The sequence below is a fragment of the Crotalus tigris genome, unplaced genomic scaffold, assembly GCF_016545835.1.
Source record: "Crotalus tigris isolate CLP2741 ecotype Arizona unplaced genomic scaffold, ASM1654583v1 scf7180000018163.671504, whole genome shotgun sequence".
Lineage (NCBI taxonomy): Eukaryota > Metazoa > Chordata > Lepidosauria > Squamata > Viperidae > Crotalus > Crotalus tigris.
The window spans coordinates 355,732-475,000 of record NW_024096857.1 but is presented as its reverse complement, the minus strand read 5'-3'; the positions used below and the strand labels follow the sequence as shown (position 1 = coordinate 475,000).

Below are 119,269 nucleotides of genomic sequence, written 5' to 3'. Positions count from 1 at the left end.
AGGAAGGGTAGGGTAGGATAGGGTAGGGTAGGGTAGGGTAGGGTAGGGAAGGAAGGAAGGAAGGAAGGAAGGAAGGAAGGAAGGAAGGAAGGAAGGAAGGAAGGAAGGAAGGAGAAAGAAAGCTGTGTATCAGTGAAATCAAGAGAAAGAGAAAGCTTGTAATAAATCTGACTGAAGATTATCAGCTTTAGTAGATTGGAGCTGCTGATCACATGTATGGAACTAAATGGGTTTTTATTTAGCGTAAAATGTAATTCATGAAAATATGAATTAGTGTTATCTAAGTTGTGAGTGCTCATGAAAGTAGGAATGATAGTTAGCTAATATACTTTAGTGAAGAGTGATAATGAAAAACAAACTAGGGAAAAACATTCTGAATGAATATAATCCAAGGGGGAAATTATTATATTAGGTGGTATGAATGGATAGGCATGATGGAGATGAGATAGCATAAAAAAATTATTGAGCCATTCAGAGATTCAAGAATGACAGAGTATGATGATTACTTGGTAAATTACTGTTTAGAAGACTTTTTTTCAAACATATAGTTTAAACGTAAGTCATATGCATACATAGAAAAATATGATTTGAAAAGCATAATTTGAATATTATTATGATTAATTGTAACACTAGTGAAGGAAACATCCAGGGTAAAGTTCTGAAGTTGGATAGATTATTAAAAAAAACTGAGGGAAAAATGAAAGAAAATGAAATAAAAGAACAGCTGCAGGAAGCTTTATGAAAGCATGAAGTATGAAAAGATAGATTGTTCTCTGAAAAAGTGAATGTGGAAGTTGCCCAGAACAGAATTTAAAATTTTCTGTAATAGAAAATTAGTATGGAGTTACACTAATGCAAAATAGGAGAAAAGATACTTGGTGGATTGGTGAAACTATCTATGATATAACTGAAATAATGGGTTCTTGGAAGAAACTTTTAAAAGATATATATGGAAATGATAAAAAATATAACGCCACAAAAAAGGAAATCATAAATTCTGAGAATGTTGCCAAGGCTGCAGGTATTGATGGTGTAAATGTTAGAATATACATGTAATTTGCTTGTGTAATAATAATAATTTAATATATTGGGTGAAGATAGCAACTGTGCCAGGCAATTGCAAAACTGAAATTTTGCAATTCATAATTCATCTTTACAAAGGAAGTATAGATACAACAGGTAGTTTTGACCTAATGCTGATCAACTAGCGACTGTGCAAAGTTTCAATGGATCTCTCTAAGGCAGGCATGTCAAACTGCCAACCTGTAGGCTGTATGCGTCATGCCAAAACTGCGCCCACCCCAGTGCCGGCAATGGGGAAAAAGTCCGGATATGTCACGCGACATCACATGACGTCACAAGTTTTACATGCCTACAGGGCATTTAGGAACCAAATTTGAAGTTTTGACACTGGGATCTCCCCATATCCACATGTTCCCATTTAGGTTGTCCACTGACCATGCTACATTTACGTCATTTGCAGTATCACATGGTCATGTTTTACAACATTTTTGCCAAAAAACAGCAATTATTTTTTGGGGCTAAACTGCGCCCATAGTTTGTTCATTTTTTAAATGTTTATTCATCAAACAAAAATTACCATTGGATCACTTAATGACCACAGTGTTCGTTAATGCCCAGAGCAATTCACTTAAAAACTGGCACATAAAAATTGTAAGATCAGGTTGGTCACATGACCATCTCATTTTATGACCATCACAAATTACCGCCATGATGGGCAGTCTCCATGACGTAAATCGAGGACTACCTGTATAATTTTAACAAGCATATTTGGCAAATTGTTTGGCAGAATTCTGTTGAAAGGGCACAAGAAGAGAGAAGTGTTTGGTAAATGCAGTGTGGCTTTGTGCCAGGCAGGTTTAGATCTTTGCTCTTCAGAAAGTAATAGAAATAATGAATATTTACTGTCTGAAAGGTTGACTGTAAATAGAGAATGGGGCATATAATGGAAGTAAAACATGCATGGAAATAACGGGACACTTAATGAATCAGTCAATATTGATCAGAAGATAAAAATGGATGTGTATTGTCTTGGTTCTTTAATGTATTTATGAGTAAATGTATAAGAACATATGTGGTAAAATTAGAGATGTAACAATTAGTGACCTGAATGTACATGCATCGGTAACCCCATGTTTTTGGTTAAGAACCTGAATGATTTTCTAAGACTGTTATATAGATTGAATGATGCAACAAGGAGCATGAACTAGAACTTAAATTTATCTAGGACCAAAGTAGTTGTACATGACAGGAGAAAACGGAGGAACAACTGCATAAACGGGGGAAAAAAACCTAGAAAAAGGTAGATGAATTGGTGTCTTTTGGTAGAATGTTTAGTAAAAATGGAAAAGAACAAGACATTCAAATCCTGACAGAAACAAATAGTCTGTCGTGAGGATCAAATGTTGTTCCAAATAAATGAAAATACATTATTTAAGAATATGTTTCTGTTCATTTTGTTATATTTATTTATATATTTATATGTCACATTTGTTATTTTTATAAATAACAAATGTGGCAAACACAGGGTTGCAAACACAGCTGATATATCTTCTTCCCCCCTATTTTCCCCACAGCAATAATCATATGTGTTGAGTTGGGCTGAGAGAGCAATTGGTTCAAAATCACCCAGTTGGCTTTCATGGCTAAGAAAGGACCAGAACTCACAGTCTCCTGCTATCTAGCCTAGTGTCTTAACCACTAGAATCTTGCCAGACTAAAGCTATAATCTAACCTAATAGATACCCTGAACATCCTCAAAGATTCCGGCTACCCTGAACCTCTTTCACAATCAGAATAACAGAATTAGAAGGGACCTTGTAGGTCACCTAGTCCAGGCGTAGGCAACCCAAAACACTCAAAGAATCACTTGGACCCATTTCTCACCAAAAACAAAACACTGGGATCCGCAAAACCCTTCTGATATCTAAAATGAAGATAACACTGCATATATCCTTTTTTAACATGATATACATGTAGATAGATAGATAGATAGATAGAGAGATAGAGAGATAGAGAGATAGAGATATATAGATAGAGATAGAGATATACAGATATATATCATAAAGGTAAAAAAGGGTATATGCTGTGTTATCTTCATTTTAGATGTCAAAAGCGTCTTTCTCTCTGTCTCTCTCTCTCTGTCTCTCCCTCCCTTCCGCTTTCTCTCTCTTTCTGCCCTTGGTCTGCCAGTCCTCTTCCCCCACTCTCTTTCTTTCTTTTCCTCTCTCTTTTTCCTCTCTCTCTTTCTGTCTTTTCTCTCCCTCTCCCTCTCTCTCTTTCTCTCCCTCTCTCTTCCCCCCTCTCCCTCTCTCTGATCTTTTGCTCACCTGGCAAGCTGGCTTCAAGCTGTTCTTCAACAAGCTCAGGGGTAGGCAACTTTGGCTCTTTTATGACTCATGAATGTCAACTCCCAGAACTCCTGAGCCAGCATAGATGGGCTAGCTAGCTCTCTCCTGCCCTTCCTGCTTCCTGCAGAGACGCAGCCAAGGCAAGAGCCCCACCCAGTAAGCTTTTCAGCTTGTTGGAGAACACCGTAAGTCCACTCTCTTTTTTACAGAGAGAGAGAGAGAGAGAGAGAGAGAGAGAGAGAGAGAGAGAGAGAGAGAGAGAGAAGGGAAGTGCAAGTGCCTCTGTCTATCTCTGTCTCTCTCTGCAAATGGCAGAGGAGGATGGGAGCCACAGGGGAAGGCTCAAAGAGCCATATGTGGCTCTGGAGCCGCAGATTGCCGACCTATGACCTAGTCCAAACCCCGCCCAAGCGGGAGTTCCTATACCATTTCTGACAGATGGCAATCCAGTCTCTTCTTAAAAGCCTCCAGCAATGAAGCACCAACAACATCTGAAAGCAATCTGTTCCATAGGTTGATTGTTCTCACTGTCAGGAAATTTCTCCTTATTTCCAGGTTGAATCTCTCCTTGATGATCTCATCCATTATTCTTTGTCTGGTCTTCAGGTGCTTTGGAAAACAGGCTGATCCTCTCCTCTCTGTGACAGCCCCTTAAATATTGGAACACTGCTATCATGTCTCTCCTGGACCTTCCCTTCACTAGATTAGTCTTTCTCCATCCCCCATCCAGTTCAGGATTGTGCAGTCTCTTATTTTCTCTCTTCTCTGTCTGGAATGTGCTGTCTCCTCTCTGGGAATCCATGGTACCCTTACCATGACTGCCCCACTCCTCCAGGTTCACATTCCATCACAGAGAGTGAGCATTCCTCAAAGTGGAGGAGGGGGGGAGGAGAATTATAAGATTAGTCCTTTTATCTAGCTTACTCATGAGTCAAGTTCTGGAAATCTTCCTCCCCACTTGGCTAAAGGAAATAGCAAGAAATAGAGGAAAGCAGAAATAAAATTGTAAGCACAATTGTAAGCACAATTTCAGTCATGTGATCTTCACTTAGTGACCACTTTGCTTAAAGATTGACGACCAACTTCAGTTACTAAACAAGGATACCTTATATTTCCTTTTCTCCTATCTCATGCCACTAATTTATCGGTCTTCTTAATTCTAACTTCATTTTTATACATTACATACAAATGCTTACCTTAAAAGGGAAAACATAACAGGGCTGGCTGGATGGCTGGATGGATGGCTGGATGGATGGGTGAAAGATGGGTGGATGTGTGGGTGGATGGATTGAATGGATGATGTATTATGTTCTAAGCATTATTACATGCACATTTACACCTCCTTACAAAATGATGACAAGTAATAGGCTCCTCTGAATGTCATTTGCCTAATGGCAGATAGTTTCAAAAGATTGTTTTTTCCATAAGATATTTTAATTTTTTTCTACTCAGACTTGGAATACCTTTTTACTTTTTATGCCGCCTACATACAGTATTTTCCTACCAAAATATCATATTACTAAAACCTGCAATGGAGACATTTCCAAAATTGCTTTCAGTTTTAAACCCACTAAATCTTAGTCCATTAAATCATCCTCACTCAAACTCCAAAAACACGATTAAGACAGTACATTTTATTACATGCACTTCAGTGTGGCTTTACTGTACCTATGAGACCAACTTTTATGGAGATCAGAATGATATATTTTGGGACTGAGTGCTCATAACCTTAGGATTTTGAGGAAAATATTGCTATAGATCAGTGGTTCTCAACCTTCCTAATGCCGCGACCCTTTAATACAGTTCCTCATGTTGTGGTGACCCCCGACCCCCCATCCAGCTGGCCGGGGAGGGGGGGCAGGAAGGCCGCTCCGCCGGCTCCGCCCAGCCTGGTTGGAGAAGCGCCATTCATCTCCCTCTTTCTTTCTTTCCCTCTCTCTTTTTCCTCCCTCTTTCTCTTTCTCTCTTTCCCCTCTCTTTCTTCCCTCTTTCTCTTTCTCTCTTTCCTCTCTTTTCCTGTTTCTCTTTCCTCTCTCTCTTTCTCTTTTCTCTTTCACTCTTTCCTCTCTCTTTCTCTTTCCTCTTTCTCTTTCCTTTCTCTCTCTTCTTTCTCTCTCTTTCCTCTCTCTCTCCCTCTTTCCTCTCTTTCCCTTTTTCCTCTTTTTCTCTTTCCTCTCCCTGTTTCTCTCTTTCCTCTCTCTTTCTCTCTCTCTCTTTCTCTCTACTCTCTTTTTCTCTACTCTCTTTTTCTCTCTTTCCTCTCTCTCTTTCCTCTCTCTTTTCCTCTGTTTCTCTCTCTTTCCCCTCTCTCTTTTTCTCTCTCTCTTATGACAGCATCGTCGGGGTCCCTGCCACCCCTGGCCTGGCTGCTACCCCTGGCGGGGCTCCGTGCTGCCCGGCCTCATCCTCCGTCTATCAATGGAGCCACAGTGGGGGCTGCAGCCACGAAACCTGCCAGCCCCTCCACCAGCCCGGTTGTTCCCCCCCAGGCACTGCTCTTCCTCCCGGCACCTGCCCAAGCTGCCTTGGGGGCAGCAGGAGGAAGAAGGAGAGGAGAAGGGCGAGAAAACTGCCACCACTGCCCCAGCCGGGACTCCGTGCTGCCTGGCCTCGCCCTCCACCCATCTAGATGGAGCTGCGGTGGGGGCTGGTGCCATGTGGCCCACCAGACCCTCTGCCAGCCCAGCTGCTCCCCCCAGGCACCCCTCTTGCCCCGGCACCTGCCCAAGCCGCCTTGGGGGCAGCAGGAGGAAGGAGAGGAGAAGGGTGAGAAAACCGCTGTCGCCGCCCCAGCTAAGACTCCGCGCTGCCTGGCCTCGCCCTCTGCCCATCCGATGGAGCCACAGTGGGGGCTGGGGCCACATGGCCCCTGCCAGCCCCTCTGCCAGCCCAGCTGCTCCCCCTCAGGCACCCCTTTTGCCCCGGTGCCCACCCAAGCTGCCTTGGGGGCAGTAGGAGGAAGAAGGGGAGGAGGAAGAGGATGGTAAGGAAGCCGCAGCCAGGGCTGGGCCCTAGGAGGCGGCTCTCCTCTCCTACCTTTGCTGAATCTCCTTCTTCCTTCCTGACAGCCTGGACTCCAGCGCGTCTTCCTGGCCAGCGGGTCCAATGGTTGGGCTGGCTGGGGATCGCAGGCGCTGGTCTCCCTTGGACCGCGGCTTGCGGGAGGGCTGGCCCGCTCAGCAGAGCCTCCAGCAGGCTGCTCCCAGCAGGGATCCCAGGGCTTCTCCAGGCGGCTCCAAGGCCACGAGGCCCTGGCCGCGCTTCTCCCAGGGGGTGGGGCACCTGGGTGCAGGGCCAATCAGGAGCCCTGCAGGAGGTAAGTCCACCTGAGAGAGAGAGAGAAGGGAAGTGAAAGTGCCTCTTTGTCTCTCTCTCTGCAAATGGTGGAGGAGGCCATGCGGAGATGGATGTGAGCGGTGTCTCGGTTCCTAAGACCATCGGAAATATGTGTTTTCCGATGGTCTTAGGCGACCCCTGTGAAAGGGACATTTGACCCCCAAAAGGGGCGTGACCCACAGGTTGAGGACCACTGCTATAGATGATATTGGTGGGATGAAACCCACATATGAAACACACAGCTAGAGGCATTTAAATTATTTAAAAGAAACAGACCATATAAAAGAGGAGGTGGAGTTGCTCTCAGTATAAGAAATAACTACATCTCTACAGAAATAGAGCACAACAATGATGAAAACTGTCTTGAATTTGGGTCAATATAAAAGGGAGAAAAAAATGACATTGCCATAGGTGTACACTATAGGCCACCCAACCAAACAGAGGAAATAGATGAACTTTTTGCTAGTCAGCTAACTAAGATATGTAGGAAGCACATCACAATAGTAATGGGGGACTTTAACTACCCTGAAATCAACTGGGAGACAAACTCTGCACCAAGTGGAAGATCAAACAGATTCCTGACAAACCTAGCAGACAACTTTGTCTCCCAAAAGTAGAGAAGGGAACTAGGGGATTAGCCATTTTGGATCTAATTCTCACTAACAGAGATGAAATGATAGAAGGTGTTGAAGCCACAGGAACCTTGGGAGGTAGTGATCATGCAATATTGGAATTCAACATTATGGAAGTACAAGCATATAGAACACAGTCAAATTAGAGTCTTGGACTTCAAGAGAGCTAATTTCAACAAACTTAGAGAGACTTGGGAAGGATTCTATGGATGAGAATCCTCAAGGGGAAAACAACTCAAGAAGCTTGGGAAATTTTGAAAAGTGAGATAATAAAGGCCCAGTCTAGCACAATAACAACAAAGAGGAAAAATAACAGCTCTCAAAAGAAACCAGCATGGCTGCATAAAGAACTCTCTGATAAATTGAAAGATAAAAAGGACGTATAGAAAGTGGAAAGAGGGGCACATAACTAAGTCAGAATATCAGCAAATAGCCCGAGCCTGCAAAGATGAAGTGAGGAAAGTTAAGGCTCATAATAAACTAAGGCTTGCGACCAAAGTCAAAAATATCAAAAAAGCTTCTTTCAACATGTAAAAAACAGGAAAAAAGTGAAGAAAATGTTTGGTTCATTAGTGGGTGAAGGTGGCCAGAAGGTGACAAGCAATAAGGAGAAAGCAGAACTATTTAATTCGTTTTTTGCATCTGTCTTCTCACAAAGGGAAAAAACAGACAACCTATCAAAAATAGTGCCATAAAAAACAGAATAGAAACACAAGTTAAGATAGGCAAGAAAATGGTAAGTGAGCACCTGTCCAGCCTAGATGAGTTCAAATTGCCAGGACCAGATGGATTACATCTCAAGATTATCAAGGAACTGGCAGATGTGATCTCAGAACCACTGAACTATATTTTTCAAAGATCCTGGAGCCCTGGGAAACTACCAGAGGACTGGAAAAAAGCTGATGTAGGTCCCATCTTCAAAAAAGGAAAAAAAAATGGATCCAAGAAATTACAGACCTATTAGACTGACCTCAATACCTGGGAAGATTCTGGAAAAGATAATCAAACAATGAATCAGCAAACACCTAGAGGCAAACAAAGTCATTACTAAAAGCCAACATGGGTTTGTTAAAAACAGATCATGCCATACAAATCTTATTGCATTCTTTGACCAAGTGACAAAATTAGTGGATCAGTGGAATGCTGTGGATATAATTTACTTGGACTTCAATAAGGCATTTGACAAAGTAGATCACAACCTACTACTCGATAAGATAGAAAAATGTGGGTTAGACAGCATCACATCAGATGGATTCGTAGCTAGCTGACCGGCTGTCCTCAGCATGTGGTCCTCAATGGAACTGCATCTACATGGAGGGAAGTATGTAGTGAGGTGCCCTAGGGCTCTGTTCTGGGCCTATTGCTTTTCAACATCTTCATCAACAATTTGGACGAGGGATAGATGGGGAACTCATCAAATTTGCAGATGACACCAAGCTGGCAGGAATAGCCAACACTTCAGAAGACAGGCTTAAGATACAGGAGGATCTGGACAGACTTGAACACTGGGCGCTATCTAACAAAATGAAATTCAGTGGTAAAAAGGTTGATAGGGTTTTTAAGTCTCACATTTTAAGAATTTCTTTACTTCGGGTTTGGAAAAAATATTATAGAAGTGATTCTAGAATTCCATTATGGGCTATCCCATGGCATGCAATAGAAGGGATAAGGAGAGGAGTTAAGATGGATAGTATTTCTTATACACAATTACTTAGATGGGATAGCAAAAATTGGCAACTAAAATCTATGGAAGACTTAATACAAGAAAATATTATTTATTCATGGTTTCAGTATAGACAACTATTGGAAAGGTGGAAGATAGATTGCAATGTGGGTTTGCTCAGAGAGGATGAGAATTTGTTAAAACAAATAAAAGATCAAAGACGAACCCATATTAAAAGAATTTATGGGGTGTTAGTGCAATTGGATTCAGAAGCAGAACTAGTTAAAGATTGTATTGTTAAATGGGCACAAAATTTTGATGAATCGGTTCCATTAGGTACTTGGGAGACTATTTGGGTGAGGAATGTTAAATTCACACAAGCCCAAAACTTACGGGAAAACTTTTATAAAATGTTTTATAGATGGCACCTTGATCCACAAAAAATGTCTCGTATGTATCCAAACTTGCAGCCTAAATGTTGGAGATGTGGTTGCTTGGATGCTACTTATTATCATATTTGGTGGTCATGTAAAAATATAAAAGCTTTTTGGATTAAGATATGGTGGAATATTCAAAGAATTTTTAAAAGAAGGATAAAATTTACTCCACAATTGTTTTTGCTGGGTATTGTTTCTGATTGTGACAGTAGAGAAACTATATTAATGTTAAATTTAATTACAGCGGCTAGGTTGTTAGTAGGGCAATGTTGGAAGAAGGAATCTTTGCCTACTTTGCAAGAATGGTTTCTTAAAGTTTCCTACTTAGCGGAAATGGCAAAGATTTCGGCTTTCTTGAAAGATCAATCGCAAGAGAAGTATCTCTTGATATGGAAAAGATGGATAAATTTTATACAATATAAATATGATATAAAATATTATTTAGTTTTTGAATAATTTATATTTAAAGTTTAAGTTTTTTTTTCTTTTTTTCTCCTTTTTCTTGTTTCTTTTCTTTTTCTCTTTTTGTTTTCTAAATATGGGTGTTAAAGTATTTTATAATTTGTTTAATTATTGTAATCAAATTTGTATATGATTTATTTGTGTTTAAAACTTTTTCTTTTAAATTTTAATTAAGCCTGTATTCAGCTCTGGGAAGGTTGGGGGAGGGCTGGGGTGGGTTGGGAGGGTCTGGGGAAGGGAAATTTTTTTTTGTAAAATTTTAAAAATTTTCAATAAAAAAAAATGAAATTCAGTGGTGAAAAAAGTAATATTCTACATTTAGGCAAGAAAAACCAAATGTACAGGTATAGTATAAGGGGTACCTTGCTCAATAATAGTAACTGTGAGAGGGATCTTGGAGTCCTAGTGTATAAGCATTTAAATATGAGCCAGGAGTGTTCTGCAGCTGCCAAAAAAGCCAACACAGTGCTAGGCTGGATTAACAGAGGGATAGAATCAAGATTACGTGAAGTATTAATACCACTGTACAATGCCTTGGTAAGGCCACACTTGGAATACTGCATCCAGTTTTGGTCACCACAATGTAAAAAAGATGTTGAGACTCTAGAAAGATTACAGAGAAGAGCAACAAAGATGTTTAGCGGACTGTTGCTGGAATTGGGTATGTCTAGTTTAACAAAGAGAAGGACGAGGGGGGACATGATAGCAGTGTTCCAATATCTCAGGGGCTGCCATAAAGAAGAGGGAATCAAGCTATTTTCCAAAGCGCCTGAAGGCAGGACAAGAAGCAACGGATGGAAACTAATCAAGGAGAGAATCAACCTAGAACTAAGAAGAAACTTCCTGACAGTTAGAACAATTAACCAGTGGAACAACCTGCCTCCAGAAGTGATGAATGCACCAACACTGGAAGTTTTTAAGAAGAAACTGGACAGCCATTTGTCCGAAATGGTATAGGGTTTCCTGCCTGAGCAGGGGGTTGGACTAGATGACTTCCAAGGTCCCTTCCAACTTTATTATTATTATTAAGATTCTGGAAAAGATAATCAAGCAACGAATCAGCGAACACCTAGAAGCAAACGAAGTCATTACCAAAAGCCAACAGGGGTTTGTCAAAAACAGATCATTCCAGACAAATCTTATTGCATTTTTTGACTAGGTGACAAAATTAGTGGACCAGAGGAATGCTGTGAATATAATTTACTTGGACTTCAGTAAGGCATTTGATAATTATATAGCTATAGATATGCTGATGAGAGTTGATATTTTTAAATAGTAAAATTAAATAAGATCTGACATAAAATGATGAAGATACATGGTTTGGGAAGAGTTCTAGTTCTGAAATAATGTCCAAGAATTGTGGTGAATTTCAAGATGTATATGAGGTATACCTTTGCAATTCAATGATATTGGGGGGGGGGTGGAGAGAGAGATAGTTTTTAAATCTTGGAAATGACTAATACATTTTATTCAGTGTATTTCTATGGTACATACTGCAATACATACTATAATATGAAGTTTGATGTCTCACAAAGTTCTGAATGGTATAATTTAATAAAGAAAGTTCATACTGCAGAGAGGAAAACAACAGAGAAGGGGGTTGGCATGCTAAGGAAACTCAAAGATTGGTACAAATATACATAAGGGGGAAAAATCTAATAGAATAATGAACAAATCAGTAATCAACTGGTTGGAACTGATTGCAGATGAGTGCTAGAAAGATGGAATGAAGTATTATTAAAGAAGCTGGCTAATGTGAAAGAATCTAAGTACCTGAATATCAATAAATGTTTTAAACACATAATTAGCAAACTCTACAAGCCAGTTGGTACATAAGAATAATCTCTATATTCTATTGTGGTTAGATTTCAAGAAGAAGCTGGTTAGAGTAATTAGAACTAGCTGACGTTGTGGCCTACCATTTGCACACTGTTTCACATTCAGATCTTGCTGAATGTGACCGTGTATGCTTGATTTGGCTTGGCCAATCCATAATGAAGTATTTGAAGACTGAAGTACTCTAGTGTCCTCTTCTTGAGTCATCTCAAGAAGAGAGAGAAAACTTGTAATTCAGAAATGGGAGTTCCCTCTTAACAGGTACTAGCATACAGTTATGCTTAGATTCTTCACATTCTACAAGAATGCTTCCCTTTCTCACACACAGTTCTTGCTAGTGTTCAATACTTATTGAACTTACTTAGTTTTTCTTTATGACCAAAAGCCTAACATGGTTTCCCTCTCTTGTTCTGTTTTCTGTTGATAGCTCTTCCTTGCTTAATGTTGTTTAAGTCTTACAGGTAGTCCTTGGCTTACAACCAATTGCTTAGTGACCATTCAAAGTTATGAAGACCTTCTCTAAAGTAATTACCACCCAGTTTCAAAGTTCAAATGACCTCTCTCTCTCTCTCTCTCTCTCTCTCTCTCTCTCTCTCTCTCACACACACACACACACACACACACACACACACACACACACACACTCACATTTTGGACACTTAGTAATGAGCATTTAAGCTGTTTGCAGCATCCTACAATCACGTGGCCACAATTTAGAATGTTTTTTACCAGATGCCTGTTGGGTACTCTTAACAACTGCCATATTCAACAACCACCTCAAAAAAGGTTACAAAATCAGGCACAAATACTTTATAACCTGCTTAATGACTCCTGCAACAACTTACTACCATAATTCCAGGCTGAGTTATAGCTGTAAGTTGAGGACTACCTGTATTCAATAGTCTTTTTCCAAAATCGCAGTCTTTCTTTCTATTTCTGCAGTCTCTTCCCTCTGGTGTGATATTTGTTTCTTTCAATTTGGTTTTGTTGTATCCTGAATTCCAGCCTCCTCTGATGCTGTATTGAAGCATAGCATAGTGAGAATGGAAATTATGCTGCAGAAACAAATTCATTTAGAACATTTCCATTTGTGAGGTGATGTTACTTTAGCATTTGATTTCTCTCTGATGGTAAATTCACTCTCCAGTTAAAAGCTTTACTTTGTTAGTCAGAAAAGGATTTCTCTAGGGGAAATCATATACATTAGTTAGAAGAGAAAGGAAAGGGAGGAGAGAGAGAGAGAGAGAGAGAGAGAGAGAGAGAGAGAGAGAGAGAGAGACTCGTTTCTCCTCTGTGTTAATATATAATTTATACACATCTTGCTGTGACTAACCTACAATGAAAAGTCACAAGAGAATAAAGACTAAAATATTATAAACTTTTCCAAAATAAATTACAAACTATTGGATGAAGTTTAAGATAGCTAGATCCATATTTATGATTGATTTTAGAAACAAGAGAGTTGCTGCAGGAAATATAATAATATTCTGTGGTACAGTTTCTGTTTTAAGACAACTTCTCCATAAATATGGTGAAATCAGATTGTAATTTCTCCATATGAGTGATGACATGAAATCAGGAAATTAGGAATTTATCTTAATTATCTTCCAAGTAAGAATATAGAACTTAGAATAATAAGGTTGGAAGGGACCTTGGAGGTCTTCTAGTCCAACCTCCTACCCATGGCAGCAGATCCTATACCATTCCTGACAAATGACTGTCCAATCTCTTCTTAATGGACCCCCCACAAGGTCCAAAGGCAAGCCATTACACTGATTAATTTTTCTCACTGTCAGGGAATTTCTCTTTAGCACTAGGTTAGCTCTCTCTTCAATGATCTTCTACCCATTACTTCTTATCCTGCCCTCAAGTGCTTTAGAGAATAAATTAACTCCCTCTTCTCCATGACAACTTCTCAAGTACTGGATGACTGCCATAATATCACCCCTAGTTCTTCTCTTTGTTAGACCACACATACCTAGTTCTCTCAGTCTTACATCATAACCTCCAGATCTCTTATCTTCTTTGTTACTTTTCTCTGCAGTCTTTCTACAGTTTCAGAATCTTATTATATTGTGGTGACTGGAATTAGATGCAATAGTTGTAATAAGCCATTATCATATTATGAATTTTGAAAATCATGGCAAGACATCAGGATTTCATAGTGGAAAATCTAAGCCCAAGAGAAAGCCAACTCAGCATTCCTTCTTCCTATGTCTAAATGTTTCATATGGTACCAGGGCATCAGTAAGCCCTAGAATTGCCCTTCAGTGGTTGTCATGGAATCCCTAACCATCTGGCTGTGATATTTTAATTTTAAAAAATGCCTCTGCCTGGAGCATCAGGTTTTCCAAGGATTGTTGTTGTTTTTCATCATTTAGTTGTGTCCAACTCTTGGTGACTTTATAGGCAAGTGCTCTTCATGATACCCTATTGATGAGAGTTGGACACCCCCTCCCCAGCCCAACTAAGAAATAATCTAGGAACACCCCAACTAAACTGGGTCAATAGTAGCCTGAGGCTAAAACAGCAAACACTTGACACACAGAATGAGGAACCAGCTAGCAGCAATCAGGACACAACAATAAAAGTAATTAACATCTTTTAGGCAAGAAAAAGGAACTAACAATAGTCACAAACCAGCAAATCAAGAAAGACAAATTTTAACTCACCAATTAGAAATGGTAAGTTTGTTACCAATCAGAAATGACAAGTTTGGAAACCACACAAGGGTATAAAAACCCCTGTTTAAAGATCACTCTGTCTAGCTAGCCGGGGACTCGAGCTGAATTGTCACTCAACGCTGATCCTCGAAATAAAACCTCTTTCTGGTAGCTGGCTTCACGATCTATTTCTTCTGCGCTGCACCGTCAAGGGGAATCCCGGCTGGAAGGACCGAACGGGGGAGTTCCTCCCAACAATCTGGCGACCCAGATGGGACTTCCAGCTCACCCAGCCACCGGAGCGGGCCCGGAAGAGTCATCACCCAGCCAGCAGCGGACACTTTGATCCGTGGGGAAGCCTCCTCGGACCCTGCCCGGTCGGCATCGGGTAGTAAAGGGAGTTTTTGAGTCTTACGCTCGAACAGCTACCAGGAAAGAGGGTAAGTGCCACCAAATTTAAATCTATTAGGTTAAAAGGTCTGCGGAAACGAAAGGAAGAATGCATGAGTGTGTGTGTGTGAGGCATCCTCCTCTTAGAATCAGCTGGAGCTCGCTCCCTCCGTGTGCCCTCTAGCCGCACCCCGACCTGCTGCTAGCTCTACTGGAGCCGTGACCGGCAGGATTCGGGAAAGCAAGGGGGGGGCATCGGAGCGTGAGACCTTCTGGTGAGAGAGGAGGACCGAGCGGGCAGAGAAAGAGAACCCTATTCTGGGTAAGCCAGGACCCCTTCTGCCAGTAAATATTAAAGCAGTAGCCCCGAGCGGAGGTGGCCGCTCACCTCCGAGACTTCGACTGTATTAGGAGAAAGAAGTCTCGCAAGGAGACTTCGACTGTGTTAGGAAAGAAGTCTCACAAGGAGACTTCGACTGTGTTAGGAAAGAAGTCTCGCAAGGAGACTTCGACTGTGTTAGGAAAGAAGTCTCACAAGGAGACTTCAACTGTGTAGTGTATGAAAGAAAAATAGACTTTGCTTAGGGCCTTGCTGGGAAACCAATTTGTCTAAATAAAGGTATTTAAAAGGGAAAATAAGAAATAGTGATTCTCTCTCTCTCTATCTCTATCTCTCTCTCTCTTCTCTATGCAACCATGTGGTATGTTTAAAATGTGTGCCTTCCCTAACTTGAGTTATCTGAAATTTATGGTGGGAATGACTAGGATGTGTAAAACTAAGACTTCTGTTCTCTTGTCTTTGTGTATATATGTTTGTCAAAGTCTGTGCGTGAGAGGTAAATGTGACTGTTAACTGTTTCAAATCCAAAGGAAAAAGAATTTTAAATTCTGCTAGAAATTCTGCTTAAAATAAGCCACAAAAAGGAAATACCTCACTCTGTTTGTCTGGCCAACAAACAGAGTGAAGAAAAAAGTTGTGTTTGTTTGTTTGTTTGTTTTCCTCTTTCTCTCTGTGTACGCTCAAGAACAGCCTTAAGTTACCAGGAGGGATTGTTTTAAGTTTATCTGTTGGAAAAGTTTCACTTGCATTCACTGTATGTGTTTTATCTATCTTTTTCCTGAAAAATGTGTGTCTATCTACAAGAGCCTTTTGAAACTCAAGTCTGCTTGTGTGGGGAAATAATTTCCTTAAGTTACTTTTCGTATCCTATCACTTATTGGTGATGCTACTATGAAACTTTTCTTATCCCAAATATATAAGCATTTCTCAATCTCTAAAACGATGTAGTCTATTTTAGAATAAATGTTCTCCTACCCTTGGCAAGTTGCACATCTCAAAATATTAGGCTTTTAAAATTATTTGGAGTTTTCAGCATTTTCAAACTGCCTGCAAGCTACCCCCCTTCCAATTCTTTTCTTGACCTTTGTTCTCCATACCTTTTGTCTGCCTCTCCTGGTAGAGTCCACCCAGAAAGGGCGGGGGAGACCTTGTTCTTGTATCTTTCAGCCCTGAAACCTTCTCCCAAGCCTTTGGAAGCAGAACACACAGACCCAGATGCTGCCTCCATCCATTCGAGCCATGGAATTGAGTTTTGAATCCAGCCATCCACTAAAAAGCCACCATGCAATCTGAGTGGAACATCTTCCCAAGTCCTACCATTTCCCCAGATGCCTGAGAGAGCTGCAGAAGGAAGGATTCCTGGTGCCATGTGAAGCCTCATAAGAGAAAATTTAGACTGTGGGGGGAGGGTGGAAACTCATTGTAAACTTTTCTTTCTTGCCCCATTTGTATTGTAACAAGCCAGTTGAATGTATTAATGGAGAGATGGGAATATGTGGCAGAAAAAGTACTGAACACCTTGGACTTCTATCTGGTGGGAGGGAAAATTGATCCAGAATGTTTGTATTGCCTGTTTTGTAGAAATAGCTGCATATGCACACATACACCATTCACACCATTCAGAGTCTATTCCCTCCACCTACCTTCAGTCAAGTTCCCCAGGCTGATTTTTGCTCTATTGCACCAAAGCTTTGTGGGACCAACTTCCAACAGATTCCAAGGGGGAGGGAACTAGGCCCCCTCAGGTGATTTGCAATTCATATGCCCTGACTAAGGAAGCAATAGGAAAAATCCCAAACTTATGCCCTGAATATTTTGCACTGTTGGGCTCAGATTGGGATTCCTAGAGCTCATTATGGGCAATTTAAAGAAAAATTTAATAGCCTGGCAGTTGGGCATTACAAACCTGGATGCACTGAATTAAGAGCTAAGGCAGGAAACAACCCTTGAAACTGGGCAGCCAGTGGTCATGTACTAAGGAGAACCATGGCTGTGAAGAATTTTGGGGGTTATGCAAACCTGACTGGAAGCTAAAGGTGACATCCAACATTTAAGAGAACTAGCACAAAACATTGGGCACAACCAGTCATCCTGGAACCATTCCTGGCTCTTTTCATGGTTACCAGACTTCCATTGGTTGAAAATTCTCATTGTTAGTATAATCACAGTCGCAATAGGTGGAGCCCTCCTTTGTTGCCTATGCCAATTAGCACCTTTAGGGTTAAAATGCCTAAAGGTCTGCACAACTCCCATCAGAAGCAAGGGACAGAGCAAGAAAACATCTCTCATGATGTGCCAAATTGATCACCACTACCGTATATATGAACCAGTTGGGCTAATCACTGATACATCAGTAATAGCCCAAAATGGGGGAATTGATGAGAGTTGGACACCCCCTCCCTAGCCCAACTAAGAAATAATCTAGGAACACCCCAACTAAACTGGGTCAACAGCAGCCTGAGGCTAAAACAGCAAACACTTGACACACACAATGAGGAACCAGCTAGCAGCAATCAGGACACAACAATAAAAGTAATTAACACCTTTTAGGCAAGAAAAAGGAACTAACAATAGTCACAAACCAGCAAATCAAGAAAGACAAATTTTAACTCAACAATTAGAAATGGTAAGTTTGTTACCAATCAGAAATGACAAGTTTGGAAACCACAAAAGGGTATAAAAACCCCTGTTTAAAGATCACTCTGTCTAGCTAGCCGGGGACTCGAGCTGAATTGTCACTCAACGCTGATCCTCGAAATAAAACCTCTTTCTGGTAGCTGGCTTCACGATCTATTTCTTCTGCGCTGCACCATCAAGGGGAATCCCGGCTGGAAGGACCGAACGGGGGAGTTCCTCCCAACACTATCAAGCACAGTTCTTTCAACTGTTGTATGTTCAACTTTGTATAAGATTTGATGTTATTAAGCCATCATGTTCTTTGCTTGTCCCTTCTTCTTTTTCCATTCTTAGTTGAATTTGCTTGCATAACATGCATTTTCTAGAATACTGTTGGGGAATTGCCAGCTGGGCTGGAGGGAGGATCAATCAATGGCCTAGCTTGGAGTCATTACACAGTTGCAAATGTCACCTCTCCCCAAATCCATGAAGCCTTATCTGGCTGTTTCCAGGCGAAGGCAAGCAGTCTGATGAGATTCTTGGAATATAGAAATAGAGTAGAGTAGAGTAGAGTAGAGTAGAGTAGAGTAGAGTTCTTTATTGGCCCAGTGTGATTGGACACACAAGGAATTTGTGTGTAAGCTCTCAGTGTACATAAAAGCAATAAGTGACAAATCATGACCATAGTCGTAAAAATACATTCATCATAAATCATAAGATACAACACTTAGTGATAGTCATAGGATACTAATAAGCAATCAACATAAATCATACTAGTATACTAAATAAAACAATATAAATCATAAGATACAAGATACTATGTTCTTGTAACATAGGTGATAAACAATAACTTTACAACTTGAGGCTATTCGCGAGTAGTTCAGATTGCTTGCACCTGACAGATATATATTTCCAAGAATCTCTATGATGGATAATGGCTTTATTTGGAAGTGTATCCTTCTGTTGAGAAAGGACAAAGGTGAATAGGAATCATAGGGAGAAACACGTGGGCAAGGAATATTAGCATCCCAATAAATCAGGGTGATATTTATATGTTTTATTTATTTACTTGTTTGCTTGCTTACTTACTGGGGCTTATATCTGCCACAATCCAGATGGAGTTTGAGTGGCTGTATTATCTTTTTTTTTTTTTCAGTAAGAAGTTTAAAAGAAGAAAGCAGTTTTTGTAACAATACAAAAGTTAACAATAGCAAAGAAAGTGGCAACGAAAACTGTGGCTACTAAGGAACAGTCAACCTCCAGATACAGCAACCCAAATCAGGAAGGCTCCCATAATTATTGGGTCCCCTCCCATGGCTGCTTAAGAAGCCAAATGTTTATGTTTTTCTAAAGCTCATTTATATTCTTAATGTAAGCCATCAAGAGTAAATGCCTTTCAGGGGCCTCATTCATTCATAAATTAATCTCAATGGCTTTATTTATTTACTTATTTATTTACTCCTAACACAGCTAATTTTTATCCAAGGAAGTAAGTTTTGGGGCTAAGAATTGTTCCCTTTAGAAATGAAAAAAATCGGGAAAGATTTTAAATAGGAATTATATTAATTTAGCTGTTTTTCTTCAATTCAGCAAGCCATTAGCTCAGTGGTTCTCAACCTGTGGGTCGGGACCCAATTTGGGGTCAAACGACCATTTCACGGGGCTCGCCAAACAACGCAGTCCGCCATTTTTCCCCCCCTTTCCTTTTATTCTATTGGCTTTTGAAAGCCAATAGAATAGACTCTCTTGAATAGAGTCTAATTCTATTGGCTTTCAAAAGCCAATAGGAATTGTCCAGGCTGTCTCTGCCCTGCTGAGCCCACCAAAATTCCCATTCTGCAAACGGTGCTGCACCAGTTGAGTAGTCCTCGACTTACGACCGGTTGAGTAGTCCTCGACTTACGACTGGTTGGGGTTGCGGCATTAAAAAGGTTGAGAACCACTGCATTAGCTGGAGTGAGGAGATGCCATGGGTAAATGGTGAATGATGATGCAAATTATATATGTCCTATTTCCTAGCCTCAACTCCTGCCAGCCTAGCAGTTCAAAAGCATGCAAATGCGAATTGAAAAATAGGTATCACTTCAATGGAAAGGCACCCCTAAAGTCAGCTATGACTAATGGAGTAAAATCTGCAGGGACTCCTCTTTTTTGCCTATCTGAGATATGATAGAGATACCATAATAACTAAACTTTGAATCCATTTTAGAAGAGTTCTATATATGGAATGAGAACATGCCCCTCCCCATACATTTTGCTAAGCCATCAGACCCAGCTGGGGAATTCTGGGAGTTGAAGTTCACCCATCTTAAAGTTGCAAAGTTTGAGAAACACTACATCAGTTCTTGGGCCTATATTTCAGATATAACATAGTTTCATTTATTAATATAAGCCCTCTAAATCAGAGGTCCTCAACGTTTTGGGCACCAGGGACCGGTTCCGTGGAGAGAGGTTTTCCGCAGACTGGAGAGTGGGTGGTTTTGTGTGCTGCCTGCATCCCTCGGATGGGGCTTTGCTTGTTTGTGCGGACCAGTTGCTGATAAGCCACAGATTGGTACTGATCCATGGACAGAGGGTTGGAGACCCCTGCTCTAAATATTCCTTTCTTTTGTCTACCCTTTTCTTTTGTCTAACTTCTCTATGTGACTTGAATTGTTTGTTTATAATTTGACTCTTAGCTTCCTCTTTTCAAAATCAAGTTTTGAACTAGCCCAGCTGGGTTTGGATATTTCTGTTCATTCTGCAGAAAAGAAGCATCTATCAAGACTTCCTGTGATAGATTTTGTTATTTTTGAAGCAAATTGCTGGATCCAAAGCAAGCAATTTTGAGTTATGGATGACCTCTCAGTTATGATCAGTGTCATCCAGAAGCTCCTTGCTTTATTTTTGAAATGGTACAATGATAAATGTCCACTTCCTTTCAGGAACTAAGCTTTTCAAATTCTCAGTTCATATTGGAATAAGGCTCATATCAGGAGTACAATAAAACTTATTTTTAAAAGTATATTTGAAAAATAGGAAATATTCATCCATTTTTCAGATAAAAAAATCTTTCACCAAGGCTTTTATACCCTTTTTAACCATATAGCTCAAATATGAGTATGCCATATACAGCACTTCCTCTTATACATAAATAGGTGAGGGAAGTTAGCCCAGAGAAGGAAATATTAAAAAGGGCAGAAAAATATAATTTTCCTCAAAAGGACTTTTTAAAACCAAACCTGGCCCCAAATCTATCTCTCTGCCCCAAGCAAGAGCTAGCCCCATACAAATGCAGATGTAAAACCATCAGAGAATTGAAGCCAGAGCAATCAAGAAGATAAAGAGAAAATCTGCATACCCCACCCAAACTCTAGGAGTCATTAGCCCCATCACCTGGGAAGCAGGATATGATAATAGGATTAAACCACAGATATCAAGGCCTAGAAAAACACTCAGAAACAGCCTCAAGGTTCATGCCACAGGAACAGGAAACTATTCCAAACAAGGCTAGAGAGGGTATAAAAACCTACTGCTCATGTGCTCAACTCCTCTTTCCTGTCCTCTGCTCTTTCTCGCATGGATCATCTTTCTGCTTCTTCAATAAACTGTAACCTTCTTCCCAAAGCAGTCGCCATGTTGCTTATTTATTCCCAGCTTGGATGAACCAGGATGAAGACTTACTTCTGACCTAGGCATATATTGAATACATATTTTATATTATCAAATTTATGTAGAAAAAGACTTTCCCCTAAAACTAAGGAAAACACACAAGCTTATTCTGTTAAGGTAATTACTTTTGTTAGTTTAAAGACAATTGTATTTGTCTTTTATTTCAAGGCTACGTCTGTTTGTTTTTAATTTTGTAGGAAATTGTACATCTATTCCTGCAGATACATTCACTCAAGTATGCTGTATTAATTGAAGATGATTCAATTCTAAGTGCTTGAAAAATGAGCCTTCAAGGAAATTAAGTAAGGCAGAACACTATGGTAAACTGCCCATTTTGTTTGTACTTAATTGCTAATCATGCGAAGTCCAATATATTTTTATATTAATTAATTAAATCTAAATTATTCCACATATCCAGCAGCATTCAATAGCTGAAGAGGTATTTTCCAGTGTCTTACTATGTGATAGATTAAGATTAAGTTAACAGTAAGATTAAGATCAAGATTAAGATTATAGATTAAGATTAATTTTATGACTGGAAACGGTTTGATATTAACTTTAGCAGAAACACATCCAAACACTTATGCAGGCAATTAAAATGACTACTGAGATCAACTTAGACCAGTGATTCTCAACCTTTCTAATGCCGTGACCCCATAATACAGTTCCCCATGTTGTGCTGACCCCCAAGTGGGTGTGGCCACCAATAAGAGGGAGTAGGACAGCTAGGGAAAAGGGAAAAAAATGGCAGACAGCATGGTTTGGTGACCCCCATGAAATGGTCATTCGACCCCAAATGGGGTCCCGACCCACAGGTTGAGAACCACTGACTTAGACCAAATGGTAATTTGTTTGGCCAGAAAATATGTGTATGTTTATTTTATGTCACAAGTTTTTTTAAAATGCCCCATTTCTGAGAACTAGAGCAATGTATAAAATTCTAAACCCTTACTGAGAATTAATCTTAAAACAAGTATTTTGCAATTTGGTATGAGCACATAACAACTGGGCATTTTAACACTCTTGTTTAAATGCCTTGGATGAGATCATGCAACCTGCTCTTGTTCCTACATACATTTAACTAGGTTATATCAAAATATAGCACAAATGTCCCACAATTTCTTTTACTGCCTGATAAGCTAGGGAGGATCGTGAGTTTCTGTTTCTACCTGTTAAGCCAGTGGTTCTCAACCTGTGGGTTGGGACCCCATTTGGGGTCGAACGACCATTTCACGGGGGTCGCCAAACAACGCAGTCCACCATTTCTTTCCTCTTTTCCTTAGCTGTGCTACTCCCTTTTATTCTATTGGCTTTTGAAAGCCAATAGAATAGACTCTCTTGAATAGAGTCTAATTCTATTGGCTTTCAAAAGCCAATAGGAATTGTCCAGGCTGTTTCTGCCCTGCTGAGCCCACCCAAAGTCCCATTCTGCAAACGGTGCTGCACCAGTTGAGTAGTCCTCGACTTACGACCGGTTGGGGGTCGCGGCATTAAAAAGGTTGAGAACCACTGTGTTAAGCAGATGTGGGCTATGCAATCTCTTATTTTTTAAAAAATGCTTTTCCAAACACATCAGCACAACACTGCCAGTCTCCTAATGTATATACACACACACACCTATCTAATTTATGATCAGCACTAAGAAGAAATTACAAAATTAACTTTTGGCAACAATTCAGTAATCACAAAATGATTTGTATAGGTAATAAAGATAATCTTATTAATGTAGTGGCTAGGTTTCATTTAGTTCCGTTGCAGTTCTCCAGATTAATCAGACAAGGTCCTACAACTTTACCAATTCACAGCACAGTCCCATAAAGATTTATGCACCACTCCTAAACCAATGAGCATGGGATTAAAAAAATTAAATCTTATATTTAATGATGATCCTAATAGTTATGCTTCCTATGAAACTTATTAAATGTTTTGAATGCTTCAGATATATTAACTCAATAATCCACTGAACATGTAAGGTAGATCAGTTTTATTAAGTCTACATTATAAACCAAAATGTGACCTAGTGAATATTTGGTTGGCACCTGGTTGTAGCAATGTGCTATTGATGTTCAGATATGAAAGAAAATAGTACAGTGTTAAAATATGAATTCTGCTTCAGCTTTTGGAACCTCATAAAAATTATCATTTACATAAATGTAAATTCCCCAATTCTCTTATCTTGGGGGACAGTGGGATGGGTGTCTGTCCTCCCAGGTAAACCATACAGAAAACACAACAATTCTACTTTATTTTAAGGCTATATTAACAGAATTTTGTGGGTCTGAAGGTAAAACTTTTAAGTGCTTGATACACTAGAGTTGATCCTTCTTAAGTTTCTTCCCTGACCATTAAGTCCCCAGGGGCTTGCTTTATACAAATACTTAAAACATGCAGTTTTGTTTTCAATATATCTTTGATACTTGCTTTTAGCCAAGATACAAAATAAAGACTCATGGTCCTGTTCGAAGAATCATCCCTGATAATAAGGTCTTAGACCAGGGGTGTCAAACTGAATTTCATTGAGGGCCGCATCAGCATTGCGGTTGCCCTCAGAGGGCCGGCTGAGTGCGGCCTACTGGGTGAGCGTGGGTGGAGTGGGTGTGGCCTACTGGGTGGGCATGGCCAGCTCTACATCATTTGCGTCAAGGGTGCCTGTGGGGGCCTGGGCAGGAGTGGTACTGATCTGAGGGTCTCTGGCAGAAAGGGGTGGGACCAGGGCAGAGCCCATCTAGCCGGGTATGTGAAGTAGGTGACGGCCATTTGCTGGCCACTTCCAGGCGATTGTGCATTTCTTCATTCCTCATAAAGGGTGACACCTCCCCAGCATGCACTCAGGGGTGGGCCGACACGGCAGGAGCTGGTTCCTCGCCTTTTCCAGACGGCCTTGTGGAGCTAAGATTGAATGCATTTCAGCATAGATGGCCACCATAAAATTGTACATTGGCTTCCGGCTGGCCTGGGCCAGGGCCAAGGCAGCAGGGGCCGTTCCCTCACTGTTTCTAGGATGGCTTCGCGGGCCACATGAAACCATTTCGCGGGCCACATTCGGCCCCCGGGCCTTGTGTTTGACATATCTGTCTTAGACAAAGGAGCTAGTTACAGAGGCTCCCAGACCTAACAGTTGTGATGAGATAGTAATTGGACCTACAATTTTGGGGCTTTAAGATTCAAACCTGGAACTGGAGGCTGTCCACTGCCAGTTTTATGTAAAGAGGCAGCAAGCAAAGAGACAGCTCAGTGTTCAGGTACACAAGGAAAGGTTTAATATAAAAACAGAGCTATTCAGAATCATCTAATATTAAGGTCCCACCTGAATGTAGTGTGATATTAGAAAAACTCAGTTTGTGTGCTTTGGTTATTTGAATATTTTAGTCTGTACTTTAGGCTAGCAATGAGTCCAAAGTGTTGACTTCTGTAGGTTTAATCCCTTTAAATAAATGTAATTAGTTTTACCCCCTTATCTTGAGTCTGTCTATGGTTTTTAGAAAGTTTTCTTTGAAGGTAAACAGGCTTAATTGAAAGCTAAACCTTTTCATAATTGCTGGAGCCTTTCAGTCTTGGGTTGCAACATTGTGACATGTGTCATGCCTGAGGCAGCTTAAAGAAAAAAAAAACGGAGTTTATGTATTTCTTTATTTTGTGAGCCATTCTTGCTTTGCACTCGATTCCTGTGTCTTTAAGGGTACAGGGATGGGATTAAGGGGGTGCATTCTTACTACTGTGGAAAAGCTCAGAAGGAGAGAGGAAGAAGGACCGACCAGCTAGGTCAGGGGTCTACAAACTTAGCAACTTTAAGACCTGTGGACTTCAACTCCCAGAATTCCTCAACCAGCCATGATGGCTGGGGAATTCTGGGAGTTGAAGTCCACAAGTCTTAAAAGTGCCAAGTTTGAAGACCCCTGAGCTAGCCTTCTAGTGGTATATATTAATAAACATGGATAAATTCATCATACATTTGTCAGTGCAAAGGGAAAGTGATTCAGCAAAGGAATAGCCACTGAAGAAATTAAAACCGGTACTTTTTTACTTTTTTTTACAGTTTGTAACATTTTATTAGATTATAGAATAAAATACAAAAATACAAAAGGAAATAGTAGGACACACTGGGGAGGGAAAAGGGGGGAAAACTGAGGGGGAGAAGGGAAAAAGAACAGACTTCCTTGGTTGCAGTAGAAGGAAGCATTAACACTGAACCTCAACTTTTTACTTTTCCGTAATATTATAAACTAGCCATTTCTATAACAACAAATGAATCTAATCAGTAAAACCCAAAATCCCCCCTTTTTTTAGTCATCAACTTTTTGATAATTGCTAAGCACTGGTGGTACTCAAATATGTCATGTCCTAAAAGTGGTACAATCTGTGAAAAGGTTGAAAAGTTCTGCTCTACTGTCTCCCGGAGTCTGCCCAAACTCATGCTCACTGAGTCAATGATAGTATCTACTATCCTCTGTTATTCCGTTCTCCTTTTGCCAATGCTCACTTAACTTATTGTTAACAGATGCATGGTTTACAGGACTAATCCAGCTAAGTGTCTTGCCCAACAAACCAAACAATAAATTAATCACTCAGCTGCTCATGAACTAGCCAGCCTCATTTTAATATAGCATAATGGACAAACCAGTTACTCAATTTTAGACGTGGTGTTAGACAAATAATTTCAATGTGCTATTGATGCTTTCATATATTTGGATCTGATCTTTATTGCTTTTATGATTTTACTTTTTATTCATCATACTTACCAACAGGGCAGTATCAATATAATAATTTATCTGCACTTTTTCACCCAGGAAAATCAAAAATATTCTGTATTCATGCTCATATTTTATCTGCTCTTTGTTTTTAAAAAAATTATTTTTGTGAGTTTCTTTTAATTTTGATTTCTCCTACATACTTGGTGATATGTGTCATCTGTTTCTTGCTTTAATCTCTTCAAGGGAATGAGTCAACCAATAAAGAAGAATGGCAAGTAGAGGAGCTAGATGGTCAACTAGTTCCTACAAGCTTTTGGTTTAAAGAAACCTGTTGTTTCCAGAGATAGTATTCTCATAATTTTGGGTCTCACTGTAGCAACTGGATCATGTTAAAAATCGCTAACTTTTAGAGAATGAATAGTCATATGGGCTAAAGTAAAGAAGTAGATTTGGTACAAAACCACCTAAAGGAAGATAAAAATGCAATGAACTCAACACATTCAAACCAAACCTGTATCTAACATTCAAACCTGTATCTAACATACAAAATGCTAATAAAGATATTCTGGTTAATTTTTTTCTGCTATCAACTGCAGAAACCTATCCCAGATTCTTACTTTTACTAGGATAAGTACTCTAGCTAAACAGATAAGAGATTACTAGCACCTGTTGGAACATGTCTTTCCTTTAGAAAGTAAGTTTTTTAGCTATCAGTGTTGATTGCCTCGTTATTGTGGTTTAGAGATTAGGAAGCCAGCTCTTAGTCAACAATGGGTGTTGATAGTCTTATATATTCTTCCATCAGAAATGCTTTCAAAACTAATCAAGGTAAAAACAGGAAAGAGATACACTTCACTGACAACCACCATCAACAATATGTAATATGGGATCTTTGACTGGAAGAAATATAAGCATTGGTTTCCTAGGAGCAGGCAAATTATTATTCAAAAAGGGAAATGGCTGCAATTATGAAGCAGGAATAGCATTTACTCAGCACACATCCAGAGATGTATATGTATTTGTATGTGCAGAGTATCATATGCTAAATGTGAAGGTAGCTGCAAAAAAGCAAAAATTTAATACTAGACCAATTCCAGTTTACAATATATCATCAAACTTTCAAATTCTCAGTAAAGGAGATTATAGCTCATGATTGATATGAGGGGTCCTGATGCTCTCTGAGCTTGCTTGTTCTCTTGCAGATGCTTCATTACACAAACTAGGTAATATCATTAGTGTTAGTAACCAGGACGCTGAGAATGTTACCTAGTTTGGTTAATGAAATGTCTGTAAGAAAACAAGCAAGCTCAGAGAACTCCAAGAACCCCTCAACTCAATAACTCTTTTAACAGAATATGTGCCAAAAGACTTAAAATCATATTTCCTTCCATTCTTAAGAGAAAATATTGGGAATATCAGCAGATATTTAATTTAGACCTCAGTGAAGGGTTGTAACTAGGAATCCTCTAAAATAACAACCCCAGTTTTATAAATAAATAACATAAATTGTGAAACATACATTGTAGGTTTTTTTAAAAAAAAATCTTGTAAATTGAGCTGATATGAACAATAATCAGTTGTACAATTCCAGTGAATCAGTTGAATGTTAAGATTTTTTATAATACATGATTATTTCCATCATAAATTAATCCAAGGTTAATTGAATCACAGATTATTGAATCAATCCGAAGTCTTGGGTTTATATAGAACACTGAGCCATAAACTAATCATGTTTGGGTTCACACACACGCACGCGCACAAACACACACACACACACACACACACTACAGGTAGACCTTGACTTATGACCACAATTGAGCCCAAAATTTCTATTGCTAAGTGAGACATTTATTAAATGAGTTTTGTCCCATTTTATAACCTTTCTTGCCACAGTTATTAAGTGAATCATTGCAGTTGTTAAGTTAGTAATACAATTGTTAAGTGAATCTGACTTCCCCAATGACTTTCTTTTCGGAAGATTGTAAAAGGGATCACATGCAATCATCATAAATATGAATCAGTTGCCAATGGTCTGAATTTTGATAATGTGACCATGAGGATGCTACAACAGTCTAAGTGTGAAAAACAGCCATAATTCACTTTTTTCAGTGGCACTGTAATTTTGAATTGTCACTAAATGAGCTATTGTAAATTGAGGGCAAACATATTTTAATGTAACATGCTAGGAAATCCAAGTCAATCAGTGGGATTGCATGTTGCCCTAAACCAGAATTTTAATCATCATTTCTTGATTGAGTAATAATAGGTTGATTCACATATTATGCTATCTTAGAAGGATGGTTTAATGTTAGAAGTGAAGGAGAGCTGTTGCAAAGCAACCTTCCTTTATGAAGGGAAATATATAAATATTATCTGATAAATAAACATGGAAAGTATTGTGTGATAGTTAAATCTATTTCACTCTCTTTTGTATTGAAATCCTAAATATACTTTCCTGTGAATAAATTCCATTGAACTCATTAGGCTTATACCATTTATATGCAAACATGGTGCTACTAATTTATTTTCACTTCGAACATAAGGACAATTGGACTTTTTAAGATTTACTACATACTATGCCTTTTCCTCTCACTTATCTTCTAAATGTTTTATAGTTTGGCAGTGTTTCAAAATCATTACTGACCATCAGTAATTATGTGAGGTCTAATTAGTCTTTATTGAGTGCGTATTATTGAACAGAGTATTCCTAAATTACCATTTTGTTCTTTTCAGTAACAGAAATTATTTTATTTATAGCCAGTGTATTATCCTCACATTATTTTTAATCAAAATCTTTTTAACAGTGAAATCCTCTATAGCAGTGGTTCTCAACCTTTTTAATGCCGCAACCCCCAACCGGACGTAAGTCGAGGACTACTTAACCGGTTGTAAGTCGAGGACTACTCAACTGGTGCAGTACCGTTTGCAGAATGGGACTTTTGACGGGCTTAGCAGGGCAGAGACAGCCTGGAAAATTCCTATTGGCTTTTGAAAGCCAATAGAATTAGACTCTATTCAAGAGAGTCTATTCTATTGGCTTTCAAAAGCCAACAGAATAAAAGGGAGTAGCACAGCTAAGGAAAAGGGAAAAAAAATGGCGGACTGCGTTGTTTGGCAACCCCCATGAAATGGTCATTCGACCCCAAATGGGGTCCCGACCCACAGGTTGAGAACCACTGCTCTATAGCAATCTTACACATTATTTTTTCTTCTCCACATTGTGCTAAATAAATAAATAATTTGAAATGCCCTGCACCAGCCCTTCAATACACCTGAGGCAAACAGATCTGACTGACAAATAAAGACAAATATAGGTGTCACAGGATAATGTTGCAGAATCCAGTCTGGGTCAGTCATTGGGCCCAGCATTAAGTCTTCTGAGCTTTCGGACCCTTGTTGGAGCCTATCCTCAGGGTACATCTCTCTAGCACAGGGGTCCCCAACCCCCGGTCCATGGACCAGTAGCAGGCCACGGCATGCCAGCAACCAGCCCGCACAAACAAGCAAAGCCCCATCTGCGGGATGCAGGCAGCACACAAAACCACGCCCCCTCCGGTCCGTGGAAAAACCTCTCTCCTCGGAATCCGTCCCTGGTGCCCAAAAGGTTGGGGACCTCTGTTTTAGCAGAATGTGGGACTGTTCTGTGTGTGAAATAGATCTGACTGACGACATCAGCAGATTTTAAGGTGGTCCAAAAAATCAATCTGAGGGGATGTAGGTCATCTGATATCTCATTTAGACCACAGGTGAGAAATCTCTCATAACCCTTTCAACTTCATCTTCCAACTCTCAGAGGATTTCTAGGTTTCTGACACTTTACTCTGTATTATTAGGGCCTACAATCAGTGATGGGATTCAGCTGGTTCGCACCACTTTGGCAGCTAATTTTTTGTTGTTGAATGGACTTCCAGAAGCAGCATCCACACAGAGAACCGGTTGTTCACATATTTGAATCCCACCACTGCCTACAATTAACATATATTTATAGTATTTTTCTAATGTTTCACATTGCTTTGTACCTTTGTACATTTCTTATTATAACAGCTTCAAAGTAGCACTTTCATTGTGCCACTTTGCTAATCATTTATATAAGTACGTTGAGATCCCCATTATTCTTTTATTATAGTACAATAATGATCTCATGAAGGATGGAAACACAATATATCATAGTAAATTCATCTGAATGACAAACAGTTCTGATGTGTTTGATTGTATTTTTTATTTTAAATTGATGCTCTAAGGGAAGGGTCCCCAACCCCTGGGCCAAGGCCCATTGGGAAGTAGGCCATGCAAATGGTGGGTGAGCGCGCAAGTGCACAAAGCTGCATTTGTCCAAGCATCTCATATGTGAGCAAAGTCTTTTTTATATACACATCCTGTTGCCGCTGTTGCCAGTTCACAAAGCCAGAAAGGTTTGAGACCGCTGCTGTAACATGTGAGTACTTGGTATCATGTTCCTGAATTGCAGCTGGATGTCTGGATAGGCAAGATTGATAAAACAAAGCAATTATTTAGACAACGTATAATTAAAACAGGGAATTTGGGGCTATTGGTTAATACAGTTTTGAAAGAAAATTTGGGAAATACACTGAGGATTATCAGGCACTAGGCCCATGTTTGGATACAGATAATCATTTACACTGAAGCAGATTTTCGCAAGAGACAGGTAATAAAAGGGCAATCATTAACAGAATTACATCCTGCAACAAACCCAGATGCCTGCTTTGCCTCCATATCTCTTGGTGTCCACTTGGGCATCACAGCTTCCATCAAGTACATATACAAGATTATCTTCACATGGTCTTCTTCTAATGTGATATATGCTATCATCAGCCAGTCTGAACTCTAGTGGGGACTAACTTTGTACAAAAGAATTAATGAATACCCATTTGGACTCAAGGACTCAAATTAAGGAACAAAATAATATCGGAGCATTTCAACCTCCCTCAATGCAGTCTGACAAGCCTTAAAATAACTGTTTTGGAAAAATGGGATTTGAGCGACAAATCTACAAAGCGTTTCTGGTAATCTCAGAAAATCTCAACAAACACAATGAGCTTCTAACATATTACAATGGTTAAATTGATAAGATGCTTAAAATTTGTCTCTCATGTAACCTGGGTCTGCATAACTAGCCCCCCCCCCCTTGCCTCTCTTTCCCCTCATGTCTCTTTCTAATTTAAATACTACACCAGCCTAGCTGCTCTATGCAACTGAGTTGCAGTTCACAAAAATGTCTGATCTTTCAGTCAGAAAAGGTGCTACTGAGTCCTGATTTCTTATTAGCCTGTAGAGAGTATGCACAGAATACAGCTTATGTATACAGGAAAGCATAGCTTCTGTAAAGAAAGATGATTCCCTTATTATTTTCCCAGCTTCCTAAAAAAAAAAAATAGTAGCTGACATATCAGCAGATAGGTCAGTCTCTACATCTTTTCACCTTCACACAGCGTGTTGTTATATGCTAAGAGCCTCCATTTGAGCCTATTGGTCTTACATTTAGGCACTCTAACCCTCAACCTTTTCAGGGTTCTCCAAGTAGTATAAGGGAGGTCGGATCCTTCAGCCATATTGTCCTTTAATATTTCTTGTTGAATGGTCTCCGTCCTCCATGTTTTACTTTAGTTTTGTTCCTGTGTACCCTCAAGAATGATTATTCTTGACATAAAGCTTTTTGTAGAGCTGAGTTGGCAGGCTTGGGGAAAATGGGTCGTTGCACAAAAGCAACTGATAAGCAGAATATTATCCTAAATATCATATCTCCCTGCCAAATATAGTATGAACAAAATGCCAGGCCAGCATCATCCAGAACGTTTGTTCTTTCCAGGTAATCAGTTTTTATTCTTAAGGTTGTTTTAAAAAAATTAAACAGGTGTTTTCTGGGAAGATCAATGTCTGATCACAAGACCTCACAATTTTCTCTCATTTGCATCCAGAATCATATTGTTTGAGTTGGGCAGCTCTATACAATGTATTAAAATAAAAATAAATCTTTTTTGTGATGCTCTGAGTTGTTAAAACAGTTAAGTAGATTTTTCTGGGATGATCAGTCTGTGATCTCAGGACTTCAGAACGTTTTCTCATCTCCACCCAGAGACACATTGTTTGAGTCGGACAGCTCTAAATGTCCTCTGAAACAAACAAACAAATGAACAATCAAACAAACCTCTTTTTTGTGTGATACTTTGTGTCGCTTTTCACAATACCACTGCAATTTGACATTGCAAATGTCAAAAATTGTTATCTATCATGTCTGCCTGCTGTCAGTCTGTCTGTCTGTCTGTCTGTCTACCTATCTATCTATCATCAATATCAATCTCCATTTATCTATCTGTATGTCTGTCTATATATCTATTTTCAGACAACTATCTGTCTGAAATGGTAAAGGGTTTCTTGCTTGAATAGAGGGTTGGACTAAAAGACTTCCAAGGTCCCATCCAACTATTATTCTGTTATCTATCCATCTATCTAATTTAGAGGTCTCTCGATTCCATTGACTGTGGAAAGCTTACATCCCCCAAAGCAGAAAACAGTAAAATGAAAGAAAAGAGACTTGACCATCTGGAATAAACAACCCAGCACATCCAAAGAAAACTAACAGAGGCTCAGAAACTGCCTTAACCCTAGGCCTGGGAATAGAGCCAGTTGTTCAGAGACTTGCAGAACAGCTGCAGGGAGCCATATGAATTTTGGGATGGGAAAAATATAAAAACCTAACACCTAAAATAAGACCATTCAATTTTGAAAAAAGAGATAATACTAAGCTGTACCCAGGAGCCTGAGGGAAGCAGAAGGGGAGGGTTGGATGAAATTTCCAGGTGGAGGGAACGGATTTATGTAATTTTTCTTACTTACTGCCTATCATCTGAAGTCTTTGGACAGAGATCCAGCTTCAGGATATAGATATGAACCTGTCATATATTTGCTGGCTATCAATATATATAACACAGCACATATCACTTTTAGGAAAACTATATTGATTAATAAAAAATTCATTAAGCTTTTATTCTTTATGCAAGGTAATACTTACATTTCTCTATTATAAACAGTGAAACCCAAAGGCCATACAGAACACGCACTTTGCCTTGGGATAAGTCCTCCATTAGGCTTCCCAAATCAGGGACAACAAATCCCATTCAAGATGTGAATATGAGTTATGTACTCCCTTGAATAATATCCTGAAGTATTCTAGACCCCTTTAATAATAGCACTTAGACTTATATACTGTGCTTCACAGTGCTTCACATCTCTCTCTAAGCCAGTGGTTCTCAATCTTTTTAATGACGTGACCCCCAACTGGTTGTAAGTCGAGGACTACTCAACCAGTCGTAAGTTGGGATTTTTGGCGGGCTCGGCAGGGCAGAGACAGCCTGGACAATTCCTATTGGCTTTTGAAAGCCAATAGAATTAGACTCTATTCAAGAGAGTCTATTCTATTGGCTTTCAAAAGCCAATAGAACAAAAGGGAGTAGCACAGCTAAGGAAAAGGGGAAAAAATGGCAGACTGCGTTGTTTGGCGACCCCCATGAAATGGTCGTTCGATCCCAAATGGGGTCCCGACCCACAGGTTGAGAACCACTGCTCTAAGTGGTTTACAGAGTCAGCATATTTCTCCCAACAATCTGGGCCCTCATTTTACTGACCTTGGAAGGATGAAAGGCTCAGGCAACCTTGAGCTGGTGAGAATTGAACTGCTGAACTGCTGACACTCAGCAGTCAGCAGAAGTAGCCTGCAGTACTGCATTCTAACTGCTGCGCCACCATGGCTCAACTTTTGCAGTTTAAGAAAAGAAAAACCATGCAGATTGGCAAATTAACAACTGGTATAATTATTTGTATATATACTTTTCCCTTTTCTTTCAACTCACTCACTTTTTTAAGCAAATCTTGTAAGCTACTTTAATGAAAGCCATCTCTACTATATTCAGAAAGGACCTTCTTAAAGCTAGCACAAGTTAGAACAATCCAGAGGTCAAGTACAAAGGAGGTGAGAACTTTTGCCACCCTTTTGGCTTTCTATAAGGGTATTAAAAGTTGGCTTGGCTGGTTGGTCTGGGGGGGCACTCACTGCTGGAGGTGGTTGATGGAGTTAGAAGACCTCATCCTATCCCACCTGTCTCCTATTTCTGGATTATAGTATAATTTTAAAATTTTAATCGGTGTAGTTTTAGTATTTTATATTTTACTTATTTTTCTTCTTGTTTTATAAGTTGTAAACTGCCCAGAGTCATTCATAGTGATAAATATGATAAATCTTCAGAGTCAGTTAAACCCACAATACAATGGAAATTAATTGAATTGAAGAATAAAATACAAATGGTGAGAATCAAGAAGAGATAACATAAAGGAAGTAAGATAAACCATATAGGCAAAAATAGCTGGGTCTGAGAAAGGAAGAAGAGAAGCCACAAAAATATATATAGTTTTTAAAAGGAAATGGCTAGCCAGGAAGGACAGGTTGAAGGGGAAAATAGAAAACTAAGCCAAATAAGATAAGAAGAGAGGCACACTGAATTGAAAAGCAGGAAAAGAACTTATTGTTTAAAATGGGGACATAAATATATTATACTGAGTTTAAAATAACCATTTAAATGTTTAATTTTTCTTATTCTTATTGTATATGTGAATATGATTTAATATGTTATCAGGAAATGTGTATAAGCGGACGGAAAGAGTATAACCTCATAGTATCTCAGCCAATGGGGAAAGAGGAGATGATAGGGATGAATAAAAGGAGATATTTTGGGTTAAAATTTTGGAGAGCACCAAGCTTTGATAGCTTCTCTCCCCGCTTATTGCAATAAACGAAACAAAAGGCCTTCACTGTGTCTTGGCTAGTTATTGGTCAGGTGAGCTTGCCTCTGGTCACGAAGGAAAGTAGCCAGGAGCACATAACAATAGGAAAGATGGTCAGCAGAAAAATTTAATAAATAAATAAAAATAAACAAAAGTGGAAAATAGCACCAATAGCTAAAATAAGGAAGAAATCTGAATGCATATATGAAATAAGACAGAAAAAAGATGGGACAAAGAACAGAATAAGAAAATTCTAGTCATTGGTCCAGCACTTAAACATTATTAGTAGACCCTGAGCCAAACTGGAAAAAATATATATAAAGTATTTCAGGTAGTCATTAAAACTATTCATTTAGTGACTACTCAAAGTTACAAAGGCAGTGAAAAAAGTGAATTATGACTGTTTTTCATATATTTGGCCATTGCAACATGCCCATGGTCATGTGATCAAAATTGGCATGTATTTATGACAGTTGTAGTATCTCAGGATCATGGGATCACCTTTTGTGACCTTCTGACAAACAAAGTCAATGGGGAAGCCAGATTCACTTAACAATCATGTTACTAACTTTGCAGTGATTCACTTTATAACCATGGCATGAAAGGTCATAAAATGGGGCAAAACTTCTTTAACATTCAGCACAGAAATTTTGGGCTCAATTGTGGCTGTAAGTGGAGGACTTCCTGTACTCAGAGACCAGATGAAGAAGTTATAGGGGTTGGAGGGGGAATTTCAAAAGTCATAGTCCATGTCTATTTCAGTTCCATAAATGGAATCAGTAGAAAAAGAAAGGCCTGCTGATATAAAATAACAACAATCCAGTCTACATATTTATCATTTGCTTCATTTTCATGTTCTTCTTCCTAGTTATTATATCCCTCACTTACCCAAAGGAGTGTCACATTTAACTACAAAAAACTATATGGCATCTCTCTGAGCTTGCAAATTGTAAGAAATGTGAATAAAACAAATCTTATCTTCAGAATTCTACTTTATTAAGTGCTCTTCTTAGGCCAACCCTGCCATACTTCAAAAACATTTCAGAAGCTGCATAATGCAGCTTCCGAGATCTGCAAGTGGGCATCACACACCACTCAGCGGCTACCATACAAGGACAAATCATGCATCGCAAAGATTGCTTGGAGGTGGGAGATACTTCCAGTGTAATCTGTATCCCTGCATGGATTGTCCCTGTGATTATGTAGGACAGATAGGGAGGAAGCTAACCACCAGATTGCAAGAACACAAGCAAGCGATCAGACGAGGAGAGCCGAACTCATTGGTAGCCTCACACTGAACAAGAACACACATTCAACTTTGCTGCTACTAAGATTGTTGGATGAGCAGGCACAAAAACAGCCAGGGAAATGATTAAAGCTTGGGAAATGGACCCCTCTTCAGTCAACAGAAGTGCTGATTTACCACCAGCTTATCGAGTACTTAAAAGATGAGCCAGCCATCAACATACCCCAATTAGCATCTAAAAAGCCATATACAACAGACACCATATAAATGCCACACCCGGAACAGGACACACACTGCACTAGAGAGAAGTTCCCTGAAGATGGGCTCTAGCACGAGTCCAAAAACTCGGAAAACATAACCTCTGGTCCCAGTGATCAACCCAGATTGGTTCCTGCTGCATTTTTTTTTAACTTGAACATGTTGTGACATCCTGTTGTTTGTAAAATACAGAAGAAATTCTGAAATTCAAATTCAGTCTATATTGCTAGAATATATGTCCTTCACAGAATCTTTTCTAAAATATAAAATTTACATTTATGAGTGAAAGAAACTTAAAATTCCTCTATTGCCGTATGATTGAAATATTAAATATTTTCTTGGACTAGACCAGTGGTTCTCAACTTGTGAGTCAGGACCTCATTTGGGGTCGAACGACCATTTCATGGGGGTCGCCAAGAGATTGCATAGCCCACATCTGCTTAACACAGTGGTTCTCAACCTTTTTAATGCTGCGACCCCCAACCGGTCGTAAGTTGAGGACTACTCAACTGGTTCAGCACCGTTTGCAGAATGGGACTTTTGGCGGGCTCAGCAGGGCAGAGACAGCCTGGACAATTCCTATTGGCTTTTGAAAGCCAATAGAATTAGACTCTATTCAAGAGAGTCTATTCTATCGGCTTTCAAAAGCCAATAGAACAGTGGTTCTCAACCTGTGGGTCGGGACCCCATTTGGAGTCGAACGACCATTTCACACGGCTTGCCAAACAACACAGTCCACCATTTTTCCCCTTTTCCTTAGCTGTGCTACTCCCTTTTATTCTATTGGCTTTTGAAAGCCAATAGAATAGACTCTCTCTCCATCTGTTGCTTCTTGTCCTGCCTTCAGGTGCTTTAGAGACTAGCTTGACTCCCTTTTCTTTCTAATTATGTCTAGTAATTAGTTGCTAGAAAGAAAATGCTAACAATATTAAGATCTGGCTCAAGACCTTGATCTCAAATTCTGTTATGAGTTCTTTAGTTTTCAATATGACAATCTGACAAAGCAGAACAAAGAATGCTATTGCTATATGATTAGTTTAGTTCTCAACCTGTGGTTTGCAGACCTCTGGGGGTCCAAATTGTCACAGGTGGTCTTTGAAGGCTTGATGAAGTGTTATGATTTAAATCTTAAGTTTTGATGGTTCATGGCCATGGTCCATGGCTGCAAAAGGTTTTTAAAGGGAGTCTGTGGTGAAGAAACGGTTAAGGTCTTGTAGGAACCAAGCTAGAAAGCAAGAGGCTGTGAGTTCTAGTCCCACCTTAGGCATGAAAGCCAGTTGGGTGACTTTGGGCCAATCATCAGGAGACTGTCTCACCTTAGGCATGAAAACTGGCTAGGTGAATTTGGGCCAGTCATGGTCTCTCAGCCCAATTCAATTCACAGAGTTGTTATAGGGCAGTGGTGGTGAACCTATGGCACGGGTGCCAGAGGTGGCACTCAGAGCCCTCTCTGTGAGCATGCACGCCGTCACCCCAGTCCTAGGCCTTTAGCTAGGTTTTATAAAATCTTTTCGCTTTAGGCCTCCGCCACCATGTGCAAAAAAAAAAAAAAAGGTTCAATCAGTCAATTTCAACTTCTTGCAGGGAAAAAAAAGATCTTGCAAAGTTGGAATTGATTGATTGAACTTTTTAGTCCCACCCAGTCTGCTGTTACCACTGCAGCCATGGCCCACCCAATAGGCCACACCCACCCAATGGGCCACGCCCACCCAACACCCGACGATGCATAAGTGGGTTTTGGGTTGCAGTTTGGGCACTCGGTCTCTAAAGGTTCGCCATCACTGTTGTAGGGAAAACAGGATTGAATATGTTAACAGTATTGAGTTATTTAAAGATAATAAAGTTGGGATACAAACAAACAAACAAACAAAACATCCCACCTATGTTTAGCATCTTATCTGGATTGGATGATATTCTTAACAAAGCAAATGTTCAACCAGGACCTTCTTGCCTAAGTGGGTTCAGTTGCTTTCAAATGAATCCAAAGAAATTTGGGAGAAAATTATATGGACGAATTATTACTTTGCAAATTCAACTTTATGAATGGAAATATAAAATTGTTATTATATGAATGGAGATACTCTAAGACTTTTGTCTATGAATTACAAATTCATGTTAAAGAATGTGTTGCATTCTTGAATTTTTAATATTGCTAGGTTTTGTAGTTTACAAAAATATTAATAAAAGTGTAAAAAATATTTCCAAAAATTCACATAAAAATTCAAGTTCTAACAGGCAACCCCAACATGTGCTTTATTTCCAAAAGAGGTGGAAAAGAGAGAGGTAGGCATAGGTTTTTTTAAATGATGCCTTGCTTTATTTATGATTTTTGCCCCTAAGAACAGCACAGCATGCAATTCTGCAACAGAAGAAAACTATTATAATAAAATTAGTACCTTATGACCTAGAGCTATAGGGGGAAAAAAAATTGAAAAACGAGTTAGAAATATTTTGCCTTTATTATTCTGGAACTGATTTTAAAAACCTGCAGTAAAGGGCCATTATTTTTTTGACATCAAAGGAATAATAAGTGCCTGCAGAACCTCTGAAATCTTTATTTGGTTTTCAAATGGCAAGAGCCTCATAAATTATTATTATTCACTAATACTTTTTAAAACATGAATAGAGGAAAATAATTAAGATAGGGTAGGAAAAAAACTTAAATCCTTGTTTGTATAAATGGGAGCTATTTCACTTCTATACATGTAAACTTTACTGTTTGATTCATCTATAGAAACCAAATATATAAATAAATCTCCCCAGAAGTTAGATTAGCCCCAACTCTGACGGTTTTAGATGACTTCGAAGATTTGATTGGGCCACCAGGTATGTGGAGTCAGAAGAGATAACATGGCCTCTGGCATTACTGTTGAAGAAAGAAAAAGAAAAAAAGAAAGAAAGAAAGGAGGGAGGGAGGGAGGGAGGGAGGAAGGAAGGAAGTTCATTCCAAAAGTTATTCCAGGAAATAAATTAATAACCATCCATAGGAAAAAATTATCACCAGCAGGAAAACATAGGCACATAAGGACAGGCGACACACCATCAACTATCTTACATGGGCCAATTTTTCACAGTAGTCAAATTAGCACATACTGAAAGCATTAGAAACAGAAATTTGTACATTTCCTGAGCAATGGACTTTTACCCTTTAAAAAATTGAAAAAGAGAAAAAAATATACAGTAATTACCATACTGGTGTAATCATCTGTTGCATTTCAACTGCAAATTTAAATGTAAGGACAATTTTTGCATTTAAAATTGCAATTGAATCATGGATTAGTCAATTGCAAAATCCATGATTAAAATATTATGTAATGGCTGTACAAAATAAATTGCTCACACTTATAAACCCATCTGGTCCATCTAAGCTCGCTGTATTGGACACATTCCCTAAATACTGCAGAAATGATTCAAGAGTTCTTTATGTCTCAATTTCTGCAGTCCAACTTATTAGAAAAGAGTAGCTGTCTAGCCAATTTGAAAAAGGTACAAAGGCCAAGGAAATAAGGAAAAAACGATGGCTTGTCAGGAGAAAGAAATTTATCTGGATATGGATCTCATGTAAGGAACTAAGGCAAAGAGAGGTTCAGTCTAAAAGAAAATAATTGTATCTTCTCTTGAGACGGATGGATGGATGCATAGATGGATGCATGAATAAAACAGAAATGTTTGTCTATGTCCATTTTTTATTTTTATTTTTGCAATTTATCATATAAATCCCTAGTACTCTGCATCATTCTCTAGTCTTCCACAGTTTATGGAAGTTCCTCTGAGTGTTTATAGTAAAGCATGAAAGTTTTAAAATGGATTTGCTCTTAGCAATTATTATGGAAAGATTTCGCACAGAAACTATAAATACAGAAATGCATTTGTCTTAAGAACACTGGCCTGGCAAAGGATGAGGTTTTGCTTTGGGGTCATTTGGGAAGGTGAAAATAAATATCAGAAATGAGGTACTCCAAAGAGCAAGAGACTAGTCACAAGATATACCAAACTATATGTAAAAAATAAATGGAGTCTATATTGGAAATTCAGCTGTTTATTTAAAACCCACATGTGCACATACACAGACCCACATTTTTTTCTGCTTAAACATGGTCTCTTTTTCTCATACATACAACACACATAGGCTTCTACAGTTTTTGCAAGTAATCTCAGAAAAGCTAAACAAATGAGTATTTTTAAAAAAATGATGAAACACATTCCATTATCCCAGCCATTTCTCTTACTTCTTTCCCAGATGAAACAGTAGGATTTTTTTCCTTTCTATGGGAAAGTGGGGAGAGTTGCTTAGAGGGAAAGAAGCTAACACACTGAATATATTGTCCTTAATTTCCTTTAACTTCATTTTATAAAACTTTGGTGGAGAGAGCTATTAAACCCATACTGAACAGAAACAAACAAGAAGGTCAGTATGTAGAGAAGTGTGATTTTAAATTATTAATAGGGACTCTCACCTCAATTTTATTTATTTTTTAAATATTTATTTGATAGTTTGATATAGTTCCTTGAGATATAGATGTGTACTACGGTAAGTTGCCATTTCTCTAATGAAGGAATTAAGTGGGATTTTCAGTACAAAATAAATTATCCTGACAGCAATTATCATATTATCAGGGGTTGCCACAAAGAAGAGGGAGTGAAGCTATTTTCCAAAGCACCTGAAGGCAGGACAAGAAGAAATGGATGGAAACTAATCAAGGAGAGAAGCAACCTAGAACTAAGGAGAAACTTCCTAACAGTTAGAACAATTAACCAGTGGAACAACCTGCCTCCAGAAGCGGTGAATGCTCCAACACTGGAAGTTTTTAAGAATAGACTGGACAGCCATTTGTCTGAAATGGTATAGGGTTTCCTGCCTGAGCAGGGGATTGGACTAGATGACCTCCAAGGTCCCTTCCAACTTTATTATTATTATTATTATTATTATTATTATTATTATTATTATTATTATTATTATTATGGATTATCGCACAGTCAGCCAGATGTTCAGACTGGATTTGGCATTTTGTCTACCTATCGAGTCCTTACCCAGGACCTGGGATAGGCAGATGTGGATGTTTGATGGTATTACAAATATCGTCGCAGGATGGAAGCAGTTCCTAATAAGGCCGCCTTTTGCAATTGACTAAGAGCAAATTTGTCAATGCCAATGGTGTTCAAGTGGTGCTCCAGTTGTTTTGGGATTGCGCCCAAGGAGCCTATGACTATTGGTACTACCCTTGCTTGCTTTTGCCACAGTCCTTCTATTTCTATTTGTAGGTCTTTGTATTTTGTTATCTTCTCCAGTTCTTTCTCGTCTATTCTGCTGTCTCCAGGCACTGCCACATCCACTATCCAGACTTTTTTTGTCTTTCTTATCGACAATTGTTAAGTCTGGGGTGTTATGTTCCAGGTGCTTGTCTGTTTGAATTCTGAAGTCCCAGAGCAGTTTAATTTTATCATTTTCTATGACTTTCTCTATTTTATGATCCTCATTTTACGACCTTTTTTGACACATTTGTTAAGTGAATTATTGCAATTGTTATGTTAGTAATATGGTTGTTAAGTGAATCTGGCTTCCCCGCTGATGGTTGCAAAAGGTGATCACATGACCCCAGGACACTGCAACTGTCATAAATATGAAGCAGTCGCCAAGCGCTCAAATTTTGATCACATGACCTTGGGATAAATGTGAAAAATGGTTGCAAGTCACTTTTTTTGGTGCCGTTGTAATTTCAAATGGTCACCAAAAGAACTATTATTAAGTCAAAGTCTACCTATAGTAAGAGAAACTCAATATGTAGGATTTGTTTCATCCTACATTATTTTTCAGAATAGTTAAGTTTTATGATATTGCCATCAGTATGGTAAAACATTCCAATTTGATTTTTTTGCATTTCCAACAATTTTTTGAATAAAGGTTGTTATTCTATCAATCACCACCAAGACAATGTACCAGTGGAGGAACATCTTGTACCAATTTTCTGTTAGTGTATTATTCACAGTGAATTTAGTTTTTGACTTCAGTTGATATTCCATTGTTGCATATCAGCTGTTCAGTTTAACTTCTGCATCCATTAGATCATGCCATATTAGGAGCAATTTATATATAAATTCTACAATGGTAAGAATTCTGTATTTTATGTTACAAGTGTCTCAAATTCAGCCAAGGCTCAAAATTACTATTTTGTCACTGTAAAGTAATTCTTTCTGGACTGCACATAGGAAATATTTGGCACTGCTAACTATTCTAAGGAGAAAATCTCATCTCAATTTCTTTAGCCAAAGCAGTTAAAAATCTTCTTAACTTGGATTTTGAAATTGGTACCATTTATTATTATTATTATTTTTAAATCAAAGATAGGAAAATCTTGGGGGCTAATGAGCATGTTTTGCACTTAAGAGGCTGTTGTGACCCTTTTCTCAAAATGATTGTCATAAGGAGTTTGTACATTTACAATATGAGTTGCTGGGGAAGGCATGCACAAAGCCACAATGCACCCATTTTACTAGAAGACAACACTGATGTAGTCATCCACCCTTTACTTGCTATGCAAGGGTATGTCATAAAATCCTAGCTTTACTTCTTCAGGTAATCCTCTATTTACAACCATTCATTTTGTGACTGTTCAAAATTACTGAACGGTCTGAAAAATGTGACTTACGATTGTTTTTGAGATTTTGCATTGCAGCATCCCCATGATCATTTGATCAAAATTTGGATGCTTGGTAACTGGCATGTATTTAATATGGTTGCAGTGTCCCAGGATCATGGGATCGCCAAATTCCAAATTAACAATGGCAAGATAGGTTGTAAAATGGGGCATAAGTCCCTTAAAAATTGTCTTAGCTTAGCAAAGGAAATTTTGGGCTCAATTCTGGTTGTAGGTCAAGGATTACCTGAATTTTACTCTTAGGCAGTTACCCAAAGAAATAATTGAGATGTTACTCAACTAGTAAAAATTCAGGTAGAAAAATAAATGGGGCAAAGTGCTTGGCAGGGGCCAAGGGAATGATCTGTAAGTATATTAGGTTCATAGGAACAAGATTGTTGGCTTACACTTCTCAGTTTTCTTTTTGTTTGTTTCTTATGTACCATCTTGATGGCTTCTCAAGCTGATATTAAAATAATGCAAATAAATATAGGAGCAATATGTTTGCTTTTCAAGTCTGCAAAATCAGAAATAATCATGATTATGCCTAAATTTTCCATAATTTTTTTTACCTTTTCTCCCTTTTATTTTTTGTTTGTTTGTTTGTTTTAAGCTTGTTTGATCCCTCAGTTGTCATTTGTGCCATTTCTTCTGCTGATCTTTGCAAGGGAATGAATCCATCCAGTAAAATATAATGTCAGGCAATGATACATCCTTCCACTAATTCACTCTAAGACCGGTTTTCAAGATTTTATTTCTGAATAGGTTTTGAAGAAACTGCTATTTCAATAAATTTCAAACTTCTAAATCAGTGGCTCTCAACCTGTGGGTCGGGACCCCATTTGGGTCGAACGACCATTTCACGGGGGTCGCCAAACAACGCAATCCGCCATTTTTTCCTCCTTTTCCTTAGCTGTGCTACTCCCTTTTATTCTATTGGCTTTTGAAAGCCAATAGAATAGACTCTCTTGAATAGTCTCTTGAATTGTCCAGACTGTCTCTGCCCTGCTGAGCCCACCAAAAGTCCCATTCTACAAACGGTGCTGCACCAGTTGAGTAGCCCTCGACTTACGACCGGTTGAGAAGTCCTTGACTTACGACCAGTTGGGGGTTGTGGCATTAAAAAGGTTGAGAACCACTGTTTTAAATGAATTCCAAACATTCCTCACAGTACCTGACGTTATTGCCTATGTTCTCCATGTGCTAAATTTTTCAGAATTCATTTCGCAGTGTGAACCTAATTTTGAACTTTCCGAGTTGCAAATTGTCACACAATAGCATTCTGTGAAGAAAGACTAAAATTAGCCTGCCTCCATCTTTGAGAATACAGAAGCTGATTTTTCCTGTCTTAGGGAAAGTTAAACAAAACTAAATCTTATTTGTTCTTTTTGTTCCATGCACAGAATTAAGAGAAATCATTCAAAATGATGTGTTTAAATAAAGTATGACAATATCAACCAACAACTGCCTTGATCCCAGAATGAAAAGAAGCCCTAAAAATATGTTGCCCAAAGCCAGCACTATCTTCCGTTTTTCACATTATCTACCAAGTGAAAAAAGACTCCCTTTTTTATCTTATTTAATGGAGTCATAAATCACGGTGTTTAAATAATGCTTTCCATTAAATCAATAGTCAACAGTGTTGTTGTAATCTGTATGCAAGACTGACTTGTATTACTTATTATTTAAAGTACTCTCTCTATATATATCATTCAGCTGGGTTTCTTGCAGCTAAAGACAAAGCCAGAATATTATCTGGGCTCTATTAACTCCTTATTTTCTGCAGCACCTTCATTTATATAAAAAAGTCTTTCTCTTTTATTTAATATTTTTGTTGTATCTTGAATGGAGACCACTTAAATAGATGATAAATAGAACAGCTGAATTGATATCCCCCAAATATACAATATTATTTACCCAATAACTTCCAAGAAACCCTTAAATGTGAAATGAAATAAAATAAATGTGTGGTATCAATTTGAAATCAGGCATCCTGCATTGGTGTTGCCAGGTATTTTTGTATGTGTGTGTGAAGATCCCTTCTTCTAAAGCAGAATGAGATTTGTTTGGAATATAATCAATGTCTTGCACTAATTTAGTTGCTAAGCTTTCTAAATCATGCTTTGTATCTTTGCGTGTTTTGCAACAGCAGATATTGTACTTTATTCACTATGCAAACCACAGTTAAGCAAATCGTGATTCTGTCTGATGTATGAAGCAGACTAAAATTCCATTGATTTAGAGGCAGACTCAACTTTGTGGTATAACTGAGGTGAAGTTGGATCTGGAAGTTAAAAAATATACAGATCAAATTTTATACATATACATTCAGGGCAAAACCCCCCACCAAAGTATATAGACAGAAAGCAGAATCTAGTATTTTGAAAGGAAGGAATTAAAATATTCTCTGAGAGGGGTCATCTAGTACCAGGTTCCCAATGTAATGTATAGAATCTAAATATTAAACTATTATTTGGTACTTTTTTATTCTCAGTCCTTAAAAGTCTTTCAAGTTTGGTTTAGGATTAGTGAATAGATTTCCTGCAGCTATATAGTATAAAAGTATATATCAGTGGTGGCGAACCTATGGCACGCATGCCAGAGGCAGCACTCAGAGCCCTCTCTGTGGGCACGCGTGCCATGCCCCGGAGATAGCAACCATCCCTCTTCAATGAGCTGCCCACTTACTCGCTGAGGTCCCACATGGCTGGATGCATCCCAGCACCTGTGCCCTTGCTAGCTCTGTGTACAGGGGCCAATGATGTCAGGCAGCAGCCACCCCGGCCCCTGCCTCACCTTGCCCTGTGATAATGGCACCCCCGCTCTGCCTTGCCTCGCCTCACCCAGCAGGACAAGCCTCCTGCCCACTGCCCCACCTGCCAGAGACCCCCTGGATCTCCCCCAACCCTGCCCGGCCCCCAAAGACGTCCCTCCCCACGAGCAACATCGAGGTGACCACGCCCACCCTGGCCACACCCACCCAATCTGCCATGACCACCACAGCCACGCCCACCCAGTGGGCCACGCCCACCTGGCACCCAGCGATAAATAAGTGGGTTTTGGGTTGCAGTTTGGGCACTCGGTCTCTAAAAGGTTCGCCATCACTGGTATATATAATACTTTCATCCTTATCATATTCAATGTTCTCATCTTCTCTTTTGGAATAGAAATGAATAGGAGGTTGGACTATAACACCTCAAAGGTCCCTTCCAACTCTGTTATTCTGTTATATAGTTCTCTGTAGTTCTCTTATTTTGATACCAAGGAATCAGGCATTTACACAAAATATTTTCTGCCCCCTTGAAAACAACACAACAGTCTGTTTAGATGGGAAATGACAAGGGGAGGACAATAAAAGCCCTTTAGTCCTCAAATGTAAAAGTAGAGAATTGGGCTGTTTATGTTGATTTATATGAATTATTTTATTTTATAGGGCTGATGCTGTACAGATAGTTCTCAATTTACGACTGATTCCTTAGCAAACACTCAAAGTTACGGTGGAACTTCCTGGAGGTACTTATGACCCAAATTCAAAGTTCCAGAGGTCACACATGCGCGCGCGCACACACACACACACACACACACACACACAAACACAGGAAGGGAGAGAGAAAGAGTGTCAGGTGCCTGCACTTCAGCCACTTCGTAACTGCAGCCATTTGCAGTATCCCGCAATTACATGTCTTGGTTTTATGATATTTTTGCCAAAAAATAGGTGTTTACTTTTGTGTACTGACAAAACTGTATTCATAGCGAACCATTTGGTTTGCTTAATGACTATGGCATTTGCCTAATGACTATCCATTTGCTTAACTACAGTGATTTGCTTAATGACCATCCCAAAAAAGGTCGTAAAATTGGGTTAGTCATATGGGTAGCCCAATTTATGACTGTTAGGAGTTACAACCATGATGGGCAGGGTCCATTATGGCCATAACGTGAGCACTGGCTATTGTCTGATGGATTTAAGTCTCAGTGGATCTAGTGATCTTCAAGAGGCACTCTAAAATGAAATGGGAAACTAGGCTACTACTTCATTTGTTCAAGGGAAACTTTAAGGGTAGGTTCACATATCGTTTTGATTTTGTCTCTTGGACTATTATCTGAACTCAGCTTTAAAAAACCATGAAAGGTCTTGGATACAAGCAATGTTCTGAAACAAAGGAAAACGTCAACTAGTTACAAAATAAGCCAAATATTTGGAATGGTGCTACCTGCATGCATGCTTTGTCTCCTCTCTGTCTCGTTTCTCTTTATGCTATTAAACAGCAGTAGCTGAATGCAAGTGTTGGATGGAGAAGAATGACAATGGCGAAGAATTTGGCAAGGACTTCAGCTTTCTTGTCCAGTTACTTAGTCATAAAGGTGACTCAGCTTCTTGAAATGTGCAGAAAGAAAAAAAGAAAGAAAAATGCACCATTGGATGCCTTATGCCAAGAAGCTTCTAATTCAGCCCCAAGTTTGAAATCTGGTGAGAAAGTACCACAATGAGTTCTGCTTCTCTTCTTAAAGTTTCATAATGCTACACAGCCATGCTCACTTAGGACAACATTGTATGTTAAAGGGTTATCTAGATTCATGCCTATATCAGAATTGCTGGTACAAATGTTGATCTTTGCTCAGAAAATAGAAGGAATCTGGTAATGGTTTTTTTTTGAGTAACACATTTTTGGCATAGGCTTTTTGTGAATTTATTTCATCAGAGACACAGAATGTCTAGACTGATGTGGGATTTAAATGGGGTGAAGTAAAAGGGAAGAACAAGGCAGAAGAAAGGAACGAAAATAAGTTAGTTATGCAGATAAAGGATACAAGTGAGACAGAAAAGTACCTTGTCAACTAACAATTGTAATATGTTGAAAGCCCATTGTGTTGGTTCCAAGATGGCCTTAAACTTTTTGATATATGTAGAGTTCACAATACTTGACCTCTGGGAATACAGTATAATATCACTAGTACTGATATACTTCTGATTTTCTAAAACAGTCACTTTGGGTTCTACAATGGAGTATGCATTGCACTACGCTCTGATATTCCTTTATCCTTGTTTTGAATCTTGATGTCAAACTTATGTTCATTAATTCTTTTCTTGGTTTTGTCAGATTTGTCTTAAGTAGAATCCAGAGGGAGATTGCAGGAAGAGCATGTGAAGAGATCTCTAATCTTGAATATCTGCTTGTTGGAGGTTTTGATGGCACTATTTGTGTTGATATGGGAGCAAATTAGACATGTGAGTTTGTTGCAGGATCTGGTTCCCATGTCAGTGTTATGTTTTGTTGGTTCTTGTTCCTTGTGAGGATCTGCTTCAAAGTTGGGTGGTTGAGTGTATGAATCTGCTAACAAGTGCCTGACAAAATGAGGTGTCATTGGCAGAGATGGGCTATGGTATATCAATCAAATATTTGAGTGATTTGAGATGTGATAGTGGTATTCTGTCTTTTAATAGATAACAAGGCATAATCAAACAAGTTACCTTAAAATAATAAGGTAAAAAGGTAAATAAGTCCCTGTGGATTTTACTCCACTAATCATTGCCCACTATAGTGCTCATCTCCATTTCAAGGCTATGAAGCCAGTGCTACCTGAAGACATTTCTGTGGTCATGTGGCCAGCATGATGTTACAGAGTGCAGTTATCTTCCCACCGAAGTGATGCCTATCTACTGTATCTACTTGCATTTGCACGCTTTTGAACTTCTAGGTTGGCAGGAGCTGAGGTGAGGATGGGAGCTCACCCCATCATTGGTGCTTGGGTCTTGAATCTGGGCTGCTAACTTTCAAGCCAACAAGCCCAGCATCTTAACTGCTGAACCATTACGCCACCCATTTTAAAATAACAAATAACATTAATTAATTATTAATGAATGTAATAATTAATAGTTACTTGATGAATAGTGGAGGAGCAGTTTTTGCCAACAATTAATCTTCCTTCCTTCCTTCCTTCCTTCCTTCCTTCCTTCCTTCCTTCCTTCCTTCCTTCCTATCTCACTATCCAAAGGAACTCTGGGAAGCAAATCAAGTAGATTATATCTAGGAAATTAAGAAGGAACCATTCAATGCCACATTCTTCCAAGTTCTCTCCTTAGATCCCACAAGAATATATCAGAGAGAACTATACCATCTCATTTTAAAAATTCTTAGTTATATAACACTCCTGACCAGTTATATGTAGTGCCCAAAATATATTTTAAAAAAGGCAATGTGGGTCATCCCATTGTTTCAAATATTGGAACTATAATAACTGATAGATAAACAGCTAGTTTGGTCAGTGCAGTGATTCTCAACCTTTTTAATGCCGTGACCCCCAATCGATCGTAAGTCGAGGACTTCTCAACCGGTCGTAAGTCAAGGACTACTCAACTGGTGCAGCACCATTTGCAGAATGGAACTTTTGGCGGGCTCAGCAGGGCAGAGACAGCCTGGATGATTCCTATTGGCTTTTGAAAGCCAATAGAATTAGACTCTATTCAAGAGAGTCTATTCTATTGGCTTTCAAAAGCCAATAGAATAAAAGGGAGTAGCACAGCTAAGGAAAATGGGGGAAAAATGGCGGACTGCATTGTTTGGCAACCCCCGTGAAATGGCTGTTCGACCCCAAATGGGGTCCCGACCCACAGGTTGAGAACCACTGGTCTAGTGGTTAAGGTACTAGACTAGAAACTGGGAGACTGTGAGTTCTAGTCCCATTTTAGGCATGAAAACCAGCTGGATAACTTTGGACCAGTCACTCTGTCTCAGTCCAGCCCACCTGACAGGATTGTTGTTGATGGTGGGGAAATACGAGAAGGAGGGAGTATTAGGTATGTTTGCCCCCTTGAGTTATTTATAAAAATAATAAAAACAGGATGTAAATAAACTGGAACATCAGATGTCATGATTTCTGTCTTTTTACCTTATGCCATATTTCTGTCTTTTTACCTTATGCCATCAGCATTCCTATCTACATAAAAGACACCACAGACTCCCTAAGAAAAGTCAACCACCCTCCTCCTGATTTTTGTCACCATAAACCAAAAACAGCTGTCTTCATAGAATGATCTTTGCCAAGTTTTTGAATTATTGGGAATTATTGGCAGGAATGCCAAGCGGCCCTATTCTAGATGGATGGTGTTCTAAAGATTAGTGTTCTTTAATCTTTTCTCTTCTGATTTCCTCCAGACCTCTTGCTAGCTTGGCAGTAGTAAATTTTTAATAACCTCCAACTCTTTGGTGTAGTTTGAAAACAGAAACAGAAATGGGCAATGGGTTTGTGTGCTAATTCTTGATCCGGTGAAGCTGGATAGTAAATTTGCTACAAATAGTATATGAAAGGAATGGCAATTTGTGGCCATTCAGGCAATGCAGAAATATGGGATTCTCATTATACAGACCATACTGGAGGACTACAGGTTCCGTCTTTCTCTGCAGCATTGCAAAATTCTTCTCTTGGGTAGGTGGAATGTGAATAGTTCTACAGTATTTCTGCCATGTTGCTTTAAAATATTTACACATATCAATCAATAATATGCATGTTTTGTGTCATTTATTTTGGATGTATCTTTCATGTCATAGTCTCTTTTATAATATGCATCAATCATGCAGCTCTGCTTTCTCATCTGCCATCAAGATGTCTTGGGAGATGGTTGAGAATTGCTTGGGTCACAATCCTCCTCGTCTAGAGGGAATCCCATGGGAAATGCCTATGATATTGTATGATGAATAGCTGTAGATGCATGTATTTATGTCTCTATTAAATATCAAAATAATTAATTATAGATATTCCACACTAGTTAGAGTTTCCCTGGAATGAATTACTTATAAATTGAGGGGTTTTCATATTTATAGAGCTTTTGGTGCAGTTTGTTTGTTTTATTTCCCAGAGATCAACATTTGGATTATTTTGGGCATCTACCTTCACCATCCAATTGTTTGGGTACCTTTCTTTAACAGTTCAAAGCATTCTACAGCAATTCATATCTGAGTCATTGGCTGCTTCTTTACAAGGTACCACGTCATTTTTGCAATATTTTCTGAATCAAAGCTCTATGACAGGACTTTTCAACCTTTTCACCCATTGTACCACTTTTAGGGTATGGCAATATCCAAGTACCACCAGTCGCCTAGCAAGCTGTCAAAAACTTGATGACCTCCCCCCAAAAAGGAAAAAAGTGATAAAGTACAGGTAGTCCTTGACTTACAACAGTTCGTTTAGTGACTGTTTGAAGTTACAATGGCACTGAAAAAGTGTCCCCCAAGTCACAGCCGAGCAAGACACCTGCCCACCTGGCAGCACTCTTCCTCTTGTCCGAGGTTTCCATTGTTGTGAGCATTTCTGTTGAGGATTGGCAGTGGGGGTGGGGTGCGGGAGTGTTTGGTTTTTATTCCCCCCCCCCCTCCCGTCTGCCTGGTGGTTGCAGCAGGTTTTGGTCACTTCACATGACCTTGAGACACTGTGACCGTCATAAATATGAATCAGTTGCCAAGCATCTGAATATATATCACAAGACCCTGGAGAGGCTGCAACATTCCAACATTCCAACCAACATTGATTGGTGCTTCTTCTGGGCTCAGCAGAAGCACAAGGATCAGCGCTGAGCTCCAGCTGGAACCTGGCATTGATCTTGGCGCTTCCGCTGAGCCCTGACAGCCCTATAGCTCCAGCCATCTCTCGCTCAGGCTTATGCGGTGCTGCCACCGGTTCAACTCATTCCCCTCCCCCGCTACCACTTTTCTAGGATGGTCGCGTACCACCTGCCAGGTGCCAATATACCACGGGTGGTACCCGTACCACTGGTTGAAAAGCCCTGTTCTATGAAATACTGGGGAGTGGTTCTCTTTCAACTATTTATCATCAAAAATGTCCTATACAGAGGCGCGCTCTCTAGCAAAGAGACAAGTTATTCCATTTCCCAATCACTTTGACAACAGACCAAAGTTGAGGTGACCTCCAAATTGACCTTGGAAAGGGAAGCTGGCAGTGCACCATAGTGTCCATTCCACTCTCTAGCCTTTGATCTACATTTTGGCCTTTTCCTTTGATCCTCACCCTTTTAATGGCTCTGGAGGATACTCAAAACTTGCACACCCATGGGTAATATTATGTAAGGTCTTCTTCATCCAATTATTATTTCCCAAACTACTGACTTTGGGTTTTTAAAAACTTTCTCCCCCCATATCCTCATTCCCACCCTCGTCCCACGGATCAACGCAGCTCCTGTTCTTTACACTCCTACGAAATTAAGACAAGTGAGATACGCGCCATCGTCCCAAGGCGCTGGACTATATAGCTTTCACCATCTCCAGTCGAGGCATCCTAGGCTGCTGAGGAAATTGGCACGGTCCTTCTAACTCAATGGATTGGAAGGGAAAGATTGTCTTTGCACCTTTTGGGGGGGAGGGGGGAAACAAGTAACTCACGGAGAAATTAAGTCGTAACTCCCAGAGGAGGACCCGGCGAGGAGGGAGGTGGAGTCCGGAGAGCGCGCAAGACCACGCGGTGGGAGTGCGGCGGACCCAGAGTGGGCGGACGGGTGGGCGAGGCGACGCGGCTCTTCGTTCGGCAGCGAGCTCCGGTCAAGGCTCCGCGCGGGGGGCGTGGGGGAGGCGAGAGCCCCGTAGTAAAAGCGCGCGGCTGCAGACGGGCAGCGCCTGCTGGACGACCGTATGTCCCTCTGGCTGCGGGAGGCTGCCCGCGCCAAGGAAGGTCGCCGGGAGTCCCGAGAAGCTGGGACGGGATGCAGCTCTCGCTGCTGCTGCTCTTCTCGACGTGCTGGTGGACGTTGGGGCCGGTGAGTAGGGATCCCTGGCGAGTTGAGCCTCGCCTCTCAGGCTTGGTCCTGACTCGGAAGGTCTGAGTTCCGGAGCAACGTGCAGAGCTCCTTTCCTGCGGCTTCTGCGAGAAAGGGGCGCGTTAGCTTCGACGCCGCGACCCTTTCAGCAGAGCCTCAGGGATGGAGAGACGCGCCTGGGATCTTGCCTTTCTGCTCTTCTTTTGGAAGAAAAATTCTGTGGGGCGAAGGAGGAAAACGCGTCCATATCGGCTACTGTTTGTCCCCCCGGTTGTGGGGCTGACTTTGCGGGCCGCGTTTGGCCAGGGTCGCCCCCCACTTAATGTGGGGTATGAACTTATTCCCCCCTCCCCGCACCCGCTTAGTATGTGGCACATACACACAAACACACACCCTGAATAGTTCCTGTTATTAATACTTAGTGCTAATAGTTATCACTTTTTAGAATTGTTGCTTATTCTTATGTTCCTTTCATTAAAAAAGGAGCGAACGGGGATCCTCAGGCTGTGCTGGATTACAGTTCTTATTATTCCCTTCCATTTCAGGTTGGGGAGGATGCCAGGCCCATCTGCACAGTCCCCGGTTGGGTGTTTGGTTATACTAGTGAGCTACTGTTAAATTTGAGCACAGGATAAAAAGCCAGCTAAATTTGAATGTCTATCGGGCTGATTTATTGGATTAAAACGAATGGAATAAAGAATTGATTTAAGGTGCCCAGGGCTTCGGCAGTTCCAGTGTCTACTGTAACTCCCTGAAAAAAGCTAATTCAATTTTAATTGATATCAGTGAAATTGCTATAAACAACAGGATGCCCTATTTCAAGGAGTTTGAAATCCCACACATGCACCAGCTTTCAGGATCATTTAACAGATTTCACCACAAATGTTTAGCACTCAGAAATATAACAGTGAAGGAAAGACAAAAGGGTGGAGTTTTCACAAGCTTTTCTTTGTTTAAGGTTGGAGTGGAAATTCTGTATTACTTTAAGGCCGAAATTCTGTCCGTTTTAACCATTTTAATGGACAACTTGATTTTGGTGTATGTGTGTAGCACTGTAAATTTTGGTGCATTTATGGCATGAAGTTGTGAGGACTAGTGAACTTTAAAACAAGACTGCAGATGTGATTTTTGCCAATCATTTACAAAATACAAAATATTAAGGAAAAGAAGGCTAAGCTAGGGATAAAGATGTGTGTTTTCTGGATAAATCAATTGGTTTATCTTTTTCCATTGTTTGTTACCTGTTTTAAGTGAAGCAAAACAGGCTTATGTAGAGCTTATATCTGCAGCAGAATGAAGTATTAGAATTCATTGACCTAATATTGTATATGGAATGGCTGTTAAAAAAAATACAAAGGTCATCCCTGCCAGGAGCCAGAGTGAAGACCTCCAAATAGGTAATAACTTTTATAATAATTTATTAGAAAGTAGAGGAGAAAGCTTATGAGATTTTAGGGCTCAACTTCAGGGTCTATATCAAGATTTTTGAGAATTATGAAGCAATAACTAAATGTCTTCAGAGAGTCCTGTTGTGTCCCTCTTTTATAATCCTCCTTGAAAGTAAAAAAACCAAATGCAATGAAAATGATTTTGTCTTGGTATACTTTTCTAATTCCAAGGAGATAGTTTCTCTCTGCCATTTGGTTTCTATCATTATGATAACCTCATTCTGTGGTATTAAGTGTCCTAAACTTAGAGAGAATATGAAGTGGCCTAAGAAAAATCACATTAGGTCAATGTTTATTATTATTATTTTATATAAACATTTTGGCTGTTGTGTATTCCCTTATTTGTATAGTGTATGATACATACATTCCAGAGCTTTTAGTTTTGTTTACTAACTCCTATAAATGTAAAGTCTCTTTTGAGTGAAACTTGATTTGATGACTTCATAGATAGGTCCTTCTAGTTTTATTTGTTGCAGTATGGTATTCTCATCTTCAAGATGATTTTTTAATTTCTCAGTCTAACTTGCAGACTTAAAGTATTTTGATAGTTTATCATCCAACCACTAAACCGACCCCAAAAAGTTTAGCTTTTTGATATGGCCAGATTTAACTTGGTTAAATCATCTGACAGTTGAGCACTGAAGTGCTATTGCAACTAAAGCAAAAAAAAGGTCACAGCATTTTTCAAACAGGATTAAAAAACAACAACAATACAAACATGGTACAACTGCTTACCACGATTGATTCATGAGATTTTGTGGTAAAGCTAATCTTTTTATAATGTTTTACAGTTATCACATATGGTCCCTAGACATGTTTTCACATTCAAGCAAGGAGCTACTTGATAGGTATTTGATAAGCAGATACAATTGTTGTTAATCTCTATAAATTGATAATTTGGTGTTTGAAATAGTATACTGGAATGTTATTTAAATAAAGGAATAGTTGTGTTATGTGGATATGTAAGAGGTGTACTTTTTTAATGGTTATATGTGTGAAGTACAACCCAAAAAAGTTTAACTGAAGTTTAGAGCTTAGTCATCTTAATAAAAGACAAATAAATTCAGAATATCTCTGGATTTTCTTCAGTAATAAAAAAAATTGGTTCCACTCCACTGGAGTAACCAAAATCTTTTCATTTCTTAGTGCAAACAAAGAGAAAATAGAAAAAAAATATAGAATCCAAGCAAATTGAACAATACACAGTTGCTTCTCTCTTATTGATGAAGAGGAAGAAGTAGACAAAATTTATCCCTGTTAGAAAGCCAGCATTGATTTTCTAAAGTGCCTGAAGTTCTAGTACAGAAGTGAGGAAAAAGATTGTTTATAAACTCAACAAAACTTCACTTTTGCAAAAAGAAGCTTCTATATTTTGCACTAGGTTATGCTATAGTGACCCCAAACTAAGTTGGATCAGTTCTTAAGTTAACATCAGAATTGGAACATTGTTTTCACCACCACAACTTTGTTCTGTAAAAGTCTAATTATTTTTGACAAGCTTCTGATATTTTTTTTACCTTAGTAATTTTTTAAATTCAGTTTTAAAGTTGCTCACATTAATTGTTGTCATTTTACATAATTTCATATCTTAAATTTTCTAAAGAAAAAGAACATAACACCGAGAAAGTGTTGTTTCATAGTTGCCCAGCTTTTATGCTGGAAGGACATCTGTGCAGAAATTAACAAGACTGGTTTTGTTAGTATAAAATCTTTTATCAGTCAATTACAAATCCTGAAGAGGCATTTATATAATATGCTAGACTTCACTTCTTTAGCAGTAAACTAAACAGTAAGCCATTATTGTGGCTTATTGGGTTGTTGCAAGACTATTTTGTTAGTTTATGACTTGTTTGGACTCAGAAAACAGAATAATTTGATAACTTAGGTTAAAATATGTGTAAGTGCAGTTTTCGAGTATGGAATTATTTGGTTCAAATTTTGAACGTAAAGGTTAAAAAACCCAAAATCTTTGAAAAGGAGATTTTGTAGTTCAGAAGTAATAAAGTTCTTGGACTAAATTATGGCTATAAACACAAAAACAACGATGAGAAAACTCTGGTTCTTTGTTGTCATCTAGTGTTCATCTAGGTTTTTGCAGTAGCCCTGATTTAGAATAAGATAATTTTTACATTAAAAGAGATTTCAAACTGTCTTATCCATTCCTCTGTTTAATGTAGGATTTACAATGTAGAATACTCTCTGGCTATATAGATGGATACCTTAGAGCAGAGGTCTTCAAACTTGGCCCTTTCATGACTTGTGGACTTCAATTCCCAGAATTCCTCAGCCAGGCATGCTGACTGAGGAATTCTGGGAGTTGAAGTCCAAAGTCATAAAAGGGCCAAGTTTGAAGGCCTCTGCCTTTAGGAATATATTTGTCAGACATTAAGCCTTGACTTCCACAGAGTTCCTTCTAAAACAAAGAATAGTGTAGAAATTATGAGAGCTTGAGGTACTGAGTTGTGGAAGGCTTATGAAAATGGATCTCATTCTACAATCACTAGATTAGCCAGTCATGCCATGTCTCATTTGAACTACAGCACATATCTAAAACATTAGAAAGCCAGGCTTTACTGTGGTTTAATGCTGGAATTGGGAAAAGCATCATTGACATGGGGAGAGAGAGTAAAAAACATTGCAAGAAATTCTCGCTCATGTTTTTCAGTTATTTTAAGTAGAAGTTAAAGTTGCTTTACCTGCTTGCTTGCCACTGCTGTACTCTGCAATAATAATTGCAGAGCAACACTTAATCCTTTGACACTTGAGACAAAGATGGGAAGTGAGAAAATACTTGTGTCTCTTAGACATGACCAGAAACTAGAGTTCTAGATATTTTATGGTGAATTGACAACATTCTACTACGTAGGTTTAAGGTGTAGTTTGCAACAGACTAAATGTTGTCCGATGTGTGGTATAACTCAGTGTTTGTCCCTCTTTTATTTCTTATTTATTTCTTATGCCTTCCAAGTCGTTGTTGACTTCTAAGAACTGCCTAGACAAATCCCTGTAGTTTTCTTGCCAGTATTTTTGGAAGTGGCTTGCTATTGCTTTCTTCCCAGAGTTGAGAGAGAATGGCTGACCCAAGGCCACCCAGATAGCTTTGTGCCAGAAGGTGGAACTAGAACTCCCAGTCTCCAGCTTTGTGTTGGTGCTTTAACCCGGGGGTCTTCAAACCTGGCACTTTTATGACTTGTGGACTTCAACTCCCAGAATTCCTCAGCCAGCATGCCTGGCTGAGGAATTCTGGGAATTGAAGTCCACAAGTCATAAAAGGGCCAAGTTTGAAGACCCATGCTTTAACCTGTACACCAGATTGACTCTCACCAAAGCTGTTCCTCTGCTAATTGTCTTTAAAAAAATAATTCTGAGAATAAAGGGAGTGCTTATTTGGTATTCCAGATGAGGATATGGTTATAATATGTGTCCGCAGATGGAGATTTTAAAGAAGTCAGTCTGATGGCTGAGCCCACAAAATCAATGATCTGCCCTTTGTTATGTGTCCTACACACAAACACACACATGCATGGACACTATAAATGTTTTACGTAAAGCTGTGAGACATTTTGGTTGACACTTCTAAATAACTGTCACCTGATGTTTTATTTTCCAATTTAGGAATCGGCAACATACAAGGTGGCATTCCTTAATCCAGCTATGCAAAATTTTATGTGTTGAAATTTGCATTTGGTCAGATATGCTTAACCAAACTGTTGAATAAATCACAGTACGTGGATTTGCACAACCATAAATCATTATTTAATTTGTTTAATCTTGGATATGGTTATATATTTATGAATCTGGTTTAGTGTGATATGTGAAGCCAACTGGCTTTTAACTGAACGTCAGATGTTTGGATCAATCATGTATAAGTCATTATCTCTTGGATATAGTTCCTTAGGAGCTACCTTTTAGAACCAGATATTTTTTATCTCAGAATTAATGAATTCCCAATTGAAATTTAAGAAACCAAACTGATCTTGCTACAGCTATAGGTAATCTGCAACTTGCAATAAGTCCTCACACTTAAAACTATTATAGTACCCCTCCCCCCATAGTCACATGATCATTTTTTGGCATTTGGCAACCAGCATGTATTTACAACAAGGTCATGGCAGCATCCTGGGGTCATGGGATCGCCATTTGAAACCTTCCCTGCCGCTTCAGACATGCAAAGTCAATTGGGAAACCACGATTTACTTAATGACTGCATGCTTCAACTGAGAACAGCAGTAATTTGCTTAACAATCATGGCAAAAAAGATGTATAATGCAGCTTTAACAACCACCTTCCTTAGGAATGGAAATTGATCCCAGTTGTGGCTGTAAGTCAAAAACTATCTGTAATTTGTTGCTCTAACCATTATTATATATATATTGTTTGTTTGCAAGCTAATGCTCCCAAACTGGCATTTATCAGTGTTGAGACATACCTGACTAAAATTTTCCAAAAAGTGGATGCTAGCTAATTTCAATAGACATTGCATAATTAAATAAGCCATAATTCACTAGATTTTTAAAACAAACTGTACCGTAAAATATAGTTTACAAACAGCAAAGGCTGTTAGTATAACACATACTAAGCCAACACAAAACAAGCCGTGTTTATAAATTAGTGCAATAGGCAAACCACTTTTGTGTTTTTTCTAAGCTGCAGAAGAGTTTGGCAGAGAACAAGTTTGTTAGTCAAATTTAGCATAACCTGTTAATTTTGGGGCTCTGGTATCTTACGTCAGAAAGAAACTAGAGAATAAATCTCTTTAGTTTGTTAATGACTTTGTCCTCTTTTTCTTCTGGTTAGAAGAATTCTATGATCTCGGGTGAACTTTGGTAATCATATTATAGATATCTTACAAATTATGCTCTTTTGTAGAAGAACCAGCAGGTGCTAAGCCAATCTTGGAACCGAGTGTGAATTGTTTTTAAAAAAAGGTTGGCTAAACCATTAACTTTGGTTGTCATGTATGGATACCATATTTGCTGCAAAATTCTAAACAACCACATGATGGCAACAAGGAGATTCAAAACTCAATCAGATTTTTGCAGCCTGATGTCAATTTATTTATTTATGAGACTTATATACCGCTTTAAGTGCAAGCACTCTCTAAGTGGTATACACCAGTAAGCAATGTATATATAAATATATATATATTTACATTGCCCCCAACAATCTGGGTCCTCATTTTACCTACCCCGGAAGGATGGAAGGCTGAGTCAACCTTGAGCCGGTGAGATTTGAACCGCTGACCTGTTGAACACAGTCAGCTAAAGTGGCCTGCAGTACTGCACTCTAACTGCTACGCCACCTCGGCTCTTAGTGTGACTTCAACCTGTACTGGGGAACTAATAACATAGAACTACCTTTTATAATCTTTATAAGAAACATAGACTGGTCCAGGCATATAACTAGAGCAATAAATAAAAGCTTTCTATTATGACTCCCCCCCCCCAGTTGGTTTTGCTAGCATTGATATTCTTTCTGCAAAATCAAATGTTTTAGTTTTTGTTTTTATTCAACAGGTAAACAGTATTCACCCAGAATGCAGAATGCAACAGGAAATCTATCAAGAAGAAAAAAAGTGTATGGAACGTCTAAAGAATGCCAATACAGTGAGTTTAACAGGTAAGATAATGGCTTATAATGGCATAGCAGTCACTCAGTAACAGTCCACTGGCTTTCTATACCGGCTTACTGAGGATATGATGATGTGGCACAAAATGGCACCTTGTTCTAAATTATAATATGATTTGGATTTTGGTTAGTGTTGTGAAGAACAGCCTATGATACCAAAATGGTATCAAAATGGTATCATTCTCCTTTTTGAGGTTCTTGGAACTTTTCTGGTGTTGATTGCTGAAAACTGGTAATGTTTTTTCCTGCTGTTTTTAGATGGGAAACATACGAAATTTGAAAAACCTAAAGTTATCATTTATAGTTTTAAAAAAGTAAAAGACTTCGCACAAATTCATTCCACAGCCAGGCACTCCACATATATAATATGGCTTCATCCACACTGTAGATTGTTATCACCAAAAAGTAGTCCACCCCTGAGTGAGTTAGCTCTATCTCAACTGAAACATTCAATGTGTTGTAGAAGCATCATATCTGGTGTACAAACCAACAAATGGAAACCAAGAGTTTCATAAACTTTCTCTCCTGCCATCTGCTGGTCATCTGAACATTTGCAGCCCTATATCTTGAGCCTAACAAGCAACTCGCACATTGATATAAAAAATCTACACACCCCTGTTAAAATCTCAGGGTTTTGAGATGTAAATTAAACCAAGATAAATCACTTCAGATTTTTTCCCCCACCTTTAATATAATCTGTAAGCTTTTACAATTCAGTTGAAAAACTAACTGAAATCTTTTGGGAAAAAATAAAACTAAAAAACTTAAAGTAATATGGTTGCATAAGCATGCATACCCTTAAACTAATATTTGTTGAAGCTTCATTTGATTTTATGGCAGAATTCAGTCTTCTGCAGTAGGAGCCTATCAGCAAATCACATCTTGCCTGGGGTATCTTTCCCGACTCTTCCTTGCAAAAGCACTCCAGATCTGTCATATTGCGAGAGCATCTCCTATGCATATCCCTCTTCAGGTCACCACACAGATTTTAGATGAGATGAGATGAGATGAAATAAGATAATCTTTATTGTCATTTTTTACTATGAGCACACTGGCCCACATTAAAAATGAACTTCTGTTGCCTGCTCTCAAAAGAAAGTATATATCTATCCATACATATACATATAACACATATACACATGCTATATACCTACCTATATATATTCCTACATCCATACACACACACACACACACACACACACACTAATCATTGTCCATTTTGAATACATAGAAGAAAGAGGGTTCAATTGGATTCAGGTCCAGACTCTGATTCGGCCATTCCAAAACTTTGATCTTTTTCTGTTCCATTGTTTTGTTGATTTGGAAGTATGTTTTGGGTCATTGTCATGTTGAAGGGTGAAAGTCTTCTTCATCTTCAGTATTTTAACAGAGCCTTTGTGCCAAAATTGATTGATATTTGGAATTGTTCTTCATTCCCTTCACCTTGACTAAAGCCTCAGTACCAGCCGAAGAAAAGCAGCCCCAAAGCATAACGCTGCCATCATCACGCTTCATTGTGGGTAAGAGGTAATTCTGGTCATGTGTAGTGTAAATTTTGAATCGAATATACATTTTGGAGTAATGGCCAAAAAGCTCAACCTCAGTCTCATCTAATCATAAGAAATTTTCCCACATGATTTTGTCAGACTTGATGTAGATTTTTGTAAATGTAACTGGACTTGAATGTTTTTCTTTGTAAAAAAAAAAAAATGCTTCTATCTTGCCACCCTATCCTACTACCCAGAAGTATGGGAAATTGTTGTCACGTGCCATGCACAATCAAAAAATTGTGTATGGCACGTGCCAAAAATTACTACAGCTCATTTAATGTTGCAGTAGGTCTCTCTTCAGCCTCTTGGATCAGTTTTCTTCTTAAAATAGTTTTGGAGAAAGATCCAGTGCTTGGCAATGTGTCATTGTTGTCCCATATTTTCTTTCACTTTTTGATGGCTGTCTTCACTGTGTTCCATGGTATATCTAATGCCTGGACATTTTTTTGTATCTTTCCCCTAACTGACAATTTCCAACGAGATCCCTTTGATGCTTTGTAAGCTCTTTGCAGACTATGGCTTTTGCTATAAGAAGCAATTGAGCCAATATCAGAAAATTCCCACTAAAACAGCTGAACTTTAATATGGACTTCATCAGAGTCACTTTCATTTATGGCAGGTATGTAATGACTACTATTTAACATCAGTTTGAATGTGATTGGTTATTTCTGAACATATCCACATCCCTACTTATAAGAAAGTGGGGCACACTTATGGAATTATGTTATTGTAAGTTTTTTATTTTTTTCTTTTGGTTTGTTTTTCAGTTGAATTGTGCAGCTTATGAGTTATATTAAAGGAGGAAAAAATTCTGACATGATTTAGCTGGGTCTGATTTTTTTTTTTTTTACATTTCTAAAACCTAGTATTTTAATGGGAGCATGTAGACTTTTTATATCCACTGTAGAGGTATGTAGACTCAGCCATCAGCAGAAAATATCCTTGGGCAGTTTCTGGGATTTGAGCCTTCTATCAAGCCTCAGGCTTTTCAGGAAGGCAAGAAATTGGTGGCTGCAGTTCATATGTCAGTTGCCACTTTGTTTTTCTCATAATGCCATAGGCATTATGGAAGAAACAAAATCATGGGTGCTGGAAAAGGCTTCCCATGGATCATCCTTGGAAAAGCAGATGGTATTGTAAATAAAATTAGAAACATGATGCTGTAGCCCAGTGGTTCTCAACCTTTTTAATGCCGCGACCCCCAACTGGTCTAAGTCGAGGACTATTCAACTGGTGCAGCACCGTTTGCAGAATGGGACTTTTGACGGGCTCAGCAGGGCAGAGACAGCCTGGACAATTCCTATTGGCCTTTGAAAGCCAATAGAATTAGACTCTATTCAAGAGAGTCTATTCTATTGGCTTTCAAAAGCCAATAGAATAAAAGGGAGTAGCACAGCTAAGGAAAAGGGGGGGAAATGGTGGACTGTGTTGTTTGGTGACCCCTGTGAAATGGTCGTTCGACCCCAAATGGGGTCCTGACTTACAGGTTGAGAACCACTGCTGTAGCGTATAAAACAGGGGTCCCCAACCTGTGGGACATGCCCCACTAGTTGGCCCTGAGGGGATTGCAACTGGGCCATGGAAATGGCCAGCAAGCATGCATGGATGGCCATCCACACTTGTGCCAGCAGCAGGGGAGCGCATGCCCGCCAGTTCCATTTGCTGGGCAGAAAGCGCATATGCCCGCCACTCACGTGGAACCATCCCCTCCCTGCCGCCAGTCCGCAAGCCATAAATGTTGGGGAACTCTCCTATAAACAATGATATTGGTCATTGATTCTCCCTAATATACTTAGGGCAGAGGTCGGCAACCTGCGGCTTTTTCTGTCTTTACTTCTAAAAGAAATTTTGTTGTCCCTTTAAGTCAAATGGAATAGAAGATTATCAAAAAGCAAATACAAGAAGTACAATATTTTCCACAAGTAGGTGCCTAAGTCAAGACCATCTGCTCATAGTGTAAATAAATGATGTTTTTATTCTTCTAGTAGGGAGACAATAAATATATCAGTGAGCTTATAAATGAAAAATAAGTGTATCTTTGCCAGGAGTGCAAGGAAAACATATCAGTAGCCTAATGCTACTTTATAGACAAGGATAACTCTGTTAGTGTTATGCAAAGCTAAAATTCAAAGACCATTGGATTGAATTGTCCTTTCAGATTGCATTTCTAAATCAAATTAGTTGAGTGTGTTAGGTTGAATCAGTTGACATTCATCAGTTGAATCAGTTGACATTCCTGATGAAAACACATTTTTATTATATTTAATCTTTAAACTGTATTGAGTAACTACACAGTTTGAACTGCAATTCTGAATTCAACAGATAAGTCAGGAGATCTACCGGTAAATCAAATTTTCCAACCTCAGCTCTTGATCGTGGTTAATCTGCATGCTTCTAATTTCTGTTTCAAAAGGACTACCTAGAATTTCATACTAATAGGACATGTGAACTAGTAACCAATCCAAATCTGGAAGATCCTTGCAATGACAAAGCTTAAAAACATTTTTGTCATAAATTCTAAAGGAATGACAATAAGATTCTCCCTACATTTTATCTTTATTTTCTGAACCAAGATATCACCTGCATTAATGAGCAGACTACTCTGATTGAATATCTTTGACCTTCCATGTTGAGTAGCCAATCATCATTGCTGCTCCCAGATTAATTAGCCAATTATAATTATACCTTATTTCTTGTGTTTTATTCCAGAGAAAACAATGCTATAAATATTTTGCTAGAGATCTAAGTGGAATGAAATAAGAACTTTTACTTATATATCACCTGTCACATATATTTTAATCAAGGCAGCTTAAAAAAAATCTATAATTGGCTGGGTACACGGATAATGCTAAACCATAAAACATGATTTACCAATCATATTGGCTGGTTTTCCCATGAACTAAGCCAAAATGTGTTCTGTTTGTTTTGAGTTAAGTAAAGTGTAATTAATTTGGCTTTGACTGCATTCATTATAGTTTATCTTAAATCAAGAGATAGGAAGGAATTGAACTATGTATAGCAGGGGTGTCAAACTCGATTTCATTGAGGGCTGCATCAGCATTGTGGTTATCCTCGGGGGGGTGTGGCCAGCGTGGGTGCGGCCTACTGAGTGGTTGTGAATGGAGTGGGTATGGCCTACTGGGTGGGCATGGCCAGCTCTACATCGTTCACTTCAATGGTGCCTGTGGGGGCCTGGCCAGGAGTGGGACAGATCTGAGGGTCTCTGGCAGAAGGGGGTGGGACCAGGACCACTTCCAGGTGATGATGCATTTCTTCATTCCTCACAAAGGGTGACACCTCCACAGCATGCACCTCCCCAACAAACACAAGGCCCCGGGGGCCGACACAGCAGGGGCTGGTTCCTCGCTGTTTTCAGATGGCCTTGTGGAGCTAAGACTGAATGCATTTCAGCATAGATGGCCACCACAAAGTTGTACATCGGCTGCCTCCCAGCCGGCCTGGGCCAGGGCCAAGGCAGTGGGGGCCATTCCCTCGCTGTTTCCAGGATGGCTTCACAGGCCACATGAAACCACTTCGCAGGCCACATCCGGCCACCGGGCCTTGTGTTTGACATGTCTAATGTATAGCAAGAAGAGGAACACTATAGTACATATATTGTGACTCATATAGTAGTGTCTCATTCATATGTTTCATTTTAGTGGCAATAATAGTATGTGTGTAATCTTTCTTCTTTTAATAGCCTAAACTGCAAAATATTTTTTTCAACAGAAAATTTATTTTTAATTCTTTTTCTTCTTGGTGGAGAGAATTTCAATAAGACTGGTTAAATTACTGTTCATTACTGTTTTTACAAACCTATTTTCTCTCCCCACCCCCACCTGGTGCCTTTGAGTCAGCATTGACTCTTGGCGACCCCTGGGTCCTATAGTTTTCTTAGCAAGGATTTTTCAGTTTGACATTACATCTTTCCTAAGGTTAAAAGAAAGTGACTGGCTCAAGGTCACACAGCTGGCTTTGTGCCTAAGGCAGAACTTGAACTCAGGGTTTCCCGGTTTCTAAGCTATGCCTTAACCACTACATGAAACTGGGTCTTCTGCTATATCTCCTCCATCATTTCTGCATCTTACTGTATGCTTGGAATATTTGCTTTCTAATCTCCTTTTTTAATTCTATTACATTCATTAGGAGTCTCATAATAGGTTTCTTAAACTTTTGTTCTTTGAAGAGATAAGCCTCTATTGGCCAAAGAAAATGAAGATACTTAATATGGAGCAAGAAATCTGGCCTGTTTATCTATCTTTAGGTAAATTGCAATCCAATCTGAACTCAAGGAAATAACAAGAAGAATGGAAAGTTGCAACCAAGAACCAAATTTGTTTTTAGATAGCTGAGAAGCTCTTAGTTTTTTTTTAAACTGCATTGTGAACTTTTTCAGAGAATGATTCAAAAGCTAGAAAAATAATATTATAATCTACTGTACCTCCGTGATCTATATATAGAGCATACAAATATTGCTTTAGTTCATCCATGTATGAATCACATTTCTGTGGGGACCATTGACTTAAATGCAGGAGCAAACACATTACTTTTCTGAATTGATGTTGTTCAGAAAGGAACCAATTAAAAAAGACACCCTTTATTGATTAGCTTTTCCAAAGTCGGAATATGGTCAACTTACTTGTAGTTAAAACTTTTTTTCCCCTGACAATGGCTATTTTTTTTTTTTTTTAGTGGAGATAGCAAGCTGGAATAGTGTACTATAGTTTCCATCTGTTTGGGAGCAGCCTTTGCCTGTCAATCTAACCTATTTCACAATATGAGAATAGAATTGGGATAAATAATAATAATAATAATAATAATAATAATAATAAAGTTGGAAGGGACCTTGGAGGTCATCTAGTCCAACCCCCTGCTCAGGCAGGAAACCCTATATCATTTCAGACAAATGGCTGTCCAATCTCTTCTTAAAAGCCTCCAGTGTTGGAGCATTCAGCACTTCTGGATGCAGGTTGCTCCACTGGTTAATTGTTCTAACTGTCAGGAAGTTTCTCCTTAGTTCTAGGTTGCTTCTCTCCTTGATTAGTTTCCACCCGTTGCTCGTTGTCCTGCCTTCAGGCACTTTGGAAAATAGCTTGACTCCCTCTTCTTTGTGGCAGCCCCTGAGATATTGGAACACTGCTATCATGTCCCCCCTCGTCCTTCTCTTCGCTAAACTAGATATACCCAATTCCAGCAGCCGTTCCTTATATGCTTTAGCCTCCAGTCCCCTAATCATCTTTGTTGCTCTTCTCTGTACTCTTTCTAGAGTCTCAACATCTTTTTTACATCGTGGTGACCAAAATTGGATGCAGTATTCCAAGTATGGCCTTACCAAGGCATTGTAAAGTGGTATTAATACTTCATGTGATCTTGATTCTATCCCTCTGTTAATGCAGCCTAGCACTGTGTTGGCCTTTTTGGCAGCTGCAGCACACTGTTGGCTCATATTTAAGAGATTGTCCACTAGGACTCCACTAGTAACTCTCACAGTTACTACTATTGAGCAAGGTACTTCCTATACTATACCTGTACATTTGGTTTTTCTTACTTAAATGTGGAACCTTACTTTTTTCACCATTGATAAAATAGTTTGAATATTGATGTACTCATATTTTAGTCTTCTCTTCATGAATGAGCTACTTAATCTACAGAGCTACTTGGTTAGCTCTTCTTATTTATCTGATTAAATTTATGTTGCTCCTTTTTGCATTTGTTAGCACTTAGGTGGCTTATGGTTATCTACCTACCTACCTACCTACCTACCTACCTACCTACCTCTATCTATCTATCTATCTATCTATCTATCTATCTATCTATCTATCTATCTATCTATCTATCTATCTATTTTATTGCAGCAAATGTATCCAACAAACCTTCCTTCACCCATTTTCCCTATAACAGCAAAATCCTTATGTGGTGAGTTGGCTGAAAGAAAGTGATTGACTCAAGGTCATCCAGCTGGCTTTCATAGCTAAGGCAGGACTTAAGATGGATCTGTTTCTTTCTAGCCTGGAGCCTTAACTACTAGACATCCCTCCCCTCTCTCATTAAAATGAAACTACTCTGTAATATAAAACATGACATTTAAGATCAATAAAATCCAAATGGCTCTAACCGTTAAAAGCGAGAATATGTTTTTGCTACTTTCCTGGGAGAAGGGAGGCCAAACACTAGAAATATGAGGTGAAAAGTTTGCTGGGGTACACACTCAACACTTGTCAACAACTTTTTTAACAAAGTGTGTCTTTCCCTGGGATTGTGCTGCAGCTGTAGAGAGGGCCTACAGAAGTGTCCTTAAGAACAAAAGTCCTGCATAGCTTGCTAAATACTTCTTCCCAAAGAGCACGTTTTGCAGTATGAAAGTCTTACAGAAAAGAAAGTCCTAGCCAGCATTCTAGACAGTTAAGCTTTGGGTGGAAAAGTTGTTGCTGCTGATTTAATAACTAGGTAAGTTCTTAGCAAGAAAGATGTTTTAAAAGTCAACAGTAGCACTTTAAATGTTGATAAACAATTAGCAGCCAGTCCAGAGCTTTCAATGCAGACATTTGTATTTAATATCTTGTATCACTTACACAACTTGTCTGCTGCATTTTGCATTAGTTGCAATTTCTGGAATTTAAAGCACCTTGCGATAATTGAGACAGGTTATATGCAAGGCATGTGTAATTGTTGCTAGGTCTGACTAATAAAGAAAGGATATCCGGGGGTTTATTATTGTAGTTGTGCAAATGAGCTTCTTTCTACAATCTCCACCTGTGAATCTAATGCCAACTCTGGGTCACAGATCATATATAAACAGCAAAATTGTTAGAGGAGTGCAGCAGTTCAGAGAACAAAAGACAATGTATGAATTTGGGTATCAATGTGATGAAAACAAGGAGGATGTGTAACTATAAAAAGTTGTTGTAAAGTAACTTGAATTATATTTCCTTTTTTCATACTTCATGCTTTAAAAAAAACACCTTCTGGGTATATGTGTATTCTTTTTTTTTTAAAACAGTTTTATTGGTTTTTCCATTTTTTCACCCAGAAGCTTAAGAGCCAATGTGGAGATAGGGTAATCAATTGAATACAATAACATCATAAATATACAGCTCACATAATACTCCTTAAAATTTCCTTCTCTGTCAGTTAACATGATAAATACATTTCTAAATAAAAATTCCATTAATCAATAAAGGTTATCTGCAAACCATTATTTATATAAATCAAAGTCCTGTTTTCAGCTATTATTAATTTCCAAATACCATATCCAACTTAGCGTTAAACAAACATGTTATTTACCATTTGGATGTTCCTAACTTCCCTTATTTAAGCATATTATTTCCATCATTCTTACAATTCTTAACCATATTCTGTTTTTTCTTCAGTAATTCTTCGTTTATTAATTTCATCTCTTCCATTATTACAATCTTTTTCTCATTATACCTCCACAAATTAATTATCATGCCTAATAATAAAAAAAACACAAAAAATAGAAAAAATAGTAAAAAAGAAAGACAGAAACAAACCCAGAGGAAAAAAGAGCAAGGAAGAAAGATCTATTATTCCAAAGAATCAGTTCTTACTATATTTCAATGCTAAGTTCTAAATCTTATCCTAATAACACCTCTTAAAAGTCCAAATCCAAATCAGTCCACATCTCTATGAAACCTTTGCGACCCATAACTGTAATATAAATTCCATATTTATATTTTATTCTAGCCTTCTTTCTATTCCAAATAGGTTTCCATAATAAAGCCTCTAGATCAGTGGTGGTGAACCTTTTAGAGACCGAGTGCCCAAACTGCAACCTGAAACCCACTTATACATTGCTGGGGGTGTGGCCAACTGGGCGTGGCCACCAAGTGGGTGTGGCCACCAAGTGGGTGTGGCCACCAAGTGGGTGTGGCAAGAAAGACAGCCCCGGCCACCATTAATGCTGTGCCACCACTGCATGTATTTTAATGCATGTTTACCCTGCCTTTAAATGTGGGACCAAAATTTACAGAAAGTTAGTAAATAATAAATAAGAACAGGCTGCTTTCATTTGAACCATAGATTATAGTGGGGACCTGGAGGGATTTTCTTTCAGGAAGATGAAAGAAAATATATGAAAGAGAGGGAATAAAAAGCAAAGCAGAAAGGAATAAAAAGAGTGAGAAATGGCATGGAGGTTATAGGTTTCGTGGATCAGAAATAAACAAAACAATTAAATCAGCTTTAAGAGAATAAATGGCAACAAATGGAAGATTCAAACTAGTTTTAAGAGAATAAAAGGAAATAAATGGAAGTATTAAACCACTTTAAACAATAAATGGAAGAATCAAAGCAGTTTATAAAAGGAAATAAATATCAGCAAACACGAATGCTTTAACCAAATTTTTGTAGCCCAGATGTGATAGCCTCCTCAGAGATTACATGCATATTTGTGCAGTTGTGCATTAGATTAGCACAAAATGTTGGTTTCAAATAATTTTATTGTGCAGTAAATGAATGAATAAATGAAGCAACTTTGATCAACCCCACCAACCCTCCCATTTGCTAACAAAGTTAATAGCACATGGGAGTCCACCCACCCTCCGCTATCAGTTTGCCTTCTCTTAACCTGCCTAACCCGCGGTCAAAAGCTGCAGCGGCTCCTCCTCCTCCTTTCCCCTTCCCCGCCTCAACCAGGAGGAGGTGGGCAGCGCTTGGCACCGGAGGCCTTGACTAAGCTGACGGCTCTGCTTCGCTGGAAGCAAAAGCACGGCTCGACCTCTCTAGGCACCAGGCTCCACGGCAATGTAGCTCCGCCCTCTTCTCTGGCTTCGGGGGTCTCTTGCTGAAGAGACAGAGCGAAGCGGTGGAGAGGTGACCAGCTTGCTTATCGGAAGAGGGCGGACGGATGGATGGCAGGCAGCCATCCCGGCTCGCCTGGGCTGTCGCGTATTGCCTGCAACATTCAGAAAGCTCTTATTCCCCCACACGCGTCGCTTCTTCTTACTCCCTGCGCGGCTGAGGATGCAAGACTCCCGCCTGGTCAGCTGCCTGGCTCCGGTTTCCTTGCTCGCCGTGACCCCTCGCCCCAGCCCGCCATGCCAGCTGCTGGGCTGGGCGGGGGGTTGCTGAACTCTTTGTATGGGATGGCCGCCACCACCTCCGGCCTCAGTCCGTCTCTCCGCTGCTGTGCCTGCTGCTGGGAAAAATGCCCCGGCAGGAGCTGCCTTTGCCCGAAGGCTGGGAGGAAGCTTGCGACTACGACATCAACCATGCCACCAAAACCACCAGCTGGGTCAACCCGCAGGACAGGTGAGGAAGGACGGACTGGAGGAGGCCGAGCCAGTCGGCTGAGGAGGAGCCTGCGCTCTATGGGCGACAGGTGCCTGGAGCAGGTTGTGCCTTGGTAGGGATAGGAAGGGAAGAACTTGGCCGTGGAAAGTACGTGGGCCCGGGAATGCGTGTGCGTGTTTGTCCGCTCGTCAGGTCGCTCTCTCCCTCCCCCTAGTATTGTTCCTGGCAGGTCAGGATGGTTTGAGAACGATCTCTGAAGATTTGGGCCAGTATGGAGGGGGCGTGGGGTGGGCTGCACGAGGGGAGGCCGGCTGCAAAATTACAAGAAGTCCCGGCGGCTGCGGGGTATTTTTTAGCCACTGGGCTGGCTGCGAAATTGCAGGAAATGCGGGCAGGGTGTTCTGGGGCCGCTGGGGTGTCCCGTGGCCAAACAGAGGAAGCTCAGCGGCAGGCCAGAGACAAAACCTACCGCTTTTGCTTGTTCTCTCTCTTGCTTTCTGCTGCTTGTTCTCTCTCGCTTTCTGCCGCTTGTTCTCTGTCTTGCTTTCTGCCACCTGCTCCGAAACTGAAACTTCCTTAGTTTATACAGAAAAAAGCTGCGCATACACAAAGAGGAGGAAGGCAGGCACGGCTCTGCGTGCCATCAGGAACATGCCATAGGTTTGCCACCACGGCTCTAGATCCACAAATAAGCCTTCGTTCATCTCTGCCAGAGTGCATAAACCAAAGGGAATTCTCCCATTGTCCATTTTAATAGGCTAGTAACAAAATTGTGACAATTTTAGATAGCTCATAATTGAACCTCAATCCCCATCTTTTTTGAGGTTACGTATAGTGTAGTTGCAATCACTTTTGAATCTTCCAAGATCTGAATAAATTGTATATAGAATGATACATAATCCTCTTTGGTGTTGTTTGGTTCTTCTTCTATTGATTTTTTATCTGTCAAAAAGTCAATTAAATTCTGCACATCAGAATTTGTCCATCTGGGATAACATCCTTAGTTTCTGTGTTAAAAATCATTTGTTCATTAGCAACCAAGGTTTTTTCTAATGTAGATTGATAATCCAGATGTGGATTTAGTTCCTCTATCTCAGTAAATTGTAAGCAAGGTTGAAAACAGGTCTCTTGGATGTATATCCCTTCTACTGTTTCTTGGCCTGCAAGATGTTCACTTAGGCCTTGTGCTTTAGTTTGTCATTGAGAAATAATCTCTCTTGTATAGGAAACTATTAGCTCAGTATTTCAAGAATTTTGTCCAATACATACTTATAATTAAAGTCTAGGCAGGGTTCCTCCATTTCAATAGTGTTTAGAGCCATTATTCTTTTGGTGGAGGCTGTATTTAATAATAATCAGTCAATGTCCACCTCCACCCAGCTGTACAACTTCTTTATCTTTTCCTTTTTGTGATAATTTGAAGATCAGAATCAGACTCAAAGTCCAAGAAGAGAAAATAACAATTGCAATTGGTAATTTCACACAAGATGTCCCCAGAGGATTATCCAAAGTTATTCAGTCTTTCCAAACCCCCTGTAAAAGTAATTTCTTTTCTTTCCTCCTTTCCTCTTTCCCTCTTTTCCTTTAATTACAAAAATAGTAAAAAATAGAAAAAAAAAACAATATTCTCCAAATAGCTGACGTATTCTATATCAGGGAATTTTGGGACCCCCAAATGTCCAAAAATAATATCAGCCATTAAAAAAATAAAACTTAATTTTTCTTTGTTCCAAGGCTTTCCCCCCCCCCCATCAACAACACCGCTTTAACAAAGTAGGGAAATAGTTCCAAAAAGAAAGGCTTTTCACAGGAGTAAATAGGAAAAATAGAGGCAAAAAAAGTGGTCTCACCGAATCTTCCATGGTGGTTGTTTCGCTTAAATGTTCTTGTGGCTTACAGTTGGTGCAGTTGAATGACCGATCTTTACTTCGTTGGCCCAATGGAGCTTACTCGGACTGCAGAAGATGCTGCCGCCTTTCTGCAGTCAAATGGGCCTCCTCAGCGGTAGTCGCCCCTCCAGGGCGACTGTTCAACCCGATCAAGGGTCTACCGGCGGAGGAAACTTGGCCAGTGAAGAGAGCAGTATCTTCGCACGACCACAGCGCCGCGACCCGGAACCGGAAGCTGGTATACGTGTATTCTTCAATTCCTCAACTTCCCTGTCTCCTTGGTCTGGTTCTCAACACTAAAGTACAATTAATATTAGTGTTACAATAACTGTACTTTCAAAATTTACATGATCATCAGATGGCTTTAGGTTTTTTTCAGAATGTTCTGTAATTTTGTTGCCATCTAGAGGTCATCCAGACAGTGCAGCCCAGATAGGGTAACCTTATGATAACTGCTCCTTTAAATCTCAATGTTTTCCCAGTGTTTATATATAAAGATGAACAGGGACAGCTTTCTTTTGAATTAACTCATAAAACAACAACCTATCATTACATCTGTTTGCCCCAGGACAGAATTCTTTTCATACCTAAGAAAAATTCCTAAATTTTTTATTTATGATGATTGCAGTATCATGGGATCGCTTTTTGCAAGAAAAAAAATCAGATTCAGTTAATAATCCTGTTATTAACTTAACAACTGTAATGATTTACTTAGCAATTATGGCCAGAAAGGTCGTAAAATGGGGCAAAATTCATTTAACAACTGTCTCATTTAGCAGCCGAAATTTGGGCTCAGTTATGGTTGTAATTCAAGGACTATCTGCACTCCTGCGAATCCTCTGGACTGCAAGCGATCAAACCGATCAGTCCTAGAGGAGATCAACCCTGACTGCTCTTTAGAAGGCCAGATCCTGAAGTTGAAACTCAAGTACTTTGGCCACCTAATGAGAAGGAAGGACTCACTGGAGAAGAGCCTAATGCTGGGAAAGATCGAGGGCAATAGAAGAAGGGGACGACAGAGAATGAGGTGCCTGGATGGAGTCACTGAAGTAGTAGGCGTGAGCTTAAATGGACTCCAGAAGATGATACGAGGACAGGAAGGCCTAGAGCACAGGTCGGCAACCTGCGGCTCCGGAGCCGCATGCGGCTCTTTGAGCCTTCCCCGGTGGCTCCCAGCCTCCTCTGCCTTTACAGAGAGAGACAGAGACAGAGAGAGGCAATTGCGCTTCCCTGCTTCCTTCTCTCTCTCTCTCTCTCTCTCTCTCTCTCTCTCTCTCTCTCTCTCTCTGTGTGTGTGTGTGTGTGTCTGTGTGTGTGTGTAAAAGATTGCACTCACAGTGTTCTCCGAGGAGCTGAAAAGCTTTCTGGACGGAGCTCCTCCCTTTGCTGCATCTCTGCAGGAAGCAGGAAGCAGGAAGGGCAGGAGAGAGCTAGCTAGCCCAGCTAGGCTGACTCAGGAATTCTGGGAGTTGAAGTCCATGAGTCATAAAAGAGACGAGGTTGCTTACCCTGAGCTTGTTGGACAACAGCTTGAAGCTTGCCAGGTGAGCAGCAGATAGGAGAGAGAGGGGGGGGGAGGGAGAGAGAGAGAGAGAGGAAAGAGAGAGAGAGAAAGAAAGAGAGTGGGGGAAGAGGAGTGGCAGGCAGACCAAGGGCAGATATAGAGGGAGGGAGAGAGAAAGACAGAGAGAGAGAGAGAGAGAGAGAGAGACCCTTTTGACATCTAAAATGAAGATAACACTGCATATATCCTTTTTTAACCTGTATGTGTATATATATGTGTGTGTGTGTATACATACATATATATACACACACACATATATACACACACACAAACACACACACACCTATAATAAAGGTAAAAAAGGATATATGCAGTGTTATCTTCATTTTAGATATCAAAAGGATTTTGCGGCTCCCGGTGTTTTGTTTTTGGTGGGAAATGGGTCCAAGTGGCTCTTTGAGTGTTTTGGGTTGCCTACCCCTGGCCTAGAGGAACGTTATCCATGGGGTCGCGAAGGGTCGGACACGACTTCGCAACTAACAACAACATCTGTACTTAACCTCTTTTCAATCGACACAGCAGTTTTTTGTGTTGGAGAGTAATGGGAGCTCCAACATATTTAAAGAATCTGTATATGTTTATTAATAATCCTTTTCATTGGATTAATTAAACAGAGATAAATGGTCATTAGATTGTTACCTTAGTAGCCTTAAAAGCAGTTTGAGGCTGCAAAGAAGAGATGGTGCAATTGCTTGTTGGATCACGTAAGTGGCAAATACGTAGGTTTAAGTGCCAAATACGTTTGTTGGATCACGTAAATGGCAATATTATAGGGACCATTCAGATACAGGTAGAAGTCAACTTGCAACCATTCACTCAAAGTTACAGCGATACTGAAAAAGGACTTAAGGATTCGTTTTCACATTTATGACCATTTCGGCATCCCCAGGGTCATGTGATCAAAATTCAAATGCTTGACAACCGGCATTTGTTTACAATGATTGCAGTATCCTTGGATTGTGTAATCACCATTTGCAATTGTGCATCTGGTTTCCGGCAAGCAAAGTCAATGGGGGAAACTACTTAACATCTGTAGTGATTTGCTTAACAACCATGGCTAGAAGATTGTAAAATGGGGAACAGTTCACCTAACAATCGTCTTGCTGAGCAGTGGAAACGTCAGGCTCCATTGTGTTCTAAGTCAAGGACTGACTACCTGTATATTAGTGTTTCCCAGGAACAAATTTGTACAATGCTAGTTTTTACAGGAATTCAAGAAATAATACAAATTGTCCACCTGTTTCGCTAGGCATCATGGCAGTGATCAGGTGCCCAGGCAATTGGTTCTTTTAGATCTGGAGACAATGAACTTTCCAATAAATAAAACGGTTTTTAAACTTTATTATTAGCTCAAGCAAACATTTAAAAGCATAACATAAAATACATATATTCTAAGCAAGATAATATCTAAACCTTTTACAAACTGCCAGGAGCTTTTTAATAATGACAGTTAAATTACCTCAAGGGTGGCCAGTTTTTCCACAGTACCCAGAGCTATGCTCCATGCAGAAGCTTCTCACTAATAACCCCACAGGTTTTATCAAAATCTGACACCAGAACTTCATTGATCCTGTTATAATCAGGAGCTTGCAAGACCTAACTGACTGATGACACATGACTTCAGGACCGAAATTGAAAATCCTGAGACTTTCACAATGGCAAAAGTTTTGAAGTTATGAGCATAATTTTGGATGGTAACAGAGGGTATCAAGGATAATTTAAGAGGAAGGTGATTTTCTTAATCAGAAAGGATTGTAAGGTTTTTAAAGAATACATTTTATATATTTTTCTTAGATTGGTGAAATTGCGTAGTAGTGTTCTGAAAAAGTATTATAAGTTATAGATTTCTTAGTAACAGACAGTAGCAAGGATAAGAGGCAAGGATTGTAAAAGATGGATCAATAAATGTCTCAAAAAGACATTTCTAGACAGAAATTTCCAATATTTCACTTCTGAATGCATTTCTAACACAGAACAGATTTTTCATTGGAAAGAAATATTGAAGATATTTATTTCACTCTCTTGCATTATAATAACAACATTATGGCTAAAAGATGTATAACTCTAATTTAAAACTTTTAAAAAATTTTTACAACCACACACTTGATTTTTAATGGTCTCTTATTCTGTTAAGATTTTACAATGTATATCTTATATATTAATTTACAGTGCATGCAGAATTTATAAAATTGGAAATTGATGTTTATTTTAGCTCTTTTTTTTAGAGAAAAGAGCTATTACAAACCATTGGATGTAACTTGATTATCAATCTTAGACTTCAAATCTTGCTATATTTTATATTAGGCAGCTTTTAAAACCCGATTATCCAGCTTTTCCTTTATGTTTCTAATACTTTAATAAATTGTGTATATTCTAATGAACTGTCAGTAAAACTACATTTTTCTGTTTTGCAATCCTGCAAGGAAAAGATACTGAAAAATAATCTTAAATTAATATAAAATGTATGTATTGTTTCAATGGTCATTTAAAATAATAATGATACTTATAATAATAATAATAATAGTAAAGTTGGAAGGGACCTTGGAAGTCATCTAGTCCAACCCCCTGCTCGGGCAGGAAACCCTACACCATTTCGGACAAATGGCTGTCCAGTCTCTTCTTAAAAACTTCCAGTGTTGGAGCATTTACTGCTTCTGGAGGCAAGCTGTTTCACTGATTAATTGTTCTCACTGTCAGGAAGTTTCTCCTTAGTTCTAGGTTGCTTCTCTCCTTGATTAGTTTCCACCCGTTGCTTCTTGTCCTGCCTTCAGGTGCTTTGGAAAATATAGAAAAATATAGAAAATATAGAAAATCTAGAAACTTCTACCAAAGGTGACAATTCCTCAACAATATTAAATCAAGTGAGAGCTAAGTGGGATTTGACATGATTAGTATTTTAATGAGTGACAACCAGGAAATATTCCAGAAGAAGAAATTGAAAATAATGTCTGTTTTATTGCCAAGAAAAGAATACGGTCATGTCTGTGTAGTTGACAGAAGTTTTGCTATATTGTAGAAGCGATGGGGTCGCGATGGGTCGGACACGACTTCGCAATTAACAACAACAACAGAAGCAGAATATGCTGTAATAATCTTCAGCTAAGTGGAAAGTCAGTGGCCTAAGGCCTGGATGTGACCTTTAGAACTATAGAGAGCTTTACTTACTCTTAACCAGCATGATTAGAAGTAAGAAATATCTCGTTTCCTGCTCACATTAACGGAACAAAGTACAGTAAGTATTTTAGTTTCTATTGGCAGGTTGATATCTAGACAGGGTCTTTATGGACCCTGTTGAAACGTTTGGATGCCCACAAAAACCTGAAGCATCTAATGAAATTTATGAACCTCTTCTCTGCTAAATTTCAAGTAAAAAAAATAAAGTTGTAATTTTTATCCATCCAAATCAGGCGAGGGTGATTAATCCAATGGCAATGCTCCAATGCTCCAGTGTATCACTAGAGGAAAAGTGATGAGATTAGGTGTCTGTGTAGATGGGCAAGATCTCAACCTAGCAACTAATATCAAAATGTCCACCCATTGCTAAGCTTCATATACAGAAGACAAGAGTTCAAGAAGGATTGGTTGTTAAATGAGCTGAGAATAAGGCTTGATTCTGCTTTCCACTGTAAACCTGAGCAAGTCATTGCTTGCTTTTAAAATTAATAGCTCTTCTCTTAATCTTTAAGATTCTGATGTTCTTGCCGAGGTCTCATTTAAAACAAAAGTTTTAAACTTAGTGAAAATTTTGAAGTCACTGTTAATTCCAATTTATGCCTGTTTATTACGTTTCTGTAAACAACAAATGCTTACTGTGGCTCTTACTTTTAGAAAATCCAGGCTTGAATTTTAATAACATTTCTACAGAGAAAGGTATTCCGGAATGAAAAAATGTCATTAAGGTGCAAAATATATGGCTTCATTTGCAGATTGCTTAAATGCTGCACTAGGTTTCATGAACATTTATATTTGTGTATGGAAAACATGATTGTGTCATTTTGTTTTAAGGGGAGATTTTTTTTTTCTAGTGGAGAGCTTTAATATGCAGAAATATATAAACAAGTGTATTACTGATCATGAAAGAACAAATTGTGCTCCATTATTTACCAAGATCTTGCATGACTTTTAGTTAAAGCATGCACTCAAAAAAATTCAAGTAGATAATCAAAGTTCCATTGGGATATATTTCTCTTGGGATCTTCAATATACCATATTTATCTTTAAACTATTCTCTGAAGAAAAAGAGTATCTTTTTATTGAAACACAAATCTGTTAAAAGATTACAAGGTTAGCTTAGCAGAGTATAATACTATATTCACATCACCAAATCCATAAAGCATTTTCTGTATTATGGCATAACTGCTTATTAAGTCTACCTGAATTAAGTACATATATTCAGCTATTCATTTTGTATAACTGAAATAGATTCTCAATCAGTTACCTTTTATTTTTCTCCCATCCTCATTTATTTTCTTCTCATTTCATGTTTCAGAGATCATTATGACCTGATAAGCTTAAAATAATTTTCTTTCCCAAATCATTGGGTCAAATATTGTAATCAAAGTGCATGTAAGTAAAGATATAGAACTAAATGGATACATTTAATACATGGAGTATTTTACGGTATTTCCTTTTACAACGTCTTTGCCACTTTCTGAGAGTCTGCATACAGACCTTATCTTTTGTCATCTTTATTAACTTTGATCTAACATGCTTGTTTTAAACACTATGTCATTAGATATTACAGTAAGAAAAAAAATAGTATCAATTTTTTATTCAATTATTTGCATCCCACCTTTATTATTTTTACAATCAACTCAAGGCAGAGAAGATATCCAACACACCTTCGTCCTCCTATTTTCTCTACAACGACAGCCTTGAGAGGTGGGTTGGGCTGAGAGAGAAAGAGAAAGATTGACTCAAGGTTTGAATTTCTGCATGCCTAAAATCAAGTGGGACTCCACTGTTTGTGGCCCGAATCCTCTCTGGCATGGCAGGGTAGACAGAGCAAGGCATTAAATAGGAATTTTGCCAGGCATCGTGAAAATGAAACTCCTAACCTTTGATTTCCAGGTTACCTTGTAGCAGCAGTAAAGATAAAAACAACAATATCCCCTTCTATAGTAAATATTAGTGCCCCTGCGAAAAATGCATTTCCTATGTCTATTGGTGCATTGTATATTCCATAGGACAGTGATGGTGAACCTTTTAGAGACCAAATACCCAAAATGCAAGCCAAAACCCACTTACTTATCGCCGGGTGCCATGTGAGCATAGCTCACTAAGTAGGCATGGCTGTGGTGGTCATGGCAGATTGGTTGAGTGTGGACAAAGTAGGCATGATCACTTCGATGTTGCTCGTGGGGAGGGACACCTGTGGGGGCTGGGCAGGGTTGGGGGAGATCCAGGGGGTCTTTGGCAGGTGGGGCGGTGGGCAGGAGGCTCGTCCTGTTGGGAGAGGCAGGGTGCCATTGTCACAGGGCAAGATGAGGCCGGGGCGGCTGTTGCCTGACACCATCGGCCCCTGGACACAGAGGCCAGCGAGCGCATGGGTGCTGGGATGCATCCAGCCATGTGGGACCTCGGCGAGTTAGTGGGCGGCTGGTTGAAGAGGGACGGTTGCCATCTTCAGATCATGGTGCGCGTGCCCACAGAGAGGGCTCTGAGTGCCGCCTCTGGCACGCGTGTCATAAATTCGCCCCCACTGCCATAGGACCACAGTGGATACTAAATTGGGGGAGGGGGAGGGACACATTTCATTGCTATTGCAATTCGCTGTAAGTAGGTAAAAAGAAGATTTGGAGATTCATAGTTTAGATGTGAATTGAGTGAATGGAAGCCTATGAAAAAATGGGCACTCCTGTCCTCTTTCAAGCCATGTATAATAAGACAGTTGATTTGAGCCACATTAAAATTAGCTAAGTACATGCATAGTACAAGGGGGTTGGATATTTTGAGGAGAAACTGACTTGCTTCAGTAGTACTCTGCAACCTGGCTTTTACCACAGTATCCCAGTCTATTTTAATGTCTGGAATGGGGGATTTAAAATAATAATCCCCTTGCCAAACATTCCAACAACTCTAATCAGAACCATTATGGTTCTGCAAATAGGAAAACTGATCCTGAAGAGGATGGTTCTATGATTTCTCTAAGGCCAAAAAAAAAAAAAAAAAAAAATGAGACCTGAGATTCAGCCTTCAAGCTGGAATTCACTGGTTGTTATGTTGACATTATGAAACGCATAATATTTACAGTAGTGAAATGATGCTTGGATCCTTCTATTATACTCACAGAGATCTGGGGTGGAGTAGCAACTGTGAATAGCACAGGACTGTTCCGTAATTTCTGTTCTTTTCTCTTTTTTAAATACATATCTTTTTTGATATGAAAACAAAGTTAATCTGCATAAGAGAAGGCTGCCGTTTTCTTTCAGGTCAGAATATCTGTAGATTATAGGAAAGACCGATTTTTTTCCTTTTTCCATATAATAGACACAGTGCATCACACCAATTGCCAACTGCTGGTATTTCAGCGATGATTATGCCAGAGATATTACTCTTGCACCCAAAAGAAGGAGGTTCAGATCATCATCTCAGCAGGGCAAAGACATACTTTTATCTTTATGAAATAAATAACAGGCGTGCAATAGGTATTTAAGTTTTCTAAATGAAGATTATAGACATTGCCCCTTACAGAATTTTTCACAAAATGCAACAATGCATTTATTATTTGTGCTTTTAATTATTAGGGGAAAAAACAACAACCCCTAGATAACAGAAAAAAAATTTTTTTTAATAATCCTAGAATATGTAACTATGCTTATATTTGCTGCAAAAGAACTGGAAGCTTTCTGTTCTTTTTTTATTCTTTCTTTGTGGATTTTTCTCTTTCTTTCCTTGCTTATTTTATTCTTTGTTGGATGAGTTAGTTTTTATGTTCTTTGTAAAACCTTTAATTATAAAACCTATACTAAAGATTATGATTGTAGACATTTATGGCCTGTTCTGAGAATTATGAGAAACTCACTTATAATGTATGTAAATATTCCACAGATTCTTCAGGCACTCTGCAAATGCAACAAGGCCGATATTGTGTGTTTAAATATTCTGAAGATGTTTTACTTATTTATATAGGAGTTTGCTTAATATCAACTGAAGAATTTTATTTCAGACTAAAAAAACATTAGTGAATAAAGCAGAAAATAATTTGCTCTGAAAAATTAGGATGGATTAATTTGTGTTGATTTCTGTAACATTTATATATTTTTCAAGGTCATGTTTATTTCATCCCATTTACACAATAGTGATCAGTTTTTTTAAAAAAAAATTCAAAAACCTATGCAGAAGTTTTCGTAATACATATATGTTGGATGCAATTTTATATGCGCTGAATTACATATTCAGTATTTCCAGAGTGTCTAGAAAGGAGATTAAGATTTCAAATGTTCCCTAAGGCATTGAAAAATTTGTAAACCAACAAATAATTGTGTGATGGTTCATACTTTTATTTGGGCAAATGCAAATTGTCAATTTAAAATATAAAGCAAGCAACTTTATACTAGGGAAAAACACCCCAAAGGTCATCAACGGAAAGCAAATATAATTCAGAGTCACTTTTTCCAGTGGGGTTATGGCATGCAAGACAGCTTGATATTGTATTTCTATACTTCATTTCTATTAGAAGCTCAAGATATAAGCATTCTTGTTCCACTATTTTATTCTCACAAGAACAAGAATACTGTGATCTAAGTTATCGTAAGAAATACAGATAGTCTTCTTCGACTTAAAACCATTCATTTAGTGATCATCTGAAGTTACAACAGCACTGAAAAAAGTGACTTATGATTGGTTTTCTCATTTATGACCATTGCAGCATTCCTATGGTCACATGATCAAAAATTGGGTCCTTGGCAACTGATGTGTATTTATGACAGATATATTGTCCTAGGGTCATGTGATCACCATTTGTAACCTTCCCAGCCAGCTTCCAACAAGCAAAGTCAGCGGGAGAAGCCAGATTCACTTAACAACTGCTGTGATTCACTTAACAATTGTCTCACTAGCAACAAAATTTGGGGGCTCAATTGTTGTCGAAAGTCAAGGATTAATTAACTGCTTGACATAAAGACATTCTTGAATTTGGGAACTTCACAACTGAATGGAAATTTGAACCTGAATATTAAATTAGAAGTCAACTTACTGATCTGTGGGCCAAATCCAGTCCTTCAGCTATCCCTGTCCAGTCCATGGTGTTGGCGGCAGGAGGTGGGGCAGTGCCAGCACCAGAAGAGATCAGGAGGCTCTGTCAGAGTAGTGGGAGGCAATAGAGGGCTCTAGTGGGGGCCTTTCACAAAAGTCCCAATTTCTCATGTGGTCTCCTTGGAAAAATTAATTGCCCATCCCTGGCTTACTGCCTTCTAGATCAGGGGTCCCCAATCCCCAGTCTGTGGACTGGTACCAGAACACGGCATACTAGCAACCGTTAGCTGTTAAATGTACTTTTAATGACAGGAGACAGAATTGGTTCTTTTTGCTCGCAAAGCAGTTTAATTGCCCATATTGAATCAGGGCGCAATCCGGAACCTCCTGGATTGTCAATTCCTATTCAAGGAACAGGTGATAGCTCTGGCCAGAATTGCCTTTGCACAGCTATGTATTGTGTGTCAGTTGTGTCCTTTCCTAAACCACAACAACCACAATCTATTCATGGTTGCTCCTGCTCTAGTCTCCTAAACAGACTACTGCAATGTGCTTTATGTGGGGCTGCCCTGTAGCATCTGGAAGCTACAAATGTACAGAATGTAATGATGGGTACTCCTTGATCAGCTCATGTTACACATCTTGTTTTCCAACTTCATTCGTTGCCAGTTTGTTTCTGGGTGAGTTCAAGGGGGCTGGTTATAAATTATAAAGTCTTTTATGGCATGGGATTGGGTTCTTTGAAGGACTTCCTCTGCCTAATTATTTTCCACCCCTATCCCATTAGATCTGGCAGAAGCAGCATAGTCCAGATGCTACCGGTTAAAAAGTGCCATCTGGCCTTTTCTGTCTTGGTGCCCATCATTTCACATATTCCCCCAAAGGTTAAGCTGGCCCCAATTTTTGTAAGACTTGCAAGATGTAGTGTGTGTGCCTATGTGTGTCAGGAAATGGTTCTGAGTCCATACATGGGTTATTCAGATTTGTTATTACTAGGGTTATTTTTACTTGACTTTAATTTAAGTCTCTTGTCTTTCTATTTTTTATGTTTTATGCCTTTTTTTTTCAATATTGTTAGCAGCTCAGGGTAATGAGTTTGAGAAAAAAGTCTTACCGTTTAAATATGAGAACTATTTTGCTTTTCCTATAACTAAGATATAAGAGATGCTAAATTATGCTTTCCCAGCCTGGCCAATAGTTGTGATAAGTGATTTTCATAATTATAACTTTTATTCCTTCCTATCTCATCTATGACTGAAATGTTGTATAATAAAAAAAAATCCAGATATATGAGTAACAAAGGTTCTGCATTAATAGCATTATGTTTCATAGTTCACCATAAACTGCTTTCCATTAAAAGGAATCAGTTAACATTTAGACAGCAAACATTATAAATCCATGGAGTTAAGAGATCAAACTAAAATGACACTAGTCAAAGAGAAATGTATTAAACGAATGGACTTGTAATCTGTAGATATTGTTGGGGAGATAAACATCTGCTACCAAGCTTTATTTTGGTTGGATTCCTCTTCATTTGCATTGCCAGCCCTTGTAAATATTGGAAGTATTTTGAAAGCAGCTTGAGACACAGGATTTACAGATGGGTGTCATTAAAAGCAGCCTCTCCACAGATATATAGATAGCTGGTTTGAAACATTACCATATTTTCCGGCGTATAAGATGACTTTCTAACCATGCAAATCTTCTCCAAAGTCGGGGGTCACCTTATACGCCGAGTCGTCTTATACGCCGGAAAATATGGTACTTTGAAATTGCATGAGAATCATTTGTCTGGCAGTAGAGCAGCTGTATAAATATATGTTTAACTAATCATTCATTGGTATTAAATTCAAATCATTCTTATTATTAAGAATCCACTTCAAAGAATGGTTAAGTAGTAACTATTTTTATTAATTTGTAATAATTGATGGTTTCTAGCCCATCATTTATCTCTCATAATAGTTTGAAGCAATTCTTTCTGTGCTGATTTAACAGGCATTTTTACTTTCTTTAATAAATAATTTTACTTGTTAGGTTTAAATAATAAAAGTGGCATCTATTAATCTCACAAGTATCAACATTTTATACAATTAGGTAAGCCTAATAAAGAATATTAGTGTTATTATGCTAGTTGGAAAATATTAGTAATGCTGACCAATATCTGGAGGCTGGGACTGGGAGGCTAAAACATATAAAGAATGATTTCTGGAATTGGGTATGTCTAGTTTAATGAAGAGAAGGGCAAGAGGTGATATGATAGCTGTGTTCCAATATCTCAGGGGTTGCCACAAAGAAGAGAGAGTCAAGCTATTCTCCAAAGCACCTGAAGGCAGGAGAAGAAGCAATGGATGGAAACTAATCAAGGAGAGAAACAACCTAGAACTAAAGAAAATTTTTTTGACAGAACAATTAATCAGTGGAACAACCTGCCTCCAGAAGTTGTGAATGCTCCAACACGGGAAGTTTTTAAGAAGAGACAGCCATTTGTCTGAAATGCTATAGGATTTCCTGCCTGAGCAGAAGGTTGGAGTAGAAGACAGTCATTTATCTTTGCTTGCCAACACTGAATATCTATTTTTATTTCACCGTTTGGTCTGTTTTCTCAACCTGGCAACTTCCAGATGTGAAAACTTCAATTCCCATAACTTCTTAGCCATCTTGGTGCCAATGTTAAAAATTCAGAGCATTGAAGTCCATGTTACTTGGAGTCTTGCTTTGATCTACCCTGTTCTTGTTTCTGCTAAGTAGTAAAGAAACAGATTTATCTTGCTGATTCAGATTTAGACCAGGACATTTTAACTTCTGTGGGGTCCTTGGTGCTCTCTGAGTTTGATTATTTTCTTGCAGACATTTCAGTACCCAACTAGGTAACACCATCAAAGCTAGGATGAGCTGTGTGAAGCATTTTACCCACATATGGTATCAATAAAAGAGAATATTTGTAGCTCAGAGCTGAATTGTGGGTCTGTGTTGTTCTCTGAGCTTGACTGTTTCTTGCAGATATTTCATTACACAACTAGGTAACATTATTGGTGCTATTCAACCTCTAGTAGTGTATCATTCTGTAACATTGACCTGAAGTTAGCATTTGATGCAATTCTAAGAGAAAAATTGGGGAGGCAACTTCGTTTGACTTCCTGTTACTTGGATAGATCATACTGCTCCATGAAAATATTTACATGAATGTTAAATACAATACCAGTGAAATCCTTGCTAATCTTATTCCCATCACATTAGCACTTTAATAGAGTAGAATTCTTGACCCATTAGTCATAAACTTCTATTTTAACAGTATTATTTAGGCTCTTTCACAAAACACATTTCATGCACCGAAACTGACACACTGTCCCATCTCTACATTACTGTTGATGCCATTCTTTCTGTCTTAAGTAGAACTTTAGCAAAGTGTCCAAATATAGGTAGCCCTTGACTTATAATCAGAAGTTTAATTATCTTTTGAAGTTACAATGTATTTTTAAAAGGCTTCTTACAACCTGTTCTCAAAGTTATAACTACCTCTGCAGACATATACACACACCCTGACGCCGTCATGTCATTGCATTTTGGACACCAGGCAACTGGCTGTATTTGTGATCCGTTGCAGCATCTTATGGTCATGTGATTTATGATTTGCATCGTTTTTTGGCAGTTTCCAGTTTTTACTAATCAAGAGCAGCAACGCATGATTTCTTCTGGCCAGCTGAGAAGATGACTGGTTGCCCATTTTTTTTTCCTGTGATGCATTATAAGGGAATCATCATAGCATTTATGACTTGTGCAGACACATGTTCTGGTTCATCTGCTGTGCTTCCTTTTATTTTAGACAAGTAACTTTAATTCCAGTTGGGCATTACACACCATCTTCCATAGTCACTATCCTCCATGATCACTTTTTGTGCCCTTCTAGCTTCCTGCTTCCTTCTGAAGGTACTTCAAACAATGGATCTAGGAAGATGGACCAATCAAATGCTGTTTATTTTTCCTTCCAAAATTTAACTGATGGACTAATAAATGGTGAACCCTTTGCTCCCAGTTTTTTAATAAGATGAAATTGGGAAGATTTCCTCCAATGTTCCCTTCTAGTCCGAGTGTCCAACACACAGGAAAAATCTTAAGATATTTAATTTAATAGCTGGCGCAGTTAAAGGTTGGACAGTGAGTAAGAACACTGGTTGAAGAGAGTTGGCCAGTTGCATGAGGGAATCTGAACTGTGATTGGTTACTGTGAGTGAAAAGAGGGAGTTTCCTTGTTTCCCGCCTTTTTTCCTCTGTGTGTCCTGGGTGTTCGATAATTTACCTCATGATGTTCCTGCTGTGGTGATTTTCCTGATGATGTAAATATATATAAAACTACCAGTTCATGTCAGCATCTGTAACTCCATTTGGATACCTGCTGCGCAGTTCCCTGACAAACTGGTACAACTGTTGTTTTGTTATTCATTGGTTTTCCAATGGATACACCTGAAGGGAAAATGCCAGGAATAAGAGGACTTTTCTACACTGTAAGCCATATATCACTGGATGCTGTATATTTTAATAGAAACTCACCCACATAAAGGAAAAAGTATTTGCTTTCCTGGTGTGAATAGGAGTAAAGAAGCAGAGAATTTAGAGATTGTGGTAAGCAGTCTGGATAGACCAGGGGTAGGCAACCTTGGCTCTTTTATGACTCGTGGTCAACTCCCAGAATTCCTGAGTCAGTATGGCTGACTCAGGAATTCTGGGAGTTGAAGTCCACGAGTCATTAAAGAGTCAAGGTTGCCTACCCCTGGAATAGACCAACAAGCATCATTGTGAACTAAGCAGAGGGAGGGATTAAAATCCTGGATGGTAATTTCTTAGGCTAATTTCATTTCTAGTTGGTCAGGAAGCTTAAGATTTTAGTATAAAAAAGTCCTATGAAATGCAATAATATTATAACGAAATCCATTTTTTCCTGACAGTTTTGCAAAATTGAAATTGGAAAACTGGCATGTTTATGATTTTCATTATCAAAACATTAAAAAACAGAAACAATAGATATTTTTGTGACTTGATTACTCTCCCTAAATAGCTCTGGAGGGTTGTTGGTATTGTTCTTTCCTCTGGAAACATTAATTTTCTCAACAAGTTGAATGTTTTCTACTTATTTTTCAGGATGTGCTGGGGTCTGGGATAACATTACCTGCTGGCGTTCTGCAGAAATTGGAGAAACTGTAACAGTCCCTTGTCCGAAAATCTTCAGCAAATTTTTCAGCAAACAAGGTATTTAAATGTCTTTCTGTAATTTGGACTGACGTGTATCTTTGGTTTCTATGTGATTTAAATGTTGGAAATAATGGTTATTTCATTAGGTGGGATACAGATTGAAAGGAAAATGCATTTGACAGGTGCCTCTTAAGATGTGTTTTAAGACAGGTACAACCACCACCTGTTGTGGTGGCATGTACCTTTTTTGTTGCAATTTCAGATACTGACTATATCTAGAAAATAGTCTTGAACAAAGTTAAGGACAATGAAAAGTATTTTATAGCTTTGAAGTTTAATGAAAGGAAATTCTTTTCTCTGATCATCTGTTGGTTTTTGATAAGTTTTTTACTGTGAAGATATGGGAAATCTAGCAGAGTATTTGAAAGTCAAATTCATTTTCTTGCATACTTAAAAGAATCACAAAGAGGTCCTGTACTATGCCCCTTATTCTGGGATCAGATCTGTGCTTTCTTTTTTGTTCCAGTATTAACCACCCCGCCATTTCTTTAATGTATGAATGGATGATATATTTGCCAACATGTCTGGCTAGGGGACTCTGGGAGCTGAAGTCCACATATCTGGAAATTGTCAAGATTGAGAAACACTGCCCTGAATGGAAAAATAGGCACTGATAGACTCCTGCCCCATATGGGGCCAACCGATAAAGTTTGCCCTCCTGCCCAGAAGCAGAGAAAAAACTGATCAAGCTTTGAATGGCCATAGGTCACCAATCTAGCCTTGTTGAGGATGATTACATTCTGGATTGGAATTTGTTAAGTCATCTTCAGAAACAACTCTGGTCAATGGAGGAGACAAGCAGATTAGGCTGACACATAGGATTGTCCAAAAAACTCTTCCTCAACTTTAGTCCTTCTTCCATGTTTGGATGAGTCTTTTAAAAAATGCATTTTTACCATTCTTGTGTGTCCGATGTGCATTAATCTCTGACTAGTAATTCATCACAGGAACTGAAGCCTTTGATACTCCTGCCATAGGTCATTCAAAATCACTTTAAATAATGATGTTGAGTAATGAGAGGCTTTTATGGAGACAATTTAATTTAAATTATTCTCCCATCCGGCACATTTATAGCCTCAGATTAGTTGTATCTAAAGCTACATATGTTTACCAAATGATCTTTAAATGTTAAACGAATTTTTCTGGCCACCGAGTTTCCTTGAGTAACGAAGAAGGAATCAAAGTCAGTTTGTGCAATAAGCTAGGCCTATCATGACAAGCAAGCAACACTTTGCATGGGTGCAATAAATAGTGTAGTATCAAAGGAAGTCCAGGAATGTGAGATTGCAAAGAAAAATTTACTGGAGTGATGTATTTGAGAATCATTTTTGTTTCCAAATCAACCTACCTCAAACTGAATTATATACATATGGTTCTGTTAGGTGCAAAGAAACATTTTTATATAAAGCTTTCCTTTTTTCCTCAAAAATGGTTTATTCCCAGTTTCAATATCTTGTTTGCTCTAATGGCCAGCTTTTTTACATCCAAATCTTGACAGTTGGATTGATCTTTTGGATTTTGACATTGTCTTGTCTGGTGAGTTATGGGTTGAAGCTTTGATTACCTTAGCTTCGCTTTTTAATAAGCTATACTTTCTTGCTGAATCTTATGACATGTTGATTATGTGGGAGAAACTTTAATCCATCCAACTAAATATCACTGGGTTACATTGCTATTAAATTTTGTCTGATACATTTGGATACAAAGTAGAACAGCTTTCCTAAAGTATTATTATTCCAATAGGAAAAACACTTGGAAATACAACATATTATCACCTAGCACTGATCAGAGCTGTGCTAATTGTCAATGTCAGTTAGGAGTCTCAGAGTTGTAGTCTCAATTTATCTGGAATCCATGAGGTTAGAGAAGATTAAATAATTTAATAAAAGTAAAAGATCTAACAAAGTTTTAAGGTTAGAAGTTTTGTTGACTTATTGGCGGTGGGAATGCATGATGCTCATAAAGTATATTGCAGTTCTCCCTTGTTCATTTTCTTAGGAAACATCAGCAAAAATTGTACAAGTAAAGGATGGTCAGAGATGTTTCCACATTTTTTCATTGCTTGTGGATTCAAAGATATCGAAGACAACCCGGTAAGAAAAACTTGTTGAAAAATACTAAACAACCATCTTCCTTTTTAAGAGATCTGGTAATTGTATGACAGGAAATAAATACAAACGTCCATCTGATTGCATGTTAACCACTGCGTTATTAGCTTCTTTAGGGAGATGTTCTGTACTGATTGTCTTTGCCTCTCTAGAGAAGTCAGGTTTTTGAAGGTTAGGTTGTAATTCCTTTGCTTCCAAGGTATCTTAGCTTTATGGTAGTTAACACAGAACTTTTACTCTTATGGAATCTTTTTTCTCTCTATAGCAGGGGTGTCAAACTGCTGGCCCAAAGGCCAGAAGCGTCATGCGGAAGCCGTGCTCACCCCATTGCTGGCAATGGCGAAACTCTCCCGATACGTTGCACGACGTCATGTGACATCGCGAGTTTGACATGTCTGCTCTATAGAAATGGGGTCTTGCCTCTTTTTTTTTTTTTTTTACTGCAGAGCAGTGTTTCACAATTTTGGCCACTTGAAAATGTGTGGACTTCAATTCCCAGAATTCTCCAGTCTGCCATGCTGACTGAGGAATTCTGGAAGTTGAAGTTCATACAGTTCCAAGTGGCTAAGGTTGAGAAACACAGCTGTAGGGGATCATTTCTCATTATAACTTTATTACTTCCTCTTGTAATGACATTCTTTGAAACGATCAGAACAGAAAGTTTCCAAAGCCCATCCTGGAGATATGACTTCTATGAATATGTCAGATTATATGTGGTTTCTACCTGTAATTCTTTTACTTAATAAATCTTTGAGAAAGTGACATTCTGGCAAAAATGTCTGTGTGCTTTCTCTTGTGAGTTTTGACAGCTATATTTCTGGTTTTTCTCATCAAGATGCATCAGGGCTATCCATGTGTGAACATATGTCATGCGTACATGTCTTGTATAAATATGGCAGCTGCCTGTAGGCTTATTCTGAAGGATTTTTTTTTAAAGAAAAAAATGATTGTTTCATGAACTTTGTAAATTAAGGGATTTCTAGAAGGCTAAACAGTTGTAAGTTCTCATGGAAGTGGAATGAGTTTGTTCTTCCAGATGGTCTTTGTCATTCTGTATGTCTGGAATACCTCCTACTAACACATGTTGTGGCCCCTGTCCAAAGCTCCTTCTCAAATAGCAGATCTTACACTTATTAGCCATTGTGAGCCTTTGAGGTAGTCCAGATAATTAGCAAGACAGTGAATACTAAGCCTATCTTTATTGTAAAGTTACATTAACAGAATCTAGCAGTCTGAATATCCCTTGTGACTCTCACTTTTGCTCTTGAAAAGTAGGAAAGGCCCCTTCTGAGGTGTTTTATTTTACTGTACGCCTTCAGACTCGAGTTTTCTTTATCAGACCAATCTAGTCTATGGCTTTTCTTCCTGTCTCCTAAGATCATACCATTACAGAATGAATGGAGCAAAAAAAAATTAGATGCTGAAAGGCATTTGGGGAAGGCAAATGGCACAATGGGGAATTTGACAGCCAAGCACAAAGATGCATTTATTAGAAGGAAAGCTGGTGAAGATGAACTCCTCTAATCCTTTAGGATGATGTCTGTATTTCATCTTGCTTTTTGTCTTTTTCTTGGGCATGGGAAAAAAGAATTTTTATTCTATTAGAATGCCTATGGCAGTGGTGGCAAACCTATGACACGGGTGCCTGAGGCGGCACTTGGAGCCCTCTCTGTGGGCACACGGGCCATTGCCCCAGCCTCACCTCCCCCGTGACCCCCTCCTCTCCAGCAGCCCCCCTGAAGGAGAGTCGCCCTTGAGCGTGGCCCACGCGGAGCAGTGCAGCCAAGGACATGGCAGCCAGGTAGCATAGACAAGACTCTGCCCTCACACTCCATTGTGCACAGTTGATGCTGCAGGGCGCGGGCAGAGGGCATGACCACCATAGTGCTGCTGGGCTGCCTGGGCGATCTGCGGTGGGCCCTAGATGCGGTGAGTGGTCCTGCAGGCAGGCGGTGTGGGGGATGGGGGGGCAGGGGTGGGGCAGGGGCGGGGCCAGTTTTTGGGCAATTGGTCTCTAAAAGGTTCGCCATCACTGGCCTATGGAATCCATGTAGAAATATAAGAACCCTCATTATGAGTCTTTCTATTTTTAAACTACTAACTAATGTTTAGAAATAACCAGGCCACTGTAGGAATTCTCAAGAGGCAAACAAGTGCAATTCCATACTGGTGCAAACAAGGTTATATCTTTCTGATAAAGGGGTATTAGAAACTCAAAAGCTTGCACGCTGTTTTATTCAATCTTCTTTCAGCTCTTAACTATAATTATTTATATCCCAAAAGGTAATAGAAAGTTACTTACTTTGTACAACGTATAGCATCCTAAGGTGGTGGCTGTCTTGGGCAGCTGAAAATGAAGATAATATTTAAATGGAAGGTATATCAACTATTCTACCTTATCTTGAATGAAATTTACTAAAATTATTATAAGAGAAATAGCTTTTGGTAGTCCAAAAGAAGAATTCAGTTATTTTACTTTTCCAGAGAATAATTTAATTAGCATTTCTTCTTCAGCCAGTTACTTGCCTAAATAATGCAACCTTACATTTATATTATGAATGGATTAAAAAAAACTCTGCTCTGTCCCACATGTTCACCTCTGGATGGAAGGAGAAATTTAAAAACAAGCAAATCAAAACTATAGAGCACGGTTCTGGACAAGTGAATCATTCATTCATTATAGAAATGTATAAATACTATTTTAGTATATTGTTCTTATTTGCTAATAGAAATGAAATAAAATATTTGATTTCTTATAGTCAGAGTTAAATTGTAGGTGAAGAAAAACATTGTAGAAGCATGAAATACAGCATATTTTTCCCTGAAGTATTTATCTCTGAATCCATATAATTGTGAGAGGGAGCGCTTTTAAACCAGTATATTACAGCATAGAAAGATGACGATGATTAGAAATATATTTAAAACTGTTTTCTATGGAAGGATAGGAGACTGCCTGGTTTTGTTTCCCATCCATTAATTTTTTGAGAACTGACTTATAGTTTTGAATCCTCAAGTATAGCAGATTAGAAGGCATCCATGATTTATCTAACATATTCCTGTTATTTGGGACTAAAACTGTCAGAATTCCAAGCCAACATCCCTCTGGAAAGAGTTGATCAGTTTCAGTAAACTTAGTATAGCAATAGCACTTCTTAGACTTATATACTGCTTCATAGTACTTTATAGCCCTCTCTAAGCGGTTTACAGAGTCAGCATACTGCCTCCAGCAATCTGGGTTTTCATTTTACTGACCTCAGAAGGATGGAAGGCTGAGTTAACCTTGAGCCAGTGAGACTTGAACTGCTGGCAGTCAGCAGAAGTAGCCTGCAGTGCTGCATTCTTAACTACTGCACCACCACAGTTCTTACGATGTAATAATTTGCTTCTTCGACTTAAGGCACCAGGTTAGAAGGCAAGAGATCATGAATTCAAATCCCATCTTAGCCAGGAGAGCCAACTAGGTGGCCTTGGGCCAGCCACTCTCTCTCAGCACAACCCACTTTACAGGATGGTTGTTGTGGAGAAAACAGGAGGAAGAAGGTGTGTTGGATATGTTTGCTTCCTTATTTGTAAAAATAATAAAGATGATATATAAATAAATAAATTTATTCTCCAATATACAGTGGGGCAAAAAAGTATTTAGTCAGCCACCAATTGTGCAAGTTCTCCCACTTAAAAAGATGAGAGAGGCCTATAATTGTCATCATAGGTAGACCTCAACTATGAGAGACAAAATGAGAAAACAAATCCAGACAATCACATCACTGGCCTCTCTCATCTTTTTAAATGGGAAAACTTGCACAATTGGAGGCTGACTAAATACTTTTTTGCCCCACAGTACTTTAATTTGTAAATTCTTTGTACCAGCATTGTTCTTCATCAGCTTCTTTTATAATAAACCTTTTAGGGTTGCCCAAACCAGGGCTCTGTAGCTTAGATCAGAACTCGTTGGACTTGAATCTCATGCTTTCAGTTTTGACATATGTGATAAAGCTGCCTATTCCCAATATCTGCCCTGTTCCCACAGGATGACCATTGGATTCGCCTGGATGGGAAGTAATATAAAAGGCTTTTTGTTGGAATGAAACTTTGTTTAATAACATTTTCCTCATGGATTATGTCTATGGAGATTCTGAATCATCCAGGTCGTGGTTGTCCCAAAGGTGCCTTTCAAAGGAAATTGGAATTTCTTGGTTTTTAATATCAGTTGAAAAAAACAGCCCAGTGAAATCACAAGTACTTAAAAAATGAAATTCAGAATGACTGTGATAGAATTTGAACTCAAGCTAAATCCAAGATACTTAGTACTTTTTGTTAAGCCTAGTACAATCAACTGCTTCTTTAATCAAAGAAATGAAAGATAAGGTCTGGATAGCTACATCATCATTATGTAGGAATAGATGCTATTAAGCATCCTTAAATATCCTTCCTACAAGGAAAATTTGATAGATACCGCATAAATGAAATAATAAAATAATTGCCTAGTAACAAAGTATATCATGAGGAATCCAATTTTGCATATTATTTGCTATTCTAATGCTAGTCTTCCAAGCAACCCCCAAAGACATGTTATCTCTATCTCATTTTATCCTTACAATCTTACAAGGTAGATTACCTAGAAAGACACCTTTTAATTACTTAGGATTTTAAGTAATGCAGACTTTCAACAGCATTTTTGTCATCTAAAATATAATACTGTCTAAAATATAATACTGCACCAGGCAAACTGGCCATATTACTTTCAGTCTGATATTGGTACAAACCTTGTTTTGCAAAACAACAACACCCTACTAAAATAATGAGGATTGCATTAAGAAAACACTTGTGTTAATCCTGTTATTTTTTACCCTCCCAATGTGCATTTCCATGAATCTTTCCATGAAAAATTTTCTAGTTATCCAAGTCAAAAATAACAAGTCTTTTCTGTTTGGAAAAAGCACTAAATGAGAGTTGTAATTAATTATGGCATTGTAAAATGTATACCTTGTGAGTAGTTAGGAATAGTAATGTAGACTAAACATGAATATACTTGAAATTCTTAGTACCACCTAGTTTACTTTACTTCTTAAATAAATACCTCTCTGCCAGGAAAGGGGAAGAGAGAGAGAGAGATTATGATAATCCTTATTTTAGAATTCCTCTGAATTACATGGAATCTTAATTTTTTTCCTAATAAAAATATAGTTCAATTCAGTTCAATTCGATCCTTATAGCTCCTATAATTAAAAGCAGTTTTTCATAGAAACATTCGTCAACTTCTGAACCCTAATCTATCAGAGGCATTATTATAATGAATGTTCTTTGCAAAAATGCCCAGAATCTTTGGATGACTAATAAAGGACCAAAAAAATTGGCTACGCCCTACATCAGGGCTTTTCAACCTGTTCACCTATTGTACCAGTTTTAGGATATGGCAATATCCGAGTACCACCAGTTGCCTAGCATGGTGTCAAAAACTTGATGACCCCCCCCCCAAAAAAGGAAAAAAGTGATAAAGTACAGGCAGTCCTCGACTTACAACAGTTTGCTTAGTGACTGTTTGAAGTTACAATGGCACTGAAAAAAGTGCCCCCCAAGGCACAGCCGAGCAAGATACCTGCCTGCCCGCCCAGCGGCGCTGTCATTCCCCTCCCCTGCTACCACTTTTCTAGGATGATCGCGTATCATCTGCCAGGTGCCAATGTACCACAGGTGGTACCCATACCACTGGTTGAAAAGCCCTGCCCTACATATCTTTTGTCTAATGCAGGGGTCTACAAACATGGTCCTTTTATGACTTGTGGACTTCAACTCCCAGAATTCCTCAGCCAGGCATGCTAGTTGAGGAATTTTAGGAGTTGAAGTCCATAAGTCATAAAAAGGCCAAATTTGAAGACCGCTTGTCTAATGCATGAGTTCCTGGTGAAGAAAGAATGGCCTGAAAGCTTCAAGTTGTGAATGAAAAGAAATCTGACTCCAAAACTTTCAGACATGAAACAGTAAAAGGAAAATCTATGATTGATCTATCAATCAAATATGGATGCCAATAGGAAGTTCAGTTATTTTGTGAAAAATTATCTGAGTTGTGGTGCCTTTGTTCCATCCATGTGTTGCTGGCTGAAGGAACAGGCCAAGATAATCTCTTTAAAATCATTGTTGTTTTCTTTTGTTTCCTTTCTTTTTTTGTTTTTCATCCTTGTCTAGTTCCTTATCATTCATATACATAAGTTTTGAATTCTTGCTGAATTGGTCTTCTTATTCTGAAAGGATTTTCACTTAGCACATGCATCGATTTGTTCAGTTAATCTACAGAACTTTACCTGTTTCAAGTAATTCAGTCCTAGAGAACATAGAGAACCAGAAACCATGTACATTTCATTAAATAAGTAGACAAGGATAGTGGCAGCATTTACATAATAGGACATCCACAAAAGTGTGGGAGGGTATAGTAGGATTTGATGGGGAAAGGCACAGGAAAACTCACTTAAGGCGTCTGACAGACCAATTCACCACATCCAGATGCGCATCTCCTTACAATAAATAGGAGCAGCAGTGCAGCTGGAAAGGACATGGGTCTGAGTTCAACACAATAAAAAAGCTGGTTAACTCCTATGGAGTTTCTCAATTTGCAAAAAAGTTTTGTTGTTAGATATTCCAAGCAGCCAAGCTTTGTCGGCATAGAGACAAAGAGTGCTGTATCCTTGTGAATCAGTTTTATGAAAATCAAGAGAGGTTTTTCACCATCTTAGGCACATGAAAACAACTTCTGCCTGTATCTGCCATATATTTATTCCTAGTATAAAGGACAAGCTATAGCAGTGTTTCCCAAACTTGACAATTTTAAGGCATGTGGACTTCAACTCCCAGAATTCTGGGAGTTGAAGTCCTCATGCCTTAAAATTGTCAAGTTTGGGAAACACTGAGCTATAGCTAGCTCCATTGTGCTATGGAGCATCTAGAGATGTACTAAATTTGCTCCTGGCAGAATGGGTGGCAGAATTCTTTTTTAATCTCTTAGCAGAAAATGGGATCTATGTGGCTCTTTAGTCTAATCCTGCTGAGCCCTTTTAATATTTTCAATATGTCCTGTAATTTAATTCAAATAGAAATTATGTTAAGATATGAATGAAACCAAAGTGTCAAATGTCATGTAACTTGTTTCAGAGAGAGAAATGATACATTTGGCAATTCTAAGACTTTGTGCACCCGAAAGCAATAAATTAACACTTTTCCTCCCCACATTAAGCAGAAGTGAGAAGTATACTTGAAAAGTGGGAAAAAAATGTCCTGTCAAGCAAAACCTGAGCAAGTTAATTTCAGCATAGTAAATCCAATAATCATGACAGCACTAGGTAGATACTATTTTGTGTTGCTGTATATTTTTAAAGAAAGAAAATATTCTTGATTTGAAGTAAATGTATTTTGATTTAAAATAATGTACCAATACAATTGAATAATAGCTTTTCAAACAATAAGCATCAAGCACTATATAAGCTGAAAGAGCATTTTCCTAGAATTGTTATAGTAACATTTTAGAATATTGGCAAAAAGGTTAGCTTTTTAAAGGATTTTTACTTTAAACATAACTTCTAAGGCTATTGTTCCTAAAGATGTGCTGAGTTATTCTTTCAAATGCTGCAAAATAACAGAAGCAAAACCTCCCTCAGAGTGTCTTGATTCACACAACACTTAACTCCATAAAATGGTTTGATTAGTTTTGATTTCTGTATTATATGAAACTAGTTATTGTAGTTTGTATATCATAATTTATGGCAAAAGGTGGAATAGACAACATCACTACCAGATGGGTCTGTAGATGGCTGGCAAACCATTCTCAACGAGTAGTCCTCAATGGCACTACATCCACATGGAGAGAAGTAAGCAGTGGGGGTACCACAAGGTTCCGTCTTAGGCCCAGTAGTCTTTAATAACTTCATAAATAACTTAGACAAGGGAATAGAAGGGGAACTCATCAAATCTGCAGATGACACTAAACTGGCAGAAGTAGCCAACACCCCAGAAGACAAACTCAGGATCCAGACTTGAACAATGGGCCCTGTCCAACAAAATGAGTTTCAATGTGGAGAAAAGCAAAGTTTTACATTTAGGCAGGAAAAATCAAAGATATAAGTACAGCTTGGGCGAGACCTGGCTTAAAAACAGTAACTGTGAGAGGGACCTTGGAGTCCTAGTGGATGATCACTTGACTATGAGCCAGCAGTGTGCAGCAGCAACCAAAAAAGCTAATACAATCCTGGGTTGTATAAACAGAGGCATAGTATCAAGATTACATGAAGTATTAATACTGCTTTATAAAACCTTAGTAAAACTATACCTGGAATACTGCAGCCAATTTTGGTCACTATATCACAAAAAAGTTGTTGAGAGTTTGGAAAAAAAACAGAGAAGAGCAACTAAGATGATCAAAGGCCTGGAGACTAAAACATACAACAGCAGGACTTGAGTTTGGCTAGTTTAAAGAAAAGAAGAAACAGGCAACATGATAGCAATATTCCAGTATTTGAGGGGCTGCCACCAAGACAAGTGGGCCATGTTATTCTCCAAAGCACCAGAGGGCAGGAAACAATGGTTGAAAACTGAACAAAGAGAGAAGCAACCTAGAATTAAGGAGAAACTTCCTGACAGTGAGGACAATTAACCAGTGGAACAGCTTGTCTCCAGAAATCGTGGGCATCACTGGAGATTTTTAAGAAGAGACTAGACGGTGAAATTTTGGCAATATGAACTTGGGATGGGTTCCTATTCTCTTGAATAGTTTCCCCCTTCCCCTGTATATGACACCTCAAACTCTTCTTGCCTTTAGGAACATGCTTAAGATTTGGCTCTTCCCCCAAGCATTAGTGATCAGTTGAACGGGTGTCTCTCCTATGAATGGTTGAGCGCTTGATCACCATTTTACATTTATATATTGTTTGCTTGTTGTTAGGTGGGTTTTTTTCTTCTTTTTGATTTACTGTGTTTATGTTGTATGGTAGAAGTCTCCAATCTTTTGGGCACCAGGGACAGGTTCCGTGGAGAGAGGTTTTTTCCGTGGACCGTGTGTGTGTGTGTAATTTCATGTACTGCCTGCATCCTGCAGATGGGGCTTTGCTTGTTTGCAAAGACCAGTTTCTGGCATGCCGCAGCCCGGTGCCAGTCCACCGCCTGGGGTTGGGGACCTCTGTTGTATGGCACCCAGAAGCACACAATCTGAGTTGGGCTGTATTATAAATTTATGACTGAATGAATGACTGTTGGAGGATTATATGCTGGGGTTTGTCACCTACACAATATAGACCAAGATTCTGGAAAGGAGAGCATTTTCTGACTAAATAGTGAGATGTGCAGCACACAAATTTAGTAAATAAATAAGTAAAATCCTCCATTTGAAAGGTACAAAAGTGTTTTATGTAATTCCCATGGTCTACTGTATTTAAAAGGCCATTCTCTTGCTGAATCTTTTCCAAATGTCTACTCATGGCAATTAATTAAAATACATCTTTGCTCCATAGGTTTTCTATGTTTGGGTGAAAGCAGTTTATACCCTCGGACACAGTGTTTCCCTCATTGCTCTGATCACAGGAAGCATCATTCTTTGTGTTTTCAGGTAACTTTGTTGAAACATTGGCAGGGACTAAGCATTTTGGAACAGGTAAAGTTCTCACTTGTCACTTAACAGGTCCCTTATTTTCTTTTTTAAATAAAACCTCCTTTGAGTCAAACTCAGCTCCTGGTGATCTGAAGGACATGGCCATGTAGCAATTGTTTGGCAATTGTCTTTTGTTGCCTTCTTTTGGGGTATTTTTGGACTTCTAATCTTCTCTACAATTCTAGTGTCTTCATCCAAAGTCTTGAATAGTTTGTATGCTGATTAGCTTCTAAGCCTAGGAAAGCTGATAATAGATATTGAGGTTTTGCATTTGTTCAGATGTGTTTAATTGCAATCATTTAATTAAAATGATAAATGGAAAGCAACAGGTTTGCTGCAAACCAGAGTGCCATTCTGCAGTATTATCTATATTTCTAAAAATCCTTTCGGAACCCAGACAAGCCCTATAGCAGTAGTTCTCAACCTTTTTAATGCCGCGACCCCCAACTGGTCGTAAGTCAAGTACTACACAACCGGTCATAAGTCAAGGACTACTCAACTGGTGCAGCACTGTTTGCAGAATGGGACTTTTGGCGGGCTCAGCAGGGCAGAGACAGCCTGGACAATTCCTATTGGCTTTTGAAAGCCAATAGAATTAGACTCTATTCAAGCTAAGGAAAAGGGGGGGGAAATGGCGGACTGCGTTGTTTGGTGACTCCCATGAAATGGTCGTTCGACCCCAAATGGGGTCCCGACCCACAGGTTGAGAACCACTGCCCTATAGAAATGTAAATGAATATAGTCCTGTGCTTTGCCAGCCCTCTGGAGCCCAGGACTTTGCAGTCCAGCAAAGAGGCCCACCTGCTGAGGAAAATAGGTAAGTGGGTGGGGAGATCTAAATGAGGTAATGTGGGACAATCTTATTGAATTGCCTTCTAAAGAAGAGTTGTTTTGAGACTGGCTGTTTTTATCAACTCAGCCATTTCCCGAATGGGCAGAGCTTTCCCTCGACAGGCATTTTATGTGAATACCAACATAATTTCAAAATTCCTAATGTATCCAGGGCCTAAAATGGATTTGGAACAGCAGAAGCCATAGACGAATTATTGTTTTATTAAAGAACAGTGCTGATTAGTGAACCTAATTTAAACTGGGCAGTATTATACTGCAGAAAGCTTGTGAATTCAAGGGCAGTTCTAGAGAAGATTGCTAAAGAGAGTTGTTGGGTAAGAGCAAAAAGGGCTCACAAAATGAGGAACAGGATGCATTGCAGGACCTTCCCCCCCCCTTGCAAAAGACCTCCCCAGGACTAATGAAGTTAGAAAATGTTCTACCAGTCAGAGTCAGGGAAGAAGGCAGTGTGAGCCTTAAGAAAACGAGGATGGGCAGCTAGTATATATTTAGTCCTTTCTTTATTGTATCTTTAGGATGTAAATAAAAAAGAGAATAATTAGGAATTGCCATTTGTACTTACATGATAAAGCAATAATATAGCTTGCAAATATACACAGTTAAAAAAAAACAAGACTGTGATATTTAGTAGTAGGAAAAAAAAATTAGCTCTGTAAGGAGGCAGCTTAAAAAAGTGAGTTCTGAAATGCAATTATCTACTTGTAAAATCAGGTTCCCCCTTTGAGGCAAACGGTGTTCCTGGGATAGATCAGGGAGGAACATTAGATGATTTCCCAAAAATATGTACCCCAGCAGAGTCCCCCAAGACATGAAGGTAATCCTAGCTGCCCGGCTAAGCCAACAGATTGCCCAACAACAATATAAGATGATGTCGGAGGTGGATCATCACTTTAGTAACAATAGCAAAGACACCATTTCATACTGCATAGATATAAACCACTCTCATATTTTACCAAGTAGACCATATGGATAAGCAGAAATAGAATGTTGTTAGGTAAATGGGTACCCCAGAACATCTCACCATCCTCATGAGAAAACTTTACAAAGAACAGGAAGCTGCAGTCTAGATGGAGCATGTAGAAATAATCTGGTTCTTCAACAATAGACTGTTCTAGGAGATTTAACACATCTATTTTAAGGGAAATTTGTTGTTATTTAGTTGATAAACCATGTCCAACTCTTCACAACCCCATGAACCATGGCACACCAGACCCCCCATCCTCCAGTGTCTCCTGGAGTTTGCCCAAATTCATGTTCATTGCATCAATGACACTATCTGACCATCTCATCCACTGTCATCCTCTTCTCCTTTTCCAAAGACCCTCTCTTCTCATTAAGTGAGCAAAGTATTCGAGCTCCAGTTTTAGCATCTGTCCTTCCAAAGAACAGTCATAGTTGATTTCTTTTAGAAGTGACTGATTTGATCTCCTTACAGTCCAAAGGACCCTCAAGAATCTTCTCCAAGACCCTAATGCAAAAGCATCAATTCTTCAGCGCTTCCTTATGATCCATCTCTCACAGCCATACATTTGAGGGAATAACTACTCCAAAACCCAGCTCTTTCAAGAAAAGGCTAAAATGTTGGGCTTATCCTTTCACCACTATAAAACTATAGTGCTTCTTTGTAACCTTCCAAGGAGAGAGAAAAACAAAACAAAAGAGAGCACATTATCTCAACCCTGCCTTAAAAGAGATCATTTTTAACGATTCTTTCAAGTTAAGACATAGCCATCAGTTTTTCTCAGTTTTCAGTGAAATTCCTCAAGATCTCTCATTTGTCATACAAGAACTTGCAAAAAAGAGTAATTTTGCATTTTAGCAACTATTTAATTTTTATGTTGTTAATATGGAGCATGAGACATCCTGATCTTTCACTGCCAGCTCCAATGTATGGTGCCTCAGGAGTTTCTGGACTAAAAGCAGAGATTTTGGCATTATTATATCTTAACAGTAAAGTTGTTGCAGCTTGTAGAATAGCAGAGGGCAAAGCAGAATATAGATATGGGGCCCTCAAGATCTACACCTACATTATAGTCTTTTTGTAATTGTTCTATCAAATAACAGAAGGTAAATAGAAAGATTTTCAGCTATACTTTGGTTCCAGAAACTACATTGTTTTTCTTTCCGTATATAGGAAACTTCACTGCACTCGGAACTACATACATTTGAATCTGTTCCTGTCTTTCATTTTAAAGGCAGTCTCTGTCTTAGTTAAAGATGGAATCCTCTATTCCGACACTAGTACAGATAAGTGTTCAGATGTTCATGCTTCTTGGGTAAGTAATTAATATTATTTAATGTGTTTCCTTTCTATCATGTCAATGATCTTTGAGATGGTTGTAGGTTATATCAAACCTCACATGAGATGAGTACCAGCAAGGGCAGTGAGGCTTCTGTTGGCTTGCTGGGAAAGAATTGGAACAGAGTTAAGAGTGTCTATGGAGATTCTCAGTTCATGGTTGTCTCAGAGGTGCTTTTTCAGGAGGCAACTGGACTTTCTTGTTTTTCTTTGAAGATATTTCACTTCTCATCCAAGAAGCTTCTTCAGCTCTGTCTGGGGGTGGTGAATGGAAGGATTTATATTCCTTGCAGACAGCTGGTTATTTGCATTCTTTTAGACTTGGAGAATCATGGAGGCCATTTGGAGCTGTACCTGTGTCCTCAGGGTCACCTGAATAGTGCAAATGTGTGTGGAGTCTTTTCTGCTGCAGGATGTTTTCTGCCCTGTGTCCTTTCACTGTTGAAGACAGGTGCAGGCTGTTGGGGATGAGTCTGTGTTGTCTGCATCTCAAACTAAAGCACAAATGGTTCCTGTAGTCTGCAATGTTTTCTGGGAATCCATTCATACTTCTGCACTATTTGAAGGGTATTCATCCCAAAGTGCATAGCTAAATGTCTATGGAGATTCTTCCATTCCCCACCATCCATTCAGAGCTGAAGAAGCTTCTTGGATGAGAAGTGAAAAACGCCTCCTGAAAAAGCATCTTTGGGAGAACAAACTAAGACTACAAGGGGGAAAAGTTATCTATTCTGGTAATGGCTTCCACTCTGCTTTTGGAAAGGCAGCATTAGACGCAAGTGATATGCACATTGATATAATCAAAATTAAGGTTCTCCTTCCTCAGCCTTACATCTTGTAAAGAGATAGAAATAAGAAGTTGGAATGGAATCTGGAAGCCTTTATTTCAGGTTTAATAATTGTAAAATCACTACTGGCTCGTGCAATGGGCAAAATGCTGCTCAGTTCTCCATCTGAAACTTCGATCCATCTATCACTGAACTTGCAAAATCTTCCTAGTCAAAATGCACTTTCTAACTTCCTAACAATGAGTGGTGCTAGAAATGGGAAAGATAATTTGAATATTTTTTAAAAAATGAATAGTGATAGGTGTGAGTGTGTGCATGTAGTTTTGCCTGTCAACACCAGACAATATTAATCTATCAAGCATCTTAACTTTTGAAATTAAGAAATAAAGATAACAACCCTTAGAATGCTTAGTTTGGGAAGAAGAAACACAATTCTGGTGATTACGAAGGGATTTATAGTGAAATTTGTTGGCAAGAATGTCATAACACTCAGCGATGTTGCTACTCAGTATGAAACTCTGTCTTGATGGAGAAGACAACTTGAAGAAATATGGCAATTAAATACTTAAGTGCAAAATTTCAGTTTCTCAAATCCATGGATATTATGATTCCGTTCCTTTCTGTTTAGTTAATGGGAACCAAGGATGTTGGTAACAAGTGGAGGCATTTTAGTCTTCAGCATGAAGTTTCCTCATATGTAATCCCTCTCCTTCCCCTGCTAATTAAATTTGACATGGCTTTTCACAAAGGTGCTGTGATAAAAATGCAAAACAATGGATCACTCTTAATACTTTGCATGTTCAGCCTCATACAATTCAGATTGGAGTGACTGTCTCGGCTAATTTAAGAGGGAACATTCTCCTCCTTCCACCACTTCTGACTGTTTCTTCAAAGTCCTATCTTGCTGGCATCATTGTAATATGGTCCATGTGATAAAAGATCTGTAGCCACAAATCACTTATGCTGTGCTCATTCTAGTTTACTTATACAATAGTCAAGCAAAACCTTTCAGTTTTTCCTCAGGGTTGTACATTCCATGAGCTATTTTTTGCTTCTGGCACAGCTGCTGTAGAATAAACTAACTTTAAAAAGGGATGGGAACATGTTTCCCGAACCAAATTGCTTCTGATTAATGGGTGGTCTTAAATACGGTACCTCTGCCCTTTCCTGATTCTCAAAAGGAGGTGAAGTTTTTATTCCTGGCCCTTTTTGCCCTGAAATTTGTGAGAAAGTGAGAGAGAAATTTCATTATAAAGACGAACACAATATGATGAATATGCCACTATTTTAGGAGGTAACAACCAAGTACATCAGTCTCAAACCTGGTTTTTGAGAAGCACTTGGCATTTGCATTCATTCATTGAATTAAGTCCAAAACAGTTGAAAGAGGCTGTTTCAACCCATCAATAGCTAAATTCATGGAAGGAGAAATCTCTTGTCAAAGCTTGTATCTATCAAAAGAGCTTTTAAACAAAGGAAACCATTTACTGTATTACAGCGGTTTCTTTGCATAAACATTTCATCCTTGATTTGTAACTTTCAGGTCGGCTGCAAGGCTAGCTTGGTATTTTTCCAGTACTGTGTAATGGCCAATTTTTATTGGCTCTTAGTTGAAGGACTTTATCTCCACATCCTCCTCATGATCATGTTCTCTTCTAACAGACACTTCACCGTGTATCTCCTTACTGGATGGGGTAAGAAGGTCAATATAGTTATCTCTGTTTTTTATTCCCTCCCCCTCAAGAGACTTTGGAATCCTACTTAGAACCTCTAGAATTTGAGACTTGGCAAACTCCATGTTCTCTGTGTTGGTATCTGTCCCATCTTTGACCCACTGTTGTATTGAAGGTTCAGGCACATGCAAAAATACTGGAGATGCATACAGAGCTCTTTCTTCATGACTGATGGGATTTATGTAGTTTGATAGGTCACAAATTTTGTAGTCCTCTGATTTTCGTGCTTGGACTACAGGTAGTCTTTGGCTTTTGACCTCAGTTGAGCCCAAAATTTCTGTGGCTAAGAAAGACAGTTGTTAAGTGAATTTTGTCCCATTTTATAACCTTTCTTGACACTGTTAAGTGAATCACTGCAGCAGTTAATAACACAGCAGTTAAGCGAATCTGGCATCCCCATTGCTTTTGTTCATCAGAAGATCACAAAAGGGGATCACATGACCTTAGGACACTGCAGTCGTCATAAATATGAGCTAGCTGCCAAGCGGGTGAATTTTGATCACTTGACCATGGGGATGCTGCAATGGCTGTAAATGTGAAAAACAGTCATAAGTCAATTTTCAGTGCTGTTGTAACTTCATTAAATGAACTGTTGTAAGTCGAGGACCATCTGTACTTGGAGAGAAAACTATAGAACTCCTAGAAGAGCACAAGGAAAATTCTCAAGTGAAACCAGAACCATACTGGAAAGAAGAGTCAAAGTTGCTAGGTAGGATAAAGTCTTGGCATAAATCGAGTAAACTTTAATTTTTCAGAAACAAAATCAGGGAGTCATATTGAGGCACATTCAATGAGCATTTCCAGTTTCAAGACACCCTGGACAGCTGCTTATAGTTATATAGACCATTCTGGATGTATAGACGTTTTAGTTATTTGTTGGATTTGGAGATCATCCCAAATGTAGATGACTAAGGATGGTTTGAAATACAGACACAAAGACCAAATAGTAATAAATGTGTGTACAGAACACTAAAAACAAGGTCTGTTAGTGATTTCCTTTCAGCTAATTCTCATGCTATGCCATATTATATAGTTTGAATTCTTCGTCTACAAAGTGGATTTCTGTTTACATGATTAATTTTGTCAAATATATACATACAAACATATATACATACTACTTTTTTCCCTTTGCTTCCTCTGCTATGTCTTTCTTCCAGGAATCCCTACAATTTTTATAATCATATGGATAATAACTAGAGTTTATCTAGACAACAATGGGTAAGCACCAATTGAATAGCAGCATATATGTTTCCAGGCTTTAATGTAAAAGATAACTGCTTCTGGTTGCATGATGTCCAAAATTTAATCCTGTATATATGGGTTGCAATAAATAATACACATAGATATGTTAAACATAAACTTGAATTGTATTGTCAGTGCTAGTTGCCTTTTCTTAACTAGCTGCTTCTGTTTGATGCAGAATGCCTTATGGGAAAGGAGGAGGGTGTTTAAAAAGTCAGTGTTGAATCACAGACTCCTGATCTTCTGAAGCATCATAGAGGATCAGTTGGTTATGCCACCAAAAAGAACACAGCTTTCTGATGGGATTTTAAGTGTGAGGATGGAACTCTCACTTTTGAATCAAAACTGTATCATTCAAGTGGAGTCAGTATTGCAATGCTGAGATGCTAGATCATGCAAATGGGGTGTTGGAGAGTCCATTTATAGGCATAGTCCTGGTATGGAGTAAAGACATCTAAGCAGTAAAGAAGTAACAATTCTGTCCCACAAAATAATGGCTACATCTGATTGTGAAAACAAGTTTCAGGTTTTGGAGGGAAAAAAACCCAAATATAATGTAATGAATTTAATGTATGATCTTTATTTAAAATGCAGAGCAAATAACTGAAATATAATTTCTGAACGCTATGTTCCTTCCTTGTTCCCTCAACCTTCCATCTTACCTGACAATGACCATAATGCAGTTGCCCATTCTAGACATCATTTATTTATATAGTAGATTTAGGAGCTTCCTGATTCTGGGTAGCTCACACTTAAATGGGAAAACAACAAAAAGAATCTAAGTGTCCAGACAAATTCTGTCTCAGCCTCCACAAACAACCTCCCACAAGGCCTGGGAGAACAGCCAGTCTTTTAAAGACTTGCAGAACATCATCTTTTTTCATTGATTGATTATGTCTCGTCAAGCTGGTGTTGATGCTTGGCATTGATTTTTACATTGATTTTTCTCCAAGAAACATAATCAGAATGGGTGCTGTTTGGATCCCTCTAGAGGGGTAACTTTCCAGAGGACAGGTGCTTCAACAGAGAAGGCATGCTTTATGGGTCTTGATAGACGGCATTACAATCATGCAGGACAGTGTCAGTCAAGTAGAAAGCCATTTCAAACTTTACTACCACCAAAAAAATCAGTGTCTACACCAGTGATGGCGAACCTTTTAGAGACCAAGTGCCCAAAATCCACTTATTTATCCTGGGTGCCAGGTGGGCATGGCCCACTGGATGTGGCTGTGGTGCTTATGGCAGACTGGGTGGGTGTGGCCAAGGTAGGCATGATCACCTCGATGTTGCTCGTGGGGAGGGACACCTGTGGGGCCCGGGCAGGGTTGGGGGAAATCCAGGGGGTCTCTGGCAGGTGGGGTGAGGCGAGGCAAGGCAGGGCAGGGGAGCCATTGTCGCAGGGCAAGGCAAGGCAGGGGCTGGGGCGGCTGCTGCCTGACTCCATCGGCCCCAGCACACAGAGGCCAGTGAGCACATGGGTACTTGGATGCATCCAGCCACGTGGACTTCAGCAAGTTAGCGGGCAGCTGGTTGAAGAGGGACAGTTGCCATCTTCGATGCATGGTGCGCGTGCCCACAGAGAGGGCTCTGAGTGCCACTTCTGGCATGCGTGCCATAGGTTCACCACCACTGGTCTACGCCCTTCATAGTATATATTGTTCGTGATATGCAGGCACAACTCTCTTCAATGCAACTTGCATTAATTATTCTGGGCTTTTATTTTGAGGCTTGCTCATTTCACAGCAAGATACGAAATGATATATATGGACTGTCACATGGATATGAAGGCTTGTCAGAGAAGTGAAGGCCTAGAAAAATGCATAAATGCAAATAAAAAAATGAAGTGTTTTCTTCCCCCGTCCAATATTTCCAATATTTTTTCCCAGGCTAAGACCTCTATGACTGCTAAACTGATAACTTAGATTTGGATTTGTTGAAAATCATAAAGGCTGTACCTGGCTGGGCTTTTTTAAAAAGGAAATTAAGGATAGTGAATCTCAAACAATATCAGTGAGGAAGAAAATTAGGAGACGTTAAAAACAAGTAAATGTAGTTTTATAGGCAGCTTATGAAGGAATCGAGTCAACTGAAGATACTTATGCGGAATGGAAGGTAAGGCAGATAGCCAAGGAAGTTCAGAAATGTAGAAAGTTAGGAAGAGTCACAAGGAAGGTTTCTTCAAATAAGTCAATAGCAGGAGGAAGGCGTAAGAAAGGAGAAATCAAATGTTAGTCCAAGTGGAGAAATCTTGATATATGACCAAAAAAACAACAAGGAAGCAAAGGAAGTCAAGTGCTATTTTGTTTCTGTATCCAAAGGACATGGTCACTTAAGTAGCATCGATTTTAAAAGAATATTTGCAGTAAAGATGTGGTAAAAGAGCCATTTTGAATGTCTTCATGCTTGTCAGAAGACTGGAGAAGAACAAATTTCTTCTCCTCCTCCTCCTCCTCCTTCCTCCTCCTCTTCCGCCTCCTCCTCCATTTAAAAAAAAAGATTCCAGTAATTATTGACCAGTCAGCCTAATATTAATAGCTAGAAAGATGTTAAGTAGAGCAGAAAATAAGCATATCATTTGTAAACTTGTAAATAGTGCTTTGATTCCTAAGTGTCTGCGTGGTTTTGTCAAAAATAGGTCATATGAGACAAATTTCATTTCCTTGGACAAGATAATTACTTTAAGGGAGTAGGGAAATGCTATGTATATAACCTATTGGGAGAAGAAAGTGGAGATGGATGTGGAATGCACATTATTGGACAGAGGGTAAAAACCTTTGCTTCCTCTTCCTTGTAGTAGTTGATCAACCAAAAGAGACAATGTTTTCCCAGTACTAAGCTGCTACCAAATAAAAGCCCTATAAAATAGAGACGTTTTTAAATTTATTATTTATTAAACAGTTGTATATAGCCCCCAACTCACACATTTATTTATAAATTTTATTTATTTATAAAACTTATATTTTTGTGACTGTAAGCATTACCTTATGACTTACCTTATGGTCACTCATCTTACCATAGGGTAACTCTGGGTGGCTTACAGTCATAAAAATATGTCTTTACGTATACAATTAAAACATAATTAAAATCAAACATTAAAACTTAAGGACACTTGGGGAGGGCGGGAGCAGTGTGGGGGAAGGTGGGATCTGTGGTTATTTGAACAATCACCTCCCCCGTGCTGTTCCCCTCACTTGGGCCCCAAGCTGACTGGCAGATCCATGTCTTTAGGCCCTTACAAAGGGAGGGTTGGGCAAGAATCTCATCGGGGCAAGATGCTCCAGACCAAAGAAGGGAAGTTGAAATTGGACAAAAATCATCTAGGCAGGTGGAATCTAGTATGGTTTTTTTAAGGAGGGGGCAAACCTGGGCTTCCTTAAAAGCATCCAGAAATATCTTCCTCTAGTGACATATTGATCACTGCCTGGACCCAGCCACTAGTCACCATCCTGCAGACTTTCACCATCCAGGAGGGACAAGGATCTAAATGACAGGTGGTGCCACTGATAGCATCAAAGACCTTGTTCATCAGGGCTAACAGGATCCAACATTACCAGATAACAAGGCAAGACCTCTCTCTGGGCATCTAACATGGACTGTCTTCACACATGGGATCCAACTGGGAACAGATCTGAGTGACTTTGTCCATCAGATATGGAACAAGGTCCTCTGCCTGGTCCTGCAAAAGATCACCCAAGTCCCCCTGATCTAGGAGGGAGTGGGCAACCTAAAACAGGGTCACTGGGCGGCACTCTGGGGACTGAATAAGAGCAGAGAAATACTGGGTTTTGCTGCTCTTACTGCCATGAGATAGGCCTTAATAGCGGCTCTAAGTCATACCTGGTCAAAGTCATCCCTTGTGTTCCTCAGCAGCACTCTAGGCATCTCTTGGCCCTTTTCAGAAGCCATAACTCCTCCATGAACCATGAAGAAGTTCAGGGCATCATCCTTAGATTCCAGGCCACCACCATAGCTTCAGTGGGATTGTGTAGCAACACCTCCTGGATATCCCCAGTTTTCTCTGGAACCCATCAGAGTCACATCAGTCATTGGGGTCAGACCATCTGAATGGATCTGGCCTCCCTGTGGAGAGGGACAACATACAGAGGTAACAAAATTTTAAAAATTACCATATAATAAAAATCCATTTAAAAAACTCATTCTATTCCCCATGGCAGCAACAACACAATCAAATCAGCCACTTAATAAATTGTAGAATGTGCTGTCCCACTCACACATACACACACCCCGCAGTGGATTAAAGGTCTTTATTGAGCTACCCATGCCCAATTATTCATTCCCCAGCAGTTTTAGAATAGCCAAAACCCTTTTTCTGGAGCTCTGAGAAGCCGATAAAAAGAGCAGGTTAAGTTACCAAACTTAGGCAGTGGCGAGAATGACCGGACAGCAAGGCAAGAGTCCAAGGCTAGAAGTAATCCACGAGGCAAGGTAGTTAAGTACAGCCCCTCATGATAGGTGAGGCTGCTGCCTTGCAAGTAACCTGGTCGACCAGTGCTATTCCTGGCACATCTCCCCCCTGTGCGTTCCTGGATCAGATGGGGGGGGGTTGACTTCCTCATCCTCACTGGCCACTGGCAGATGCCCTCACTCTTCTGGAGCCTCCAGGCTAACTTGTTGCAGCTATGACTCATGCTGCTCGGGCTCAGCTGGTTGCCTGTCCAGTCATTCTGGCTGTAGTCCCTCTGTCCCCTGGTCTGTGTCTCCCACAATCCCCGGACTCACTGCCCAGAGGAGCCAGGGATTGGGTCATCCTCTTCCTCTGAATTAGCATCTGGAGAGGAGACTGGCGGCACATTACATAGAGAGGTTGTTGTCCTGGTACCACTACAGCTCCCCTCCCATCTATCTATTGTCATAAGTCTAAAAATAGTACTTGTTTCTGATTTTCAAATATATTTTAGTCCCCTCTGCTTTTTGTTTTCAAATTTTCTCGCAATTTTGCTAGAGCTAAGTAATAATTATGGTACAATGACACAGGATTTATGTTTATTCATTATTTTTTTCCTTTTTAAAACAGTTGCTGGGATACAAATGAGCATAGTGCTCCTTGGTGGATTATACGAGTACCAATCCTAATTTCCATTTTAGTAAGTAAACTCATAATTGGAAATGAATTATGTTAATGTAATTTTTCACACTAGCTTTTATCCCTTGAAATTTCATGCACGCATGTTGGTCTGGGCAAAAGTCTAATACTTTTCATTATTAATTTTAAACCCACCCTTCAGCAACAGAAGAAGCAGCTAATAATAAAAATTCACAAAGAACAATATATTAGCGCTATAGAAAGCAATTCCACATTCCTAAAAACAAAATACAAAAAAAATCAACTATTGACATTCTTTCTATTAGATAATCCCTGGTGAATTTCAAAAACCTTAGTCTATTTTCTGAAAGAGTAGCTAAAATTTATTTATTTATTTAAATTTATTGGCTGCCCAAGTCCAATTGAATCTGGCCAGTGGGCAAAACTAAAAAAGACATAACTGCCAAAAATATTAAATGAAAAAGCTTTCCCATTATTAGTTTGACAATAATCAACATTTTTCCATATTAGATATTGATGTTATAATAATTGCTCCAAATTTAATTTTTATGTATATCTGACAGAAATATAATTCAACTGTATTTCTCCAACTTGTAAGTACATATAGTCCTCCCACTTTGGACTACAATTGGGACAAGACATTCTGTTGCTCAGCAAGGTAGTTGTTAAGTGAGTCATGTCCAACTTTATGACTCTTTATTGATATGAGAATTGAGCAAATCAGCACACTTGTTAAGCGAATTCAGCTCCCCCCACTGACTCTCTTTGTGGGGAGCCAGTGGGAAAGTTTGCAGATGTGATCACATGATCCTCGAATGCTGTAAATATATGCCAGGTGCCAAGTGCCCTAATTTTGATTATTTTACCAGAGAGGATGCTGCAATGGTCCTAAATATGAGGACTGGTTGTAAGTCACTTTTTTGAAATGATTGAGGGTGAGGGTTCATTCTCTGAGCTTGTGGGTTGGTTTCTGAAGGTTTCGTTACCAGGCTACGTGTAAGGAAGCCCTTATAAATGACTTCCCCTAAATGCCGCTGAAGGTGTTATCTAGCTTGGTAACGAAATGTTCAGAAGTCAACCTACAAGCTCGAATAACAAATCTTCAGATACTTGCCATTATTGCAAACTTCAAATGCTTGCTAAACAATGATTATAATAAGTTCACCCATGTAGAATAATTTGTTTGTATCCTGCTTTTGTTATTTTTACAAATAACTCAAGTCAGCAAATATATCCCAACGTACCGTCCTCCTCCTATTTTCCCCACAACAGCAACCTTGTGAGATGAGTGAGGCAAGAGAGAGTGAGTGATCCAAGGTCACCCAGCTGGCTTTCGTGGCTAAGGTGGGACTTGAACTGAGGTCCTTTGGTACCTTAACCACCAAACTGGCTTATGATATGTAACGCTAGTTATGTTATGACCTGTAATATTAGTGTTAGTGATAATAAAATGGTAGTAGAAATGTTGGGAATAGAACTTGAATAAAGAACCAGAAGAGAAATGTATGGCTCCTAATTTAAAGAAAGAATATAATTTTGAGACGGATGAATGGACAGGTGTATTATATAGAGGCCTGTTTGTCTCTCTTTTAAAATGTTATTTCATAAAACTATACTTAAAGGCCAGTTAATTTTTTAAAGGTTCAGAAGATAGATAAAGTTATTAAATATCTTTTCCCTCTCTTTAATTATCTTGCAATGCCTTTATAAAAACTGAGTGTTCATGGACAAGTTTGTGCAATTATTATATTGCCGTTGTTAGTTGATCAAGTTCAGAATTGATTTGTTCCAGGATAAGCCTCTTTGAATTCCCTGTGAATTTATTCTAAGTAAATAAACATAATGAATTATATAATTACAATTAGATGTATATTTAACTACAAATATATTTTGTTAGATACATTGAAATGTAATTCTTTCTATATTTAACTGAGAGTAAGTTTTAATCTACACATTAAAGCAATATTTTTCATCTTCAGCAAATTTAAAATAGATGAATTTCAACTCCCAGAATTTGTGCTGAGAATTCTGGGACTGGAGGTCCATCTAACTTAAAGTTGCCACAGTTGAGAAACACTGCAGATTTTTTTTTCTTTAGAACATCACTACAGGATTTAACTTATCAGTGAATGATTGGGAAAACTATGCATTTTTATACAATTATTAATGCCTCTGTTAATTCTTTCATAGGTAAATTTTATAATTTTCATTAGCATTATAAGAATTCTGCTCCAGAAGTTAAGATCTCCAGATGTTGGAGGCAATGAACAATCACAATACAAGTGAGTGAAATACAAATCTCTGTTTCTCTTGATGGAAGCCCATGTTGGCAAAACACATATCAGAGGAGCTCTGACTTATTCTAATGAGCTTATTTTATGTGTTTACTTTTAAGGAGACTTGCAAAGTCAACGTTGCTTCTGATTCCACTTTTTGGTGTTCACTATGTGGTGTTTGCAGTCTTTGGCGTTTCTAATTACTACCAGATAGTTTTTGAATTATGCCTGGGTTCTTTTCAGGTAGTATCTGAGCAAGTTTTCTTCTTAAAATAATTCTGATTTAATTTTATTACTGTGTTTTAACTTGTAAGTATTTTGCCCTTGCAGGGACTGGTTGTTGCAATCCTGTATTGCTTTCTGAACAGTGAAGTAAGTTTATATCTTCTTGTGATAAGATTGGGGGCAGTGATAATATAGGCCATTGTGCTGTTGTTCAGCTGTTGATAGAAGCCTTGAGATTCACTTTGCAGTATGTGGAGATAGGATTGAAAAAGTTCCACGTTGGGCAAGGGGATCACCTCAAGTGAGAGTAATGAATGGAATCTTGTTTTAAACATTGCAAAAACCATCGCATGTTTTGAATCATAGTTTGTTGAAGGGACAGGATTGTAAAGTGAGTACTGTGTCACAGATAGGAGTGGAGTCAAGAATTCCCTTCCTTCCTTCTTCCTGGTTGACTGCTTTCCTTCCTTCCTTCCTTCCTTCCTTCCTTCCTTCCTTCCTTCCTTCCTTCCTTCCTTCCTTCCTTCCTTCCTTCCTTCTCCTTCCTCCCTCCCTCACTCCATTTTCATTTTTTAATATATATATTAAATGTGGCTTAGCCTTACATTTCTATTGTGTGTTTCCATCCTGAAGTGGCAGCTAGCCATCAGTTTTCCAGAATGCGGTTGGAAGAGGCTGTAGGAGCCTCTCAAATGAGTCTGGGGTTACTTGTAGCCCTGGACCTCAGATTTCCTATTCTTGCCTTAAAGCACAGTTTGCAAATCACAGTGCCTGCATATTGCTAACATACTGTGGGATTAAACAAACTGCATTCTTGTATAACATGTGAACTCAGCTAGGGGATGACATGATAGCAGCAGTGTCCCAATATCTCAGGGGTTGCCACAAAGAAGAGGGAGTCAAGCTGTTCTCCAAAGCACCTGAAGGAAAGACAAGAAACAATGGACAAAAACTAATCAAGGAGAGAAGCAACCTAGAACTAAGGAGAAATTTCCTGACAGTTAGAACAATTACTCAGTGGATTGCCTCCAGACGTTGTGAATGCTCCAACACTGGAGGTTTTTAAGAAGACACTGGACAATCATTTGTCTGAAATGATATAGGGCTTCCAGTCTGAGCAGGGGGTCAGTCTAGAAGATCTCCAAGGTCCTTTCCAACTGTTATTCTGTGAAGGCCTTTTCCCAAAAAAGAGGGAAATGCAAAGCAGGAGAGGCATTAACTATAAATGTTGCTGGAAACAATACCTTTTTTGCAACCCAAATCTAGCACCAATCCAAACTTGAAACAGCCATTTGTGGACTTAGTTCTTAGATGGCTGGTAGGGAAAAATTAGGTTCTTCAGTAAATACGATTGTAAATGTCTAGGGTAACATGAGGAGAGTGCTGGATGATTTGATGAGATTTTGTAAGCTCTTGCTTGTGACATTAGGGAAGTATCTACCTTCCCTTCTGTGGGCCTCTTCCTCAGTTATCTTTGATTTTTTTTCAAATATCTGGATCTTTTTTTGCCTTGGTATGATATATCCAAAATATTTAAGCTTTATCTTAAGTGTTACTGCTTCTAGTGAACATTAATTGGATTCAGCACCTCCAAAAAATAAATATAGCGATATCCTGCAAGTGTTTAATCAGTTAACAAGTGCCTTTTTCTGCTGGAAGTTACTGAGAGAATAATTTTCAGATATTTTCAAATGCCTTTAATTTGCCAGTTGCTGGGTTTTAATTTGGCACCAACCCAAAATTTGGAAATAAAGGTTCCTGAACTAAGAGAGATTTAGTTTCAAATAAACATGCCTAATTTTCAATATGTAATTAAATTTTTAAATCAAAATTAGAAGTTAAGAGTGAGATAAAGTATCTTGACTTCAGTTTTCTTGGCAGCTACAGAGACACGTCCCTATTGTTGATAGGAGGATTGCCTTTTTTCTGTTTTTTCCAGGATGTTTGGGTTTTTTTTACTGTTTTTCTCAGTCTAGTGCTAAATCAATTTGATTGTTTTTTTTTTCACCACCATTTTAACACCTTTAGTTATGGAATGCTTTGAATAAATGAACTTTTTATTATTTTTATTCTTTATTCTTTTATTAGCATCCCAACTATAACAGCATGTTGTAAATTGTCAAGCCATTTCAATACTTAGCATAACAAGTTTTATTTAAAAAAATAATTATAATGCAGTTTTATTAAACGTGGGAACCTTCGTATAATTCTCTTTTCCATTTATCTCACCTTCTTGTATATGAGGGGGTTCTTAGTGCTCTCTAAGCTTGGTGGTTTTCTTGCAGACATTTCATTACCCAAACAAAGTAACACCATCAGACTGAAATGTTTGCAAAAAAAAAAAAAAAAACCCCACCAAGCTCAGATAGCACAAAGGACTCCTTATTTCAACCATATACATATATTCTCTTTTATTGTCTTCTTGCATATTCAAGCACATTTTCATCCCACAGGGAATTAACCCCAGTGCTAATAAATTGCATGCTGGTTTCCTTTTTTGCCTTTAGGTTCGAGGAGAGCTGAAAAGAAAATGGAAGAGCTGGTGTCTGAATGAAAGAATAAGCCGCGATTACAAAGTTCACAGGTCTTCTGTTTTTCCAAATGACTCAGAAGGTGGCTCCCATTTGCATCGCAACTCGGCCACTCAGTTTTCTTCTCAGACAGAAACTTCGGTGATATAAGTCATCTAGGTGCCTATGTAAAAACTATGGAGCATATCCCTGGGTATATAGTTCATTCATTGTGCTATTTTCTAATGTGTAGAGTTTGTACTCCACTTTATCTATATGTCAAGATAGAGGGATTTCCAGCCTATGACAGCTGTCTTTTGTACTTGCTTTTAGGATTTGGTTATGATAAAACCTTTTTCCTCTATTAATTCCCTCCCCCCAACTGTGTATTCTGCAAGTAGCCGTAAAAATTTAATAGTCACCATCCACATTTGGTTTAAACCTCTGAAAAGTCATCAAATCATGCAGCAATTAGTTTCATCTGTTGAAGAAATGTTTCTTTTTACAAAGCTGGTTCCAAAGATTATATGTTTAGATATTAAATCTGTTAATTCTGCTACAATTATTGTCCTTTTGCAGAATCTTGATTCTCATTAGTGTAACCTGTGCAGATAGTCCTTTTTAGCAACCATAATTGGGATCAGCAACTTGGTTGTTAAGCAAAACAGTCTCTAAGTGAAATACGATTTTTATGGTCTTTAGCTTTCCTTTGCTTTATGAACCTATGAAGGTCATAAATGTGAGGGACTGGTCACAAAATTATTTTTTCATCATCAGCGTAATTATGAACAGTCACTAAGCAGGACAGTTGCTAAATGTGGGCTACCTGTAGAGAAACCTGCTGCTTATTTTTGCAATATCATATGATTGAAGACTGTGAATTTGCGTGGACTTTAAAACCTAGAAGGGTCATATGTACACAGCACTGGCTTTCCATTCCAAACAAGCTGCTTACGCAAGTATGATTGTGACCATAGAATTGAGGCTTGTAGTCATAGCTCATCTGAGTTCTCATGTAGGTGAACAATTGAAGGGATTTGAATGCAAAGTAAAAATGAAAAACTAAATGTTACGTGTTTGTGAGTTATCAGAGCAGATAGCACTTTCTTGGCAGATGAAATAGAATTGAAATGCATTTGAAAAAGGGGAAATCTTTAGTATCAACCTTTTTTTTTTGTCTTTTTCATGTTTCCGTGATCTTCCAAATGCTGTCATTTATCAGTTTTCTCATATGTTGTTTTAATATTATTTATTGTGTGCCTTTTTATATTTCCTGTAATGCAGTGTTTCCCAAACTTGACAATTTTAAGGCATGTGGACTTCAACTCCCAGAATTCCACAGCCAGCGTTGCTGGCTGTGGAATTCTGGGAGTTGAAGTCCTCATGCCTTAAAATTGTCAAGTTTGGGAAACACTGCTGTAATGTAATGTATTTTGATTATTCCCAAGTTTTCCTTTTTGTTAGCTTCTGTGGATTTCTGTAAAATAAGACTAAAGCACTTACTGAGAGACATCGCTGCCACCTCTCCATAATGTTACCTGATTTTATTAGATTTCTATTTGTTTTTAATGCCCTGGCCCTGGAATCCCAATAAAAAAATTCCAATCTCTTTTTTATGAAGAGGGAGGCCTTCAACACTAAAAGTAAAAGTTTGATCACAACATAGTCTTTGTTTTCAGATATGATGGGTTTGCAACTTCCAACACAACTTGTTTCATTGGATTGTGCTTTTATAATGCTTGAAAAGAAGAATGATAAACCTGTATGCCTAGGGCCAGCAGTGGACTCCAAAACAAATATTTTCCCTGAGTAGTTTCATTTTTAGATAAATATTTATGGTAATTTCAACCAGAATAGTAGTAAACTCAGTTATTTCCAGTTTTAGGGTGTCCCCTCCATTATACCTCTCTCTCTGATTTGCATTGCCTCTACAAGGAAGGAATGAGTCAAGATGAGTCTAAAATACTTTGCTTTAGAATAGTCAGCATATTTCATCTACTTGATGTCAGTGACCTTTACAACACAACCATATTCAAATATTCTGATGGTTCTGAATGGAATAAGGCATAGTAATGCGTTAAAGGAATATTTTACAAGTTGCTGGGCTTTAAATGCGTTGGATTATTATTCCCAGACTTTCTGATCAGCCAATAAGAATTCTGGGAGATTTTACTCAGACACAGGTAGTTCTCATTTATCTACCACCTTGTTCAGTTACAACATTGATGAAAAAGTAACTTTGCAACCAATTTTCACATTTACAACCTCTGCAAGTCTTTAAAACAAAAGAAAGCTGAAATAAGATCATAAGCACAATCACCAGTTTTATTTAACGAGTGCTTTGCTTAATGATGGAATTGCTATTCCCAGTTGTGATTGCTAAATGAGAACTATCTGTATTTTAAATCTCCAGATGGTAGATGGTTAGTCTACAACTAGTTAATATCTTTGGAACAGCAATTTGCTTTAAATAAATAGAAAGTCAGGCATATATTCCTGGAAGTATGTCCCATGAATTCTGCAGAGTGTTGCCTCTCTTTGGCTATTTGCTAAAGCTGGTCTGTATATGCAGAACAATTTTTTATTAATTAGTATTTTTTTCATTTCTCCCAGAATGAAAAAGCTAGTTTTCTTAAAGAATGCAACAAATGCACCCACTGATAAAAGGCAAAATAAAAAGCATAATTCTGCATAATCATAAGGCTTTTTTGATTTGATATAACTATCTAAGTTTCCTTTTCTTTTAAAAGTATTCTTTTTTTCAGTGTTCTTTTCCAGAATTTTTCAAATTGATTGTTTTTCTTGAATTGAATTTAATAACAAGATGAAAATATATAAGAATCTGGGTATATTAGCAAGTTATCATTCGATAAGAGGAATAGCAAAAAAAAAAGTCATATGACATAATTTTTTGCCATTGTTTTTTCTAGGATTGTTTTAGTTTTCTAGTCTAACCTGCAAATTTAGTCTTTCCAAATAT

The 119,269-nt window shown here is 38.8% G+C and overlaps 1 protein-coding gene across 1 annotated transcript; it reads left to right on the top strand.

The window, feature by feature from the left end:
• Positions 1–52,465: 52,465 nt before the first annotated feature.
• On the top strand, positions 52,466–118,984 carry VIPR2 (vasoactive intestinal peptide receptor 2). Its single transcript, XM_039348597.1, has 13 exons — positions 52,466–52,789; positions 59,754–59,856; positions 87,453–87,560; positions 89,562–89,656; positions 99,163–99,257; positions 102,286–102,427; positions 104,782–104,932; positions 106,129–106,189; positions 111,249–111,318; positions 113,469–113,560; positions 113,674–113,797; positions 113,885–113,926; positions 116,287–118,984. The coding sequence occupies exons 1-13, from the start codon at positions 52,736–52,738 to the stop codon at positions 116,458–116,460; spliced, it is 1,311 nt and encodes a 436-aa protein (XP_039204531.1). The 5' UTR covers positions 52,466–52,735; the 3' UTR covers positions 116,461–118,984.
• The last annotated feature ends 285 nt before the right edge of the window (positions 118,985–119,269 follow it).

What these genes read in the sequence shown, in the direction of transcription:
- VIPR2 (XM_039348597.1), top strand. Translation starts at nt 52,736, where the DNA reads ATGCAGCTCTCGCTGCTGCTGCTCTTCTCGACGTGCTGGTGGACGTTG. An exon ending in GCTGGTGGACGTTGGGGCCG is followed by an intron (nt 52,790 to 59,753) that starts GTGAGTAGGGAT and finishes TTTATTCAACAG; the next exon opens with GTAAACAGTATTCACCCAGA. An exon ending in TATGCCTGGGTTCTTTTCAG is followed by an intron (nt 113,798 to 113,884) that starts GTAGTATCTGAG and finishes TTGCCCTTGCAG; the next exon opens with GGACTGGTTGTTGCAATCCT.